The 120,482-nt window shown below is 39.1% G+C and overlaps 2 protein-coding genes across 8 annotated transcripts; both read left to right on the forward strand.

Moving 5' to 3' along the window:
- Positions 1-243: 243 nt before the first annotated feature.
- TMEM244 (transmembrane protein 244) lies at positions 244-12,172 on the forward strand. Its single transcript, XM_061474852.1, is given in 7 exon segments — positions 244-276; positions 5,001-5,014; positions 5,016-5,111; positions 5,650-5,723; positions 9,165-9,290; positions 11,075-11,119; positions 12,004-12,172. Coding segments are annotated over 7 exon segments (483 nt in total). The 3' UTR covers positions 12,099-12,172.
- Positions 12,173-22,162: 9,990 nt separating this feature from the next.
- On the forward strand, positions 22,163-116,091 carry ARHGAP18 (Rho GTPase activating protein 18). Of its 7 annotated transcripts, XM_061474987.1 has the most exons (16): positions 48,707-48,833; positions 77,479-77,675; positions 79,997-80,232; positions 83,066-83,138; positions 88,227-88,396; positions 90,568-90,733; positions 92,807-92,898; positions 95,593-95,670; positions 98,000-98,159; positions 100,699-100,781; positions 101,970-102,176; positions 102,992-103,138; positions 109,084-109,208; positions 111,061-111,122; positions 113,712-113,817; positions 114,977-116,091. In XM_061474987.1, the coding sequence occupies exons 1-15, from the start codon at positions 48,748-48,750 to the stop codon at positions 113,801-113,803; spliced, it is 1,974 nt and encodes a 657-aa protein (XP_061330971.1). In that variant the 5' UTR covers positions 48,707-48,747; the 3' UTR covers positions 113,804-113,817; positions 114,977-116,091. The 7 variants fall into 7 exon arrangements, with proteins under 7 accessions (XP_061330972.1, XP_061330971.1, XP_061330970.1 ...); XM_061474988.1 differs by lacking the exon at positions 48,707-48,833 and adding an exon at positions 22,163-22,263 and having other exon boundaries at positions 113,712-116,091; XM_061474986.1 differs by having other exon boundaries at positions 113,712-116,091.
- Positions 116,092-120,482: the final 4,391 nt, after the last annotated feature.

Genomic DNA, 120,482 nt, shown 5'->3' on the forward strand with positions numbered 1-120,482 from the left:
ACTGTAGCTACAAAAGTATGAACGTTAAATGAGCTAGTAGGATTTTCTCTTTACTCTTCAGCAGCTTACATTTAGCTCACAGATGGCTTCTGTCTCAATTCAGTTTAATCCAATCTGCTTACCTCACTCTGTCCTATACTCACCTATATGAATGTTTTTTTGGGTGGAAAACAGCTGCTTCTTCCTGCTGATGTTGGCATACGGAATATAGCAACAGCACTTCCTTTCACTCATCATGTGTCCATGGCTCTCAAGGTCAAAACTGCTGAAACCAAGGTAAAGGGAATTGAGTTTGTTTAGTGTTGTATGTCACCAGATAGTATTTAGAGAATTAGACAGCTACTGTGGGGCTCGAAAAAGCTTTGCTTTCATTCCTACAGAGTGTTCTTCAATGTTTTCTTCCTAAAAAAAAAGCCAACCAACAAACTGCAAAATAAAGGACACTTTAGACTATAGTGCTGGTAGTAAGTACTGCAAAATATATCTTATAAAAATATATCTTATTCTTCAAATAAATTATCTTATTCTTCAGAAATTATCTTATTCTTCAATATTCAATAAATTATCTTACTCTTCAAAATATGTGATGTAGTTCCATTTATGAGATACTGTTCTTGGAAGTGTCTAATAAAATCCTACATTTGATGACACCAGTGATTTCCTAAGATTTTTTCTTTAATATTGAATAAATGCCCCTGCATTAACTTGGTGGGGGTTTTTGGTGTTTTTTTTTTTGCTTTGAAATACCTGAATATTTAGAAAGAAAGAGTTTGAAAGTAAAAGTATTCTGAGTTTAAAAAATATATGTTTAAATTTCAGTGGAAAAGTGAAATAAAAAGAAAAATATTAAGTAGAATGTGATGCAACTGGAAGAATTTTCAAAGGGTTTTCATTTTCATGTTACATGCATTTCCTTAGTTTACTCAACTAAGCAAGGCATGCTATACCTAATACATGACTACATCCTTAGGACAGGGACTAAGAATATTCTGGCTACACAGAGAAAAATACTGGGCCTTTGACACAAGTGAAATTTGTTGCTGACTTCAAGGAATAGTAGGAATTCACCTACTATAATTAGAGGTCAACTGGTCATTGGCTCACAGCCATCCTTCAGCTCTGTGATTTTTACTGAAGTCCCGTCTAACTGCTTTTATTACAGTACGAATCTACATCTAGAACAGATTAGGCTTCAAGGAGGCAGTTGCTAGGGGAGGGGCAGTGGATAAAGGAGAATTACAGGAAATGTGCCTCTGCTCAGAGTAAGGGAATTAAAATTATCCCCACCAAAAATATGCCAACTTCAAATGCTTAGAGATACTTTCAGGTGGGTAGGAGGCAGCATGGCTGCCAAACGTGCATATCGCATTGTAGTCAATGGACATTACAGCAACAATGGATTACACTGTGGAAAAGAAGTGATCAAATGGGTTATTTGGCCAATTTTAATTTAGAATAAGACGACAGTGAAAATGGGAAAGCTGTATTTAGCCCCCAGACTAACCTGGCGGAAGAGCTTAATTGTTCTCAGTTTTTGTTTGGCTTTATGTTGACATAGGAAAAGAAGCAAAGCTGTGCTAGACTTACTTATTGGCAAGTATCAATTTGTACAGGCATGGTGGATTTCTCTCCTATTGCATTAGAAACTAAAGCTTCTCACTCTGTCCTTGTAGGAGCTAGATGTACTATTCAATATTTAGCACTTTTCAATATTCAGCAATATAAAAAGAAATCTTTTGCTAAATTCACAGAACCCACACTTCTGTCAATGTCGGGTGGTTCTGTAAACATGTTATCCAAAACACTGCCATTCAAATAACTAAGGCCAGAAGCAAACATCAGAGTTGTTTAGGTGAAGCTTCATCCAGAGACCCATCTGGTTTTGCTTTGAAGCATTATTTTTTTCCAAAGACAGTTTGTTCCATTGCCTAATTGCCTTTACAATTAAAAATGTCCTTCACACATCTTTCGAATTTGTCTAGCTATAACTTGTAGCTGTTTACTTCTTGCGGCTTTTCTGATAGATTAAAGAGCCCTTAAGTACCTGGTATTTTCTGCCTGTGAGGGTACTTATCCATCATAATCAAATCAGCCCTCGGAGCTAAACAGATTGACCTCTTTAGGGCTGTAGTCCTAATGAAAAAAAAACAACCCTCAATGCCATTTCTGGCCATCAGCTCCCTTTAGTGGGTCTTCTCTGCACCTTCCTAATTTTTTAACTTGCTTTAAAAATTGCTGGCACCGAATTGGATGCCACTTTGTCTTCGCAGTGCTGTGTTTAGAGGTAATACTTCTTCCTTGTTTCTGTTCATCTTCTCCCACCTTAAAACCCAAAGCCTTAAGGGCTTTTGTGTCACAATATTGCAAGAGAAGCCCATAAAAACTACTTAGTATGAGCTAATGCTCATCTACAGGCTTTTTCAGGGTCACTGACTCCATGAATAAGGGCTCCTTTTACCAACATATAACAAACTGCGTTAAAATGGAAATTGCACTTTAGAGCTGGCTTGTGTTACATTTTTCACTGCCATCTCACCTGCCAACTGTGTTTTATTTAAAAATGGGGACTTGAAAAGATTTTATAACTTTTTTTCCCTTTATTAATATTCAGTCAGTTGCCAAGAACATTATCCAAATTTACCCTCAAAATCTACAGCAATGATAAGGACACCCAATAACCAATTTAGATAAAAATTCTTGAATAAAAAAGCAAATATATAAAAAAAGCAAGTCTTTTTCAAACTTTTCTAAATGATTGTTTAAACTTCATAGTACCTTATATTTTGGGGATTTGGTTTCATTCCTTTATTATTAGTTGTCCTCCAAATAATTCCTCTTCCGTTTTAGTTATGAATATGCAATTATTGTTTCCCATATCTTGGTCCCTGAAACCAACCTATACACATGTTATGTCTTCTACCTTTTTTCAGAATTGAGTCCTATTCCTTTATTAGTTGTTACCTATTTTTTCTAACATTTATTCCCATTGCAAATATGGTGTCACATTCAAAGAGGTAAAGACTGGCATCTTTTGCATTGATATAATGCTTCACTATATGCATAGTCCATAGTCCATAGTCTCTGCTTGCCATTCTGATACATTGAGAAATTGCATTGGGGCCCTGATATTTTGCTGCCTCAGTTATGCAGGGTCACTTTTCCTGGCTTTACTTCTAAATGAATATCTGTACTTAGAAAATGTCATCATCTTATTCTTTATTTTTCCATTTTAAATTTATTTTTGATCAACACAGACAAGAAGTTCTGTAAAACAACAAAACTTCTGAACTCCTATGCTGTCAGTTTAATTCCATTGATCTCAGGGGAAATTCAGCACGAGATCTTGCAGGGAACAAAAACGTGCAGTCTTAGGGCCCACATTTAGATGTCAAATTATATTTACTTAATAATGGAATCAGTATATGTTGTATATTGTAATTATGTTGCCCTTAGATCATTATTGCATAATGGATGTTTGGAGGTCTATGGAGGTCTTACCAGATGAGTCGGGTAAACACACATTGTTAGTTTCAAATATTTGGTAGCCAAACTGGAGAAAGTACAACAAAAGTCTTAACTCATTATGTGTGCCGTACCTGGGCTAATAATTTATACCATACCCTACTCTTAAAACAGAAACTTGAATGCTTTAATATCAAAAAGCAAAATGTAGCTATACATCCTCTCAAATAAACATCTGGAGTGTCACTGATACATCACAGAAAACCAGAAATTAAAGTGTTCCACATTCGCAAGACTGTGATTATTACCAAAACATATTATCCTTCAAAACATAGTTTTACATTATCCCTGTATGAATTAACACAAGTCCTAGGGTCTGCATAATTCAGGAAGCCAGCTTAGATGATTGGAGATGTGTGAACCATGCTTCACTTGAAAGGATCTCAAGTCATTTTATGAACTTTATCAGGTGAAGGCTTACAGGTTTCTCTCTGGCTTCATTCCTTCTGACACTTCAGTTTAGAAATGAAGACACTGAAATTGAATGAAAAAAATAATGTTAGCAAGGTATCATAGCAAATATATATCCTTTATATAATTATCTATACAGCGTTTCTCTTTCATTACAGACACGGTATTGGATCATAAGACAGTGATTTCTTTATGAAACTTACATTTTTATGGGTATTTTTTCAATTTGAAGTTGGAATTTATTTAGACTAAAGTCACAAATGATTAAACTTTGAAAAATATTTAACAGGAATCACTCATTACTGATGTAAGTTTTGTACACCCTTACCTTTGGAACTAAGCACTAGGGTGACATTTTCTAGATGATGGGAAACTTAACAGTTACTGCTTTACAATTTTCTGCATTAATGTGCATACAGTTTCATCATACTTGCAAGGATGGCATTTCTTTTAAGTTAAAACTAGGTTTATTTAAACGTCTGGATGAACTTAAACTCTCAAGATCTCCTCTGTAATAATTGTCAAGAAATGTCCTCATTTTATGAACATTTATAAATTCAGTAAGTAGTTGGTACACAATAATCATAGAATTATAGAATAATTTTGGCTGTAAAAGACCTTTAAGATCATTGAGTCCAACCGCCAACATAGCACTGCCAAGTCCATCACTAAACCATGGCCCTAAGCACCACATCTACACATCTGTTATATGCCTCCAGGGATGGTGACTCCTCCACTTCCCTGGGCTTTGCACTCTCTCATTTCAGAAGAGGCCCCAGATATTTAATGGGAAAGGGCTTACTTTCTCACTCAAAGAGCAGAAAAAAATCAAGATGCCAAGAAATAGGAAAAGGATGTCTTTTGTCCTATAATACATGATAAAAACAAAGAGCTGTGCATTATAGCCACACTGAAATGCACCAAAGAGCTTTAGTAACATGTCTATAATCAGCAATAGCAAAAAAAATGTGTCTATTTTATTTTCTGTTTTTCCCCCTATGTTATGATTGATAGAAATCTGGAATTATTTTCTGACAATCACATATTTGGTGTGAACATGACATTAGGTTTTACTGTCTTTCTCTTTTGCAGGTTGTTCTGGTTAACCTGTTGATATGCATGGTAGTTTTCTACACTGTGTACTATGTGGTCCTATCTCTGTGCTTCGCAGTATTCAAGTAAGATTTCCATGTCTTTAGTCTGATATGCTCGCATACTGCAACTCGATATGATGGGGAGAGCTATGACTGTTCAAAGGAAGCTTCTGGACTGGAGACATCCAGTCCCAGATACTCTGTGAACGCATTTTTCAAATTTAGTTAAATTGTACCTGGACCTTCTTTCAAATTCACAAATTGGCAAACAGACTCAAAACTAATATAAAATGTTGGTTCTAATATACTTCCTTACACTTGCACTATGTAAATAACTGAATGTAAGAGAAAAGATGACATGAAAAAAGGAAAAGTAAGATTTTACAGTCGATAAAAAGACAAATTATATTCTCTTGGGAAGTTATTGATTAGCATGTAAAGTGACAAACATTGTAAATAAAAGTGGGCAAAGGCAAGACCACAACACAGAATGGGACCTAGAGAGCTTGTAAAAGCCCAGAGTTTTCCATTTGAAATCATATTTAAAAGCACTTGTATGTCATGTAATCACTAAGGCATTACTGATAATCTCTGGCTGAATTTATTCATTCTGTTTCCACAGGATTAAAATGTTGGATGGTTTGGCACCTTTTGATTTTAAGACAAATCCCTCGTGGATTAACCCCTATTATTTAGGTATTTGAAGTTTGTTTCTCTTTTTTTTTTTCCCCTCAATCAAGAAAATAGATTGCATATGGATGTAAACTTGTCTTTGTTATGGACAGTATTTTAAATTATTTGTTTAGTAATACTAATGATTTCTGTATTTCAACTACAGTGCATTTAAATGCTTATTTATCTTGCCAGCAGTTCTTATTTCTGCGTTGTTAGTTGTCATAGAATCATAGGATAGTTAGGGTTGGAAAGGACCTTAAGATCATCTAGTTCCAACCCCCCTGCCATGGGCAGGGACACCTCACACTAAACCATGTAACCCAAAACTCCATCCAAACTGGCCTTGAACACTGCCAGGGATGGAGCATTCACAACCTCGCTGGGCAACCCATTCCAGTGCCTCACCACCCTTACGGGAAAGAATTTCTTCCTTATATCCAATGAAACCTCCCCTGTTTAAGTTTTAACCCATTTCCCCCTTGTCCTATCACTACAGTCCCTAATGAAGAGTCCCTCCCCAGCATCCCTATAGCCCCCCTTCAGATACTGGAAAGCTGCTATGAGGTCTCCACGCAGCCTTCTCTTCTCCAGGCTGAACAGCCCCAACTTCCTCAGCCTATCTTCATACGGGAGATGCTCCAGTCCCCTGATCATCCTCGTGGCCCTTCTCTGGACTTGTTCCAACAGTTCCATGCCCTTTTTATGTTGAGGACACCAGAACTGCACACAATACTCCAAGTGAGGTCTCACAAGAGCAGAGTAGAGGGGCAGGATCACCTCCTTCGACCTGCTGGTCATGCTCATTCAAGTGATTGTCAAGACTTTTCCTTGAGTGGCTCTTCTGATCTTGCATCATATGAAGAAAACTGCTGCTTTGCCAGGATGTTTCATTTTCATTGCAGAACAGTTACCTTTCTCTGTAAAGTTTCTTCACAGAGTTGTAAATTTGCTTTTCATACTGCAGCAAATTTCTTATAAATTACTAGATCCATATCTGGGATACACTCAAAGAATGGAAATTTTGCTTTGGTAATGCCTAATACAGTGGGCATTAAAATTTCAGGTTTTATTATAGCTCAAACCCTAAGCATAAATTTATATACCCTAATAAAAATCTATGCATTTTTGTCTGAAGTTCTCAACCTTAAATTTTACCAGATTTTTAATCTCTTTTACAAAAGCAAATCACATCATCTGTCAGTAAAGTAAGTAAAGCTCAAATGCAAATTGGTTAGTTCATCACGTTAAAAGGAGTAATACAAATTCATGGATATTTGTACAGTTTCAATACTGATTTCAGTGGAAAAAAGACCATTTCAGTTGCAGCAGTGGAAAAGAAAATTAAATCATATTCAATTAGAATGACTTTTAAGGGCCCTAATGTAATTACTGTATTTCAATATTTTTTTTTTCCCAAAAGAATTTTATCAGCTAGTTTGATGCAGCATTTTTTTATGCCAAAGACAGCAACTATTTCATGCAAGTGGTTAGTATTCCACCCTCCCTTCTGTCCACCCAATGAAATAACATGGAATAGCAAAACATAACAGGACCAGTTTAAAGTCTGTGGGCACAGAGACAGAGCAAAGGTCTCTGAATGGTGTCGCAAATGAAAATTAGCTTACTCAAGATTCTCGCTTGTGCCTGTTAAAAACAAAATTATGTCCTTAAAAGATAACCTCAAAATAAGAATGAAGTCAGCTGAGAACTGAGGTGTCATTACTGGCCCAGTCTTGTAAAAAGTTTAAACAGCATCTCTCTACACTATGCATACTTTCTAAATTATGAAATTGTTGGCATAATTTAAAGTGATACTGTCATCATGATATGAAATAAACTAAAAATACTAAAATACATTGTTAAACATTAAATTTTTTGCAGCATTACTACCCACTTTCCTTTTTACTTTTTTTGTTATTTTTTTCATGTTTTTAAACTGTTGGGTGATAGATACCTTAATACAGTAGGAACTAATTGAAAAAAATAAAATTCTGTAGAGAAATTCTATAAAGAATTCTATAAAATTCTAAAAAATCTATAAAGAAAATAATAAAATTGAAAGTGCAAAATGCTGCCAAATGTATAAATTAAATACAGAGTTGAAAGATAACGATTTACTTTACTCAACTACAGTAATCTTAGGTATTATATTACTGCAACAGTGAAAAAAAATCTATTAAAAATACAACTTTCATATGCATGTATACTGAAAAAGAATGAAATGCATTTACATGGAAAATCATGTGAATTACAAATGCACCATTATGGCCTGTTGTATGGGAACTCATTCAGCCAGAAGAGAAATCACACGTTTTTCCGTTTAATCCCCTGCTAACCAGGTACCCACCCAGCATAAAGTCAAACTTTCCCCTGAAAATTATCGGGTTTTATCCTGTTACATGTAATAGCAAGTAAAACAAGCTAAGCATCACTTCATCGCTGTGTTGAAGAATACAGTTCATCAAAAGCCATGTGAGGTTCCTCACCATTCCCAGTGTCACTGCCCCATGCCTTCCAGACTGTTCTCCTGCCTTCAGGGGAGGCGCAGCTTGTCCTGCCACTGCTTTTGCAGAGCTGTGCCCACATCAGGGGAGGTGTTTGATGCAGGCTGGGGGCATCACATGGCTTGGCACACTCCAGAGGTAAAACCAGGGGACAGAAATGCACTGTTTTGTCACTGAGAGAAGGAATTTTCTTGATCAGATAACTTTAATGGTCTCTTTTGACAACATAATGTAGTTGTTACCACTTTTCTGGTAATCCTCATTTATGGTTTAACACAACACAGAGCTAGCTGCTGAACGTCAGGCACAGTGATAGCATGGTACCTATGACAGCACTGAGAAAAGCCAGGCTCCAGGTTGTACATACCATGAAATTAATACAGATGGGTGGCCTCTACTCACCTTGTAGGCTCTCTGCTCTATCTCCTCTTGCATATCTTAATTGTTATAATTGTTTTGATATATATCTGTATATATTCTGGTATATGTCCTAAATGATGCTATTAAGTCAACCGGAAGAAAGCTATGAAGTTTCATACCAAACAATCTATTAACCACACAAATCTGGTTTGGATGAGAAAAATTTTATCCAAGTCATTGTCAGCTAAATCTATTTGGCACCATAATTCAAATAGTGTGGAGAGTTCATAAGTGAAATTTCCATGCTATTTCTCCTCTAGGCTATAGATACTGGTCATAATCCTGTTAATCCTTTTGTTTTTACATGAAGTATACAACATCTGAAAGTCTATAGGCAAATCAAGATACAACTCATGAAGATGTCTGTGGCAAAATTAGTAATGAACTTTATAATGGAGACATTAGTATAATATCTGATCTTGTAAAAAAAAATTAATAACCATCTCAGACATTTTAACTTCCTATAGCTATCATTTCGACTATAAGAAAAAGCATCCCAAAACTGTGTTTGCTGTAAATATCCTATTTTCATTTACAGTTCTTGTAATATCATTGGAAATAACTTTCTTCATTTGTGGTCTGCTGTTTGCCCTGGTTGTGGAAGAATGGGTTTGGGATTATGCCGTAACAGTTACTATTATTCATATCATCATAACTTCAGCTGGTAAGTAGGTTTACTGCTAAATATATGCCTAGTATCACAAATTGAAGAACCAATCAACTATGATTCATTTACTGGATTACTGGACTAACTTAATTTTTCCTTAATGCTAAATAAATATATACCCGTAATTTCCATCCATTTGACTCATTCATATATTTAAATCCTGCCATTTAAAACTCAGTTCTGGTTTTGCTGCAGAATTTTAAAATACTAGTTTCTTATAAGAAATTCAGAGTTTTAGTTCATAATCTAGCAGTTCATATCAAATACAGAATTTCAGCTTCTGGGAGGTGTGTTTTTCTGTAACTCAAAAAACTAATAGCTGCCCATGTCCTGACACTTTAAGAACTACTCATTAACACGTCAGCTCTAGTTTAGAGTAAAAATGAGGCTTGCTGCAGCAAAGCTGATTCAAAGTTATAAATTAGATAATTTGAAATTAATCTGATTGAGGAAAATTAAGCATTTTGCCATTGAAGCCTCTTTTTTTGCCCTGAAACTCTCTCCCTCAAAGGAAAGAAAAGGGAAAGAATTGGCTGCTATAAATGAGACTCATCATCACTTTTTGCCATCATCTGGTAACCTGCTCCCTCTTCTCATGCTGTTTAGCAGAGTGCTGCTATAGCTGATTAGGAAATATATTTTAACACCATCCTTGCCAGAGCCCGTTTGGGGATCCTTTTCTCCTGTAACAATGAGCTCAGTGTATCTATTCTAGAATTTAGACATAGGAAAAAATATTACTCACAAATTAGGACTACTATCCCTACTTCCTACTATCCCTACCCCCTACTATCTAATAACTCATCTTCCATTTTCCAGTGCTTTATCCATTTGCCTTTGAGCATTTTGCACAGACAGAGATTCCCCAGTTCCCACAACTGGAGACCAACAGAAACTTCATCTTAAGAAATTAAGCATAATTTCTCATCTACTGATTTTTCTTTTTCCTGGAATTTAAACTACTGTTGCTCCTTATGAATAACTTCAGTATTTAAATCAAAGAATTACAAAAACTACAACAAAAGCCGCTTTATATATAATTCATGCAGGAAGGTATGGTCTATAACTATATTAGATAACGCATCTTGATGTCCGAAAAACCCCAGGTTTGTTATTGTTTCTTTCAGATGGCCAACCAAATCTCTGATGGCCAGCTTAGCTGCCAGTATATGCAATATGCCCCCCAGCATACTTTACTAGCTCTAGACTCCTGTCAGCTTTTTTCTGGGGGGGAGGGAGGGCAATGCTGTGTCATGCAGCTGATCATGCAGTGGAAATGTGGGTCAGCCTGCACGAGGCAAGGGCAGCGCCTGGCACAGGAGAGAGCATACCGTGCAACAGTGCTAACTTGTAGTGTGCAGCCCTAACCTGTCTGCCATGCACTGCATCACCCATTTAACTGAAAATGTCAGGCAGCTTAATTTATTTGGATTGAAGCAGTATGTAGGCACTCTACCAGGGGATCGATATCTCTGTTGTGCTAAATTGTGTACACGCAATTAATAAAAAAAGCATTTCTTCCACAGAGTCGAAGAGTTCTCTTTAGCACACACTAGGTTTAAGACTTGACTTCCATGGGATCATTCACCAGGCTAAGCTTAATGGCATGCCCCACTATCTGAATGATCAGGACCTAAATATGGATTTTCAATTTCAATAAATGTGAAGTATACAATTTATGAAACGTAACTAAGAGGACCTTTGATAACATAATATAATACTTGCATGTCCCCATCTTTATTGTTTAACAATTTACATTTCTCCTTTTCTTCTCTTTGCAGTTATGTCTGAATTCCCCCTCATGTTACACTGGTGGTTGGCATTAGGTATAATTACATTATTTAAAGTTTAAATTGGTAGACTCTGCCTAGAAAACTAATATTTGAATTATGAATTGTTTCTATTAAATGTCTGTTGTCTCACTAATTTGAGAATTAATATAGCATTTCTTTAATTTAAAGAACAGATATATACTTTCATTCACACTTCTTTTAATGACACATGCAAGTAACGGTGGGCTAACATGTGCCTTACCTAAAAAAATACTCTGTTTTAAGACCAGAATGTACTCAGTTTCTGTTAATCTAGCTAATGAACAGCAGATACACTCATGTTCTTGAAATAAATCATGATTAAGTCCTGACTAATCAAACTATCTCACTTAATTCAGGTGTTAGAAAGGCAGCTGTCCAAACAAGTCTTCTTTCATACCCCTTATAATCAATGAAAAGAAACAGGAACCTTCAGAGGCAATTTTTATAAATACTATGCACAGGTACTTATGACAGCTGAGATAAATCCCAGTCATCACATTTTCTTACTGTGAATAGCAAACCTATATTTCCGAACATCTAATTTTCTGCAAAATTAAAAGCATAGCTTTGAACTAGAAAATATTATCTTGAAAAATAGTTAAAGTAAAAGGGCTAGCTTCTGGCCTTGCTTTATATGATGGATAACAAGGATCAACAGCTGCAGTAAATTCCTAAATGATGGGGACAGGCAAATAAATTCTCTGTCCTGTAACTGTTTTTTCAACAGCAGCTGCTGGGGCTGATATCTTTGTAGGTGCTTAAAGCCTTGGGCAAAATGTTTAACTAGGCAGGCCATTTTTAAGAAAACTGAAGATAAAGAGAAGGACTTTTTAAGGTTTTAACATTTGTATTCCACTATAAAATTTAATGTAAAACAGTCATATATTTTCTTTCAGGATCTGGAGTAATTTCAATGATTTGTGGAGGACAGATTTTGGCATACTGCTTATTCAAAGACAACTTCATTTACCCGATTCTAGATGATTTTTGAAAAGGAAAATTAGAACTTGTCTTTTTATTTACATGAATTCTATGGTCTCATTAACAACATAATTAAAATTAAGTTAGCAACTGTCTAATCGTTAAAGTGAATATTTAGCTTACCAGATCTCTTGTATCTTGTTTTCAATGTCAATGTCATCAGTCTTAGCTGTTGCATGTAATCACTTTTAGCTTTTGTATGTGCAACTTCCATTAAACAAATTATTAGATATGCTGTCTCTTTTTTAAAATACAACAAACCATAAGGAGGATAGGAGCAATGAGACAACTCTCTTGCAAAATTTCATAAGAAAAAGGGAAAAACAGACTTGAATGTTTTCAGGGTGCTTGGTATCTATTGTATTCTATGCAATGTTAACTCTAGTTTAGGCTGGAGTCTGACCTCGTATAAGCACTGCAAAACTGTAAAGTCTCCTTATCTAGCATAAATCACTGGAGTTTTAAAGCAGTCTTTACTTACAAACCCCTGGCAAAGAAGAATCTGTGAACAGCACAGAGCTCCCCATCTCTTCCCATCTTAAAGGTTTCACCTAGAAGCTAGTCAAGAAAACAGCAGGCACACAAGATGTACAATCTCCAATGTTTGGTTGACCCCCTTGCTTCCAGGGATGCTACAGATAAATGTTTTCTACAATAGCTTCAGGCTGTTCTCTTGCTAATGATCTATTTATGGCCCGGCTCTGCTGGAATGAGGAAAGGCAAACGCTTCTGACAGCCACTTTTTTACGTGCTCCTTTCTCTCTCACCCAGCTGCAAGTGGTCAATGCCGAAGTGTATTTATGGGTAGTGGAATTAAAACCAACGAACAAGCCACAGTAGTGGCTTCAAGTAATTCTTTATCTCTTTAACCATAATAAAGTTGTAACAGGAAAATTGCTTGAAGGCAACTTCATCTTAAATACGATACCAGTGATTGGATTTCAACTGCAGTTTGTTCAGAAGAGCAAGAGTGGATTTTTGTTTGCACAGGAGTGCTAAATGTGCGTTTGCCTTAATCTTACTCAACAGATAATGCTTCTGAAGAATCTGTCCCCTGCTGATCTAATCAAACATCTTAAAATTTATTGCAAGCTTTAAAATTTTCAGTGAAGGTTCAATACTGAAAGCACATATTCAGTAAGAAGCATGTTTCAGAAGACTCCCAAAAGAATGAGTTTGTATCTCACGAATGGTAGATATGTAAGTCATTTTAGAGACAACCCAGATATGTAAATACATAGCATTAAGTAGAGGTAGACTTTACTTAATGAAGTCAGATAATTCTGGAGAGTGAATTAACTGACCTGCACTTATCAGTGGTATGAACCATGGACTGTTTTTAGTTTGACCGACTTGTATCTCCAGAAACGTTAGTGTACAAATAACCATCTGGTATTACATGTTTGAAAAACGCTTGCACATTTCTTCTAGATTTGTTTCAGTTCAGAACTATAAAAATGGATGGAAAGGAAGTACTTGTTCTCACACTGTTTTTGTGTGTAGGTAGTGTGCCATGTGGCAGAACATGAGTGGATTAGGTATAAACTTAATCCATGGGTGGTATAAGTTTCTATTTTTAACCTGATGGGATTTTCCTCAATGCATGTCAGCCCAGCTGGAGCTTGTTGTAGGTCTGTTGCCCAGTCTTGACTTTTTTGACTTTTGTTTTCTATTTAAAACTTAAATCACCAAAAGGGATACCTTCAGGCTAATATGAAGAGTGCTTTAGTCCCAGGATACCTCCAAAGCACATACAACAAGGCCAGTGCTAGAAAAACAATCACATCAAGAACTCTATCAAGGACTAAAAGCCTCACTCCAGCTATCAAAGAGACATCATCTCTGTGCATTACTTTCAGATACAGAATTGTGAGAAAATTTCAGCATTATTTATTTCATCTTCTCCATCACTGTTATGTTGACCATCAATAATAAATATTACACAAAATATTTAGTGTAGAAAGAGCTCATGATATACAAATAAATATTCATCACGTAAGCAACATAAGCTGTATCTGTGTAGGCATTACCTGGTTAGAAGACTTCAGAGATAATACCTAATAGTGTGTGATTTCTATCTGATACACCAAATCAGTACTTTTGAATACGACAAACCTGGCTGTTTCTGGAACAATAATAAAGTGACCCACTTGAGCAATTTGCATGTGACTGATAACAGTCAACACACAGGTGGGAAAGAAGAGCTGCTGAAGAAAATGAAGGTCACTCTATATGTTTCACAACAGACCTGCCAAAGACATAAAGAAAAGACCACTACAGAAATCAGAAGGGAAACAGAGAAAACAGCATCAGGGACATGTGTTTCTAAAAAAAAGGCACAGTGAAAGCAAGAAATGGACAAGATTAGTGAAAGTAATAAAAATCTGCAGACTGAACTTGGAGCTCTGGAGTCTCATGACGTGCGACTTCTATGCCACTTGTATACCACAATTTGTATTTCTGGTGATGTATACATGACTCTAGGAAAGGTGTCTCCACATCCATAGTTGTAATTGTAATCTGAGATGCTATGCCTGCAGCTTCTGCCCCAGAAGTTATAGAATTCTCTGCTTTCTGACTCAGCTAGACAAAGGAATATTATTTAATTTAGCTAGTGTGGGCTTGGTGTTAAGATATTTAACCCCTTGTGATACAGTCTAAAGTCATGAGTTTGCACAGGTATCAGTGGGGGCTTAAAGAGCCTAGAACACATTACAAGCAGATGGAAGCTTTGTCCACTTCCAGGCAGTTTGTAGAGAAGAAGGCTAGAAGTTGCAAATATTAGATATAAAAATCAACGGACCAGTACACAAATGGCACACCTTAATAATACCATACTTGAAGTAATTTAAACATTTTTTTTTCAGAGGCAAGAAACTCCTTTTCATCCTATCCAACCACCTACTAAGACAGATTACAGTTCTCAATTCAGCCCTCTCTAAAATACTCTGCATTCATTCTTGCTCCAAATGAAGTGTCTTGCTTGTAACAAAATGCAAATGAAATACAGTTTGTTGGAGACTCTAAGCATATTCTAGGCTAATAGCACTGCCTTCAGTGTAATGTCAAAGAGTAAGCCAATTAGAATAGTTGTTCTGGGACCAGAAGATTCTCTCAAATGTGTAAAACCAACCAAATACCAAACTATGGAGTACAGACAACACAATGATTTTTAGTTGGCATTTTGTGTAAAAATATTGTTTCAATACTTCTAATTTCCTAGTGAAGTCAAGAGCTGGTTATTCAACTAAGACTGTAATTTTTTCCATGTCTGTAAATTACTTGAGCAACATTTCCATCTTTTTTGTACTTAAGTTTCAAAAAGCAAGCAAACCAAAACCCTACAGTACTCATTATTTCTGCATTTCTAAAAGTACCAGTAATTGCAGAAAACACAGTATGAATACTAGATCACCAGCAATGGGTAGATGAGTCACCTGACTGCAGTCTCCTACTGCAGATATTCATGCACAAGATTCCTGTGGCCCACAGTCTCTTGACTAGAAATACCCATCATGACCAAGTAAGCTTTCTTAAACTGAAAAAAGATGTGCAAGCCGTACACATTCGTCACTTCATCATCTGGTGTATATGTTGTCATACCGTAAAGCTATGTCATTGTTAATCTCCACAGGTATTTAAATCTTTATTTAAATATTTTGCGTCTTCCAAATGTGACTTAGAATGTTTATTTCTTCACTTAAGATCCTGTGTAATGATCCATCTGCTCAGTAATGGCTAATGCTCTAATCTGTCCTTTTTATGAGCTAATCACAGCCCCAGACGGCATGCACTCCCTCATCAGATGACGGAGAGGATAAAAGTCTTAGGAATGGTTATAAAATGTGATGGTGTAATTAATACCTTTATTATTGGCTTTAAACCTCTTAGTGTGAGGCTATGATCTGAAGATGCAGACTAGTGTCCCAACCTCTCCTCTGCTCAGGGAGAATGATACCCATCCCCTTCAGAGTCCCTCTTTAGATGCACTAGGATAATTACTGTAGGGCAGGCACAGGCTGTGATGGACTTACATCCTACGCCATCCATTCTCCAGCACAGGGGACCAAACAAATACCTTGCAGTCTCTCCCAGTTCATAGAGTCAGACTTCTTCTGCCAACAGGGGTGAAAGAAGGGAAAGATGTGCTTGAATGTTCACCCTGACATGTAGTTGTAGCATGGCATTGGCTTTGACAGGGGATTTGGAAAGCAACAATAGGATACCAAGTATGGACAACAAACATTTAGGGAAAGGCCTTGGCCCCAAACTTTTAAGGTTGCCTACCCCTAGAAAACAGCTGCAATCAAATATAAGGATGATGGCTCAAACTAGAGCCTGTAAGAAATACAGGCTTTCAGTACCTTGTTGTCATTGTCCTAAATCAAAGATAGTCACAGCCTGGCCACTGATGTTCCATATTTTGCAATGAAAATAAATCCTTGTATAAGATTGTTTGTTCTGGATTTGCAAAATGAGTTGTAAACAAAGGGTCCAATCTGCTTCCAACAGCAAAGATGTTATCTCTACTGGAACAATACTCTATCAAAAGACCACTTGTTTGTACCCAGACCCTCTCTCAGAGCAAACTTGTCAACAGATTTTCAGCATCAAAAAGATGAGTGTTTAAATAAAGCACAGGTAATGACAAAATGCTTTAACACATTAAGAATTAACAATTCCTTAGCAGTCTTCAGAACCTTTGCACTGAAGTTACATCTACAACAGTACCAGTCAAAATATACTGAAAACATGCTTTGATTAACTTCATAAACCTTGATGAAGGTCCACACAAAGAGGTACCATTAAAAATTACCAAAAAAAACCTCTATGTGTTTGATATTTCATATGGTATTAACTGAAAAAATATTTGTAGATATTAGCCAAATTACAAGAGCAAATTCAATGGCAATTCATATTTACATTAATTTGGATTTAGTATTTAAAATTAATCTGAATTCTAAGGAATTGTTTCAACACTACTTCACTGGAAAATTACAGTGAATCCTGTGAAAGTAGGCAGTATTCCTTAGTACAAGTCCAGGAGAGAGAAGGGCAGGCAGTGAGTGTCAAAGGTGGAAGGAAGAGAGTGTTTCAAGAATGTAGCTGCTTCAATATTGTTCATTTCAGTCCCATGAGATCTCCACTGTTCAGGTTACTCTTCAGGGTACCAACAAGAGAACAAGAGGGCTGCAGTGACACTGGATACATTCAGACCTAAAGCAGTAAACTCTCCAGATCAAACTGATCAGTCAGTTTTTTGGTGAGCCATGTTTTCCAGCAGCTTTTCAAGCATGCAACCCTTTAGAAACAAATTTTATTTTCTGAACATTTGCCATTGAAACATTTGAGGAAAAATGGAAGTTGTAATTGAAAAGCAGCTACTGTTTTCCATTGTCAGGAAATGAAACATCATCTCTTCAGGTTTTGAGCAAATAAAATTGGTTCTGATGAAAAATGAAGTTGCATTAAACAGAAATTTTCTCTCAAAAATCTGCTTGGACAAGAAGGTGTTTTTACTGTTTTGTTGTTTTTTTTCCTTTTACCGAAATGATAATGTTTCATACCTTATTTGTTGTATGTATTTTTAGAATGTGTTATGTATCACTAGGTAACATTTGCAGACTTCTCCAGTTGCCGAGGTAACTACGTTATTTTAATGATCAGCAGAGAGGATCATTATGTAAAACATTATGTTAATTTCAAAAGCAGAAAATTGATGTCTTGCTGTTACCTTGAAGCTGAGCATTTTTTTCTCCCCCCCCCCCAAGAGCCTTTTCCCATGGACATTAACAGTATGGCTAAGTGCTTGAGTATCCTTTTTTTTTTCACACGGATTTCAGGTTGTGTTTGAAGGCAAATAAGGCAAAAATGACACCTGACAACCAACTAATAGCAGATGAACAAATTTCGAATTTCACCATAGTTTACACAGAAATAGGATAGGAAAAACTGTTCCATATATTCTTAACTAATATACATGGAAAGTTGGTGAGATTTTAAGGAAGGCATATATTTTATGTAATTTCATTATTTTTTAACTTTGAAATATATTATTGCTTTGTTAAGGAAAGCAAATTATAAAGCACATGTAATTATTGCTTATGATTAAGTATGTGCAAGTACTGTTTGTGATACAGACCAACTGATGAAGAGATTAAACTCCTTCCACTTTTATTACATTATATATCTACTAGATTACTAGGTTACTATAGCAGTACAAATGCTGGGCATTTATGACTTCATTGCAATCATAAATGCTCTTTCTGAGGCTGCAGTAAGAACCTTGCTGATGTGAGAAGTCACAGGGTGTGTTTCTGTTCTCAAACCTGCTTTCTCCATAAAAAAAAGAGAAAAAAACCTGCACATTTCAAAATTATCAAAACCAAGTCTCACACAAATTCAAGAGCTCACAATCACAATTGCTGCTATAGCTCACCAGCCTCACAAACACAAACTGTCTCAGGCAACCAAAGGCAACTCAGCTTTGCCCCCAGAATCTTTTGCCTCTTTTCAGGAGTTCTGCCTGCAGATTGTGTTAAATTATGAACGCTTCATTCTCTAGGTGGAACTGGTTGCTTTTATGTGTTAAGAACATGATATGTTCAAGACATCTGAGAGCTCCTATATTCTCCTGACACTTCATCGTAATCACCTGATCTATTTTAGAGCCAGTGAACTCTTCTGACAATACTCAAAGTGCATTTTGATGGAGACTATATTTATACGAACTGTACCTCTTCACTCCATGGAGCTTATTTGAATCCTTTCCTCTGAAGGCAAAGCTTTGACTTCAAAAGGTGGTAGCTCTTTCTCAAATTCTTTACCTATAATTACACTTATTACACTAGTCTTCTTCTATTTCAACCTAACTACCCCAACACGCTCTTCTGACATGCTGAGCTTTGCCAATTTATATACATCTCAATGAGGACCACAAGCTGAAAATATAAGGATGTGAAAAAACAATTGTATTAAACCAGCTAGATACTGTTAAAAGAACATACAATGATACAGCTGGGAATAAGCCTTTTATTAACTAATAAGATTAGATATTAGTTTCCCCCTTCCAACAGTTTATGCTTCACTTGTCTACTCTGTGCAGCCAAATACATTAGCCTGAAAAGCTTGGCTTTCATCCTTAGCATGGTGAAATAGTGGGCTAAATTTTCAGCCCTTGGAATGAGTTAAACCTCTTTGATGGGTATCTTTCTGCTAGAAAATGCCAATTACACAAAATCTAAAAGTTTCAAGGAAAAATACTCTTTTTGTACACATTTGTTGACAGAATAAGATCAGAATACATACGTTATCCTGTTGACTACTGAAATACACCAGATGATGATGTAAAAAAGTTAGTAAAACAATAGAATAAAGCAAAGCAATACTGAAACAGAGCTGAACTTCAAACATTTTGGTAGGTTCTTTTAGAAATTGTAAAACGGACTTTTAGAAATGTTTTTCCTTCATGGAAAGTTTAAATTCTTGCAAGGGAAAAAAGAAAAAACTCTGAATATATCAGATCAATTTTTAGTTTAGTAAAATGATTCATATGGTTTTGGGAACAAGCATTTGAATTATAAGTGTTGTTAGATCACAACTACATCAGTTCTTAAATCTTTTCGCAAACAAATTTGTTATATGAATAATTACAAGAATAGAATTAGCAAGTAAAGATTAGTTAAGGAATGCTAGTAAGAAATAGTGACTTTTAAGAAGAACTATGTAAAGGGCTATCATTAAACACAAAAAAAAGAAGCCAGCTGTGTTAAAACTGCTAGAAGTGAAACATTCTGCCTCTGCTCCACCAATGGAGGTGAGCTATAACTGGTGGAGAGCAGCACAGTGTTAAGAACAAGGTAGCAAGTGAAAGGCACCTACTTTGGAGCTCTGACAGAAATACATGAAGTATAGAAATAATTTAGGGAGCATAAAATAATAATGTTAATGAAAACAAGTATGAGGATATGGGGCATAAAACCATATGTAAAATGGGACAAAAACAATCAAATTGTGGTATTTATCCACTACAAAAAAAAAAAACCCACCAAAAAACCCACAAACAAACAAAACACCCACCCCCCCCCCAACTATTAGGTATCTATCTGCATCACCTCTGTACTTTTACAGAACCTCTGTATTCTTATTCATCAGCAAATACTTAACACACTTTTCTCACAAGTCTGATACTGTCAAGAACATGCAGACAGCAGGGATTGGAGACTACAGCAAATCACACACTGAGTTGAAATTCTTCCTGTCTATGGGCTTTTCCAATCAGTTCTTCTTACAAAAACTGAAATACAATTTACAGTAGCTAGCTCACTTCAAGAGGGTACAGTGACTGAATAGTAACCTGCAGGTACTTCCAATTTATATCAAATGTTTAAGTTATATCTTTGTAGCACTACTTATTTCTAAGCTATCCACAGTCCCCAAATACTTCCTGGCAAACTGGAAACATTTTATGGGCTGTGAATTCCCTTTGTTTCTAGGTTTCAGGAATTTGAATGTTATCAACACAATGAAATGCTTCATTAGAGTAAGTAATCAAGTCAAATATTCTGAGTCAGAAAATACAGGATACATTTTTGTTTTGTTTCCTCATTCAGGTTAGTGTGTGCATTATGATCATCTCTGAGTTACAGAGTACACAGTACTTTTTCAAGAGCCTTGCCTGGTTCAGTGTCCATGGTAGATACACAAGGGGAGAAAAAGGCTGAAGGGACAGCCTCAATTTGGAGTGTACCAGAAACTAATTAATAATCATATGTTTGAAACCTGGAGTTATTGTTCTGATCATCTGCTCTGTGATCATCTAAGCTGATCTTCCACAGTAACAAAGACCACAGAATTGTCTCCAGAACTCCAAACAGGTATAGAGATTATTTATATGTGCTTATATAAGGAAGTCAGCCATTGTAGAGCTAAAATTTCAAAAGAACCAAGATCCAGTAGCGCTTTGTAGTTATCGTTTCAGTGTTTCAGTATCCTTATGGTAACACAAAAGGTGTTCCATTGTTCCAAGCCAGAATTTGTCTAGCTTCTGCTTCCGTCATTTGGCTCTTCTTATGTCTTTGGTAGATTAAAGAGCTCTCTGCTGTGACAAATCCTCCTGCGTAAGCGCCTACATGCCATAACAAAATCTCTTCTTCCCCGGTCTCCTACTGAGCCGAACGGTGTGAAGATGCCCGCTCCGTACAGGCAGGTTGTGCATACTTGCAGCCATTCTCTTGCTCCTCGTTGAGCTCTCTCTCACTGAGTAGCCTTTTGAACGAGCACACTGGCACCGCGCGGCTCTTAGCCGTGACACACACTGGGATGGGCCCGTATTCCTACTCCCGTCGGCGTTTACCCCCTGCACTCCCAGCCCCTGCCGTCCCTCACGGCGCAAGCTGACCGGGCAGCCGGCCCACAGTCCCCGTACTCGGGCGCCAACAAGGCCCTGGGCGCACGGGAGCCTGGCGTCCGTGTCCAGCTCTTAGGGGAGCCGGGCTTCCACCTCAGAAGCAAGGGCAAACCCTGACAGCCTCCCGGGCCTCTGCCTAGTCCGGAGACGCGGTGTGGCCTGTGGGCGCCTTCGGGCACCGCCGTCAGAGCCTGCCCCTCCGGGAGGCCACAGGGCGCAGCCCCATCGTCCCGCTGCCTGGAGTGCCAAGGTAGCCCCTCCGCAGGCCGGGGCTGAGTGGAGCGGAGAGAAACGGGCGGGCGGGGGCTGCCCCGACGGCTTCAGGCGGAGCGGGGCTCGGCCACCGGGCAGGAAACCCCACTCTCTTCCCCTTGCGGAAATGCGGCTGGAACACCCCGTGGTGATGCGGTGACTCTGCCCCGCTGCCCAACTCGGCAGCTGAGCGTTGTCCCCATGGGGCGGGCACAGGGCGGGGCCGAGGTCGGGCGGCCCCGCTGGAGGGCAGCGTTTCCGCCCTCTGCCCAGGCGGGCTTCTGCGTGGCAGCGGTGACCGGGGAGGGCAGGTGAGCGGCCGAGAGGTGAAGCCTCTGCCGCCCCGAGGGGACTGAGGACTGTGAAGCAGCCGGAAAGAGCCGCCGAGGGAGGAGACGCGTGTCGCATCGCCTTTCTGGTGTGGTCAACGGCTCCCCGGAGGTCAACGGCGGGGAAGGTGACCTGGGAAGATGGTGACTGTAGTGACGAAGCTGGTGCACTACCTGCACCTGAGGTAAGGGCGGGCGAGCGCGGGCACCGCCCTGCTCCTCCCGGCGGCCGCCGCCCAGCGCCCCTCCCGCTGGGCGCTGCCGCAGGGCCCATCTCAAGAACCGTGACATGGAAGGGGCAGGGAGGGAAAGGTGTGGGACTGCGGTGCGGGAATGAGCGACTGTCGAGGGGGGCTGGAGCGGTGGGTGGGAGCGGGTCTGCTCCCGCAGCCGGTACGTGACCCGGCCGGGCTATTCTATGTGCTCTCGCTCCCGGCGCTTCAGCCGTTCTGCGCTGGGCTCCTGCAAGCGCCGCGGGACGGCAAGGCGCTTCGTGGGATTACAGTAGCATGGACTAGACAAATAGTGTATTTTTACGTCTTTATGAGACTTCTGGCAAGATACAGTACTAAGCTATTTTCTCCTTGTATCATCTGTTCTAATTAGAATTTAGCAGATAAATACAAATGTTTGCTTTGAGTGGAAAGAAAGCAAAGAAATGTGCAGTCCTGGTGATGTTCCACTATGTATTTTGTTGAATCAGAGTTTTTCTCACTTATTGTTCATCAAAAAACTTGACTGAAAATGTACAGAAAATTTATCAAGAAACAGCATACCCTGAGCCAAAAATTAAATTTGCGAAAGCAGTGATGTTTTTATGCAACACTTTCACATAAGGTATGCCAGCTCTAGGAACTGATTTCATCAGCTAAACTTTTGCAAGGTAGCCATAGGAATAAGTGGAAAAAGAGTACTCATATGTACTGTAACTTTTTATTGGTATGATTTACAGCTTGATATCTGCAGTCTGTAGATATCTTTTAATGATTATTAAAAAATAGTATGAATTGGCATGCATTACATGAGAGGAGCATGTAATGTCACCGGGTTTTAACCTGTTTTTTCCCAATTGGATGTTTTAACTGCTAAAATGGTTTAACCTATTCTACAAGCCTAACCAAAATCACAGCTCTAATTGTATAAATTTCTGTGGGTTTATGCTGCCATTTTTTTTTGCTGAGCAAATACAGAGGGAAGTCAAGAAGGAACAGTCTCCATCAATGCCTCACGCCTGTGTCTCTCCTCTTGTCCTCCTCCAAACAGTGGTTATTTGTTTAGCAGCATCTTACTGCTGATTTTGAACCAGAGCTTCATGGTTCTATTTGCTTAATAAATGTAAGAAAGAAAAAAAAAAGAAAAAGAACTATTCCTCAAAGGTTTTATAAAAAGGAATTAGGAAATGGTGAATAATGCAGACAGATGGCAGACTGCAGCTAAGCAGTGATGTTCTTAAACCATCAGCAGCCCGATCACTGTCAAGTGTTTTGTAGGTATCATGAGACAAGATGCAAAGAGGCTAACAAGTTTACTAAACTGAAAGGAAACTCAGGCTGGATGAGCGTATCTGAAAATTTAACAAAGGCATGGTCAGTGGCCTGGCTGAAAGCAGAATTTGATTATTTTACAGTTGAGTGAAGGAAGTTGATAAAATTAGGGAAGATGTTAAAAAGTCCAGCAATTCATTTTTATTGGAGAAGTAGAGCTATTGGCTATGTGGCAGCAAAGGGACTCAGTAAATGCAACAGACGAAGAAATGAGTAAGTCCTGAGTGAACATGATTTAGGATGTTTCCATTTGTCAAAGCTAAATAAGAGAATAGATACTTCACTGAGTACTGGTGGAAGGGTACATAGTGGCAGCATCTGACAGGACATAAATTAGCAAGAAGTGTTCCCTGGAACTGGTACACATCAGTCAGAGCATGTAGAGCACATCGTGGAAGGGCGCTCGGTCATCTTTAGTGAATCTGCAAGCTTAAAGTGCAGCTTGATTTTGGCAAAATCACAAAATACTGTTGTCCATCCATGTCACGAAATCATGACAGATAGGTGATGGATGTTTCAATCTGCGCCAGTCAGGCATGAACAGCTACTATTAGGCATTACTATATGCTTATTTTGTGCCTCCAGTAGCAAGTAACCAGCAATATAACAAGGAAAACAATAGAGAGTACATAAATGTGAAATTGCCTGATATATTCTTGAAATATATTTATTTCTGATTAAATCATTTTAGTAGGCTTCTGGCTAGCCATGCAATATTTTTTATTATAAGTGAGAGTGAAAGTAGTTAGAAAACAATTAACAGCAAGGAAACTGAAAAATAAGCTGTTCGACTGAGCTAAAAATAGGTGGCTGGTATGGTGGGAAAAATGCTTATCATCAGTATTGTCCCTTTTTGTCCCCCAAGTGCAGCATATGCAGAAATGCTAAGGGTCAACTGTCGTTTTTGCATTCTGTGTAAGTTCTGGTCCATGAATTGGATTTTAAGGTTCTGCCACAGTTAAGTGAATAAATATTATGCTAATATGCCATAAGAAAAATATATTTGAACTTGAAAAACTGTACTTAATAAGTTCATAAGAGTACAGTTTGTGACAAGATTAGACTATGTCAGTAAAATAGTACACTGGGCAGCCCAAACAATTACTATAATCAGACCCTTAGAGAATCATAATTATGCCCTTAATTCAGTACTTCCTGAGAAACAGATAATTAATTTGAATTACTGTAAGACTTGCACAGTTAGCAGAAATGTGGACATCATAGGAATCTGTCCTACCTTTGAATCAGACACCTTGCAAAACGCAGGATTTCGAAGTTACAGGAATAATATTACAACCTTGGACACTATATAGCTATTCTAAAAAATGCCTTTTCTGAAAATGAGAAGTAAATACATTGAAATACAGGACTCACAATTGCTAGAAGAAATCATGTAGCAGTACATGGTCTTACATTTACCTTGACTAATTAGCCCTTATGAGGATGGTTCTGTACCCATTTAAGTCCCATTCAGCTTGGTTATAAACTTGTGATTAGTTTCAGTCAGACAAAAGTAGGCTCACTGAATGGGAATGGATCAGGCAGGAAAATAATTGTAAAAGTACAAAATTGCATTCTCAGCAAGATGAGATGTTTCCCTATAAAGGTACGTTATGTAATTATCTCTACATAAACAAAGATTGCTCAGCAAGTGAAAGCAGAGCAGCATACCAAAAAAAAATGATTAAATGAGCAGTGATCTTTAAGAACAACAGACAAAGGAGACAGCAGCAGATAGAGCAGCTACCAAGGACAATACCAGGCAACACAAGCAAACTGAAGACAAAGATGTAGACTTATGAATGTAAGGCATTCACGGGGAGAGGGAACATTCAGTGTTATGAAGGAGATTCTCACAGTAAATTGTATTGTAAAAATTCAATCTGAAGCACGGCTGTGGTAATTCTTCATTTTAGGAAATGAAAATGATTGTTATGCAGGTGGAAAAGAGCTGTCCCTGGCTTTAAGTGCTTTCTTGGAATTTCAGTATTTGTTATGTTATTTCATGGCTTCTTATGCTCTTGCACTAGCATACATATGGTCGACATGGTCTTTGATTCTTACCAACTCCTCCTCTTCCCTCAAAGCCAAAGGTATACTTGTACATAATTTTCTTTCACTTGCAAAATTATAGATTAAAACAATTAACACTATGGTACATGTAGACCTGATGTGATGTTCTGCACTTCTGCAGTTCCTGAGTTCATTTTCTCTTAAAAGCTTAATATCTTGTGTAGCTACTGTCTGTTACTTCTTCTACCCTAGTATGCAAACATAGCACAGGAGAATGCCAGGTTGGAAGGGACTTCCTAGTTCACTGCGTGCTATATTGTGGCTTATAAGAAAGCTACCATCTCTAATCCATTTCATAAACATACTATGCTTTTTTAAATACTAGGCAGCTTGTCCTTGCAGGCGGTGCTGGAACCTTGCTCTTTTGGATATGTAGAAATGGATTTCTAATTTTGAACCTACAGTTGCCAGTGGAAAGATTCTACACATTTCTTCGGTATCAGCATTGTCCATTAACTGAAATGAATTTTCTCACCCAAGGTATCCATGTTTAGGAGTACTTGCAAACAGCAATTTTACTTTTGATTCTTAGTTGTACATGCTGAATGGATTCTGATCTTTCCCATGTGATTGTCTTTCTTTCTTGTTTATGAATGATCAGAAGTGACACTATAATTTTAAGTAATGTCTGATCAATGTTTGTGATGATACTAAAACTGCTATCTAGCCTAATAGATCTAGATACACATGGAATTTTATATGCCTTTTTTATTGCTGTATTACACTGTCTCTGGTGGTTGCCTTGTGACCAGTTACTATCTGTCATTTCAAACTGCTATGTCCCTGGCTTATAGTACGAAATTTCGTTATTAAGTCTATTAAATACATGCACTTGTGTCTCATTTTTATTTTCCCAGTCCTTTTATTTATCCATTTTCCCTGTATAATATCCTGGACTTTCTCTAAATTGATATCCTTAATTTCATCCTGTCAGTAAATCTAACTTTTTTTTTCTTTCTTTGCTGAAGTTATTGTAGTGGTTTAAACCTAGCCGGTTACTCAGCACCATGCAGCCCCTGGCTCACACTCCCTGCCCATGTCCCTTCACCAGGCGACTGGGGAAGGGAATTGGAAGAATGTAAAACCCACAGGTCGAGATAAGAACAGTTTAATAACTGAAGTATACTACTACTAATAATAATAATAATAATGATAAGGGAAATAACAAGGGGAGAGAATATAAAACTAAAAGAGAAAAGGAAAAAAAACAAACCAATAAGCCCAAGTGATACATAATACAATTGCTCACCACCCGCCGACTGATACCCAGCATGACCTGAGCAGTGATCAGTCCCTTCTGGATAACTCCCCCCAATTTATATATTGGGCATGACATGCTGTGGTATGGAATACCCCTTTGGCTAGTTTGGGTCAGGTGTCCTGTCCCTGCTTCCTCCTGGCTTCTTGTGTCCCTCCTCACAGGCAGAGGGTAAAAAAAAGTCCTTGATGAGGGTAAGTGCTACTGAGCAACAACTAAAACATCGGTGTGTTGTCAGCACTGTTCTCAGTCTAAAGCCAAAACACAGCACTGCTTATGCTGGGTCAGGTAATTTCAGCAGGTACTAGGAAGAAAATGAACTCTATCGCAGCTGAAACCGGGACAGTTGTGAATGGAAGTATTAATAAGATCATCAATGAGAAGGAACCTTAAGAAATTTTATAGGAAGACTCTCTTTCCCCCAATTAATCAATGTTTTTTTTTGCTGCAATGCATTGCAGTTTCTCTTCAGCTAAACTTTTTCCTCAGTTTATAAACTGACACCGTTACCAACCTCCTGTTTGTGTAACTATGTATATAGTTATGTTCCTTATGTGATACTGTATCAAATGTAATACTGAAGGCCATCTAGGTTAGATCTACTGCAACCTCCATCTTTTATACAAGAAGTTATTTTATTACCAACATCTGTATTCAGCTTGGTTAAGCCAATTTGTATTTTATCTTGGGTTTCCATTTACCTGCATGCCTCAAAATATTCTTTCCTTTGAAGTTCTTAAAAAGACTTCTGAAAAAGACTATCAATCTCAGAGCAACAGATGTAAAGTTGCCAGTTTTTCTGGTTTTCTGAATCATATTTGTTATGTTGACATTCTCTGGTAACCCCTTGAGCTGTTTTTTAATTGCAATTAATTAAATTAACAAAATTAATTAATTAAATTAACAAAATTAATTAATTGCAATTGAATTCATAGGTGAATTGTTTCAATATTTGGTGCAGGAAATTATCTATTCTGCCTGGCTTGATTTTACCAAGCTTTGAAAACTTTGCTTCTATCTTGGATGTGATTTAGCATTGTACAGACATTTTCAGAAGATGTCTGGATTTTGCTGTCATTCTCCTTACAGGAGACTGAGTCAGAAAGTTTTGGGGTGGCTATACCAACATTATCTCAACTCCGTTTTCACTGTGCAGCAACTTCACCGCAATTTCATTTCTCTTTTACTCCATACTGCCAAAGAATAGTGTACATTTATTTTAATTTGTATTGCTAGGTCTTAGGACCTGTCAACCGCCAGGACTCAGCTTAACTTTTGGCAATTCTCATTTTAGCCCTACTCTTTCTGACCTCTAAAACAGAGCTTTCTTGTCATACTCTGCTGCCCCCCTTCTGCTCCATCCTTTCTTGTGGGTTTTTTGCTCAAACCTTAGAAAGTGTTTAGATAAATCCATTTACTTTTTCAACTAAAGAGGCTGCACACTTGTCAGTTATCTCTGTGGAGCTGCCAGATCTTCTTCTACAGTAGATACCGAACATCCAAGAAGCCCATAGTAAGGCAGTATAACGGAGAACTCAAGTCTTAGACTTGGGGGTCGTCTATGGGTAAGCCTGAACTCTTATTTTTGTTTAAAAGTGACATAGGATGAAAAAAAGGCATGTAGTCTTTAAAATGCTGTTAGTAATGACATCATAGTATTTAAAGAAGTCAATTCCTCTAGCAGAAGTGAGAGCACAGTCCCTCCCCCTCTTCACAGGTGTAAGTTAACCCCTATAGTCCATTCTGTAGGATCAGATTCCTAGAACTATGGGGGGAGTTTGGCACAGGAATTATGAAGGACAGAGAAATTAACATGCAAATGTGTGTGTGAGAGAGACTCAAATATGAAGTTAAAGAAAAGAAAGTATGTGTTCACTATTAAATCAAGCAGAAAACAATATTTTCACTAAATGGTACAACTGACAGAGGAACTGCAAAATCAGAACTCTGATTCCGCCATCTATTTTGCCATGTAACATTTGTAGGAGTGTTTTTACAGACCTGGATTATCAGAAAACTACCACTTACTAATGCATTTATAGAAATTATTGACATTTTTTGAAATAAACCTATGAAATTCCTGTGTACAATTTATTATGATGGCCCTAACATGAAGAAACCTCAAGCAACTATGGAAAGTTGTGCTAAGTGGGCTCATTTTGTCCAGTTAAAATTTGCAATAAGAGACAATCTTATGATGTAGGAAAGTGCAGGCGTGGTTCGGTTTGTGCTTTGCAATTGTCACATTGAACTAGTTAAATGGCTGGAATGATCACTCACCTGAAAGCGAATGGCACGTGTTGAGAATTGGGATCCTCCTTTGAATATTATGCTTATTCAAATAAGCAAGGAAAGATGATGCTCAGCCATCATGAGTGTAGTACTTCAATACTTTAGTAATACTTCTGTATTACTTTTGTTTGGACAGAAAAATGAACAAAGATTGTAAGTACAAGTATTATTCAGAGTAAAGACGGCTAGACCACTTCTAAATAAGAATTATAAACCAAATTAATGCTGCTACAGTAGTATATCATATGTCTTCTTTGTCTTGGACGTGGTGGATCAATTTTTATGCTGAATGCTGTTATGTGATACAGATTTAATAGCAGCTAAGGGATAATAGAATTTCAGTAGTCTTTAATGTTTCTGATTGCTTTGAATAAGAAATTAACTGTCTAAAGAGAAAGCAATATGCCTTATTTTGTACAATGTGAGCCTCATCATCTCCCCTGCAAGGAAAGGACTCTCTGAGCCTCTCACTCATAGAAGGGCCATTGACTCCCCTGGGTGGTGGCATCCATTGCAGTCTGTGTTGCTCAGATGTGTAGATGAACATGCAGAAAGACAATTGCAGTTGTGATAACATCTGACAACTAGGAGAGAAATGTTCTTTAGAACAAGTTTTGTTTGTCTCAGATGATTAAATGGAGGTGAGCTGTAGGACCTTTGCTCCTACTCTGTTCTGGCATGGGATCACTACAGCGAAAGGTGGGTGTGGGAGGAGAACTGGTCTCCCTTGTATTTTTCCTGTCAGTTTTAATTCTGTGAAAACAATTGCGGTCCTCTCTGCTCTTCACAGTTGAGAAGCATATGGTCCTACATTTGGTGGCCAGCACTAGCAACAGATTAACATCATGGATAAATGCTACATTTTGCTATTATGACAGCAAATGCAATTAGACTAGGATATAATGAGACAAAAGATTCCTTAGCCAGAGAAAAGCACATGTTCTCTGTGAATTAGAGGCCTGGTATTGATTTGTAATTATATGTATGAGACCGAGTGCTTTATATATCCAATAATCTTTAAAGATTAATATCTGCCTCTAGACAAACTTAAGAAGGAAACTTAATTTGGATAAAAACTTGCTTTGGATAGTTAATACAATTAAGCCATCAATTTCTAATAAAATTTAAGGATTGGGCTGTGTGATAACCCTTTGAACTGTCTGCAGCAGCAGATTTGTAGTTAGCTTTTGTTCCCCAGAAAGCCACAGTCACACTCAGCTTTCTGGTAAGTGATATACCCAGATCATCAATAAAAACTGATCGAAACAAAATTGAAATAATTTAAAAAATGACTGCTATCATAATGGTAGCTGTAAACCCCATCAAAATATAGGTGATAATAATAAAAGTACATTAAACATATATAATTTTAAATGCAACAGTCATATGCAGTAAGTAGACTTTTTAAGATTAATTTCAAAATAAGAATTCTGAATGCATACGTGTGTACATACACTTGCTACAAGTGGGATCAGCAAAGACCTTCAGTGTTACGAAATATACAGGGATGCTGGAGAGGGACTCCTCATTAGAGACTGCAGTGATAGGACAAGGGGTAATGGGTTAAAACTTAAACAGGGGAAGTTTAGTTTGGATATAAGAAGGAAATTCTTTCCTGTTAGGGTGGTGAGGCACTGGAATAGGTTGCCCAGGAAGGTTGTGAATGCTCCATCCCTGGCAGTGTTCAAGACCAGGTTGGACAAGGCCTTGGGTGATATGATTTAGCATAAGGTGTCCCTGCCCATGGCAGGGGGGTTGGAACTAGATGATCTTAAGGTCCTTTCCAACCCTAACTAGTCTATGGTTCTATGAAATAAGACTGATGTGAAATGAGGGTGGAACACAAATGTCAGTTTCAAGTGTCTTCTCAGTCTTTCAGGACTCCATTGCTGCTTCTAAGCAACAGCAGTTTGCATGCAGTAAACTCCCTGGTATACACTGGCTGCCCCTGCACACTGTGTCCTTAGCAATTTCCTTTGAACTCTCTCTCTCAACAGAGTGTAAAGTCTAGCTCAATTTGATGAAGAAGAAATCACAATGACCTGTATATGATAGAATTTAAGTGCAGGACAGGGTGTTGTGTTTTCTTTCAGGATGTCCTTAGAGCTGAGACAGAAATACCATTTTAGTGTTTCGGGCTTCATGTTGCTATCCATTTAATGGTTTACATCAGATTTATAAGTTCTTCATGACATTCTATGCTAAAGGAAACATTAATTCATCAATTACACTGCTAACAACAGCGTATAGTTTTCTTAGGCAAGTCAGAAGTTCAGGCTAGTGTCAGAGATTAGCTACATTAGTCATTCTGATGAAAAGAAAAGCGTCTATTAATGTTCATGCACTAGGATTAATATGACTCAAATGCTGTAAATCTTCCTGTTTGACTGTTGGCATCATGCTGCCATCTGGCAACAGCTGTTTCCTCCTTAAAATAATGAGAAAAATTGTGGTAGAAGATTGTTGCTTGCACCATTACAAGCTCAGTCATTCCAATTTATGTCTTAGTAAATGCACATACTTATCACAATAAAAACCTCTTAAATATATACACGTATTACATATAGTATAGTCCTGCTTACTTTTGGCAGCTGCTTTAGTAAGTACCCAGAGAACCAATGAACATTGTTCTGTATCCACGTTTTATTTTTAGTTCTGTCATTGGGAGCATGCTGTGTGGGTCAGCAGGATCCAGAACTTGCACCAAGGTTAAAAACAGGTATCTGGGGCGCATCAAAATGTGAACTAACATTGCATGTCTTGATACTTTGTAACTGCCACTCTTAGAAGAAGGCTAAGCATGAAGTTTGGACTGTCTTCTGAAGCCACTGAAGCTGAAGGATCATGCCTTGGAACTCAACATCAGGCTGACATCTCTGTATTTCCTGCCAGCTGCTACTTTCAGGACACAAAATTGCATTTGCCTCAGGTATTCCCTGAGCTTCAAATTGCAGAGGTACTTAGGTGAAGCTTGGAGTTCCAGAACTAATCCATGAGAATCTGATTTACACACTGTTGAATCATGGTCTCATCATAGGTGCTGGTTTAACTGACAGCTACCAGTATGTTCACATATATTGAATACATTTGTTATTGGAGGTCAAATAAAGGCTTGCTAAGTGAGAAAGTATTCCTTGAAAGCAGAAGACCAAACATTTGTATTTTTATTGGTTTTTTTAAAATCCTTTCTAGTTGGTCTGCACTGTTACTTGTAAAGTGGGAGAATTTGGGGTAAAGATCCTGTCCTTTATGGATGTTTTCTGAGTTCAGCTTGGGAACACCATGAAATACACATAGATGGAGTGGAGGAATAACAAGGGTCACACTGAAAGTCAGGCAAATAATTCTGTACCTTTCAAGAGTAGAAACTCAGAACTGAAAGTACTAAAGTACTTGAGTATAATTTCAGGTGAAGCCCTTTGAACTGAAAATAGGGATGTCTACAAGAAAAATGAAAGCTATGGAAGGCACCTGGTTTGCACCCACTAGTTACCCAGCCCTGGGTGTGTGTGCTACAGGTCATGCTAAGGATAACAGCCACTCCAATACACAGGAAAGGACAGAAGGATTATGTGAATGTCAGTTTGGGAGTTGTTATGCAATTGTTATACATTCTTAATTATTGACAGCAGAAATACTCAAAGACAGCTTTAATGTCTAGCAGCAGAACTCCCAGCTTCTGCTGGGGGGTGAATGGGCTCACGGTCAAGGTCTCCAAAATCCATCTACAGAAGCCCAGTAACTGTTGAGGGAAGCAAAACCAAAACTGCTCACTGTTTTGCAAAACATAAGATATTCCTAATAGCAGGACAGAAAGGACAAATGTTGCTACTTGGCTGTCTTCTCTCCCTAGCAGTTATGCATTATGAGAAACAGATTTCCTTACTTCATATTTGAGGATGATGGTTCCACAGGCTGTAACACACCATAGACTGGCTGCACAGAGTCTGAACTTCTTATTCACTGTTAGAATCATGCTGTGAAGTTTGTGCAACCACTAATTTGTAATTCAGGGTATCTTTGGACATAATCTTGTATTAGCTAAGATTGTTAGCTTAGTAAATCACTGGATTCTGTAGTCCCCTTCCATATTTGCTGCTTCCAATAATGAGACTTTGCATGCAAATATGAATAGTTGTGGCAAAATAAAAATATTGCAAGCCCTGATAGAATTAAACATTGCAGGCATTTTTATGTCACTGAAGAATGTATGAATAGTGATCAAATGCTTAGGGATGAAATGGACTGAAACAAAATATGGAATACTCTGCTTATATTATACAGCCTCAAATATGACACCAAAACCAAATGATCAGTGGGACAGTCTGCGGGCATCAGCAGTATGAACTGGACTATGAGCTCTGGGGATGCATGTGAATATAATTTTTCAAAGGGCATAGGAGCTGATAATACACTGACATTTTATTTTTTATTTTTATTTTACTTTTTGCTATCACAAAATGTCTTTGACAGTTGTAATTCATCAACTCAAAATATCACTCAGAAATTTGGAGTGATGCAGAGGATGTCCTTCTCTTTGTCCATTGACATTTTTGATATTTACACTTCCAATTAGGGCATAAACACAACACTTTCACCTGACTAAAATGCACCATTAAAATTTAAATACATGTTTATTTTGCCAATGCATAATTCGCTGAATTGAGATAACACTGAACATCTACTATGAGCTAAAATCTTGGCTTGTAATTTAGAAAGGGGCCTGTGTTCTGCAGATAAGTACACTGCCACCGTTATTCTGTGTTTAAAATGTTTCAGCTACAGGGGTTAGAATTGAAAATTGCTTCAATTCTACAAAGCAGAAGCAGGCCAAACTGTATCACAAGATCCAGGTTTAGGACTGTGTTATTTGTGTCCATGGCATGTTAAATGTGATCCAGATTTCCTCAAATGGTGATTCTTTTAAATGTAATAAAAAGTTTTATCCTCAGAAAGTTCAAGAAATTAAATCATAAAATTAAAAGGCTGTGTAACTTTTCTTTAAGAATAATTCTTTAAAATAATTTAATAGTTTTTTGCTATTGCTCTACACTGAATCGTAATTTGTATTTTTTGTCATTCATATGCATTTTTACACTACTTTCATGGTTGCAAGGAACAAGAAATATTTTAGATTATTACCTATTTGAACATAAAAGTAGCTGAATGGGACTGGACCAAAAGTCTATCTATCTGGTATCCTACCTGCTTTTAAAAGAAACCCACATAAGAGGTTTAAAGCAGGGCCAATATTCCCAGTGCTTTTGCCAGCTTACAGCCATATGCTGCTAGGCAATTCCTGAGCCAGATGTTCTTCTAATGTGTTTAGCTCATGGATTTCTTTTCCGCAAACATGTCTGGTCTTGCCAAAAACCTGTATAAGCTTTTAGCTTCCCCAGCATCCTGTGGCAAGCAATTCCACTGTGTAATGATACATTTTGTGAAATGCTACCACTCTCTGTTTCAAACCAGTTTTTTCCTTGTAATTATAGTTATTTCCCCTTAGTTCTGGAAGCGACAGTGAACAATCTGTTGATAAAATGCTTCTTTTTTCCCCTTCAGAGTTTGCATCTTACTAATTTAGGCCCCAGTCTTCACCTGTAGACCACCTTCTTTTCCCCCTTTGGGGTTCGGGTGGTTTTTTGGTGGGTTTTTTATTATTATTTTTTATCATTTTTTAATTGATCCTATAATTACAGTAGCTGGCAGTAAAATCTCTAAGTTACTAGTATGAGCAAGGTATACACAACTAAGCCTTGAACTAGAAACAGTATTTAAATGGATTAAATCAGAATATTGTTTAAACATAAACACAGCTGCCACTGTGTTTTGTTTGGATGTTGGGGGCAATCAGCCTCTTAACAGAAAACCTGATCTGGCTGTACGGTTTACACCAATACTTATTTTAGTATTAACGTGCATTATTTACTTCAGTAAGAGTATGTTAGGCCAAAGGGTTTGCCATGTAACTTGGGTTACATACACCAAGTATAAATGACATTGGTACATTTGTAAGTATATTCCCAGAATTCTGTATTTTGCTATATGCTTATAATTTTAGAATGGTACACGATCATCTGTTCCAACACTTCTGTACTTTCAGTTCCTAAATGTGAATAATACAAACTACAATATACATCCTGGGTCCTTATGCTTTGAAATTTGGCTCCTTATAAAGGATGAAGTGATGAAGCTTTATTTGAAAAATGTTGAGCTTGCTTTTCTTTAAAGGATTTCCCTGCAGTCAAAAGAATGAGAAATAAGTTTGTCTAAAATAGTTATAGTACCCTGAATTGAATAGTTAAAACTAAGGAACTCTACTGCCTAAAGCAGGGTACTTGGAGACTTGGAGGCTGCCATTTGTGGTGGTGGGATATGGCAATGTCCTAAGTTTCTACCTTTTCACTGCTTGTTGGCAGCTAAAAGATTATGTACTTGCTTATGGGGAAAAACAATATTCCAGGTTTGTCCATGTACTTCAGGCAGCACTTAAGATATTTAAAACTCTTATGGTTGTATATTGTAATATACATTTCTTCATAACATTACAGCACACATTATACTTTGTGCTGATTTGTGGTAAAAATGCCTTCCTGTGATTACTGAAAGAAAATGCAATTTGCATAGATAATGTTGTAGAACCTGATGCTTCCACAAATAGATAACTCTCAAACTGGAGCTAGGAAAAAAAGAAATACCTTCAGCTTGAAATCTGCTCCTATGAGCCTCTGTTCTTACTGTAATCTTTTATAGCAGTTTTGTCTTAATTTTTGGTGATGTCCCAAAGAAACTGAAGGGAAGAAATTAACAAGCTAAGAAAAGGAAAAAGATTAATTTTGGTAGGCATGCAGCTTTTTCTCCTTAACCATTTATTCATGGCCAGGAGCCCCAGAGTCATCATGCAGACGTGTGTTCTCTGCTGCTGCTTTGGTAAAACTAAAACTGATAGACAGATGAAGGTTCAGTGGCTGAAGATTAATTTTGTGATTTTTGTGTGTGTTCTGTGGGCTTCTGCACTCTTGAAAACCAGCCTACGTCCATGAGAAATGTGGGCTTCTTTTATAAACAATATCTATGCTTGTAAAAGCCCTAGAGAAGCTGCACTTTATGCTGCTACAGCCACCAACATTCCAGAACAGGTACTAATTGTTACACGTACTCGTATATTGATAATATTTACCTACACTGGGGTCTTTTTCTTTACCCATCCTAGAAGAGTCCAGCTGGCAAAATTAACACGTAAAGGCTCTAGTGAGAAAGGTCCTTTTCCATAATTCTTCTGATTTTTTGGGGAAAGTGCTCTAAAATCAGGTATTGTTGACAAGTGCCCAGACTGAACTGTGTCTTTCTGAACCTGAAGGGGAGAGGGAGCTGACACCTCATAATCCTATCATTTCAGTGGAAGCATGGGATGGGGAGCCAAGAACAGCATGGAAATTCTGGCAGAGTTTCACCTTGCTGTTCCCTTCTCCCACCTATTTTTTTTTTTTTTTTACCCCCAAAACCAGGTGGTGTAAGTTTTTTGCAATATTGCTGTTTCATAAAAGACCTGTGTAGTACAAAGAATACTGTTGAAATAAATCAGATAGTGATCTAAGCAAAAAATGCAAACAGGATGCAGAATAAGAAAATATTTGGTTGTGCTATAGCTATCCACAATAAACAAACAAACAAAACCAAAACACAAGGAAAAAGCAATTTAAATATTACAAATGTTTTATGAATCAAAATCCCAGAAAGCAAACAATTCCCTCATAAATGTATTTGTTTATTTCTCAGCAGACAATTTAGAAGCCCAAACAGACTGGTGGACCTTCCAGCCCCAGCTGCACTAGGCCAGCAGAAAAGCAAGGGGGTTGAAGTCCTGGTTGGAGCCACCCTGGTGCCTGTCTCTCCTTCAGGGACAAGCATAAAGGAGCCCAAGCGTTGTAGCTGATGTTGAGTTCACAGGACAGGAACTCAGGGCTAGTCCCAGGAAAATCAGTAGAGGCTTAGTTTCTGACTCCAGTGGGGTCAACGTTTTGCTTTGTGTGCTCTGGCTATAGAAAAGCTGTTGTATTCTAGTCATGTCATTTATAGTCCCATTTTCTAAAGCTTTTTGAGTCTTTGATTAAATAAGGCTACCTTTTCCACAAGCATTGGTGACCCCAGCTGTGGAAATCTGGTAATTTCTTGTCCTAAAATGTGGGCATTTACCATCTAATTTATCAATTTGCCTTTTATCTATTTGGGAATATTTATCATCTCTGTCTCCAAAAGAACAGAACATAACACAATCTATGATAAGGTCAATTAGGCAATTAAAATATTTTTTTTTTTTTTTTTTATTGACCAGAGACAAGTGCTGGTCATTGTGTGTCTGCACGTACAGGAAACAAGGGAGAAAACCATTTGGGCAACATTTGAAGCTTGCTAGTTTGTGGCAGGTTGTGCTGGTTTTGCCATGTTTCTGACTTGACTGTCAGCATGTAGCTTGTCCTCTTAAATCCAGATTATATGTGATAGCACAGAGATGCAAAACACAACATAATTTTCTTATGACTACTACTTGATCACCTCTAACCAGCTAAGCTAACAGAAATGTGATTTTATGCTATTTGTTAATATCAGTGTTATAATTCTAGGAAAATTGTAGACTCCCCTGGAGTGGAGGTACATGTGTGTATTTTAAGCTTTTGTACACCCTCCAGCAGGTTATGGAAGCTCCTACAGATGATAATCCCCACATGTACTTCTGTAAAATATTCTAAAACAAAGCTAAACTAAATAGGTGCTAAATGCCCTCAAGAGCAGCAGAGCTCATGGTTTCAGAAGTATGTTTTTTGTAATATTTTCTATCAAGTTTCATCGTCATGCATGCTCACATGCAAGATGAGTCTCTTCTCCATGAGAATTTGTGAAATACCTTAAACTACTCAAAGTCCTTCTTATATTTAATTTTAAAGGTGATAGAAAATTAGTTTGGAAAAATTAGGTAAAACCAAAAGTTTATGCAGGCTACTTCCTATACAGGTATTGTTAAAATGCATGGTTACTGATAGAGATTATACTCTGGCAGGAAACAGTGTACCCCTTCAGAAATGTTATCTTTCATTAACGCTATAATATCTTTCATTAATGCTATAATATCTCTCATATATACAAGTTCAGAGTATGTAAAGTAATAGAATGCTTTCTTTTATGGTCAAGGAAGGATAGAAAAAAGAAGCTGACAATTCCTTCATATTTTAGATAATTTGTCCCATTGCAAGAGATGGATGGACTCATGTGAATTCTGAGATGTAAATACTAGTGACCAGTTTATACTGCCTTCTGGCAATTTGGTTTTGAATTTAGTAAAAATACATGAAAACGTATGGGGGGGGGGGGGGGGGGGGGCTGGTTCCTGTGAATTGCTTTCTGTCCCTGAGGAAAATGCATGCTTCCACTGATGGAAGTTAGTAGTACCATTTCCATTCATTTTCAGGTGCCAAGATGTAACCCTCCCCTGATTTGAGAGCACTAGCCAAGGGCTGCAGATGGCTTCTCATCAAAGACCACAACCCTCCGATGCAGCCCCATGTCATAACTGCTCACTTGAAGCCGTGCTTCCGTGTGGCAGCCATATGGCTCCAGCCATTCCCTGGGTGCTCTTCCCTCCTGGTGGGCATGTGTGTGCATCCTCCTCTGCAAAGCCACCCCACTTCCTGGCCTGTTTTGTGCTGTGCACTCTAGTTCTGACTTTCTTCGTAACTATATTAATTTCTCCCAGTGAAGCTACCATTGCATTTCATAGATGGAAATTTCAGGAGACTTGATCATAGATGCCTTCATAATATTTATGTTATGTATATGTTTGTTTACATTTATTTATGTACATTTACATTGCTTTTCCCAATACGCATGCTAAATTAAAAAATACTTCAGCTTCTCTCTTTTTTTTTGGTTTTGTTTCTGGACATATGGTGAATAGCATTGTACATAGCGTTGAGTTACAAAATAATAAGATACTATATTAAATCAATGTAAATCTAACCACTATAGCATAAATATCCTTTTTTGGGATGAATATCTTCCAAGTGAACTGCAAACATCATGTTTTTCCTGCAGAAACTGCACAGATGATACCCTCATGTAAGCAAACTTTCAAGTTTAGCCTTCTGTAACACCAGCTATTGTTTCTAAAATGCACAGCAGTGCTAATATATTCTTGCCTTGTATTTCAGCAGCTTTGTCTGAACTTTGCTGTGCAAACCTGTCTATCACAATTTCTCTGCAGTCAGAGATGAGCAAATTATCTGCAACAAGTGATTTGTTAAATTTAGTCATCTGTGACTGTCACAAATGTACCCTTTGAGGACTGAGGTCTTAGAGGCTACAAATCTGATGACTGCTTTAAAATTATTTGTAACTAATGTGTACGGCTACGCATCAATCTAGAATTACTCATGAACTAAGTACCTAGCAATACAGTACAGCTATACTAGTGCTTTGAATTTTTATTATTCTCGTTGTATGACTGGCATCTTTTCGGCTTTCTCACTGGCTGCTTTCAGTCATAAAGAAACAAATTAAACCACATGTATTTCTTGTACAAGTTTTTACACAAGCATTCATATTAATTTTCCTTGTAGTTTTTAATGATATTTCTTAAACTATAGTCAAGATTTCACATGTGGTAAAAGTATGGTGCCCCTCTTTTGGATTTTAGTTGAATTTCTGGAAAATGAATTTCTGAGTTGATATGAACCATTTTTTTTTTTAATTAATGTTGAATTCAGAAGATTGTTTCAATTCTAAACAGAAAAAATAATACTGACAGCTTGAAATACTCTGTAATAAGGGTGGCTGAATTTGATTGCTTTGTGTAAAATGTGAGAGAAGGAAACATATTTCTAAGATTGTTTGGGATGAAAGACAATGATGCAAAATAAGTATTTCTGTTAGTAAGAAAGAGCTAAGAATATTTTGCTTTGTTTAACTTGAAGTTTTACTGGATAATCTTCAGTTTCAAAGCCCTTGAAGAGAAGTGGTTTCTTTCTTGTAGCCCATGACTCATGCAATTGTTCCTTCCTTTGTTCTGAAGCATTTCTTCTCAGCTCAGAGCAGCATTTCTGGATAGCTCTGGCTTGCTCAGTTTAGGATTGTGTCACAATTTTCATGAGCTTTTCTGACTGACTGAACTCAAAAGAAACTCTTCTCCTTCATGGCTGCTCTACATTTTGCTTCACCAGATGTTTCAGTGGCGCAAATTCAGCTGTGATCAAATCTGCAGGCAACAGCAAAATTAGAAGGGTAATGAAGAGAAGAGCTCCCACTCCATGTGCAGACTGACTTAGTGAACATGTGTAAGACAGAGCAAGGTTTCAACTTCCTAGCCAGATGTAGACTGAAAAAACTATCCCAGCCCCTACTCAAACATGATCTAAAGGGGGGGGGGGGGGGAGTAGCTGACACAGATTGTGATCCTGAGTGATGAATACAGTCTGCCTTTTAAAGCAGCAAATCATACATTTATTTTCAGGTATGTTCTCATTTGCTATCACCATCTCCATCTCAATGAAACTTCAGCTGGTCAGTTCATCCGTTCAGTTATACCCCAAATGTTGAATATAGCGGTCTACTTCCTGACTTCAAGGGGAAGAGGTGCAGTTGTGAGCTACAGGAATCTTCTCTGCTCCTGCTTTTCCAGTGGGTTTGGTGTTGGTTGAGATGTCCAAAAGGCAAACCAGGATTTCTGGCACTTACATAACAGCACCCTCACAACAACAAATTGAATGCCCCTAGCGCTCTGTAAGAAATTTCAAAATGACCTTCCTAAATGTGCCTTGATATGCAAACTGCTCAGCAAATCTGCTCAAAGTGTGTCATACACACATATGCTCAGTCAGTCACAGAAGATCTATAAGCTGTGAAAAAAACCTAATGCTTTCCACAGTACCATGTTTGTGTCAGGAGAGTGTGATGTTGTACAAGGTCCCGATTACTCTACAGTTCAGGGCCCTCATAATTAAGGAAGATCAATTCAAACTGGAACAGATGCAGAGTTGACAAGGATGGTCAGAAGGATATATCTCCCTGAAAGAAAACCAAAAATACATAGCAAGTTTAACCCAGAAAACCTCTTCTCGAAGAGTTATACAGCTGCTTTGTAAAATGGATTGAACAGGAACATGAGATACTATGCTCCAGAGTTTTTCTTTTATCTTTATTTCATTTTCATATGCTAGTAGAGTATATCTACCTATTCAATGAATGCATTTGGTGTGCATCACATCTAGGTGACACCTTGGGAGAACGAAGAAGTATCGAGACCATTATATTCGGAAAATACATTGTCTTTTCCTAATTAGCAGCATCTTTGAAGTCATGGTTTATAAAACCAAAAGTATCAAAACTAGCTCAAGAGAAAAGGGGCATTCAGTCACCAGTGAAAATCCCTTGGTCCCCAGCACTGATGCTGGCTTTCCAAAAGTAGCATAAAACATCAGTTGTTATCTTAAGTTTTTGCCAAAAATCCTATACCTCATATGGAGGTACTGCAAAGTGTACTAGACTTCTTACATGTTCTCTGTGCTTGTGGATACAGAAATCCATGTTGCTTTTCCCCTATTAAATCATGCACCAAAAGAAAGTAAACATAGTGGTGTAGTGGCAAGAAATGTGCTCTGTTTTTTGGGTACCTTTCAATGTAATTGACCATGTGGTGAATAATCCTCATAAATAGCTAGGTATTTACTAGCCCTGTTATATGGATACGGAAAGGGAAGCTAGAATTGATATGGGGGTTTGTGCTAGGTCACACTACAAATAAATGTGGATAAATCACCACTACTGAAACTGATATACCTCTGGGTAAAATTCAGCAGCTATCTGATCACAAGTGAAAACATAAAGCAGATGAGATGAGAACTTCAGCCCTCAACCCCCCCCATGATTAATATAAGGTAAGCAGATGGGCTGTAATGAACAAGCACTGAATTTCTCCAGGGACTGCATTCAAGAAAAATCAAATTTGATAAACTAGAATAAATTCATGTGCTCATTAGACTTTGTATGGATTATCTCAAAATCATCATCCATAGCTAGTTTCTCCTTTTTCAGTCATCGAATTAAGAATTACCAAAGCAGCCACCAGAGTGTGCCAGATGCATTTTAGAGCAACTTGCAAGAAAAGAGAGGAATGTAAGAAGTGTCCCTCCCTCTTATTCTCTTCTTGCTATGGGAAAAAAAAATCAGATGTTTAAATATGTATGTGGAGGGCAGTGAAGAAAAGGGTGAAAACTTTCAGAAAGCTGGGAGGGTGTCAGTCCTTTTACCTGTAGTGATGTCCTTGCAGTTGCTTCTGTGCCAATTCTGTCTTGCTTGCTAGATTTCCTCACATATCAAACTGCCTCCTGATAGTATTGGACATATTTTCCCATTAAAAAAATCCTGTGAAAATTTGAATATAGGATACACATTGGCTTGCAGGATCAGACCATAAGAAACTTTCGCAATATGCTGGATAGCAAATATGTCACTGGCTTTCTGTTTACATGTGCGTAACTTCATCCCCATCTTTGATGTTCATGGATATGCAAGCTGATCTAAAACACTTCCTACATACACCAGTACTGAACATGTCAGAATACTAACTACTCCATATTGTGTATGCCATCATAGAATCATTTAGAAAATGGAATAATTCGAAAAGATCCTAAAGATCATTGAGTCCAAACGTTATTAACCCAGCACTGCTAAGTCCACCACTAAGCCAAGTCCGTAAGTGCCGCATCTACACATATTTTAAATACCTTCAGGGTTGGTGACTCAACCACTTCCCTGGACAGCCTCTTCCAGTACTTGACAACTATTTTTGTAAAGAAATTTTTCCTAATGCCAGTCTTAACCTCCCCTGGCACAATTTGAGGCCATTTCCTCTTGTCCTATTGCTTTTTACTTGGGAGAAGACATGGACACCCACCTTGCTACAACCTCCTTTCAGATAGTTGTAGAAAGTGATAAGGTCTCCCCTCAAACAGAATGTTGAATCTTTATATTTTGAAGGGCAACATAAAAGCATCAAAGGTGGAGCTTATCTGACAGATGCGGATATCTGCATGTGACCTACTCAACTGTCATGTATGTTGAATGTAGGTCACATGAGTAGAACACAGTCAACCATTCTAGTCAGTGGAAATAAATGGGCAGTTCTAGATTGTGATCCATTTTTATGCCCTGAAGTGGAAGTCTAACATAGGGCAGAGGATTTTACCCTCTAAAAGTGATTTTTTTTTCACAGACTTTCAGTGTTGGATAAAATCATTTGCATGGGTGCAGACATCAAGAAATAAGTAACAGAAATCATATCCTGAGTATGTAACTTGTATTATTCTATTTTATATTATTCCTAGCATTGGTTACTAGCAGCTGCAGGACACTATCCATGTATGTGTTTTTTTATGTAGTGGAGTGCAGCAATACACGAAGTGTGACACTTAATAAGGGTTAGATTTCATCTTGTGATATACAAACAACTTTCCATTTTATGTCTTTTCTGGTTGCAAGGTGGAATCCTGGAAACACAATTTCGACAATGGACGTGCTACCATTTTATTTGAATGTGAATTAGGTGAGTGAACTGATGAGACATTTTCCAATTCATATGAAGCCAGTCTGAACAAATTTTACAGTACGTAATGCTAGAGAAAGGACAAAACTCTCCTATGTTAAAAAAGATACTTCAGAAGTCCTGAAGTACAGTTGTACTTTTACTGCAGCACTGGCATTGGTTCCAGGGGGATCTCTGGATCTCAGCAGGAATAAATGCATCTACTGCCATTGAAGTCAGGCTGTGAATATGAATTTGTAAGCTGACCTGTTACTACTTCCTCAAGCCAGTGCTTCTCTGTGGATTGCATTTTTACCTGCTGATAATTGACACATCATCAGGAGCATGGAATGTGAGAAATCACCCATCACCTATATAAAATATCCAGTCATGTATTTATACAAAGTATGAAAATCAGTGTGACATATTTTTTATGTGGGAAAACTTTAAAAAAAAAAAAATAATTGCTCTGCAGTGAAGAGTAAAAGCATATGTTGAACACATGCATATTCAAACCCTGTAAAGCTGCAATGAAGGATGGTACTGCTAAGAAGTTCTCCTTTTAGCAATTTCTTTGTAAAGACAACTCTAAGCATGAGAACTGTGCGTGAACTTCTTGGCTCCAGCAACTGATTATATTGAGTGTAAAGGAACTGCATGACATCTTCATTTAAATATTTAAACTCTTTGAAAAAGTTGGATTCTGTGGCAAGATAGTCTGATTTTCTGACTGTGGGGAATGCTGCACAAGAAGCTGCGCCTGCAGACCTGAATGAGAGCACGAACAACCTGACCCTCATCAGCTGCAAACCATGGGAGTCAAGAGGAACTGAAGTTAAAACACCAAGATAATCTCCAAGAACTGTAGATATTGAAACAAAGAATTTACTGAAGACAAAGACATAATGTTGTACCTGGGACTTTCCCAGGAGCTAATGAAAGTCTCCAATGTGGACTGAGGTGACAAAAGAATGTGTGTTCAAGGAAAATGGAAAGTAATAAAGTAGCAGAAAGTGGTAACAGAAAAATGTGCTTGTACATCTGGGTACAAATAAATTGTTCAAGCAAAGGCACGTGGACAATAATGTGATTGGTTGAAAAGGCGCATGATCAGTAATGTCATTGGCTGGGAAAAGCGTATGATGTTGCAAAAAGTACCAAAAAGAAACTAACCAATACTAACAATTACTAATGGCTAGACAAAGGACTATAAAAGCCTGTAAGCTCTCTCAATAAAGGATTTTGGTTGCATCACAGCTGGAGTCCATGCCTCCATTGCCACATCTGACTTTTGATCTCTTTTCTCAACGATAACTCCTTTGTCACATAAACCTATTTGCTTCGAATGGTGCATTCTTATCTAGTTGATTACGAACAACCTTACTTTCCAAATAAGCATGTCCATACCTTGTTAAGAACATGAGTGTTAACCGCAAACTCAGCAATTACTGACTATAAATTGGTTTAGGCAGAAGATACATCAGTGAAAGACAGCAGTGATATTCATGTCAGTTCCCAGCAATAATACATCTGTATTATTGTTTAATCAGAATTGTTTATCTGGCCTCACTCTAAATTTGGAATAATTTCATCAAAGAAAACTATGCTGGTGTTATGCTGTTGTAACAGGACAGAGTTTGATCCTCCTAAATTGTCAAACATAACAAAGAAAAAAGTGTGTCTCGTGTTAAGCTCCTAAATCCACATCCACATTTGAAGTGCATTATACTAAGGACAGATTTAAGACAGGAATCACTACCTCTGGTGGTTTTATCAGCAATTTAATCACTACTCTCATTTATTAATATAATTTACTTCCTTCTAGCTTGTTTTCCCAGCCTCCTTGTGATGTACTTACAAAAGCCTTCTCACACCCCGGTTGCCTGCTACAAAATTTCTGGGTTTTCCTATTCCTAATCTTCCTCTCCATGAACAAGGCAGGTTCTTCCCCTTCTCCATTTGCAGTAAAATTTTCTTTGAGCAGTCCCTGGTGACACTGCACTGGCTACATCTTGTTTCTGCATTCTTCTTTTTACAGCAGCAGTGCAGCACGTTATTGTGTGGCTTAATTATGATGTGTTTTGAGATGCTTATCAAAGAGAAAGCAGTTCATATTTTTATTCTTAGAGCACCTAATATATATTTAGTTTGGGCAAAGGGCTTTGGAAAGCTCTCATTAAAACACAGAATGCTTTATACGTTTTTACTTTTCTTTTTGTTATTTTTAGCTATTCTTTAAAGGCAGTTTTATAAGAAAGTGCGGTGTTTGACATGCAGCCAATTAGCTGAAGTTTTAGAAATGGCCAGGTCCTAAAGACCCTGGTATTTACATGTTTAGTTTTCTTGGTTTAGTTTGAAACGAAAAGGTTGGGTCCTTCAGAAATGAATTTTGCATTCTGCCTAGTCTGTTTGACAATTAACCACAATTGGTGAATTGGCACTAGCTAATAGATATAAATAACATATATTAATGGGATGTTTCTCATCTCATGCTTAACATAGAATCACAGAATCATAGGGTCGGAAGGGACCTTAAAACTCATCTAGTTTCAACCTCACCTGCACAGGCAGGGACACCTTCCACTAGACCAGGTTGCTCCAAACCCCATCCAACCTGGCCTTGAACACTGCCAGGGATGGGGCAGCCACAGCTTCTCTGAGCAACCTGTGCCAGGGCCTCACCACCCTCATAGGGAAGAATTTCTTCCTAATAGCTAATCTACATTTATTCTCTTTCCGTTTAAAGCCATTACTCCCTCTGTTTTTATTGTAGACCCCCTTTATAGGTACTAAAAGGCTACTATGTACTTCCAAAGTGAGCATTGAAAACAGACGAGTCTTGTTCATGTATTTATGTGAGAAGTTAGGCCAATTTTTGCCTTTGAACACAGCCTGATTTGCAGAGAGAGTGCTGTACCTTTGCAGGGAAATCTTTGCATGGTTCTAAATTTTGCAGTGGTTTTGTGTCCTTGGTTGTGCATGTGTGCCTGTGAGTGGGTACACGCAGGTAATTTATCCCTTTGTATTGCTCTTGGCGCATACTGCTAGTCAAGTTGCTGTAGCCATGTTACTAAGCAGGACTGTAGCTGTGCCTTCTCTTTTACCCACTCCCTTTGGAGACAGAATATCTGGGGAGGTGGGGCAGCACCAGCCTCTTTTCTATGTACTGTAAATCTTAAAGAAGTCCACATAGTCCAAGATAGACCTGTTCTTTTTTCTTAATTTATATGCAAAGCTTATCTTATATTTAAAAGTCAACTTTTAAATAGATTTTCTTTAAAAAAATACCAATTAATGTGAAAGTTTTGATTAAAAACAATACAAAAAAATGTTTTAGCCAAAATGCCATGGCCAGCTGCCTACAGATAAACCATCTTACAGAAGCCAAGGAAGAAGCAGGGTTTATTAACTACCCCTAGTTCTTTATATGAACTTCAAACTAAGGCACCAGTTGAACTTTAGTGGTGTAAGAAGTGAAAAGGTTCCTCTGTAAAGGTTAGTCTATTGAATGACAGCCAAGTTTTCCTGTGCTTGTAATGGCACTCTTCTCAAAATTCCATGGTGACATTACCCTTTTTAAAGAAATCGAGGATGTCCTGTTTGGCACTCTTGAGGAAGCCACCCTTTTAAGAAGAAACCCACTGGATGAATTTATCTGATTAAGTCAATGACAGACAGTTATGTCTGGGTATAACCTGTGAACTCTGCAAAGCCACCAGCTGTAGGCATCAAGGACTCTGAAAAATGTGTGGTCCATCTGCACCTGCACACAGCTTTTCAATTCAGGTGTACAGGTTTAAATAAGTGAAGGCTCGGAATCTGCATGCTCCACAGCACCTCACATAGCACGGTACTGAACTTTTCACATGCAAGCAAAGCAGTAGCATGATTTCTTTACAAATTATTTTAAAAGGAAAAATGAAATGCAGTGGAAGCTATCTGTGCTCATATTGAAGTAGATCCATTCACTTCTGGCACAAAGAGGTTATAATTCAGACAAATCACACACTTCTGTGAATGCAGACAAAAATTATGTATATACACTGAATAGTGTATATACATTTACAAGTTATGTTACACTTGCTGTGGAAAAAAACCCCACAGGTTTGAATGCTGTGTTACAGATCCTTGCCTACCAATTCAAAACTAATGCCAAGGCAGTAACTCCTATCTCACCAGTTTGTGTGGAGGCAGAGGCTGACCCTGCCAAAAAAGCCAACAGAACGCTGCTCAGCTCCAGCTGCCGCTGGTTGGTAAAGCCTGACCTTGGAGCTAATGGTAGCTGGTTTAAGGCCCAGCAGCTCTGAAGCAGCCCAGTGCCCTGGTGTCCCGGCCTGATGCTATCACCTGCTGTAATTTTTATAACAATAGCTTGTAATTATAAACCCAAACAAATAAATAATGGTGTATGTTAGGTTAAGCCAAGCACTGAATATGTTGTGATTCAGTGAAATGGACAGTCACTCAACTGTCACCTCTAAGGGAGCAGCACGTGTGGCACGCAGCTGCTGCACTCTAGGCAGTTCAGGACTGAAACTGCGGCAGCTTTTCTTTAATTCACCGATTCCTTTGCAAGACGTTTAAACTAAACTCCAGCCTGGCCGAAGAACACTGGTTTTTAACACCGTATGGTGTATAGGAGCCTATAGAATGCGAACGGTGCCCCCCGTCCGTTGCGGCTCCGTCCGCTGCAGCGCAGGGCAGGGAGCCAACTCCCGGAAGCCGCTGGGTCTCGCCGGAGTCGTCCGCGGGTCGCTTGGATGTCCTCCCCGGGAGGAGGGGCCTGGCCCAGCCCGGCGGAGCGCGGCAGCGGGCCGCCGGAAGCACTGCTGGCGGGAGGCTGGGCCAGGCAGGGCCGGGCCGGTCAGGGTCGGACCGGGCTGTCCCGCTCGGCCTCGGCGTCCCTACAGGGGATGTGGCGGTGTTCGCCATGAGCTGGCGGTCCGGCTCCCGCGGTGTGGTCCTCACCGCCTACCACCCCAGCGGCGGCGACGGCGGCGGCGACCGCCCCGGCGGGTGAGTGCGGGCGGCAGGTGCGCTCGGTGCCGCGGTCCGTGCCGCAGGGGAGGAGCGGAGCCAGCTCAGCGGCAGGGAGAAGGTGCTTTCTCCAGCCCCGGGGGCTGGTAGGGTTTCTCCGTTTCTGCACGGTGTGCCGCGTCCGCCCACACTGTTTTCCCTTTGTTTTTTTTCACCCCTTTCTCCAGTAACCGTCGCACGCCGTGGAAACCGCGGGCGTTTTGCTGGGCTGCGGAGAGTCTCTAAACAGCAGACGCCGGCGGTTGTCAAGGTGTGTGTAGCTGGAAACAGGCCCATGGCTGCCCGGGTGCGTTGTAGGTGTGAAACCCGAGCTGTTTCTGGTCGGTGGAGCGTGCAGGGTTAGCAGGGTGCAGCGATGGGTGCTGCCCCGCGGCTCCGGGAGAAGCTGGACCCCAGAGGCTCTGGGGTCAGGTTGATTGCAGGAGGCAGTGCAGTTTCCTATAATCTCTTTGCATTTTACTGCTTTTTTTTTCTTTGCGTTATTAGTCTTTTTTTTTTTTTTAATGTGGTAAGTGGAAGGAAGGTGGAGGTAAGGACCCTTCTTAAAGCATTTGTCATTGCGCTGAAAAGGTGAAATTAATGATAGGCAAAGAAGCCAACTTTGCCTGTATGAAGGCTGGGGACCTCCCTCGTGCCTTGCAGTGCGTGTTTAATACAGGCAGAAGCACCACTGGCTTTACCCTACAATGACCAGCCTACTGTGACGGGAAGGAGAGTTTTGGCTTTATGGCACATTTGGTCTTGCCTCATCCTTGCTGAAACTGTCAACAAAGGTCCCATTGATAATTATTAATGCTCAGAAGCCAGCTGAAACTGGAAAGGTATTGAAACTGGCACACTGTTTCCATGTTTCTGTAGGAAGGGTGTGTGTGATCAAAGAGATTATAGTCTGATTAGAAGATAAAGGGAAGTACAGTGTGTCACACTGGACAAAGGTAACTGATGCACCATGGTATGTCACACCAGGAGTCCAGGGCAAAAGCAAGAAATGAACTGAGAAATACAGCCTGTCCCATGCTTGAACCACAAAGCCGTGCCTCTGTTTTTATTGAGGTACTTCCTTCTCCATAACTAATGTTGCTTATCAACCCTGCTCTGTTAAGTCCTGATTATCAGCTACATATGTAAGGTATCTAGCTGTTTACTGTTGAATGCAAAATATATGCATTTTTGCAAGGAAACAAAATCCATCACTTTTTCTGTTATTGTTTATGGAGTATTTACCTCTCATACCTCTCCTCAAACTCTCTATGGAAGGAGATAAAAACCTTGCTTTTTTATCCCTGCTCCTTGGGATGAATTCTGAATCAGGATCTGTGTATCTGTAGACTGTTCTGATCAGTTCTGCCCTTTGAATGCAGGGCTGCCTGGATACATGGCTCTAAGCTGCAGTTACTCTTAGACTCCAGAGGCCCTGGATGCATGAGCACAGTCCTAGTGGCCCCTCTGTGTCCTAGAAACTTGCCTCACACACTGTTAGGATAGTGATCTCATCGGGTTCCTGCTCCTCTGCAGCTGCTTCTGGGGAAGACTCCTGGGTAAACTTGAGACATTGTCATGCTAGTAATGGTGATCCTTCAAGAAATGTTCTGATGTGGGATTAAGGGACTGTGAGGAGAAATAAATGTGCAAAGCAGCCTTGTTTCCTGAATTGTAGCAAATAATTGTGTAGAACAGGGGATTCCCACAGTTACTTTCCCTGAGTTCCACCACTGGCAGTGTTAAGCTTTCCAGACCATGCCCATTTGCCATTTAGCTCATGAAACTAAGACCCAAAAGGACACCTCCCTGCCTTTCTGCTGTGTCACTCTAAATTCAGACCTAAGCCCTATCTCTCCCATTTTCATTAATGAGGATCCTGTCAACTCCATGGTCCTGATTCATTTGCTCCTTCCTGCCCTGGATCCCTAGTGTTCTCCCACTTCAGAAGTGAGAGAAGTTAGGAATGTCATTTTCGTGGGAGGAGGGAGGGAGGGAAATGACCAGTTGTTATTTTGCCTGTTTAAAACAAGCAAACAAAACTTTTCTGAAACTGTAACATTTCTGTGGGATTATTTTTTCCATTTTTCTAACTTCTTCTTTATCAACATTCCCAACATGTGCAGAGCTGTGTGATAATTGTATCAATAGGGAGAAATAAGTTCCTCCGTTATGCTCTTGACATTGTGTATCAGTTCTGTGCTCCAGATGCTGCATTTTATTACTGGTGTGAAACTGAGCCTTTTATTTTTCCTTTTAGAAAATAACAAACTAAGAGCAACTCTCAGTATCTAGGTTAGCATCCCTCTGCTAAATTGAAAACTGTGTAATTTTAATGGGGATCAGAATATTAGGAAGCCAGTATAATCCACTGCCAGCTGCAATAAAGCAGCCCTTTTGTGAAAGATTAGTAAAGAAACTATGTCAATTTTTTTTTTCATAGGCATTCAAAATAGTGCATGTTAGAGATGCTTTGTCTTTGGAGGGTTAGGGAAACAGGGCACTGTACATCCTGGAAAAAAATAACAGGGCACTGTACATCCTTGGCTGTGCTCCAAACCAAGTGGCATCCTATGGAAGGGCTGTACTTCCTAACCATTCATTTTTTCCTTCAGGCATATGAGAAGTCTTACTTCATAAGACTTAGAGTTCTTCTGATTGTTGAGTGACTTTTCTATTCTTTTTTGGTTCTTTAAAGGCACAATGAGCCTGTGAAATACTTCCTTTAGGAAAGGCTTACCTTACCATTGGTTCACTAAGGTACAATCTAGAATGGCCTTGGTGTGATTACTTCCAAGTTTGACAATATAAGAATATTTCCTTGGCAGTGGCAATGCAAAGAATAGCATCAGAGCTGTTATCTTGGCCATATTTTACATTTTATGTATTTTACATATTTATCTTGACCATATTTTACTTTAAAGTAATGCTTAAAAGAATATCTTTGTATAGTGTTGATAATGACTGCGGGTGACTGCTGTGGTATACCTAAGCATTTATCTAAGAACTTCCTTAGAGATATCAAAGGCAGATTACTCAGTGTCATATTCAGTTTTAACAGCTCTCTTTTCCATGTTACTTCAGTTTTCTCACATCCCAGTTTTAACCCATTAGATCCACTAATGCATTGTTAGCTGTCCTGATACTTGCATTTTAGTGTCGTCTCCTTTTCTTTACTACACCCATGTACAAGATTTTAAGTTTTCTTTTTTTCTTTTTTTTTCCCATTTGCTGTTACATGCACTGTGGAAAGTAACAGGGAATCAGACAGGTTGCATTCCAAGACCTGGTTTGAATGACTGCTTGTAAGCTGTTCACCCTCTTGCACTTAAGTGTAGACTTCCAGTGCCATGTAGGATCCTTGCTGGGAAATTTTACCCCATCTGCTGTGGCAGAAAGGACTGCCAGGTCCTATGTCATGTTTGCCAGTTATATGTAGGTGTTTCAGATAACAACAGTCTTCTCATGTGGCTGTGTGGGCTGACCCTCAAGCAATCAGATGCCATCCAGAGAGTCCTCTACAGGACTATTTCTGTTCTGTAGAGTGAGTGAATGTGTATATCTATGTATATATCTGTATCCGTATGTATATGAATATGCATATATATGTAAAAAAGCTTTTAAAATGTGATTCTAAGGCTAAGACCAAGTTTGTAGTATTCAATGGATGTGGAATGGGATATAGCAAAACTACACGTGAATGCATACAGAATGTATGCAGATCTAACTGCATGTATATATACCAGTGCATGAGGCAAATAAGCTTCAGAGCTTTTTCAGGAACCAAGCCTCAAATGCAAACTGAGTAATAGACAATTTTAAACGTGGTGGCCACTGGAGATTTGTCTTTGCTTTTCTCTCCATCCCTTTGACCTCTCTGGGATGCTGCCACTGCACCAGGTTGTGTGTCCCACCCTCCCTGTTCCCAATGAGTCACTGTGTTTGCTTACCAGCAGCCAGCACTTTTGCTGCCCACATTATGTGCACTTCTTTAACTTAGATCGGAAGACCAGTTTGAGTTTTGAAGCTTCGCAAGCCAGTGCTTGTTTAACATTATATGGTTCTGAGTGGCTTATGAATCTTCCTATTGCTAATGACTTGTTAAGAAGGACTCCAGCATTTCATAGAGTGTAGGACACAGCTTTTCCTCCTCAGAGGTCATGCAGTTATATGTATCCTCCCTATTCACCCTATTTAAAGCTTGTGTTTGGTTTGTTGGTACTCGCTGGCAAAACGAGAATGATAAGTTGAGTTTCCCTGAGATGGACCTAACCTCCAGACCAGTTCTGGAAAGTGCTGTGACCCTCACCTACTGTAAGGGAGAAGATTGCCACCACCTCAGGTCTCCCCTTTCGAGTGACATCCGCTAGCCAAGGCATGCAGTCCCTGAGGTTCACCATCCTGCTTTGTTACTGAATCCACATGGCTTTGGGAGGTGCCAGCTTGGATCTGTGTGGCAGTGAGACTGGGGGTCTTGGGTTTTGTTGTAGAGTAACGCCCTTTTTTGTGGGTTATTGTTTAAATCTGCATAAAGAAAAAAAAATTTTATAAGTTTTTGTAAAAATGGGCTTTACTAACTTCATAGTGGTAGCATCTATGTTTACTGTGGGATAGGTGACAAGTGAGAGGGGCATAAAATACTTGGTGTTTTCTACAGGCAGCTGCAATCTAAATCACTCACTCTCTGATCTCCCTGAGAAACAAAACACATGATAGATGTCTTACGAGCTTTAAAAAATGACAAAGACTTCTGCTATGAATTGCCCAAAATACAAGTTTTTCAAACATTGACTGTAACAGACAAATCACACATACAAGAGGAGTTTATTCTTTCCTAACCAGAATAATCTGCCTTCTTCACTCTTCAAGTATTTGCTTAGTTTAGTTTGAAGATTTAATAGTTTGCATCTTAAGCCAGGAAGAAATCTAGTAGTAAAGCATGAATTCATGCCCTTTTTTCAAGGGCAGTTTACATCTCCATTCTCTCAGAGAGAAAAGCTCTCATTCCTTTCCCTCTCTTATCCCACCAGTGACTCGGTCTTGGAACTGAAATCCAGTATGAAGGACTAAAGTACTGTGAGGGATACATGTAAGGTTCAGTGTACAAGCACCGGAGTCACAAGCTGATTAGTCACCACTGACTCAAGTTGGTGCAGCCTTTTGCAATTTCATTTGCAATCTGCTAGTACAGCACAGGTTTCAAGTTCTCCATATAATTACAGCATTTGTTGTTCCTAGTCCCTGTAACCTGTCTTTTGTGATGCCAGTGTGGATGGCTCAGTACCTTGCATGTGTTGCTTTGCTTCTGCATAGCAAAGGTGTGTCACACTATGGTCGACTTTATGAAAGCTTAGCAGTCTTTTTATCTGCGAAGTTTACAGGTCCTACATGAGCACAAGCTTTACCTAAATGCATTAGAAAAATCTTTCCTGCCTTGCATTTGTCTGCTAGAGTGTTTATTGTCTGATACCTACCAACATTTCCTGAGCTGACAGGCAACAATGCTGCTTTATTTAGAATTGCTTTTGCATCTTTTGTACTTAATGCATGTGCAAATATGTGGTATACTGCATATTAATGTGTTAATGCACATTAACACATAATAAGTTAGTAACTTAATGTGTTGCTTAGTAACTGGTGTATTAGTCCTAGTAAGTTGATCTATTGACAGCAAGACATGGTATCCCAACATTTCCTGCTTCCTTGATTCCAGATTCCTGCTTCATAGGGTTCCCTCTTTCCCCAGTTCGCACCTTATTTATTATGTGAATTTATTTTGCTCCTGTCTTTGGTTCTAGCTGTGTCTTTCTAATCGATTAAAAAGCCCTCCTAGTGCCTGTTGCCTATTGTCAAGTTGCCGCTCCATTTTATCTTGGTAGACAGAACAAATCATTCTCTTTGAGTCCCTCTGTTTCTTCAGTCTGAAAATCCTTTTTTGTGATACTTCAGCATTTTCAGCATTCTGATTTACACTTGCCCTGCTACTTTGCTTCTCTTTCAACCCCCAGCCTGAATAAGATGCAGTATTTCAGTGCCAGTCTTGTAAGTGTAACCTACACAGGTAAATTCACTTTGTTGGTGCTAATTACCACCTCAGCCAATTGTTCATACTGCAGTCATGCCACCTTGTTGTTGTTATTATAAGTATCCTGGTGGAACTCCTGAGTTGCTTGTACTTTCTGAGCCGTAGATCTGCTCAAGCTCTTCTTTTTGAGTGCAGTCTTCATTGTGATGACGTGGTCACTGTTTCTTGCACTTAAACATCCATTTAGCATCTGTCAGTATGATGAAACAACATCATTTCAACCAGCTTATTCTGCGTTGTGGGTGTAAATTTGATTGAATGCCTTTCGCTGTCGGTGAAAACAGTCTATTTGGTTCTACTTTGTGTCAGGTCCTTAAACAGATTTAAAACAAGAATACCTGTGCTGAATCAGTGGAGCTACATAGCAAAAAAAGAGGAAAACCAGGGCCCTCTGTATGTAGGCTTGCTTTTTTATTTTAATGACAGATGAGGAATGAGATGTCATGCTTGTCTAGCTATAAGGAATGTGAAAGATAAAGGCCTTTTGAACATTTTAATTACAGGCTTTCCCTTTTTTGCTTGAGTGTGTACAAATCTAGATAATACAGAGCAACATACAATGTGTTACTAGATGTGCTGTTATAAGCAACTAGACTTTTATGCAAAACTGGAATGTAACTGAACTTCCAATGAGCAAAGCGCTAGAGGACCTGTCTGACTCTGAACTCCAGCGTACGCTCCAAGAGTGGCATCAATTGAATATTTTTTAATAGTTTCTCTAGGTTCTTTTTCTTTGAAGAGCAGAATGTTTGAACTTGTTTTCAAATAGACGAATGGAATTTTCAGTCTGCTGGTACTGGCACTCGATTAAAAAGTGTTGTAATCTATTGTTATTGCCAGTATTTTACTCTTGTTTTGTAACTGTTACTAGTGAGGCTGAAGTTGAAAGCTGTAAGGTTTTAAAAGGATACTCATACGTGTTTTGGTAACATTTGCAACACTAGCAACTTTCTCTATTGTTAGTGCTCTTTACTAGAGTTACTGAGTTCACAATTTCAATCGGACTACTACAGCTGAACAGAGGCCGTAATTACAGTAAGTGATATAGCAAGGTTCCTGCTGTGTGTGGTATTGCAGATTCTTGTTACGTGTGTGTCACTGATTGACACTCCAGCCTCCTCAGTAAATCAGTTTAGCCAGGGGAAGAAAAATTCCCCATTTGTAAGTTTTGAGTGCTTCCATTGTGCCAATGGCCTGTTTGTGAGGAGCACTGGTTTTGCAATGAACCTGCCTCTGCCTTGGTAGTGTGATCTCTAAATAAGCATGTTCAGGCAGGGAATTTAGATATTTAGATAACCAAATAAATAGGAGAAATAAGTAGAGGGTTTGGTTTTTAGTATTTGGGTGTATAAGAAACAATTTAGCTCTGAAGTGCAATTCTAGCCATCATTTTCTGAGTTATATTTTTGGAGGCACCCCAAACAGTGTATGGGATGAGAACTCAAGCAATTTACCCCTCTGCACTCCTGAAAAAGCTGAAGCTATGAGCTTAGTATTTGGTCATTGTCTTGTACCAGCTCTCTTGTATTACAGCAGAATAAAAAGTGTGCACAAAACCAGTTGCTTACTGGTTACCTTCCCATGAGGATACGCTGCTCGATATTCTCCCTTGTTCTGTGACTCTGTTCTCTGCCCTTCCTGCTACAGCATCCCAATCCTGTTAGCCTAGAAATGCTTTCATAAGAAAGCCAGAGATTTTATATGTCATCTTTCTACAATATCTTTCTTTCCTAGGGAGGCTTCTTAGGCCAAAAGGTGACAATAAAAATGTGTTAGGCCTTTGCAGGGCCCCCTGCAAAAGGGTTTGGGGTGAAGTATTTGAAGAGGAGCAATTGTGCGTGTTCTTAGCATGCTTAGAAATATGGTTGAGGGTACACCACACATGAGAAAGGAAGAAAGTAAAAATAATGTTATCTCCAGCAAATAAATAAATACCTTATCATGCATACTTGGTACCAAACTGGAGCACAACAGTTGGCATGTTTTGCTTGATTTAGCATCAGTAGAAATCTTCAATTTACCACTCCTCTAACTACCTCTTCTTCCTGTCCAGGAGTCCATAAATCACCCAGACAGCTTTTACTGTAGCTTAAGGAAGTCAGATATTTTTATTTCACTTCCCTACTTGAAAACCAGGAAAATACTTAAGAGGATGTGTGAGAATTGTTCAGTCAATGTAAAGTACATCTTTCAATTGTTATTATTTTTAGTCAGTTGACTGGTTTTAGCTGATTTCTTTGTAATTACCAGAGTAGTAGTTGGTGGGACTCCAGGCCACTAATGAAATACTGTTTCTAGCAGAAATTCTCTGCCTTTAATAAAATAGAACAGTAAGGTCCATGAGTATACTATATCCAGAAGTAACAGGGAGCTTTGCGCCTTGTTTAAGAGAGTGCAAGGTTAGATTTTAGCTGTACAAATAAAGCAGAAAGCTCTTGTAGGCTTGCAGTGGTCCAAGGAGTCATATAATAATTGTGATTATAGCTGTAGCTACAAGTCTGTGATCCCAGATATGAAGCAAGATTCTTGGAGAGGTAACTAGAAGCCTCAGGTACTGAATATCAAGGAAGCCCTGGTAGGTGCTGTCATACGCAGAGCTGTAACTCACTGGCCAGCCACAGCAGCGGACCACAGGAGAGCCAGCGGAAGATGCTTACTCTGTCAACAATTGCTAAGAGGATGATAGAACTAACAACTCCATAGTGTAGCTTCTGGAGCTTCACAAAGGCCTGGTTGCCTTTGTCACAACCAGATAAAGGAACATTAGTAATGGTGTTATTGTTGTGGGAATAGTCGAGCCCATTGTCATAACCCATTCAGGGGGTAGGCTTTCATGTTCTACTAAACTCATTCTGGTGGCTTGGTTGTCATCTTCTCCTGAGAAGCCTGTATTTCAGGTGGACTTGAGGAATATATTCTTGATCTGTTGAAAGTATTATCTCAGGAAAGAGATGCCACAGTATTTCATTAAAGTTTTTCTTTCATCTCAGAGTGCCTCCAAAGGCTTGCCCTGATCCAGCAGTGACTGTACATCAGGTAAAGGTCATAGCTGTTCTAGGCTGAGGTAAGTGGAGGCTAAAAAGAGTGGGGAACACTGAAAGTAGAGTTTGCTTCCATCTCTCACCTAAACCCTCCTAATATTTTTCTTGCCCTGGCACTGGCTTTTACGAGCTGATTGAAGTAGGTTGATCTGGATCCGTAGCCTAGCTCAGCAAGTGACTTAGTGATGGTGCTGGCACAAGGGAAGTGATGGAAACCCACAGGAAAGAAGGATTTGACAGAACCCTCTGGGAGCAGCCTGCATCTGTGCTAGCATAATGAGGCTGCTATTTGACAAGATAACTCATTTTTATGAGTCCTTGGACTGTCTATGGCCATATCCTGTGAGAGGCTCGTCTGATATAATTGAACTCCATTGGTTCAGATTACATATGTAATGGCTTAACTTTGCCCTGACAAGTTGTCAGTCAGTTCAGGTACAGTTTATCCTTTAGTAGCTACGCTGAAGCTTACCTAAGCTTCATCTCTGGCTCATTTAGTCCTGGCTCATACCATTCAGTGGTTTAGTCATGTGCATGGCCTCTAACCTGCAAAAGGCAGGCTGGAATGTGAGAACAGATCGTTGGAATCAAGGTGCATTGTGCAGCAGAGAACACCTGCACTGCTTTTACAGAGCTGTGGATAACCTGCCTGCCCTTCATCATCTGCATGTGACATCCTGCAGTCTGCCTCACCAGAAGAAACAAAAGCTGAGCTTGAATTCCCACACACTGTAATGAGGTAAATTAAAGTGCAGTTTCTAAATTATGGTTAGTTGTCAGTTGATAAGCTCTTGAAAGCTTACTGATTTGTGCCTAGCTTAAACACACCTTTCTTTGCTCTGAACTTTGCACCAGGGAGATTGCTTTCATTTTGTAGTGCCCAAGGTAATAAGTGCATCAAAACAGTATCGGGAGTAAGTATAGTCAGAGTAGCTCATACGATTTCATATAGGAAACACAACCTAACTTTTAATCACAGTAATGTTTCCTGTTTTGAGGATAAAAAAAGACTAAAACATTAAATATGTAAGACATTATACAAATATAAGTAACTGAAAATACTATGTACTAATTAAAATGTCGATGGATCTGACCACTGACCAAAATTCTGCCTGCCTTCTTCTTCAGAGAAGAGTACTTACAGTGTGACACTTGTTCTCCTTTGAGTTCTCCTAAGAAAAAGACTTTATTTGTTTGAATTTCTTACTGTGGATGGTACATACAAGAGCAAACTGAAATGTGATCTCTTTTTTTCTCGTAGTAAGTAGGAGTTGCTTATGAAAGTTTATGGGAAACTTTATGAGCTTCATGCTGTGGAAGGTGGTATTTGGCACTTTGTACTTCAAATCAGGAAATAGCTTACAAAGATGCATGGTATTAAAATCTGTGTGATGTGTCACAGTGTTTTGGGTTTTGGGCCTTGCCTGAGCATTTGAAGTGATTGTTTAAGCAAGTTTTGTCATCCTGTATTAGGGTGTGTAAGGGAGACATTTGCTTACGTGTTTTTGCTCACTGTCTATTTGCTGAATGGCTTAATATAGATTTCACTAAACACAGACCTCAGTATAGGTTGTTGTAATTTCTCTTAATTTTCAATATATGTATATATTTAATCTCTGACATTCAAATAAGGTGAAAATTCAGGGTTTGTTGTATGCTTTTGAAGGTGGGTGCTAAGTGGGTCCAGTTAGTAGAGTTAGCAGCTAGCAGTTAAACTGGGTTGAAAAATGCATCTGGATCCAGACTCTTTGTTGGTATGTCTGCACAGGGTCATGCTAGTGAGAAGCAAGGCAAGGGATGGGACAGGATAGGATGGGATGGAGTGAGATGCCAAAGCACTCAGCGTAAGCAACCTTATATGACAGTCTTTTCAAACTCTTCAAGTTGTGTATTGTTAATCTAAGCTTGTGTGTAAAATTTTGTAGGAGGCTGAAGCCAGGGTCTTGGCTATCTCTTAGCAAGGTGTTCTCTCCCATGTGCATGCCGGGATTTCTCCTGGGAAACAGATTACTGGGCTGTGCTGAGTGGTAGCTGTCCTGGGGCACGTGTCCACTGCAGTGTGCTCAGGCCATAGCCCAGCATCAGCGCGACCCTGTCAGATAGCTGTGTAGCTGTATTCATGGGGGTTTGAGCCTAGGCTGAGAAACCTTTCCTTCAACCTGACTTGGTCTTCTGTTTCTTCTTTTCCCCTGTGTGTGATATGGTGTTGATACCTATGTAGACTGGTGCAATGCATGTGACACCATCCCACACAGCATCCTTGTCTCTAAGCTGGAGCGGCATGGATTTGATGGATGGACCAGTTGGTGGATAGGGAATTGACTGGATGGTCACACTCAAAGATCTGTGGTCAGTGTCTTCATGTCCAAATGGAGACCAGTGATGAGTGACATCCCTCAGGGGTCAATACTGGGGCTGGAGCTGTTCCACATCGTTGTTGGTGATGTGAACAGTGAACCCCTATTTTTTTCTTACCTTCCAAGTCTTCTCAGATGGATGTTTTTGTATAAAAATGTAATTCAACTTTGATCCAAAGGAGCTTCGATTGGGTAAAGGATATTTCTTCAAGAAGGTTGTCTTGCATAAGTCACCAGTAGGAGATACTGTTCTTATTAAATAGAAGAACCAAGGTCATATCTGCATACGCTGACTTGGTTGGTTTTGTTTGATTTGATTTTTTTTTTTTCCCCTTCCTCTTCATTTTATTTTCAGCATTCCTCATAGGTAAGGCTGTAGATAATTTTAGTGCCTGTACATGCAAACATTTTTTACATGGGTGTATTAATAAATGCCTTTGTTTTTACAATGTATACTGAGTTGTGTAATTTTGTGTACAACTGTAAATGTAATTCAGTCTGCTGGCTAGGAACACTTGAATTTTTCAGCTAGCAGTGTTGCTCTAGGCAACAATTTTTGATACAAAACCCCTTTTATTGCCCTACTATAAATTTCTTTGTGCAATTCTTTTTTCCTTTAATTAAGGCTAGAAGTTGTTCTCTCTATGAATTTCTTTCCTTCTATTCTGTAATACATATATTATGTAATTATATGTGGTTGTACAGTGATCTTTGCTTTCTATGGAGTGATGTTTTCATCCCATCTGAGCACACATGTAATTTTATAGGTATCCATATTAACCTCTTCCTTAGGATTGGTCTTATCTTCCTTTCATTTTGTTTTATTCAACTTGCAAATAAGCACTGTGAAGAAAAAGCTTTCTGTTACAGTATGCAACATCATTTGTTAGTAACTACCTCTGAAGTGATGGGGGACTCTTACACTCAGAATAGTGTAGGACTGCTGAAAAACCTGTTAAAATTAAGAGTTTTCTGGTATCTGTCTGATGTCCCACAATTTATGCGATCTTTGCAAAAAAACACCCATTTGTAAGAATACTTGGGAAGCTGGAAATCTAGAAAGGAAAAGTCACTGGACAATTTCTCATTTTACACACCATTGTTCCAATAATTATAAAGGTCATTCACCTGTCACTTTCATGTGAAACTTCAACGGTGACTTATTCAAGTAAGTTATTCCATTACACCACCACACTGTTGACATGAAAAAATAATCTCAGTTTCTATTTAACTTGACATTATCTTACTTTTGTAAGACTTTGGAATTGCTGAACATGTTTTGCATTTTTATTTTATTTTATTATGTTAGATGCTTTATTATTTTAGATGCATTCCCCATTTTTGAACCAGTATATTCTTTATATCATTACTGAACTATTTTCTGTCTGGTTTTAAGTACATTTACTCAAACTTTACCAGTTTTCAGAAGAATTTTGCTATTAAATTAAAACTAAAATTATCTGAGTAAAAATGTTAGTATGAAGTTGTATTTTTTGCTCTAAGGTAGAAAATTAAAGCGGTTCAGGGAGACATATCCTAAAAGCGTAAGATGCTTTTGTAAGTAGGAGCAACACTTTTGCAGCTTATAGTAAGCAGTGAGGAACTTGAAGTATTTAAAGCTTTGATTTTTATTGTTAATTTGGTTCTGTACCTTGTTCTGAGGTAGCCAGAGATGATCCTTTGTCCCATTTCAAGCTGCTGCTGTCACGAGAAGCCATTGCTAGTACTTGAATAGAGGAAATTACTTAAAACAACTCTTTAAGCGCCATGTCATCTTCAAGGGAAGGACATTATTGTTCTGTAAGCTGCCTTGTGGCTGGCCTCACTAGCTCTGCAGGTGTAGAGTATGTGTTTCCCAAGCCTTGATCCTGATCCAGACTACATTGTATTCCCTCACTGAAAGTTTTCCACCAGGATGGACTGTCAAACAGTTGCTTGGCAATTTTACCTTGGGAAGTCTGCTGTCACCTTGATGATCTTCAGGTTCAGTGAGTCTTTGTACCACCCAGTCTGCTCCCAACTGGTTGTCATCTGAGAAGGGTGGGGGAGTACTACTGCAGCCAGAGGTCATGGGACAGTCAGCTGTGCCACTGCTAAGAGGACATCCATTTCCATTTAGTTCCTTAAGGAGGAAGCTTGTGACCATACAAGCAGAAGAGGGTGTTGCTTTGTCTTTTTCAGTTATCAAGGATCCCTCGTGCTACAGGTTTTTCTTCTCAGAAGCACCTGCTTTTCATGGCTGTCACCAAGTTGCTGCTGCTGTGCAAGTGGGAGTTTGCCTGCTCATTACCTGTCTGAATGAGCTCTCCACAATCCTGAGGAAATTGTTAAAGTGAGGGAGATGTGAGCAAGATCTCTTGCATGTTGCTTCTGCTAGATACACCGAGGTCTGCCTGTCCAGATTATCTGGCATGATAGTTTGATAGAAAGGCAAGGTGGCTGGCATGTCCAGCTGTGGCAGGCTCATGTGTGTTAACCTCTAGACAGATGTGACACTGTACACTCTGGTTCCCTTAAAGGATGCCTAGCATCCTTTTCTAATGACCTCTAGGATTAAATGGGATTAAGGAAAAAACAACAAGGGCCATTCCAAGTCCTTTGTACAGTCCTGGAAATTCAAGTCTTCTGCCGTGTCAAGTTGAATGAGTAATGCAAGGGAAAAACCAGTGGCATTGTTATGGTTGGATTTTTTTGTTTTTTTTGTTTTTTTTTTTGTCGGAGGTGGCTTAACTACTCAGAGGGTGATTGTGTTACTTTGGATGTCTGCTGGTGACCCAGTGGAAGAAAGCCTAGCTGTTGGTTGGGGCTGCAATGCTGAGGTGATGTTGATGCCTTTTCTGTTGTTGTAGACCCATCACTGTTTCTGAAGAAGGAATTATTCTCTGCTGTGGCCGCAGAGAGTGGTGATGCACACTGAGCCAGTGGGGTGCTTCAGTTATGCATCTTGTTGGCTCTGCTCAGTGTTATCACACAGTCTTCTAAGAGTTCTGGTAGCTGGAGTTTTCCCATGTAGTCTCTCCTAGTAAAGAGAGAGAGCTTTCACCTTCCTTGGGATCGGACTTTGTGTACAATAGGCCTGACTGCTTATGCTGTCTTTGGATGGGTGTCCTCGGTTCAGCAGTAGCAGTAATTTTTCTTCTTGGTAGCTGGTGCAGTGCTGTGTTTTGACTTCCAGCCTGGGAACAGTACTGGTGAAGTCGATGTTTTCGGTTGTTGCTAAGTGATGTTTACCCTACCAAGGACTTTGTGAGTCTCATGCTCTGCCAGGGAGGAGGGGAATCTGTATCACCAGCACTGTTCCCAGGCTGGAAGTCAAAACACAGCACTGCACCAGCTACCAAGAAGGAGAAAAATGACTGCTACTGCTGAACCCAGGACAATGGGTCTACCTGTAAGATGGGGAGATCCCAGGGTCTGGCACATGGTTGGGGTGTGGCTTTAGACTGCTCCAAGAAGGTGCTCAAAGGGCAATGCTTGCCTCTTGAGTTACTGTAAAGGGTGGGGTGACCTTGAGGTGTCCCCCTTGGGGGCGTCCCTCTGGGGCGCTTGAGGTTGCACTGGTGTGAATCCTGTGTGAACAGAGGAGGAATTGGAGCTGAATAGTGTTACTGTGGCACTCTTGGGGAAGAGGCAGCTTCAGTGTATGACCTCTTTGTGTAAAACAGTAGTGTATATGATTGGTAATAAAAAGTCATATGCACGCATATATATATATATATATATATATATATATATATATATATATATACACAGAGAGAGAGAGAGAGAGAGAAAATATCATTCTAACTGATTTACTTCCAAGGGAAGTATCAGGAAACAGCGAAAAAGGGCAAATGAGGTCAGTTGCCTAGAGGACACATAGTCAGTGAAAATATCTGTAAATTCCTCATTGCATCTTCCTGACTTTCAAAGAGGAAGGAGACCTGAGCACCTCCGCTTAAAACACCCGACAAGGGTAGCAGAAGCTGTAAAGCATATACACTGGTTTTGAGTTTTTGAGAATTGATAAAACAGTATAGTTTAGTTATACAGGCATTTGTCTTTCTTTGAAAGTCTCCTTTTCATCTTCATGTTAAAACATGTTGCAAATTTTCTATTACAGACTTTCTTCTCTCCTTGCTATTGCTCTGTTCACTTACATTGTAGGTTTTAAACCCTTTTGATGTCGACAATTCTATGATTCCATTTCTGTGTCAATCTGTCAGCACGAGTATAGTCTTTGTAAATGAAAGGCTTTGTCCAGGTATGTTATTTTGGTGGGGGAATTATTCTTTATGATCTGAAAGAGAATTGGCTACTGAATTAAATATTTCTTGTATTGAAAGAAACTTTTAAGATTGCAAATGTGCATTTTTAATGCAGAAAATATTAAGAAGGCTTTTACTTTAACACCTCTGATAGGAAGGGGCTGAAATGTGTCACTTTGCCTGAGCTCAAAGGATGTGTTTGTAAACTGACTCAGGTCCAGAGATGTTCAGTCCCTTCACTGCCTCCCCAGCACTGTTGGTGTGTGCCAATTCCCTAATTTTTAGGGTGCATTAGGGGGTGATTCAGACCTGGAAAGCCAGCAGGGTTTTGCCCCGAGTCTCAAGGTGACATGTAGGTTGGGGACGGGACAGAGTGGTTGGACAGTGCAGTTTGGGAGCTGTAAGTGAAGGAATTGCAAGATTCCCTGCAGCTTCTGCTCTGTTTGCCTCACACTTTTTTCCCTGTTGTCTAGAAATGTCTCTGCTCTGTGCACCCAGGCCAGGCCCATTCAGGCTCTTTCCTTCCTCCCTTCCCTTTCCCCCACATTGCAGGCATGGGTCACTGTCATGATGTTTTCAAGTTAATTAAAATGGAGTTTTCATATGTGACTTAATATTGCATGCAGTAAATGTGTTTTTTTTTTTCCCCTGTGTACATATGATACTGTATAAAAACATATGGTATTCATTTGTAGAAGATGCATCTCATAATGGGAAATACAGATGTTTAGCATAGGGAGCTTGGGCCTGTAACTAAAAATCACAGATAGTAATACTCAAGATTCCATAACATTGCTCTTGTTCTTCTGTACACAGTGTGTGTACATATGGCAAATGAAAAAAGAGTTTTTATTTATAGAAGCATCTGCATATGGATTGTGCCTTATTTCAGTTTTAATGGTTATATGTGAAGCATTGTATTTCATTTTCCTTGATTATTATTCGGGTCTGTAATCATAGCTACTTAGTATTACAAGTAAGTGCTATTTTTACTCTGTTTACACAAAGGAATACATCTAAAGTTGAGTTAGGGATTTAACCTCTATATATATGGGGAAAGTTAGAAGAGTATAATGTCATTTTTACGTGCATTTTTTGCTGCAGTTAACCCTCAACTGAAGTGTTCCGTTTGGGAATGCTGGGTGAGAGTTACATCTAATATTAGGGATGCAGTCATTTTAAAAAGACAAATTGATGTTGCTTTATATAGCTGATTGATATCTTCCAAAACAGAATGATACCTTTTTAGAACAATAAACATGGAGAACGTTATCAGCTGAAAAAACAGAGGTGGCACCTCTATGTTCATTTAGAAACTGATATCTCATGTTCTTACAATGCTGGTAAAGAAAGGTGTGTTGGTTAGGAAGGAAAAAAAAATTTTGCTAAATAATTTCTATTAAGAATTATGATCTAAATAATTTATAAATCTAAAAAATGACACTTTGGGGGTTTTCTGGTTTTTTTTTTTTTTTTTTGTATTTAATATGCAAATCCCAGGTTCTTGCAGTCCCTGCCTATATCCTCTTTTTGATGAATGTAATTTAAACTAAAGTTGGTAAGAGCACTTTTGGTTTTCTGTTTCCGTAATTCTGGAAACAATTTTTTTTTTCTCCTTTTACTAGCAGCACATTTTCTTTTCAGCTGCAGAGCAAGCAGTGACTCTCAGCCTTCCTTTTCTGACAAGTCTTGAATGCTTCCTCTTGCCACCTTGAAATATGATGCTAGTCTTCTATGACTGTGTTAAGTTTTGATGATCTCCCTGACCATTTACCCACATGCCAAAGAGATGGCTTACACCAAAAAAGATTCAGATCTAAGAGTGCAGAACAAAAAAAATGTAATGCTGTTAGCTGAAATGAGAAAGAAGGATTATGTGTAAAATCATGATCAACTAAACAAGATACATACAGGATAGGCTTTTCAGCGTTTCTTTTTCATTTTGAACAGTTGTTCTTATAAAATGACTGGTATCTAATTTGCATGTTTTGTTTACTTTTCCTTATTTTCCAGTGTTAGTTTCTTTTCTTGTGTTCCCCCTATTGTTTGGTTTGTGATATGTTTGTATTTGTCTGTCTTTTCTCCCAGAACAAACCCAAACCTCGTCTAAATCCTTACTGTTGAAGTTTTGGTTTTGTATTCAAGCCCTGATGCTCAGAACTTGTGGACAGGTAGCAGGTAGCACAATAGCGAGCACTATGGTAGTCTCGCTTCCAAACTTGCACATGTGCGGATGTATACTCAGATTGGTAGCTCTACATCTGTATACTTAATTTGGAAGCAAAAGGACATACGTATGCATATAAGCGTCAGTAAATCTTTCCAGAGAGCTGCCAATGTTCAGGAAACAGAGGTGGTAGTGAAGGGGGAGAGGGAAGGTGAGAATCTGTAGTCCCAAGCTGCTTCCTTCTTGCTTGGTTGTCTACTGACCATGGCTTTAATAGTTGCCTTTGAAGATAAAAAGTAAGAATTGTGACTGGCTGCTCTTTTCAATCTCTTTTCTTTTGCTGAGACGACAGTGGACTTTTCTGCTGCCCTTTGTGCAGTGGGTCTGTGGGGAAGGGATAGGAAGGAAACTGCTGGCTCGGGGCAGACCCGCACTGTCCTCTGCCTCTGCCATGGCATACTCTGCTTGGCTCCTACTAGAGGAGCTCCTCAAAGCAGGTTCGCCTCATGTGTGGAGACATGTGGCATTGTTATGTTAGCTGCTCTGAGAGCAGGTGAAATCCCAGCAGCTGCTTTTGAAGCTGGTTTCAGATGCCTCCTTCCTCATGCTGAGCCTGAACTAAACCCAGATGGTCCATCCCTTGCAGTGTACTTGAGGCCTTCCTGTCCCCTATCCACTTGCCTTTAAGGATGCTCCTTAAAAGCTCCTTCTCTGACGTTTTGTTTCTGAACAGACCTGTATCCCTCAGTGATCTTGAGTGCTGGCCTGCCTTGTGCGTGCTGCTCTCATCAGCCCTTCCTGCTTCCTCCTCGCTGTCTCTCATCCAGCTTCTGTGAGAGCACCTTTATCTACTTTGTCTTAGTGGGTTTTTTGTTGGTGGTTTGTTCGGACAATGAAAAGTTTGTTTATAAAATATCTTCAGACCCCTGAATAGATTTCCTTACCTGCTGTTAGGGAATGCTCATATGAATTAAATTATGATTTATTCCGAATGTAAGGATGATACTGTAATAAATTGACTGTGCATGTCTGCCAGTTTCATTCAGGCATAAGCAGAATAACTGAATTGTGCTATAGGCCATGCATTTGCAAGTAGCAGGGTTATAGGCCTATCTAATAGGTCCTTCAGCATGGTAAGAGCTAATGCTTTTAGAGAGCTAATTGCTTTTAAAGGCACACAAGTGACTCCAGTATCATTTCGTGGCTGTAACTGTACTTTACTACTAGATGGTCCTGGTATTTGCTAGGATAGCTCAAACTGGGCTTTGTTGCTATACTTTATTTTTTTTTTTTTCCCCACTGTGATAAGAAAAATAAATTATTTAAATCTTTCCTTTCTGTGCCTCTCAATAATGGAATTACAAATACTGTATCTGTTTCACTTCCTGGTTTATTCTCTTTGATATTTGTGGAGCCTGAAGTAATCTTACACAGACTTTATTCTCTTCTTTGTGAGAAGATTAGTTCCAGTGTTTCTCTTAGAAGATTACAGGAAAATTGTACTTTTGAAATGTGCATGATGTGTTCGGATATTTTCCCAAGAAGCAGCATGAGAGTTGTTACAGACAACATATTTTGCATACTTTTTTTTTTTTATATTGATATGAATTGTAAAGAATGAAAAGAATCAAAACAGCGGAGGAAAACGTCTGTGTCCATATGAAGCCAGGTGATGTAGAAGACATTTGGAAGGAATGAGAAAGGTAGATGACCTGACCAAGGGTCAGAGCCAAAAATGTGACAAAGGAGATTTGAGTGAGGCTATTCCTTTCCTCATTTTCCTACCTGTGGGCAGTTAAACTAGAGCTTTAAACACAATTAGGGTCATATGTAAGGGAAATATACTGAATGTTGAGTTTGGAGACTGACTTCTATTTTAATTCAGCGGGTCTTGAGGCTCTGTAAACACTTCCAGCTCTTTCAAAAGTCAGCATGAGTTGCAAGGCTACTTCTGATGTGGTGCCACTTGTGGGATTGTACCTATACAGGTCACACAGGTTCCCTTGTCCCCTTTTTTTCCCCTCTAGTGGATTTTGCGCTCCCAGGAATAGCTGTTTCTCTTTCTAAAATGTATGCTTTTCAGCCAGAATGTCTGGGTATGGGAAAAAGAAAATGTGTTTCCAAAGCCTTTGGGAGTTTTCATTCAAGTGGTATGAGAATTAAAATGTCAGAATGGCAGGACTTGAGACAATTTAGTCTACTTCATTTTGTCAATGCAGAAGTAAAACCAAAGCTGAGTTATTCTGATACTACCTCTCAGTTTATCCAATTGTGATAATTTTATTGCAAATCTGATAATAGAAAAATCTAATGTTCTAGTTAAAGCTCCAAATCTGAGTCTGTGACTCTCACCTTTCACTAAAGTAAGTAAGCAGGGTTCTGTGTTTTATGGTTGAAGAATAAAACTGAAAGCATACGCTGAATTGAACAGCATTGGAACGCAGCAGTCCCTGCAAAAACAAGGAAACACGACTGATGCAGTCATTTTGTGGAAGACAGACTTCATGGCTGCAGCTGTCAATCCAGAATTCTTTCTTGTTTTGTGTGGAGTAGAACAAGATCACATTTATTCTAAACCGACCTGGGATGGCATATCAAATACCTGTTTTTTTGCAGATGTTCAAAAGTATGTATGTTATAGTTCTAACACCTTTTTTGATAATAAAACATCTCACATTGTCAGTCATACACAGAGGCCAATGATCTTCACCATCATTTTAGATAGGGTGTGTATGTGTATCAGTTTACGATAATTATAATTTATCTGTTTGGAAGTAGAGTTTAAATGGCTGAAGGAAATGTCAAGGAATACTTAAACTTCTTAGAAGTGCTGCATGTATTTCAGACAGATTAAGTTTTGGCATCGTGTCTGGAATCTCCCCTTTCTGGTGCAGTGGATTCGAATATTAAGTGTAATAGTCTATGTCATTGCCAGTTTCCTTCCTGTTTTCTTCAGTAACAGCTTGGGGTAATAGAGGATGTGGCTGGAAGCAGTACAGTGTGTGTATATACTTTTTAGAATTACAGTCTGGCAGCCTTAACTTTGGCCTGTTTTGCATTTATTATTTATGGAGGGGTTTAAAATGCCAGTTTATGGGGTTTTCTGGGGTTCTGTTTTGTGGCTTTTGTTTGTTTGTTTTGTTGTCTTTTGCATTTTATTTATTTTTATTTTTATTTTTATTTTTTTCTTCTTGTGACTCTGCAGAGCAGTTCTGAGCAGGTATTAACAGCAGCTGATGGTTATTACAAAAAAATCCTGAGACCTGATTCTCTTTACTCAGCCTTTTTTATGCTCATTTAGAAAATGAGTACTGTTCCATACCTTCTTTGCAGTCACTTTGTCTTTGGAAGGAGAACAGACCTTTGCCTTAGTTCAAACTTCTCTGGCTTTCTTCAGAGCTTAAGGGGGATTTGTGCAAGTTTGATTGCAATTGACATTCAGAATGTCCCATAAGGTCACAGAGCAGCCAAAATAAAACACTTTTAACTTGGGAGAGGAGGAATGCTAAGTGTCAGTTCACCAGAAATACTGGAAATTATGTTGATTTGTTGCTGTTATTTTTGCATGTCCTGTATGACTCTGTTGGACAGACTGAGTTGCAGGAAAGTTTGCAGTCATGGAAAAAGTAAATGATAGAAAAGGTAGAAAGGAAAGGATGCAATTGTTGCGACAGATGACAAGATTTAGGAGCTAGAATGAAAAGCAGAAGTGCAAGCCCAGGCTAAGGTTCCTCTAATGCCTTCTAAAAGTTATGAAGCACTTTTAAAGGGTTAAGAAATATTTTTGCATTGTTCTGGACACTGTACAGACTTGGGTCTTGGTTGGTACTGCTCAAGGATTGTATGCTGTTTGTGAAACCTAGAGATGCTGGCTTTTGCTTGACGGGAGATTTTAGCTGTCAGTGAAATTGAATCATTTTAGTATGTTAAGCCATATAAAAAGATGAAGACATTTACTGTTAAAAAAATATTTAACTTCATTTAGGTAATGACAGTACTATGTGGTTTTATGCAAAATTCAGTTATTTTAGGACAATCTGCTTTGATGGCACATAGATTACAATTTGATCTTTTAAACAGAAGGTTTTGAAAGGTGCTTAAAGCTACACTGCAAAATACTGGAGATTGTGCGAAGGGGTGGTGTGACAGAGATAAGTTTCTTAAAAGTTAGGTTGAAACCACTAAAATAAGTGATTTAGTAATAAAAATTCTTGATGTAACACATCCTTGGAATCAAGGCCTTGCGTTATCTTCACATCTGATTTTTGGAATGCAGTTTGGAATGCTTAGAAACTGTGAAAGATCAGGATGCCCTTCTGGTAGGTGCCATGGCTATAGGAAGGTCTATTGGTCACTTCCCAGGCCAGTGTCCCAGCCAAGAAAAGGAGCTCAAGACAGGCAGCTGCTGCAACCATTAGATTAGAGCTTGCTTGGTTAATTCAGTTAAGAAGTCTTTGCACCTTGCAGTGCTGCTTGGCTTCTTACAAGCAGGGGAGGGATGGGGGGAACTTTGGGTTTAGGAGCTTTATTTATTCCCACGCTTCTGTAGCTAAGCCTTCCAAGAAGTGGCAGGAGATCACATTGTTTCCCTCTCCTTATCTTTTTAGTTGTTTAGATTTGAAAGGATATGGGAAGTTCTGTATTATATTTAAGATCACAGCATCTCATGGATGTAATTACTCAGTAAATAATTTTCAAAACGGACCACTGTACCCATAGGTATTTTTTTGTTGTTTAAATCTAGTTAGCCTTTGTACTAACACTAAACTTAAAATCACTTAGTCAAATTACTGCTTAACTTTGTAACTCCTGTGTCAACAAGATAATTCTGGTTTGAGTGTGCCACTCTATTTATAGCCACAGCGCTGGAGTCTATCACAAACCCACAACAGCAGACCTTCCTTTTATCTGCCTTGCAGTTTGCTATGGGTCAGATCTTGATCTTTAACCCTCAGTGCTCCAGGTGCCCAAGAGCTCAGTATTAGCGCCAGTGTTGTTTAATATCTTCATTGATGATCTGGATGAGGGGATTAAGTACACCCTCAGTAAACTTGCAGACAACATTAAGTTGGCTGGGAGTGTGGATGTCCTGGAGGGTAGGAAGGCTCTGCAGAGGGATCAGTGGGCTGTGGCCAGTTGTATGAGGCTCAGCAAAGAAAAGTCCCAGGCTTGGGGATGAGTGGCTGGAAAGCTGCTCAGCAGAAAAGGACCTGGGGGTGCTGACTGACAGCTGCTGAACATGAGCCAGCTTGTGCCCAGGCAGCCAAGAATGCCAACGGCATCCTGGCCTGTGTCAGAAATAGTGTGGCCAGCAGGACTAGGGAAGTGATTGTTCTCCCTGTACTTGGCACTGGTGAGGCTGCATCTCGAGTCCTGTGTTCAAAGCCCCTTGGCTTTAGGAGTGATGACTCCCTTTGTACAGGCATTTCAGAAGCTGCTGCTTTAATGGAGCTGTAGTCAAATATGCTTTTGTCATCTACTTCACTCTGTGTGAAGTAAATGTGCCTTCAGTTTGGGAGCTGTTTAAAGACAGTGTTTAAGACTCCCATAGGCTTTGTTAGGCAGCTATTTAACCCCAAAGAGTTGAATCCTAACTGAGGTTAAACCCATTAATCAGATGGCCTCTTCCCTTGTCCCACTTTTTAGATTTGTGACAATTTTTATTCAGGTCTGAATTTTGAATTCCAGAATTTGGCAAAATCGGGTGGAAAAAGGGCCCTGTACAGAAATTCCTAAGTTGCAGGCAGAGCAGTTTCTACTCCTCCCTTTCACTTGGACTTCATACATTGTTGCTTTTTTTTTTTTTTTTTTTTCAGGAAGAAGGTAACATATTATAGAGACTGGTATCTTTTTGCTTCATGTTCATATAGTATTGAGTAGTTGGACTTTGTCCTTTCCTGGAGTCAGCGAGCTCTACTGTAATAATCCTTTTAAAGGAACTCCAGTTCTCTTTTAGCATTGTTAAACTATTGTTTGGTTCAGCAGTGTACTTATATTCCCTCATTTTGTAATCAACATAGTTGCATTTAGTATTTCTGCTTTTCGGTATATTTACACGTTTAGTGTTTGCCTACCCTTATATATACATGATATAAGGCTACCATACAATCACGATGTTTAAGTAGCGATGTAGAAAGGTCGTGTTCAGATCCAAAATTAGAGGCTAGCACTATAGAAATGACAGGGATTATATTTTTCTCATCACTCACTGTTTTAAAATGCAACATAGTCCTTAGTTCTTGAGCAAGAAAAGTGAAAGGACAAAATTAGCTTTCTGTGAACTGGATTTATCTGAAATGCCAGTGAAAGTCCATTTTACTAACTGATTAATCTCTAGCTGCTGTAGTTTACACATGACAAGTATCAGCTGTGAGCTGCTAAAAAGGCACTGGAGCGGACAGGGAGATACAGAAAGAAAATAAGGAAGAAAGACAACTGCAGTAGTATAGATTATAGTAGTTAAAGTGTATATAATAGCATATATATATATATAGTGTATACTATAGTATAAAGTGACTGTTAATGAAATCAAAGTCAGGCTGACAGAACCTGAAAAAAAACCCCACATTTTTATTATGGTGTAAAACAGTGATTAATGTGAAGAGTCATATTTTCCTACAGTCTAAGAAAGGATACAGTTGGTCCTTTCTCAGGGAAAATAAAAGAGGCTGAAGAAAATATTTGCACACAGTTCTTCCCCCTTAAGTACTTGCCACAATGTGATGTTCATCAGTGCTTAATGAAATAACCCAAATCTGATTTCTTTCCTTGTAAATGTAATGAACGGTGTTCATTACCGGAATAGTTTTTAGTGGCTCCCCTCTGGAAGGGCTGGGAGTGCTTTGTCTCGCATCCCTGATGTTTCTAATAAATGCGTTCCAGTGGGTGGGACAAGAAGATTGACTCTGGTAAAAGACTGCAGTAACTATACTGAAGAAAAGGTTTTATACCTGGAGGCTCAGTTTTGTACTGAGATAAACACGTAAATATCTCATTGGCTGGAAAGGGCATGTGTCTGAGTATCAGAGGTCAGAACTGACTGTGTAATTTGGAAATTAAAGTATTGTACTGCTCCCTGTAAAGCTATTTGCAGAATAACCTATTTACTAATGATTGGAAATGGATGTTAATAAGATTTGAATAGAGTTTGTGAGTGTTGTTAGTGAAGACCTTAATGGAAATATGAGTTTTTTTTTTTTTTTGGGGGGGGGGGGGGAGTGGAGGGAGGAATTGCTGGAGAGTAAACTTGCCATTTAGTAATTGGAAATGAAAAATGGGTAGTGTTTGGAAATTAAGAGATTATGTTTTAGTGGTAGTTTACATTTTCTGGGGAAAGAAGAAGAGAGATCTCCTTGAAGATACTTCTGAAAAGCAGCTGCATTTTTCACATTTTAAATACAAAAATGAACATCTAAAAACTTAAGAATATTCTTCAGAAGTAATTCTTGTCTGCAACTGCAGTAATGTCTTTTTTTGTAATAAATTCTACTTATTTCCAACTAATAGATTTTTGGAAAGGAGTCTTCTACAAAATTTTAAAGCTTGCAACATGGGGCATTTGAAATACTTTTATAAGGTTTTTTTTTATGAGCCTTTCTATGAATGTGGAATCAGTTATTTTTAAAAATATACCTTGCTTCCACAATCCTTGCAATATTACTACTGAGATTTATTCCTTTTCCCCTTGTTCTTTCTTTTTTTCTTGGCCTTAACTTGTTCCCACCTGTGCATTTTCATTGTGTGATATGCAGTAGTGCTTACTAAGCATATGTTTGGAGAAGGATTGAATTTAGTGGAAGGTCACAGCAGAAATCCCATGTTCTTCATCTTGTCAACAGATACCCGAAAATGAAAATCCTACTTGGCAATCTCTTTCTCCTTATGCTGTGATTTTTTAAAAATTATTTTTCTTCTCTCATTTACACCAACTGTCCTCATTATCTTCAGTCTTTCTTGTCTGTGCCTCTGTGCACAGGGATTCACAGGAGGAATAGCGATATAAGGATGCCTGTAGCAACTACTGTGCAGATTAAGCACAAAGTACTGCTACACTGGTGTCTTCCTCTGGTAGGATATGCAAAGCAAGAAACACTGAACCAAATGAACTGAAAGTAAAATCTGACCTCTTTTAGCTGAAGTTTTAGCAATTGTTCTCTCCCAGCCCAAGCCTCTCTCTGTCCTAGTGCAGATAAATGTGAATTCTGGATGTGGACAAATGCGTATGGCTTTGAAAGAGTTTGCAGTCCAAACAGAAACTGGGGATGGGGGATTGATCGAGTCAGATGAGGGAAGACAAATAATCAGTGAATGGAGTGGGAGTGGTGTGGCAGAGCCCAGGCGCTGCTGATGCTGTGGGGCTGCCAGCTGGGAATGGCCTAAAGCAATATGGACTCTTTTGAAGGAGTGATTCAGAGCAGAGCAGTGAGTTTTTTGTGTGAATATTTCTTGGAATGTTCTCCTGGTCATTTGTGCCTTTCTCTCTGTGAGGGCTTTCATGACAAGACGTGGCAGTACAGTCAGCTCAAAGTTGGGAGTTGCTGTATTGGTTCATTAATGAGAGATGGAAAGGTCAGGCTAGGAAAAGCCTTATGTTTGGTCAAGTAGAGCAGGCCTGTGGCAGCGTATCCCACCTTAGCCTGCCAGAGCCTGCCAAAATGCATGCTTTTAACATATTCAGTCTGTTAGTTTTATCTTTTGCATTGTGCACTGTGGCAGTTAAATTTCAGCTGCAGGTTGTTCCAAAGGTGAAAGGCCACCAAAGAGCTGCTGAGCAGCTCTACAGGGTTAAACCAAGGAACGATAAGCTGAAATCGGACCTCACTCAGGCTGAAATTCAAGTGTACAGAGCCTGTGAGAGGGATCCAGTCTGCTCAGAGCACCTTTAGCTGCAAGAGGCTGGGAAGCCTGACCTGCTTCAGTCACACTTGGCACCTATGTGGGCTGCTGGGGACGCTTCTGATGTGGCTCCAGTAGTGTGTTTCTGCAGTGGTTGGTGTGATTCACAAGCGGCACAGGTCACTTGTGGGACACACCTGTCAGGAGGAGTTTAAGAACTGAGATAGCCCCATGGAGAAATTGTGTTTATTGGGTAACATGCACTACTAACAAGATGTTGTTATTGCCATTAATACAGAAGCTAAACATTCCTTTACATATTTTTATTTTCTTGGGCTTTCTAGTAAGGACAGGTTAAGGAGTGATGTAGGGGTGCATATCAGCTTGGTAATTCATTGTTATTTATTAACTTGTACCTGGAGCTGAAAGGCAGGGCAGGTGGAAACTCATAGTCCTTCCATAAGGCTCTTTACTTTTAAAGGCAAAGTCCATATAGTTAGTATTTCTTATCAGAGAATCAGGCACATATGCTGTGAAAGGATTTGTGACTTGGCCACAAGGGGCTTATCTTCGGAGAGAAAGGTATGGCTTTTTTACTTAGGGGCAGCTAACAAGTATCAGTTTTCCGAAGGTAAAATGTAAGGACGAGGTGCTTTTGTTTTAATTCTAGATAAACTTGCAAAGTCAGCCAAATGGGAAGGTAGGTCTTACTTTGCTGCATTTACATTGTGATAAATCCACAATGCTTGATCTTTGTTATGCTTTTCTTTTGGAATAAGTGATATTTATTACTTAACCCCAAACCATGCCTTCTTTTTTAGAATATGGAGACAAATTCAGACATAAAAGGCATCTGAAGAAGTTTCTGAAATGTTAAGAACTTACTATTTTTTCATACAAATTTTTGATATACTGCCATAATAATAGAATAACCTAGTTTAGAAAGGACCACTGGAGATCATCTTGTCTGATCTGTCCCCACCCAAAGTAGGGCCAGCTCTGAACCTAGATCAGGTTGCTACTCATGTAATCCACTGATACTCTGAATCAGTTTGTGGCTTTTGATTTGATATATTTGACTGTTAGGCTGACCTGCAACTTCAATGATATCATTACAACCTTTGCTGTTAAAGAAGAATTCTTTGTTAAGTCAGTGGTATTTTTATTTTTTTTTTTTTTCAGTGATTTAATGAGGTCAAGATGAGACCTAGAGGTTGTTTCAGCTTGTTGGGTTCTTTTATTCCAGTTGCAGCTGTACTTAAAATGAAAGATCCTGTTTGAAAGCCTTAGCAACATAATGTGAACCAAAAACTGGTAGGATCAAACTAGAAAAATGATAAGCTTTCAGTCAAAGAGAAAGTAAGATAGAAACAAATAGTGGCCTTTATCAAACATTTGGACTCACCAGTTTACTTCACAAACTGTAACTTCAGTAATTCTACTTTGTCCTTTCTCAGCTATAATTAACGTCATAGACACTAAACATAAAAAATAAAAGCAGAATAGCAAAGGAAAAAAGTAAGGATACTGTCAAGCTATAAGTATTTATGCAGGAAAAAGGGCACTTTGAAAAATTCTTTATGATGCTGGGTTATGCTAGGAAGATACATACCATGAAGTTTATGGAACTGACTGTTGTGAGTTGAATTAGAAGTCTGGTGTAACTAGGATTACTAGAACTTGGGTTCATGATTTCCTGTTTAATACAGACCCCTGTGCTGTTCCAAACTGGGAGATATGTATAACAGGAATAGAAAATACATTCCAGATTTTAAAAGTAATTTCTAGTATCTTGGTTTGTTTGTTGACAGTATTGTGCTTTGACACAATCACTAACTGCCGTCACAGATATATTAATATATCCTGTATCTTAAAATGCTAATCAGGAATTGCTCTTTGGTTTATGCTTATAGCCGTCGATCTGGCCAGTATACAATGAACCATGACCATTCCAAGACCCCTGATGGAGCATCATTTGACCGCTCAGGATCCCAGGACTCCTTGGATGAATTGTCTATGGATGACTACTGGAAAGAACTTGAAAACATCCATGAAACCAGAGGAAATAATCATGAAGAACGAGTAGCACTTGTAGTGAAAGAGCCAGATGGTAATTAAATCAATTCTTGTGAATGATCATCAGTTTGCTGATTTTAGGGATTTTTCTTTAAGTCTTATTTCAAGTGATGGCACCCACCAAACACACTTTAATCAAAAAGGAGGTCACTCTGCTACTCTGCTGAGCTTCCACTTTGAAAATTCTGTTGTCTCTAATGCGTATCACCAGAAACAGCCAGTGGCCTGCAAGAGAATGTTATCAGATATAAATAGAAAGCTGTTTTTCCTTTAAATGGTATTTGCAGAACGTCAGAAAGGCACCTGTGCTTGCAAATCACAACAATTGAAGCTTTATTTATAGTTTACTGTTATACTAACTTAACCCTTTCATTCTTTGTGTGCGTTGTTCGTTATTGTAGCTATTGTGGACAGAAACCTCACGCTTTAGAAGACAAGCCAATGATTAACCGGTTTTAAGTTTAGTGAGTAACTTTCTACGCTTGTAACTACTGTAACTGTTCAGTTGTATTATTTTTGTTTCTCAGAAGCATCAATTATGGGCCACTCCTGAGGGAATGATCTTCAAAGAAATTGGGCAATTTCTTTGTTTTTCTTGTCCTATCAGGAAAAAAGAGGAGTAACATCCTTAATTCCACCCTTCTCTCAAAGATTATTTTTTAGCAGTGTAGTATCTGCCTCTTTTCTATTCTTACAAGAGGCCCACGGTCTCTTAATTAATTACAAAATTAAAATGGTGAGTTTTGCATTTTAGCATGACCTCTACATAAGCAAGAAGAATGTGCTTCACTAGGTTTCAAAGGGATTTGCACTTCTGCCTCTGTAAGCGTTTTGAAGCATCACTGCTATTTACAAGTGCTCTGAAGGGGGTAGCAGCCTGGCCTCTGGAGAAAGTAGCAAAGCTCTGAGCCCATGTACCCAGGAAGCAGGACATCTGACAAGAGCAGTGAGGCTTTCTCACGCAAAGCAATGTTCATTGTTCTGCAGCGCATGAGCTCCCAGCTCACTGATGCTGCTATGCTTTCAGGCTCTGCACTCCAAACCCCACCATTTCCTTTTTTATTTATATGTAGCCTTTTTACCCCTAGTTACCACTCTAGCTTGAGCTGCTGATTCTGGTATGAAGCTTAAGTGAGTCAGCACAGTTCAGTTGATCAGCTTGAGTGGATGTTGCTCTGCCCTGCATCTTGCCTAATGTGCAGCACCTCTCGGGGGAACGAGTACTCCTTGGGAGTTGTGTGACACTGCATGTGGATGATGGGCCTGCCTAGGTGGGGGCTTGCTTGAGATACAGCCATGCAAACACAAGGCAGGGGAGAGATGAGAAACATCTTGCTTACATCTGCTTGGGAGAATGAGTGTAGCCCTTCTTTCCAGCCCTAATAACAAAACCTGAGAGAGTTTTGTGAGAGGCTCAGGATTTGGCTGCACAGCCACAGTAAAATTAATACTTAAAGCATTGTGTCTATTTTTTGAATGCTGTTGATACTCAGGGACCCACTTGCATGTGCACTGGGCACTGTGGGAAACTGCAGTCAATAATGAAGTTGACGTGTCAGTTTTGGAGTACTTTTAGATACCTAAAAAATGGAAATGTTGCTTGAACATTGGAAGAGAGGGTTGTTGGCATTCAGCTCAAGCTTGGCTGCTACAGACAGACATTATTGCCTTAAAGTATCCTTACAGATACTGATTTCAGAAGCAGAAGTTTTGCCATCAGTGATGGTATTTAATAGCTTTCTCCTCTTTCATGTGCAGTGATCTGTCAGTAAAGGATACCTTATCAGCTATAAAACTAAAGCAACAATTGTTTTGTGGGCTGTCAGTAGGCTGGAGACCATGTCATAAGAACTGATTAAAAAATAGCATTAAGGTGACTCCTGTAGTCTGGTTTGGTCCTTCATTAAAGTGAGCTAGTGAAGGCTTGTAGGATTAATGAGAAAAGTGGGCAGAACTCTGTCAGTAAGGGAGCTAAGAGATTGAGCACTGGACTAAAAATCAACGAAGCAGCAATGATCAGAGGCTTTCAGGCTTCCCCATGCACATTTATATCTAGATACATTTATAAAATGGTATATGATTTAATAAAAGTGCTGTAGATTATTATAAAGATTGTCCCATAGCAGTCTGTATTGGATTAAGTGTTTTAAAAGCTTTGATATCATGTTAACCCTTTTGAAGCTCTTTAGAAACAATAGGCTTTTTCCATGGCATGAGAGTCATGATAATTCTTAATTGTGGATCCTGTAGTACTTGCCCTGTGAACTGCATTGACTTTATCATGTCATTAACATACAGTGTACTAACAATACTCAAAACCCAATGTTTATGCCTTTTTCTCTTGGCTTTGCTCAGAGGGAGAACTGGAAGAAGAATGGCTGAAGGAAGCAGGTCTTTCAAATCTGTTTGGTGAGAGCTCTGGTGACCCCCTGGAAAGCATGGTGTTTCTGTCCACGCTGACCCGAACCCAGAGGGCAGCGGTAGAAAAGCGAGTAGAAACTGTCACACAAACCATGAGGAAAAAAAACAAACATCACCAGATTCCTGATGTCAGAGATATCTTCAGGCTCCAGAATGACTCAAAGGGAAAAGTAGGTTCCTGATCATCATTTTGTTTGATGCTGGCAGAAAGAAGGGAGGGACATGTATGGGTGCGGGGAGAGGAGGGGGATGCCCAGGCACAAAAGGTTTATTTCCAGAAGATTTCTGTCTGACTTTTTCCTGATTTCCAAGTGAATTTTTTTACTAGTTTATGGGAACAGCTTTGGTTCAAACTTGACATTACATTAAGTGCTCTTAGTATGTTGAAAGAATTACGTATGTTGGCCTTGAATAAATTAAAGGTGATGAATAAAACAACCACTCTGTGGTAAAATTATTATGAATTCATTTTAATGCAGAAGCAAAACTCCTGACAACAATCACCCAGAAAGCTACCAAAAGCTCACTTTCATCTTTGGGTGGTAGTGCCGCACAGCCCTCCTTATGGGTCTGCTGGAAAGGAGCCAGTACTTCTTACTGGTGTTCTTGTTTCTTTTCCCTTTTTTTTTTTTTCTCCAAAGATAAAAACAAAAAGGGACGTCAGCCTGACCTCCTCTATTTTGGGTAGGTCTTCTGTGCCTGTCAGCTGGGGACTTAGACCCCATGCTAACTCCCAGGGTCTGTCTGTGCCATTAAAGTTTATGTTGGAAGTTGCTTTGACAGGTCTTGAGAAGGTCTGTCTGTGTCATTAAAGTTTACGTTGGAATTTGCTTTGACAGGTCTTGAGAAGGGTCCTGGTTTCCTTGCGTGGGGTATTGAATGGAAGAGCTCCTCTCCCATACACAGGAAAGGGGAAGGAAGGGAAATTGAGCCTAAGATTAGAACTCCTCTTCTGTGGAGAAGTGGTGTGTCCTGTCTGCTCTTCCCAAAGCAGTGAGATCTTCAGCTGTAGGAAGACCCTGACCAGATAGAAGTGCATAGCTAGCTTACCTGACCTCAGCCCCATCCCTCGTTCCTGCTGCTGCTGTTCAGTGCAGTGGCAGCAATGGGAAATTTTGAGGAGGTTTAACTTTCTCCTTTCCCTGAAAGCTTCCTCTCCTTAAGCAACTCCTTTCAAATTCAATAGAGGTGAAATGTAGTGGGGGTAGTTTGGAAGCTCAAATGTATGTTCTGGAGGCACAACTTTCCTTTTACTGTTCTGCTTTGCATGTGGTTACAGAAGGGATATTAACTGCATAAAAGCTTTCTGGGATCTGATTTGGAATTAACTACACCTAAAAATTACAAGATCTAATAGCAAAGCAATTTAAGTAAAATATTACATAGTTTAAAGCAGTATAATTTCCCTTTCAAGTATGTTGTTTCAGTAAAGCACAAGAAATACTCATGTTACTGCATTTACACACTGTAATGTTTGAAAATCATGTCACAGAGTTCAGTAGACTTACGTCTCTTAAACTGTGTTTTGATATTGATAACATCAGCGAGAAGTAGTGCAAACAGACAAATGCTTGTAATTATTTAAGATGTATAAACCAGTTAGAATATTTATTAGATATAGAAATAACTGGGGGGGAGGTGGGAGCCTTCTAAACCTGTCTTCTTGACTGAAAGTGTAGGCCCTCAAACTGCATTCTTCTGTCCAAAGCATGATAATTATTCAGAAAGCATTGCTTGTGGTTATTCATCTAATCTCTGACAGAAATCCTGTAGTGAAGTAGCTTCTACAACCTCCCTAGGTAACTTTTGTCAGTGCTTTGTTACTGTCCCATCATTAGAAAGCTCTTTATGCAACAAAAGAGGACTGAAGCCATCTGCAGTTGTATGAAGTCATTCCAGTTTAATAATAGCCTCTGAAAATCATGTAACCTCCTTCACCTGGAGGAAAGCAGGAGGAAAGGTAAAACAATAGTGTTGATGTTTTCCATCAATGCAACAATTGTGTTGATGTTTCTCCTAAATTTCCTGCCATATTCCCAGAGAGAAGCTCGACTTTTGGTACCTTGGCAGCTTTCCATTCTTCTGCTCTGTGAAGCAGTAATATTTTTTTGGGTAGTCATGCTATCTTCTTCCACCTCTTGATTTTCTTGATTAAAAACCAAATAATAAGTATACAGGTTTGTGTTGGTAGGAGAAATCTTTAAAACTTGATTTATTTTTTTTTCTTACTAAGTATGGTGTTTTAAAGTGCTTGAGTAAAATACAGTCAAAAATCCAGGATGCTGAACAGTCATTGTTGACTTGAGTTGGCAAGAAGATAATAAAAATAATATGTGGGTAAAAACGTATATGGGTATATGTGTACCCATTTGTATATGGGTATAGATTTTATGCATGTTGTGAAATATTTTTTTCTGTAGTAGGTGTCATCCAGTTCATAGAATGTGCAAAAATCTTGAGACTAGGTAGCACAACTGTGGAAAGAAGAAGATGGTTCAAAACCTTTCCTGTTCTGTTTGTTTCTTTGAAGTGCCTTGGTTTTGCTGTTGGGAAGCTAAGCTGTAAGCACAGATACTAACATCAGGCCACCCTGCAAAAGGGGTGGGGTTGTCTTGTGGGGGAGGCAACAATGTAAGATTTTGCAAGAGGAAGGGATTTGGACAGTCAGTCAAAAATGTCTCCTCTAGATTCCTTTTCCATATCTTCCCAGCGCAAGCTGTGGCTTCAGCTCAAAGAGTACATTTTCTTATATGCAGCTCTGGAAAATTAACTATTATGCCCATTTAACCTTTTAGGAAGAGGGGGATTGGGCTTTTTTAATTACCATGGTTTCAGATCCCCTTAGAATTTGGCAAAGGGTTTTCTACTGAAACACACAGGTGTGCCTCTGTATACACCTGAATTGCAGGAGTATGTGTTTGAATCCTGTGCAGAGTTCAAATGAGTTTCTACAGCCATGCATTTGGTTTTTGTAGGCATGCATATTTATTGTACCTTTCTTAGGTGTGTGATGGAAATGAACCCTCAACCATGAGAACAAGTGAAACCAAAAATGAAATGCAAGATGGAACAGAAGGTAATGCCAACAACTCTTTTTTTTTTTTGTGGGTTTTTTCTTTTTGTGTTTTTTTTTGTTTGTTTGTTTATGTTTATGTGGTTTTCCCCTTCCTTTTGGGCTGTCCAATTTTCAAGTAACTTTTCAGCAGAAGAAAATGAAATTCTTATGAGAAACCTGTTCTGGCCTGCATTGTAGTGTAAAAGTTTTAAGTGTGGCTGTAGAAAGTGTCCTTTGAGACATTTGGGAAATCTTCTTTGTTAGCAGTGATCATCTTATAATTGAGTCATCTGGGAGAAGTCTCCTTTCACAGCTTATGCTTAGGTCTTTCCTGATCCTTAATTTATCCCTTCTGGTTTATCTCTGCTGTACAGTACAGGAAATAAACAGCATACGTAAGCTGTTCAAAGACAAATGGACTGTAAACGTCCAAAAAAAAACAACAACCCAACCCAAACGGAGAACTGGCTATATATCTTTAGCTCAAAATGAAAGGAAAACAGGGATGGAAGAAAAACATTGTTTGCCTTTTTTAAGGAAAATTGAAATGAAATAGCATTCATGTGTGTAGGATGGGGTTGTGCTCCAGCAGCATGTGATTACACAAAAGGATTGCAGTGCCCATGTAAGACCCTCTCACTGTCAGGTAGATCAGAGCATCACAGAAGTCCTTCTGATACAAGAGTTTCTTTTTTTAAAATTCTGCATTGTTTGTATGTTGGTTTTTTTTTGTTTGTTTTTTTTTTTTTATTTGATTGGGTTTTTTGCTTGTTTAGGGTTTTTTTTGTGGTTTTGGGGGTTGTTTTTTTTTTAATTCTTCCAGGGGACTGGATAGCACATAGGTATTACACTGAAGCTTATAGTAACTTAAATAGGCAAGCAGGCAGATCAGGTTCCCCTCTGCAAGCTACTTACCTGTAATTAAGCCATTGAATAAAATTCTGCTCCACTTCTAGAATACTGACCAGTAGTATTCTGGAAAAATTGTTACTTTAGGATTAAATTTAGAAAACAGCACCAGACAATACCAGATGTGCATGGTAGTTGAAGTGAAGAGATGAATATAAACCAGCTCAGAATATTACCAGGTCTGTGTTTCCAGAAGTGCTGTTAATCCTTTCCTCTCAGCAAACCTCACTCCAGTAAGAAGAACAAAAAAACTGGGAGGCCTGCCAGACTGCTGGTTCAGCACAAGGGAAGGAAGAGATGCCTGGTGCTTGTGTCAATAAACTGCACTGTAGGATTCAGAGCTGGAAAATTACCAAACAATTATTACAGAGTTTTTATCACATCTGGTTCTTTTTTCCAGTGGCCCTGATGAATCTTTTAGAAATGGGAAGTTGTGAAAGGCAAATCCCATATGTTAGCTCTGCTCAGCATGGATTGCAGTGTGGATGGCAAATGCAGCCTGCTTACATCCTGGTACAGTTCTGCTCTTGTCAACATGCTAAAGTGGGCTCTGCTCCCGCTGAAGGAAAAAAATCACTTCAATTTGCAGTCAGACCATGGAAATTTGGTTGTATGAAAAGCGACGCACCTGTTTCAGTGCTGTACTGTGATCTTTCCTCCAGAATGATGGGCATATTAGAGTTATACAAACAGTGAATGAATTTAAGGAAAAAAGTAAACAATGCCTGATATTGCAGAGATACTAAATATTTATGAAATCCAAATACATTATTTTGAAATGGAAACCCTCTTTGGCAGAGAAATAGTACTGGTTTTACCTGAAAAATGTTTCAGACATTACAAAAAAAAATCCAAAGCTTAAACTGAGATGTCTTAAAGCAGTTAGAGTGAATTACTCTGGCCCTTCTCCAAAGGTGATGGCTCTGTTCCTGATTTGGTATTTGAATGCTTCATTCCCAACTGCTTTCGTCAGACTTGGGATGATAATGGTTTGCCCTTAGAGTGTACATGGGTTGTGTGAACCTGTTCTCACAGCTCCTTTCTTGCTAATCTGAGACACCTTTTTTCTTGCTTAAATGATGTAAGCAAATGCAAGGAATAATATGAAACCATTATATTTTTATTCTTTTTCTGCTTGATCCTGCAGAAAGGGTACAAGGGAAGAATGTTAGATAAAACTTCTGTATGGAAGCAATCTCAAAGCATAGTGATCTGGCAAATGAATGAAAGAATTGTGTGTACTATATGTAACATAAGGGGAAAGAACCTTCTTGGTAGGAAAAAGAAGACCAAAATGTGCTCATTTTCATATAATTAAAGAGTTTGTTTCTGCTTTTCATTTTACATGATAAATGAGGAATCTGTGGCCGGAGTGATAGGGTGTTAGTGAAAAGTTTACAAAGTTTTTTATTTTCTATTTAAAATTATCCATGAATTAACATTTTAGAGAAATGCTTTGTTAGTAAAAAAAAGATAAGATAAATTAGCTGTTCTACTTTTCCAATATAAATTAAGATCTATCAGCACAGCTCCATTGGGGTATACTCTAGATTCTCTAGCAAAACTAGGAAATAGCAAGGTTTACGCTTCCGATATGTCTATGTCTTATTAAAAAGAAACCCAAAATGTAACCCCTACCCCACTCCTGAAGAATTTCCATCATTTTATGTGATCTTTAAAAAGCACTGTGAACCAAAGAAGGGGTACAGGACTAACTAATGCAAAATGTGTTTTCCACATCCTTATGGACAATGTTTACATTTTTCTTTATCACACTTGTGTTTCTTTCATGAAATACTGCATTGTAGCAGGTTGGCAGAATACCAAAGCTGCTTCCTTTTACAGCTGCTTCCTTGTTAATGAATGCACAATGATAGGACCAAGGCTGTATACAACCACACAGAAACTCCACACAACAGCAGCATTTCCAGACCTTGAAAAACACAGCATTACCAAGATATCTGCTATACACAGCACCTTCTTAGGACCAGAGGACTGAAACAGGAGCTACTGCATTTTTTGTTTGTTAACATCAGATCCCTCCTGGGCTGATAGGAAGCATGTAGGTCTCGTACAGGCTATATTAGCATGACAAAAGACTTGGGGAGACTGGAACTGTTTTCCTTTAGTTTTGGATTCGTTAAACAATTTATGTGATATATACAAATATACACACAGGGAGGCCAAAGATCGAAGCCAGGGATGAATGTGACCTTGGATATGTTTGGTTACTGAGGTCTCATATATCTCTCTGCCAAGAGGAGCAGCTCTAGTTTCAGGATCAGCTTAATCTTTAGTGTATGCCTCAGATGTCTTTCAGGGTCTATGGAAAGTGAGCAGAAGCCATTCTGGAAAGAACAAGTGGTGAATATCACACACAATAGGCAAAATTTGGACATGTTTTATTCTACTTCTCATAGCGTTGCTTGGTTGCAAGTAGAGTCAAAGTATTGACTCAAATCCACCTTCCCTTGAAGTGTCTCAGCGCTAAATCAATTACATTGACATAGGTGTGGTTGGGTAAAGCATTACGTCCTACTGGAGAGTGGCTGTGGTGGCTGCAGCCACTTGCCTATCAGGTCCCCTGAGTTTGGTTCCAGTAGACTGAGGTTATTTTTGGGGCTCACTCTAAAGAATATCAGAGCCTAGTCTTAGTTTTGTCTCTTTCAAGTAGACATAGGTATGATTCCGAAAAAAATTCAGGCTGGTGTCATTTTGTTTTTTAAACTTGGTGCTTCATTTGTTGTTTGGGTTGTGTGCTTGCAGCTCAGCTCTTTTTCAGGCCTCTGAAAATATCAGTGTAGAGCAGCACTTCACTGAGGCCTTCTCTCTTACATCAGCCTGTCTGTAGCCTTTCCCCTTTGACCTTTCATGGTCAAATGTTGCTGTACCTGTAACTGTTTTCTAGGAATTTTTCTCTGGCTTGAGGTGGCATAGTTATTGCAGGCCATACAAACATTTCCCACAGTGGTGTAAAGAAATTAATTATGTTACACAATACTCCTATACCAAAGAATATGCACTGCTCATGGTTTCCGTCCTCAGCTCATGTCCATTTCCATCCCATGTTTTCCTGCACTTCTGTATGCTAGCTTTGACCAGGCTTTTGTCTCCTGTGGGTAAGAGTCAGTGACAGAATCATGGTCCCACTGAAATGAGCAGGATTGAATTGTTTGTTTGCCCTGCTTTTAAGGAAGTCTGAGTTTCATTACATATACTTGCAAGATATTTGTAATGTCTTGTACAAGAAACCTAGTCCTGGGTGTATCCTTTAAGGAGTACCATATCACAGGAGAGATGGAGGAGAGATCAGAACCTTTCTGTGACTAAATTGGCTTTGATGCTTTGTATTCAATAGTGTTATTTACATTGTAATTTTATCCTTGCTTCTTTCATGATATATTTTAACTTCCGACTGAAGAGCAGTGGTTGATGTACTATGAAATTGGGCTTTTCTAAAAGCAGAACTGCCTCTCCTTTTTTTTTTTTTTCCTGTGGTGTTTTTTGTTTTGTTTTGTTTTTTGTTTTTTTTGGTTGGTTGGTTTAACAAAAAAAAGTTCTAGATTTGTCTAGTCTTCTATTCCTTTAAGGACCAAAGAACAAAGAAAGAGAAGTAGGGTCTTCTTTATGTACTCAGTCTTTCCCTGTATCATGGAAACATGTCCAAACAGTTTTGAAGAGTCTAGACTCTTCAGACTGAGGTGAGGACAGAAATGTTGGGACAAAGACATGATCTCCATGTTACTCTCAGATATTAGTGCTTTGGATAATAGACGAAACATTCTGTTTTGCTTTTGAAATTTTACCAACAGAAATAATTGCTGGTTTGGTTGCAGGATATTACAGTCTTAGAGGCTGGAAAGCATTTGATGGCAAGAAGCTCCTGATGCCAGAGCTGTTTGGCTCTGGCAGATTCTGGGAGTCTGCTATTGGAGGTGGATTGCTTTATCTTTCCGTAACATGGGAGAGAACCCCATGACTCAGCAGAATTAGTCAAGAAAAACTACAAAAGATGGATCTTTATAAGAAGCTGAATTTTTTACATACATAAAAATATGCAGAAATTAGTGAATTTGCAACCAGAAAGTCCATCCCTTGCACAGGATTAACTTCTACTTGGTTTTAAACTTACTGTCATTCACTGAGTGTTCCTCAATTGTACTGCTGTTGATTAGTAGGTTTTTTTCACTCTGTTTTCAGGTCCAAAGTTCAGTCTTGGAACTGATGAACAGAAGAGCTCGCTTGAAGACATGCCGTCTTCAGACACTGATATCAATCTGGAGATATCTTTTTCAGAACAGGCAGCTAATTTCAAAGACAGCTCAGTAGGCAAAATGTGCAAGGGTGGAGGGCGTGACACTCTTCTCCCAGTAAGTGTTTCCTGTTTATTGCTCTCATTCTTTGTTTTTGCTAGTGGTACTGTTTGCTTGATATTTATCTGGTGGTGGGTAAATTAGACTTAGAAGAATGTTGTCGGATCCAGCTTCATGGGGGATAGACCTTCTCAAGAAAACTTATTTTTGGGAATGGTATTCTCAATAACATGGAAGTAACTACTTTTATGCCTATTTATGTCATTGTCTGAATGGCAAAATGCACTCTATGTGTAAGCAATAATGCACTGGTAATATTAAGGTGGAATAGTGGCTTGGTAGTTGTACACAAACTGTGTTCTTATATCATTTGTTTACAACTATTTTTCCTGTTTTATGAGGTAAGATGCCTTACCTCTGTAATAAAAAGCGGTGTTGTCATTTAAAAAGGTTGGTGGATGCATGTAGAAACCTTGTACAGTTATCCAGTGCAGATAGGTGAGGGGTGAGAATGAAGAACAGAAAGGTCTGTAGAGGTCTAGAGTCAAATGGCAGGGAATTAAGGATTAGTTTGTGCTCAGTTTTTCTTTCCAACCATGAATTAAAAAAGGCTCATTCTGAATGAATCCAAATAGAAAACAAAATCCTCCCAGGCATTTTATTGTTGATCCTCAGACATCTCTCTGAGGATCTCTCTCTATCTGACAGTTCATGAACTTGCAGTTATGTATGACCTGTAAACTAATGACTGGCATGAAAAACATCTCTATTTTCTTTCCCCTAACAGTGTATGCAAACATGTCTGAGTAAATATACTGTCTGAAGTAATAATGTTTCACAGTTCTTCAACCACTTAATCTAGATAAGGACATGTGCAGTTCTTCAAATAGCAATTATCCTGTGTATCCTAGTTTAAACATTATAAACCAGACACTAAGGGTGTTTGAGTCATGTTTCTCTTAATGCAGGCTGTAACAAGAAATGATAGCTATACTTTAACTTCTGTATATATGCATATATATGCATAATCCATTGTATAAAACACATATTAGCTAGACTTTTAGCTAGGCTTATGAAGGATTGCTCAAACCCATGGCCATGGGATTTCTTCAGTGATGGAAGTTGTTGCAAAATGATAGGGAAAGCAAGGGAGTAACCTGTTTAAATCTACAATTTGTATTTGTTGCACCTTTGTCATTGGCAGCTATTTTTAAATATATGTGTTTGTGCAAGTCAATGAAACCTCAAGGCGGGAAACTGACTGTGTATCTACTATATTTATGTTTATGTTTCAGTATGTGCTCTTGTAGTCATGTACCATAACCACACATTCATCCTTGCTGTCACTGGTTTGTACAGGATAAGAAGATAATACTGGAGTATAATATATCTTTTCAAATGGAAGAAAGTCTTGTCAGCCTTCCTGCTTTGAGTCATGCGAACCACTAATGTCAGGCGCAGCAAGAGTCTTGCTTAGAAGCCTGCTGACGGAGTTAAAAAGCTCTATGAGCTAGGAAGTTGCTTTTGCTCACCCTTTCAGCCGAGTTCTTTATACTGGTCTCTGCAGCATCTGAGCATTTAGTGTAGTAGAAATGAATCATAATTAAGAATCCTCCTTCCCTAAGAAGGGAACCCCTTTATTATTAAAGGCAGCCAAATATGTTATTTTGTGTGCATAACTGCAGAGGGATTTCTACCCCAATTGTATGTGTATAGAATTGTTCACTGATAGCCATTTCCACCACTGTAGATTGCAAAAGGGCAGAAGGTGATGATATGGGGGTGAAGGTGGTTGATTACACGCAGAACAAAGCCAGACTCTTCGAGGTTCACAGTTGAAGGCCAAAAGTCAGTGAACCCAAATGACCACAGGGGAAATTCTGTTTTGCAAATTAAAAGAAGTCCCTATGAGAGCATTAAGCATCGGAATGGGTGCCCAGAGAGGTTACTGGGACTTCAAAATTCAGCTGGACAATGCAACAGGCAACCTAATCAGACTTTGAATTTAGCCTTGCATTTAGCAGGTAGTTGAATTAGATGACTTCCAGAAGTCACTAGGAACCGAAATCCTCCTATGATTTTAAGATCATCTGCTTTTCAACCTGTTTGGGGGAGTCTCCTGTGATTTTAATTTAAGCAGGATTTATGATGATAGGTGTGCCCTGAAGGAAGCTAAGTAATTTGCTATGACTTGGATTATTCACTTTGCTGCAAATCTCTGCTTTTAGAATTTCAGGGTGCCGAAGGACAAAACAGGGACCACAAAGATTGGTGACCTGGCCCCTCAGGACATGAAGAAAGTCTATTCTTTAGCACTGATTGAATTAACTGCTCTCTATGACATACTTGGGACAGAATTCAAGCAGCAAAAAGCTGTAAAAATCAAAACCAAAGGTGAGTGAGTGTTTCATATTCTGAACCAAATGGGTCTGTTTTAATCCAATAAACAAATGCATCCATTTCTTTATGATTTTCCAGCAGAAAATGTATATTAATATATAAATAGTAACAGGTCCTGAGGAGCATTCAATTATATGCCTTAACTCAAGGCATACTTCAAGCAAGTTCATGGTCACTCCAGCTATGGGGCTCTGCTCTTTGTCTTTGCTTTTCTTGCCCTTGGCTTGAATGCTGGGAGCCTTTGCCATCTGCTTTCCTCTTCTGTGTGGTACAAACTTTCCTGTGTCACATAGGCCTTGCCCATTCACTATTTACTCAAGCCATAATGCAGTTTTTATGCTGAATGGCATCACGTTAAGTGGAAGATTTGGGCTGTTGCAGAGGATGTCAAGACAGCTGCAATGTGTCCTTTTGCTCTGTAAGCTATTGGAGCATATATATGTATAATCACAGTGCTTTTTTCAAGAAGGTTTTCAGTGCTTTGTTTGTTTTCTGTATTTCTGGTTTCTGCTAAATGCTTTACAAGAACTTGAAATATGTTACCAGTTAATCACAAGGCAGCTTTGGCCAAAACCCTGTTGTTGAGGTTCAGTGAATGTGACAGAGCAATAGCTCACTTTAAATAATTAAAAGCAACAGAGAGGGTTGAGAGATATACAGCAATGAACAGCAGATTCTTCAGAATATGCTGTTTGCTCTGCTGTAGTAGTGCTTGTGCTTTCACCAATATACTTTCTTCTCCTGTATTTTGGGATTTAGTTTTGATTCTTCTTACCAAATTTATTGTTAATTGAATTTCACTCATAGCATTATTATCTGAATGACAGGCAGTCATGAAAAACATTGATGAAAAGCCTTTTTTAAAGTTAAAAATTATGGGCTAGGCTCAGTTTGGTTTTCCAACTTCATCTCAGTAGAAACTTTTATTATTGACAAGATCTTCAAGATTATAAAACTATGGGATATAGATATCAACTGTATGAGTCTCTACATATTTTATAGGTAGACTTTTTATGCTGATAGAGATACAAGAATTCCCTGGTTTGGCACTGAAGCTGTTTCTTTGACATATATCACATTCCCTGAAGGGCTGACACCTTTTTAGCAATTACAGCTGTTCTGTGCTCAATATTGGCATGGCAACATACCAAGCAGGAGTTTTTAGCTGTATGTAGTATTATATGCTGTTTCAGAAAAATTGCACATACAGCAATTGTCAGTAGTTCTGACAGAGAAGCTCTATGTCAGCAAACTTTGGGTTAGTTGTTATCAATACAGTTTTTTCTTAATGATCATCCACTTTTATTCAGCTGGGCCATAAATGCATGGGAGTCCCATTTACTTGAAGACTAAGGCTAGTTTTGCATTAGGGCTAGGTTAACTGAGACTGGATTCCTTTTTTTTTAACTGGCATTGTCTTAGCACTATTGTAAAGGATATTTTTAAACCAAAATACTGTACTTTTGCTTCTATTAAAGAAAGAAAATTCAAAAGCAAAACACCTTTTGGTGAGATGGTGATCTTGCTATTCTGCAGGTATTGTATAATGCAAAAGCACAGGGTTTGTCAAGCTCTTCTTTCAAAACTCTCATAGAGAGAAGCATTCATAGTAGCTGTCTGTTATAATTACATCTGTCTCATTTTAGTAGCCAAATTTTTTGATGTTTTACTCATGCCATTTGCATCTTAACTATAATAACTTGCATTGAATGATGAAGATCTTCACTGTAGGGTCATCATCACATCCATTCTGCATATAAGAACCATGCAGGTGGTTCATTTATGCAGTTTGCTTCACTGTGCTGCAGAATATGTGGATAACAATTTGAAGTCAAAACAGAAGACTCCTGATTTATGTTTGAAGGAAGAGATGAATGAATCCTTTTAACCAGAAAGCTTTGTATGTTAACTTCATTGACGAAGACATTCAAACACTTTGAACAGAAGGCCAATAGCTCTGAATATATTGAATAGATCTGTTGCTTCAAAAATGTGGGTTTATGCCATTACCACATGTACTGGAACAGATGTGGATAATATCTCTGTTTCTTTTGCATTATTCTTCAGAGTGTGGCTTGTTTGGTGTCCCACTGTCAGTTTTACTGGAACAGGATCAGAAGAAGGTACCAGGAACCAAGATCCCACTGATTTTTCAAAAGGTGAATAGGCATGAACAAGTCAACTTGTTACATGCTGCAAATGACAAATTACATTTTGTCCTGGATTTATTTGCTGCTTGTAGCACAGTTTTCAGTATATGACTAATCAATCAAAGTTATTGTAACTTTTATTTGCAGCTTTACTTATTAATTCAGTAAATGCAATACTTTGCTTTGTACCAGACATATTTTGAGTTAAAGGAATAAAATTTGTTTTTTGTTACAACTGGTCTCCATGATTTAGGCAAGTTTACTAAGCGTGTGAAACTTGACAATCTGTGTAAGAACCTACTGCAGCCAAATTCCATTTCGTAAAGGTGGTGTAACTTCCATCATGAGTTGGACTGTCCTTTATTTTTTTTTCAGAACAAATACTTGAAATTCTATAGAAGTTCTCAGTCCCTGTCCCACAGGCTGATCCTACCTTTCTAGGAAGTGAGCTGGGCCACAGGGCAGGTGGCTAGGAGTTGAGAATCTGCCTGGATAACTGCCTGTGTTGGTGGCAGCGGCCCTCTTCAAGTTGCTTTAGTACACAGGGGGATGCTTTGGCCTGTGTGATGCCATGGTAATGGGGAAAGGAATGGGAAGGATGATGGAGACTGTGAATTTACTGCCCATACATAGCAAATCTCACTGCATGAGAAGGGAGAGAACACACTGTGTGGACCTGGCGTAACACTGATGGAAACTCAGTGCTATGTCATCACCATTTCAGTAGGCTTGTGGACCTGCTTGTGAAGTTATTTTTTGAGAAACAGAAAATTCAAAGCAGTTTTGCATCACTCTCTTAAAACTATTGCTGTGTCATTCATGCCAGAAATTACTTCCTCAGGATCCTAAAAATATATTTCTGGGAAAGATGCTATCTAGAAAAAAAGAAATCAGATGACAAAAAGTGATTGATCACTGTGCTATCCTACTCACATTGTAAGCATAGTTCTTCAGGAAGAAAATTCTACATAAACGTTTCTAGCTTAGAGATGCGTTTTGTTTTGCAAGGTGCAGACATCACTTGGAATACAGTTTTTCTTTAAATGAGAATATGAAAATAAAGTTTTCCATTTCTTCTGCCTATTCTCTACAGCGTGTACTTTCCAAGAATAGGAGATTTATATAAATTGGAAGAAGGAACATTTTTGTGCATGCTGCTTTTTAAATGTACTTTGGTTATCACTGAAATGAAACAAGCCAAGGTAATAGGAAGGTTGCTTAATTAAAAAAAAAAAATCTTTTCATGAAAAATACACCTAGTTTTTATTTCATTGAGGAATTGCAGTTAAAAATAACAACCTAATTTTAGTCTGGGGGTTTTCCGACTGGAAAATCTCAGGGTAACACCAATCCATGTGTCTCCACCAGAAGTTTCTGCTGATAATAATTCAGGTCTCTCGCCTGCTAATGAAGCCATGCAAAACAGCCCTGATAGAGATGAAGGGGGGATTTCCTGTAGGCAGGAGGCTGTTGGTGGCCAGTGGCCACCTCTTAACTGCCTGCCAAGGGAGCACTTGTGAGTGTGTGAGAAGGAGTTGTGGCCACCAGTGGTGCCATCAGACCTAAGGTCCTTTCCAACCCTGACTATTATATGATTCTGTGGTGGCAAATCTCATAACATGCCCACAGTGACTTCGTGTGTGATGCATAAAACTGGCAGCTGCTGCTCTGGTGTAAGCCAGCTACAGTGAGAGTTGGATGCAGCCAGTTAGTGCCTTTTATCTATTTATTTACTTATTAACCAAGGAAAATATACCACGGTGACACCTTTAATGCTGTTTTATAACTTTGTGGTTTTTGTTTTGTTATTTTTTTTTATGTCTGAATGTCTTTATAGCATTTATCAGTTACATAAATATTGTAGTTGGTAAACCCCCTTTAATTTCTGTTACTGGAGAAAACACAACTATGTTGCATAATTCTTCTTACTCAGGAGCTGTCACAGGTAGGTATGAAACAAAGGCACTGCCCTAGCTAAACACTTGGAGAACCATTTGTGCTAAAATGATGTAATCAGCTTGTGATGTTTACAAATGTAATTTGAATACTCTTTGATCCATCCTTCAGTGAATACTTCTAGGTGTATCTTTTAGAGACACAGAATTGGTGATACATGTTTTAAGTACTTCTATAGAATTTCTACTAATTTATCTAAGCCATGAGTAGGACTGCAGACTGTTGGGTTTGTTAGGAGAATGCCAATATTTGCAAAACTGAGGCTTTTTCTAAGCCTGAAAATATTTACTCTGTTAAAGTTGTGAAGAAGAGTATATGTGAGGAAGTTAGTATCACTAACTTTATCTTAATTATTTTGATTCTGAGATATTTCAACAAGAGTACTAGTTAGGATTTAGTTTTGATACCACAGTAATTTTGGAAAAAAAAACAAAACAAAACACCCTGCTTCAGTCTTTGGAAGAGACTTTAAGGAGGCCTAAAAATACAGTTTTCTCTTTTAATAAAATAGACAAACTCTTTTAACAGTGTTCATAAAACAGGTAAGAGCCGTATTAAAGATTTTGTTGTGCAACATCTGTAATCCATATGTGTGTTTGTCTGCTTGTTACATGTGTCTGCACAGATGCATGTGTACACATATGCACACCCACAGATACATGCATAAAAGCTCCAATATATCAGAACTATCTACCAGTAATTTTTAATTGGCATCTTCATTCATGTAATTTGGTTTGTGTTTGGCAGTTGATTGCCCAGATAGAAGAGGCAACTCTGGAAACAGAAGGACTTCTTAGAATACCAGGAGTTGCAACAAGAATAAAGGTAAGACATTGCACAGATTCTTAACATCTCCCGAAACTTACCTGTGTTCGCTGGTTTAATTTTGTCATACAGATCTATTTTAACATTGGGCTGTTATGAAAATCTTGAAAAACAGAAAGCAAAATCTCTTTACAAAGAAAATTGTGTTATATTAGCCAGAAAGCTGATGGTTTCATCCAGTGTAGCTCTGGGGACAAGACTAGAGCTTAACTTTGAAGATGAGTCAAGGCTATGTTTCAAATTCAGTTGTGCCAAAATCCCATTAATTCTCGGCTTGAGCTTTCCAGCCTTTTGCTTTTTCCCTGATCAAGCTTAATCATCTGAACAGTTAATGCAGTCTTTTTACGCCAGGAGGAAGCTTTTTTCCTGGCATTTGAGCCTATTTTAATAGGTAGACTTAACCTATGTTACAGGGCAAGGCAGCCAGCATGTACTAAGAACCTCTCACATTTATTTTTATGAACAGCAATATCACAACTCACTAAGCGCAATCTTGTTAGGCACATCCGTGCACACCACCACTTTGCAGACTGCCAATTACATGCAGTCTTCCCCAGTATTTGCCTTAATTCAGGAAACTAAATACACGGCATGATTCACGCCAAGAGTCAATGTGTTAAAAAGATGGTCTGAGCTGGCCTTAAATTCTAAACGGAAAAGACCATTTAAGTAGATTCAGCTGTCCAGAGATGTCTGCCAGTCTCTGTCATGTAGAACTTGGTCCAGCAGCTGGTTCATTGGAAACAACTGAACAGAAGGGAATATTATGGAAATTGGCTTTGTTTACCAGTAACTACGAGATTTATTTTTTTTTTACAATTTTCCTCCGTTCTTTATTTTCCACTTTTCATCAGTTCTGCAAACTGGAATGATTTCAGAGGGATTTTGTTTATTTGCTTATTCTTTGATTTTTATCAGTGATTTCCAAGGCAGGGGATCATTTGCTATTTGATTTTCATTATTTTTTTACCTCTTTATTTGCAGATGCTTCTTTGAATTAAGCAATTGTTTTGTTAGCAAAGATGTTAAGTTCCCTAACTTATTCAAATAGAAAATTTTATAGAAAAGCAAAGAATTTAGCATACTAAAGGATTAATGCTTTTTCTTAATTTTCTTAATTTTTTCTCCTATAGAATAATGAAATGTTTTCCTCATTTCCTCATTAGTTTTATAGAAAGGCACAGATAATCTCAAGGAAAATATTTTGCTGTCTTATTCTATAGATTTTAGAGTTATTACTAAAATAAAGCATTGCATATACCCCTTAATTAAGTACCTTTACTTTAAAATCTAAGCATTGGTGCATTAGGATGCATAGTTGACATTTCTGCCCTTGCCTCTCAGATATAACAATTAATTTTATCTAGATATCTAATACTGCATTTGCCACAGTGATTTGGTCTGAATGTGGACAGTGCCTCTGTCCTCCTTTTCTGCCTTGAAGAGCTGAGACAAGTGAGGGACTTGTGAGAGGTGTCTCAGGGCCATTGGCCCTGTACTCAGGCCACTTCCTACTCTGCTAGACTGGGAGTGGATGTAAGGCTGGTACTGATGCTTAATGAGAGTCTAAGGGGGACTCAGTCTTTGCAGTGTGTTCCCATTTATACGGCTCTGCAGCCCAGTAATAGTCCTGCTGTGGGAGCAGGGCAGGTACAGGGTAATGTCTACTATAAACAGTATCACGCCCTTTGCCAACCTCAGAGTTCCGAGGTATCACTGAGACTTTGCATGCTGTTTATTCTGTTGCATAACCTCATGTTACGCAGTACAGTCCCCTTCTGCAAAGGGCACGTTTGACATCCACTGCTAGGCAAAGCTGTATGTGCCAAGTGGCATGAAGTGATTCCCTGTAGGTGGCCAAACATCCGGCTATCCAGTCACAGAATTTTTCCCTGTGTTTTCCCAATGGCCATATTTGTATATGAAAATAGCCATGCATGCATTACAGCAAGACCATTTGATAGCAGTTTCAGAATTGCTATCTGTATCAGCCACATCTCAATATTTTGGGGGAAGGGAAGTCATAACCTTTATGTGCGTGGGTGTGATATCTGGTTCTTAGAATATATTCCATTTGGCCTTGAGGCAGCACCAAGGGATTTCTTCCTGTAGGATTTGCCAATCTGCTGCCTGTTACTAAGTGTTTGCTTGCAGTGCTTCCAATCCCAAATTTATCTTTTTGTAGCAAAAGATCAGCGGCAGCTGGAGTTAAGTGATATTTCAGATGTTCCTTTTTCCCCTCTTTCGAAGTGTGGAAAGTATTGCTGTGTGTATAATGCATGACTTCCAGCAGCCAAGTGTTATTGGTGCTCTCTGTACTGCCTTTCAGAATCTATGCCAAGAACTGGAAGCAAAATTTTATGAAGGGACTTTCAACTGGGAAAATGTAAAGCAGCATGATGCAGCAAGTCTTTTAAAACTCTTCATCCGTGAACTGCCTCAGCCACTCCTCACTGTAGAATATCTCAAAGCTTTCCAAGATGTACAGAGTGAGTAGCGTCCTTTCTGTCTCAGCTGAGAAGAATTGCAGTGCAGTGAATTGCCTCTTTGCCATAGCAGTATTTTTGCTAATAATAAGTGAAACAGAAACAAAAATTGAATAACAACAATATGGCTTCTGAGAAAAGACTGAGCTTATTGTTGCTAATGTACAAATAACATTTTTCATGTAATATCAAGGTTAATATTTTACATATAAAATGAAAGCACGCAGCCACTTTCTGATGTTTCTGACAGTCTTTAGGAGGTACAGATGGATTATAAAGAAATAGTGTATTGTGGCATCAGGTTATAAACAATATTTGCCTCAAAAGCAAACAGCAAAGGTACAGTAGTTCTGTAGAAAATCTAAAAAATGGTAATTTATACTGTTTAGAGTATTTCATCCACTTATACCAGGAGAAGTTAGAGCAGAATAGTCAGAACTGCTGATCATCCCTGGTCCCTTGAGATCAGCAAGTGCCTGTGAAAATGTCCTCCTTGCCAACTTGTCACCAAGGCAGCAAACATATCAGCTGTAACTGAAAGTGGGCAGCTTTGTGATAATGAGTCAGGAGTGAGAACCCACAAACATAAACTCCCCAGTCAACACAGGAGCACAAGTTTCAGAAAAATCTGTTCCCCTTGTTTGCAGGCAGAGCAATGGCTCTTTTCTAATGGACACTTTCAGGGTATTCCCATGGGTGGGCAGATAGATGAATATTCTTAAAAATGGGGGGGCTGCGTCAGTCTCTGGATTGTGAGCTGCCTTTCAGGCCACTAAGTGTGTGGGAGCTGGTGCTTAAGCCTGCTCCATCGTATTGTTGATTTTGCAGTACTGAAAAGGAAGTTAAAGCTAGCCGAAGTGCTTTCAAATGATGCTGGCAGCAAACAACTCGTCAAGGTTGTTCCACTTCCATGATACTGATTGGAGCCAGGAGGGTTTCTTGCCTCTCGAGCTTTCGGAAGGCTTATGTGGTTTTACTTACTCAGAAAATACTCAGGTGCCAGGATCCAAAACACTTTCTACATTGAGCTAAAGGATTTAATGCAAACCAGATACAGCACTTTATAGCCTCCCATTGTATAAATTGTCTGCCCGTCTTGGTGGTTACATGTAATAAGATCAGGTGGTAGAGAAAAAGGGCCATCTTTCTGACACTAATCAGTGTTTTTCATGATATTCCAGTAGTGTGGTTAGAATTTAATACTTAAACAAAATTTAAACAATTTTATTTAAGTAATTCAAACAACTAAAATTCAACTGTTATTTAGGTGAACAGACAGAAAACCTTGATTTATGTAACAGCTTTTAATTGTTTTGCAATTCCATTTTTGCTTACCTTCCTAGGGAAAGGTTGGCTCTCACTGCTTTTTGAGCATTGTGATCTGGTGTTTTGGAACTAAATTTAAGCCTTATTTTTAATGTATGTCTTTCTAGGGCAGATATAAGCACTCTGTTATCACTACTTGCATGTTTTAAATGGCAATGTAATTTGTTGGTTATTTATTCAGATCCTTAATTTTTATTATTGTAGAAAGTAATCAGCAAGATGGTTGGTTTGGTGGGCGTTTTTTTTTTTAATCGATGAACTTTTTTTTTGGTGGTATCTCCCAAACTGATTTGGATGAAATGCATTTGAAAAAGCAGTTCAGTTAGAATTCCAGCAGGATGCACAGGAACAGCCCTGCTGAATTTTGAAATAGTGTGGTAAGACTATGTCAAGTGTAAGTACTTCTATCTTCACTTGTTTTATGTGTGGCATGATTCATTAGGAATCTGCTTGAGACTTGCCAGAGCGTGTCCTCTAAAGCATGACAGGAGGAAGTTTTCACAAGTGACAAACGTGAGAAAGCTGGGACTTTCTGCTGATCAGCACTGAGAGAATGTAGGAGCTTTTCTAGGAAGTGGAGGAATGTAGCGATGTGCCCATCCTGTATCTTGGGTGAATGGCATACCACTGCGCAACTGGGTAAAAGGCGGAACCAACATCACTTTAATTATAGCTCGCTACATTTGGTACAGCACTCACTGCTCTAGATATGTGTTAAGCTTGTCTGTTCTTGGCTTTATCCCCACTGGTTTGCCATTGCAGCTGCTTGCTGCTTATGTTGCTGGAGACCTGCCTTACTTACCAAGACGTGGTATTCGTTCTGTGTGGGTGACTTGGGAGACCATGCAACTGTTAAGCGGATCAGAGAAACTGTGAAAGCAGTTTTGAATATACTCTTTCATATGTTAGGGCACAGGCTCAAAAAGGGAGGAACTGTTAGCTGACTCTTTCTTCTCATAAGATTGCAAAACAAAGAATCACAAGGCATCTAGAAAATATTGCCAGAAGTCTGCTGAGTCATACAGCAACTGAATCCTTAAAGAACATTTGGAAATGAATATCAGAAAATAAGGATCTGCCAGTCTGTTGTCACACTGTGACAATTAGCCGTTTGTATGCATTCAGCATTTTGCAAGAGGTTCCCCTTAGAAATCATGCTTCTTGAAGAGGACAGCTGACACTTTAAAATAGTGAGGTTCATGTGCTTCACTTGCAGAACTTCCAACGAAGAAACAGCAACTGCAAGCTCTGAATCTTTTGGTTCTCCTTCTACCTGAAGCAAACAGAGACACTCTGAAGGTTAGATTTGCTAATACTATTTTCCTGCACAAATATTTTGTCTGTTTCTGTGAATCCACTGAGTGCTGTTGTCTCTTCACATTCTTTTTTTCCAGTTTTCCAGTTCAAAGTCAATGCTGAAACTAGTGACCCCCTCAGGACCCTAATTCCTCCCTAATGACTTTTCAGAATGTGGCTTGAAATTCTTCCAGGAGATTGCAATAATAATCTCCCTAATCTCCCAATGAGCAACCTTTTTCTCTTACAAGTTCTGTTCCTTTTTTTTTTTTCAGCAGCAGTCATTATTTCCACTGCAAAAATAAAAACAATGTTAGAATACTGTGGATGAGAGTTTGCTGTTATGAAATGGGTTTAGCTCTTAATTCTTATTCCCTGCTTTTCTGTGTTGGTTGTTTCTCTTCTTAATAAGCTAGAAATTTACACCTCCTGTTGGTATTTGCAGCACATTACACGGAGTCTTCCAATTTGGGCTTGTCCTTTTGCAGCAAAGCTATTCATCTTTTTTAGAACATGCTTACTACTGAAATCGCTACAATCAAAAATGAATTTGCAGAATTTGTGTAGGATGCAGAACAACATCTATTACAAGCAAAAAATCCTATTAAGACTTATTTTTCAAACACAACTTTGATTTATTTACTGTGTGGAAGCAGTCAGGACAGCTCCTAAATTGAGTTACAAATATCAGGAGCTGAATTAATTGAAGACTGTCAGTTTCTAACTGGCTACCTGTCATTCACAATGCAGTGGTTTATTCATGAATTGCCTACCTTACAGAACTAGCTACTCCATGCTTCCATAATCATGACAACTGGCAGTACTGTGTTCACTTTCAACTGAAGAAAAGCCAACAGTAATGTTTTCACAAGCATCTGTGGGATGCTACTTATGCACCTACATAACAGAGATATTGAAAAAAAATCTTACTGTGCAGGGCTTTGAAGTCATTTGTGTGTTTCTGAAAATGTTATCCGCAAAAATAAAAAGAATGAAGTAATTTGTTACTTAAAGGAAATAAAACTTGCATTACAGTCCTCTGAACAAACATATCCGCACTTCCTATTATTGACTGCTTCTAATGTGTTTTTACAAGGAATGAAGAGTTTTTTCCAAAAGTATGTAACATCATGTTTCACTTGTAACTTTTTCATGTGCAGAGTTGAGCTGTAAGTTCTGCTGTTCTTTCAGGTACTGCTTGAATTCCTCCAAAGGGTAATTGATCATCGAGAGAAAAATAAAATGACGTTGAAGAATGTTGCGATGGTGATGGCCCCAAACCTTTTCACGTTTCATGGGTTTAGCTCAAAGACTATTGAACAAAGCGAGTTTGTTATGGCAGCCGGAACAGCAAATGTCATGCGCTTTATGATTCAATATCAAAAACTTCTCTGGACAGTAAGTTTATTAGTAATGGGTGGGGGTCAGGGAAATAATACATTTTACAAACAAAGCATCTGAACAAAGAAGTAATGTGAACTTATTTCCATGATTTAGAGACATATCAGTCCCATCCAGCTGAGTTCTTGCTTATAGGTAGCTTTTCTGGAGTGGAACAGAATCATTACATCTTATGGTCGAGTTAAGCTCTGATGTTCTGAGTTTTAATATTGTACGTACCGTATGTGAACTCAAAAATAAGTCCTTGGGGGATCTTTGTATTTGGCCTATCAGTATACATTGTTATGAGGAATTTATTCTTTTCTGCTTAGAGTTATTAACAGGAAACACTGTTTAGTCCATTTCCCTTTTGGGCCAAACTTCGTATTACATAAAACATGTTTTGATAAATCATGAAGTTGTGTCATGGTCTCAAACAAAGCTCTAGCTTAGATAGATTGGAGAAGTTCAGGCTTTGTTGCCCATCAACAACTTTAAACAATTTTGACCTTTGCTGCATGTGAGGAAAAATTATTATCACCATTGTATGGACGAAGTGTTTAGGGAATTTCTTTGGCTGAGGAAGGTAAAAACAATGCATGATTCCACCTCTTCTCCTGAGAGCGTACTGCATGGAATATAGCATCACAAATAGAGTGGGTTTTAAATTGTTTCACAGCTTTATATTACCTGAATCTTTAATTATGACTGGAAAGAAATACTATTTTTTTTCAAGTTCTACCTGACTATCTGTCAGTTTACAAAATTTGGATACATTACTTCCTTAAGGCACTTACATAGATATTCATACTTAACTATCTATGTACATCTAGATACCTAAGTTTATTGTTAACCAAGTGAGAAAACAAAACACTGAAAGCCAGAAGAAGGAGAAAAAGGACAAAGCTATGAAGAAGCTTCTGAAAAAGATGGCATATGACCGGGAAAAGCATGAGAAACAGGAAAAGACCCCTAATGATGTAAGGAAACATACATTTCAAATACTTTATTAGTAAGACTATAATTTCTAGTGAAAAAGTGAACATAGCAGAGGGGATATCTACATTTATTTAACTGAAAATTTCAATAGATGGCAAGTTAATATGGGTTTCATAGTTTATTGGTTACCAGTGTGACACATTTACAGGGTTGGGCTGTTTGTTTGATTTCCCAGATTTTTCAAAATATTTCTAATCTGAAAAATTATGTCCCACAGGTTGTGTATTGATTTGGGTGTTTGAAACTAAAGTACATTAGGTCTGTATGTGTAGAGGGAGGAAGTGCAGTGACAACACTCAGTATTACTGTACCCACGTTTAGATGCATTTCAGCCCAGTGAAAGTCACAGCAGACCATGTGCTTACTTAAAAATAAATATCTAGATTTCATTATTTGATATTTAATAGTGTTTGGAAACAAAGCTAGCATTTAATCCTTTGTCTTCCTACAGGAGTTCCAAAATCACTGAACCTTCCGCCTCACTGAATCTTTCAACTATTCTTTGTAAAGTGGAGCATGCTAGAACATGCAAACCCAAGAAACCACAGAAAAATTAAAAAATATAAAAAACTTGATAAACTGTTTCTTTTGCAACTATTGTCCAAGTGTCAACTCCCAGCTTACCCCTGAGTACATACGCTACAGTTCAGTATAGTATATACTCAGGTATATATGCCCCACTAGGTAACTGACCCACTGATGGGTTCTGCCAGACCCATCAGTGATGTCAAGGCATGCCTTTCAGCATAACACTCTCACACATTTTTTTATGATGAAAAACCCCATAAATACTGTGGCATGAGTGTTAATTTTTCCCATACTTTAGAAATATTTTAATGGAACTGTTCCTACTGACATAAAACGTATCAAAAATATATCTTGTGTACTTTCAAATTGTTTATTATTTACGATTTCGATGAACTTAGGATTTACAATTTTTTTTGGCTCTCATTACCCTATTCAGTATGGAATCTTGATTATAATGCATTTGAAATACATGATTCCAAAGCTATTTTAATACATGAACAGGTAACACCAAACATGCGCGTCCTAGTAACCTAATGAATACTTATCAGATTTAGCTGGTATTGAAAATACCTTGTGGGCTTGAAGTCAAGAGTGAATATTCTGATGAATTAGAGACATCTTGTGGTAGCTTGTAAAAATGCGTTGATCTGTATGGTCTGCGTTTTTTTTACCAAGTATGTGTATGGCAAACTGTTACAAAAAAAGGATTCTTATATTCTAATAAAGACCTTTTTAGAGCTATTAAGTGAAAAACAGAATATGGCAAATGAATAGGCTGTAATGTCCCTCAAATCTTTCTGGTTTGATTTTGCAAGCATGCCTTTTTTATTTTTTGAATGTGCAGATAGCTGGATCCTTTGGACAGCTGCATCCAGTATCTGTTGGAGACTTGTATTTCAGTGTTCCTACCTCATTTTGTGTGCAATATTTGACACATCTCTTAATGTCCAAAATTAATTAATTTCTCAGGCATCACTTTGCCTTAGTTTCATACCTATTTATATGAAGGAGTCTGTACACAGAATGAGGACTTACAATTTAAAAAATAAAGCTAATTAAACACTGACATTTGTTTTACACTAATAATTATTTGAATATAATTCAGCTGAGTTACGATGAGATGAGGCTTAATGCTGCCATCCGCTGTTCGACATAGAAATAACAGGAAATAAGCTGAAATGGGCAACTGCTGTTGAATATCCGGTTTTTGGATTTATTTTTTATAGTTCAGTTCCTTTGGTCTTTTAGAGTAAAATATGCCTGTTTGATCCACTAGGGAGCTAGGGCTGAAGTCTCATGTAATACATTCTTACTCAAATGTAAATGTAAAGTTACTATTCAGTGATTTTCTTTAATCTGTGGGGGTTTTCTTCAAAATTAAATGCTACAATTTTTATTTGAAGCATTCAGTAATTTGGGTGCCAGAGAGTATATTACTCTTAAAATCATATTAACAAATGGCTTCATTGTGAATGACAACTTTGTAAATTTTTCCAAGTCAGAAATTGTTTCATTCTTTAAGGAATTTTTTATTATTATTATTATTTTCCAAATTTTCAATTTATATTATCTTAATTTGAAATTGAGATGGTTTTCCTGTGGAGTTTCTGCATTTCACTATTAGACAGCAAGTGAGGTACCCAAACTTATGATGAATCCCCACTCCAATGAAAACTGTTTGAAACTTCTGAGAACTAATTATCATGTCTGCAACTGAATAAAAAAAAAATGAATGAAAGTTGCTGTTTTCTACCACATGCTGTGGCATTCCATGAGTTTAAACATAGGTGGACAGAGCTTGAGTCACTTCCATGCTCTCTAGAAATACCCCAGTATCTGTATTGTTAATGCAGTCAGCTCGTGAGGATAAAATTTCATTTTATCTCTGATGAGGCCTCTCTATCAATCACATTTCCCTGTTTAAGATAGAAGTTAAATAGCATTTACAGCAGGCTTTGGCCAAGATCTCTGAACAAGAGAGTGCTTAATGTTAGAGGGCTTATGAGGGTTAATTGTTTTTCAGGATACCTATGTGTACCTATGGCCTCAAGACAGTGTCAGGGATTAAGTCATTATGTTGCTTTGGGGGTGCATAATGCTCTAGCCAGGCAAAGAAAGGTGCCCTCAGGACTGGAAATTTAACTACTAGCATTCAGCAGTTATATACCATCTGTCATTGTATTCCTCTGTATATTGCTAGTGTTCCAATACAAGGAGCAGTCATGTTAGCAGCACAACACAATGCTACTGGGCTTATCTAACACAGGTTAGAATAACCGTTGTATCCTGTAGTCATTCTGTTTGCATAACCTGTTTGAATTTTCAGCAAGAGTCAGTAACATTATACTGTGAATTTGTTATGTACTGCAGTGCCAGATTATTTACTAAAAAAATTGCTGTATGCTAAGTAATTTCTCTTTATATAGGTCTTTGTCCCAGACTCAGCGCAACACTTTGTAGTTCAAAGTGAACAGCTGTATCGCATTTCTTTCAGACTTTGTCTCCCATGTAGCAAGATCCTTTTGAATCCCTGTTTTGTTTTCCATACTGCTTGTGCCCCACAACAGTGTTCTACGTTTAATAAGTATATATTATATTCTGTCCTCTGAGCTGTTAGTGAAAATACTGCATAGTCACTTCATTCCTCTTTTAATCTAGCCAGATGAATATTTGTGTCATGCAAAATGAAACAGGAGAATCTGAAAGAAACCTACCCCAGATTCTATAGCCAAGCAGCTGCATTGGTGTTTTTTGTGCTTAATTTAGATTCAAGTCGCTTTGAAAGAAGATGACTGCCCCACAGGCGATGCTGTGACTGCTACAGACTAAATGCTGTAGACCAGTGTATTTTCTGTGAAATAAGGATGTATCTCTCTTCAGGTTTTTAAAGTGTGCAAGTACCTAAGTCAGCCAGAGGTTTTGGTGTTGTAAACCTGAGACAGCCTGTGACGCAGGAGAGGGGACTCACAGATTAAATAGTATAGGTGACCCGTCCTTCAGCATGTTGTCAGTTACCTTATAGGTACTTGGCTTATATGTTGTGACGTGGTATTTTGGGTATTTTGAATTGTGCTGTGGAGAGAACAGGTCCTTCTGGACTCTGCCCTTAGATGTTTTATAGCCATGTTTTCTTTCCTACCAACTTGCATAGTGAATGGGCTAGGTGATGCTCAGTATCTGTTCTGTCTATAGTTCAGCACTGTGAACATATAGAGTTCTTCTGAGCATGAGTTCTTCTGTAAATGCAGGTGGTGAAAGTGGCAAAATGCATTCATTAGCTGAGCTAATAATGATACTGTCTGAATATACAAAGTAATTATTCTTTTTCGTCTGTGACCATAATGTTACAGTTCTGTGGACATTTCTTGTTTTTTCTCTCATCTACTCAAAGCAGGCAGGTTTTTACATCATTTATCACATGCATGTGTATAAGAAAAAAAGAAACTCAACAAGCCTGTTACCCAGCTGAAGGCTGGAAAAACTCTGTTAAAATATTTGAGACAAAACGGTACAGAATTGTATACAAAAATGAAAACCAGTTTAAATTTACCATGCTGAATTTGATGAGAGACCAGTTAGGAATATTTGTAAATAACCATTTCATCCTTAAAAGTTCCCTTTCCTTTTGCAGGATCCCTGCAGCTTGGAAAGAGGTAGAAGATTTTTAAGCAGGAGTTAGCTTCCTAGCAGACAGCTACAGCCACTGTTTCCATAGCTGGAGGTCTTAAAGAACAGATTTGAGAAAAGCAGGGAAAAACGTAGGAAGTTGCTTTTTGAACTTGCTCCATTGCAATCTTACAAATTTTGATTCCTTAATTACTACAAAGAACATTCTCAGTTTGATGAAGGGGGGCTGTAGGGATGCTGGGGAGGGACTCTTCATTAGGAACTGTAGTGACAGGACAAGGGGTAACGGGTTCAAACTTAAACAGGGGAAGTTTAGATTGGATATAAGGAAGAAAGTCTTTACTGTTGGGGTGGTGAGGCACAGGAATGGGTTGCCCAAGGAAGTTGTGAATGCTTCATCCCTGGGGGGGGTGTTCAAGGCCAGGTTGGACGAAGCCTTGGTTAGCATGGTTTAGTGTGAGGTGTCCCTGCCCATGGCAGGGGGGGTGGAACTTGATGATCTTAAGGTCCTTTCCAACCCTAACTATTCTATGATTCTTAATGCTTTAGACATAAATAGTTATAATACGTAGTATTTTTAAATCAATATATAGTAAGACTGGATATAGAAAAATTGTTTAGTTAAAATTACTTACCACAGCTCATCACTTGTATAGTAATGAGCCTTTAGCCTTTTCAGGAAGCTGTGCTTCTGATTCTGCTCACATTTATACTGTTCTATATTCGTTTAACTGATGGTTTCAGAGAAGCTATTCTAGATTCACAGGTGCCCACATTTGTTCATTGATTATGGAAGAAGAAATGTTCAGCCTTACAATTGCAGTAAATAGGCCGAGGAGGGGCAGAGGGGAGAAGAAAATGAACTGTTATAATCAACCTTGACTACTGAGACTCTCATATTTCTTTTCCTATCAGAATGAGTACATTTGGATAAATGGTAGGGTAATATGAACAGAAAAATTACCTCAGAATTTCCAGGAACAGAAATTAGGATCTTATTCACAAATAAATTATGCCTTTTGTAACTTTTAATGTCACGTACTGCAAGTTGAACAGAAAAACTATCCTTTGGAGCCCTCCTTCTCTGTGACTAATACGATTGATATTCATCATCAAGGACTTTCAGGTTGAAATAAAATATGAATCCATTATGTAGTCAGGCCTGCAGGTTGACTAGATAAATATATTCTGGAGAGTAAAAAATAGAGAGAGAAAGTTGCAGTAGTATCTGTTTTAAAAAGACATGATATTTGAAAAGAGGTATCACTCAAAGTAGACTGACCTGTGAATACTTTGTGATTTCTTTTTTTTTTTTTTTTTTTTTTTTTTTGCATGATATTCAGTTTAAATGAAACTGGAAGGGTTTCTTCTGGAAGTTTTAGCGGGGCAGGTGGAGTTGGGGCAAAGGGGGGTTGCCTGGCTTTCATGCCTGCAGCAAGTCTTTTCATATCAATCTCATATGCTTCTTATCATACCAAAGTGTGTTCTTAATACAGCAGTAATTGTTATTGTTATTCTTAACATCTTTGAAAAAGAATTAAAACACTACCGTTCTTTTATTCTAAAGTTCTCCCTGTAGTTTAAAAAAAGATTTGAAGGCCTGATGTAATCTACTGAATTACTGTGTAGTTATTCTTTCTGCAGTGCAGTGAAGTGTAGTAGATATTAAAGTACAGAAAAGTGTGCTAAGTTACTTATCATACTGTATTTTGAGATGCTCATCAAAGCCAGCTTCTAGCAGCTTTGTTCCAACACTGTTACTGCTTTGCAGGCTGATGTTCCTCAGGGAGTGATACGGGTGCAAGCACCTCATCTTTCGAAAGTTTCCATGGCAATACAGCTGACAGAAGAACTGAAAGCTGGTGATATAGTAGCCAGGTTTCTCAGCCAGAAAAGGTACAAACACATTTTTGCTTTGTTACCATTTCAGGAGAAGTGTCTTTTCATACATTGCATCAAGAGAAAAGTTTTAAAATAGCTTAAATCCAGGTAAGTTCATGAACATTTCGTCCGAATTAGCTATTAAAATACATGCTTGAGGAATTGACTTAATGCTCCTTATGTCATTAAAGCTCACAAAGCCTTCACAAATACACAAATGCCCTTAGTAAAACTTAACTGCTGTTTAATCTGATGGGTCATGAATAGTTTTGTAATTTTCTGGGGACAAGGCAGCAGGAAAGCTACACATAAGTCATACAAATCGATTTAGAAAGGGGGAAGTTTTAGTCAAGTATTTACATCTATTTTTTATGTATATGACCAAAGTAAGAAATCAGATTAGACAAGAAAAAGAAGGTAACATTTGTGCATCATAGATAATTATTCATGCTAAAACAATAATATCGTACACTAGTTGACATTAAGAAGCTGCTTTTTCCTAAATCCTGGTTTTGGGGGTTTATACTTTTGACAGAAAGTTATTTACAGGCTATGCCTTAGCATATATTATTACAGTTAAGCAGTGACAATAATAGAACCCCTTTGTAATACGGGGAATTTATTATTTCACTGTCTGCGTTTTACTTCTTCTAGTTGCAAGAAAACTGAAACCAGCAAGAATGTCATTTCTCCAACCCAACCATAAGGCTTTTTCAGAAATACGAAGTGTTTGAGAATACTTACTTTTGCAACAGCAGTGAAGAAAAATCAGAGGGTAAATCATACAATCACAGAATAGTTAGGGTTGGAAAGGATCTTAAGATCATCTAGTTCCAACCCCCCTGCCATGGGCAGGGACACCTCACACTAAACCATCTCACCCAAGGCTCTGTCCAACCTGGCCTTGAACACTGCCAGGGATGGAGCATTCACAGCTTCCTTGGGCAACCCATTCCAGTGCCTCACCACCCTAACATTAAAGAAATTCCTCCTCATATCTAATCTGAATTTCCCCTGTTTAAGTTTTAACCTGTTACCCCTTGTACTATCATGACAATCCCTAGTGAAAAGTCTTCAGCATCCCAGCATCCCTATAGGCTCCTTTCAGATACTGGAAGGCTGCTATACGGGAGGTGCTCTGGTCTTCATACGGGAGGTGCTCTGGTCCCCTGATCATCCTCGTGGCCCTCCTCTGGACTTGTTCCAACAGTTCCATGTCCTTTTTATGTTGAGGACACCAGAACTGCACACAATACTCCAGGTGGGGTCTCACAAGAGAAGAGTAGAGGGGCAGGATCACCTCCTTTGACCTGCTGGTCACACTCTTGATGCAGCCCAGGATACGGCTGGCTTTCTGGGCTGTGTGCGCACACTGCCAGCTAATGTTCAGTTTCTTGTCAACCAAAATACCAGTCTACTTGCTAATAACAATAGAATTATTAATAGAGAGGGCTGCGTGGTGGTCAAGGCCAGGTTGGACAGAGCCTTGGGTGACACGGTTTAGTGTGAGGTGTCCCTGCCCATGGCAGGGGAGTTGGAACTAAATGATCTTAAGGTCCTTTCCAACCCTAACTATTCTATGATTCTATGATTCTATAATTCTTTTCTAAACCTCACAGCTTCTTCATATCTCTTACTTTACCTTTTCAGTAGTGTATTGCTCACTTGCAGGAGTACTTATTTGCATTAGCAAGCAAGGATATTCTTTTTCACTTGCTGTATCAGTAAATGAGTATAAACACAAAAGGTTTATGACAGGTACTACACTTCTGATCTTAATTAGCAAAATTTCTCCCAGACATGTCTAAGTAGCTGATGTATGAGCTCTTTCAAAATATAGTAATTCATTGTGGTTTGTTCCCAACAGTGGAAATGTCCAAACACTCAAGAAAGAAGAGGTCTTTCTTTATGAAATAGGAGGAAATATTGGTAAGAACGACTTCTGTACAACTTCTTTTGCTAGAATAGGATCCCTTCGCGCATGGTCTATGGGCTTCACTGTGGTTGCATTTTTATTCATGTTCCTAGTTCTCCCTGACAGTAAGTCAGACAGTTAACCTTGGAAAGAAGGAAGCAGAAATGTTGGTGTGATCATCATATTTAGTAGTCTCTTACTATTTCTCCCAGAGAAAGACAGCAACTCTAACAGATGTTCCTGATATGTATGTACAGTAAAGAAGCACAGAAAGGTTGGATAGGAAGGTGCTTGAAGTTCATCTTATTCATCAGTTTGTACTGAGCCATAATAAGAGTGCTTACAGTCCTTCATGCTCTGCAGTTTGAGCGTTGCTTGCAGGTTCCTTTGGGATGAAAAACGCTCAACCAGAAACATGACCTAGTGATAAAATTTTCCAACAGTTAGTCTGTCCTGCTCTGTGTCTTTCAGACCCTCTTGATTAAGGCAAATAGCAGATCAGCAAGGTTAATGCCAAAGGATAATTTTGTACACAGTTCTGAAATTTTCTTAAATAAATGCAAAAGTATTTTTGCATTGGGAATCAGTTTCTAATCACAGTATTTTTCATATGCTTGGAAAAAAAAACTAACTAGAAAATACTGTTGGACTGGGCTTACATTTACTTTTTTTATTAACCGTGACCTATAAAACTTTATTTGAAGTCATAAAATTCTGTGAATACCCAGTACTTCTAAATCTTCTTCTTTGTGTGTGTGTCTAAGCCAAAAAACTTGAAGTAAATAAAAATAAAACTTTCCTATATTCCCAACAAAAGATATGTTTTAGGAGTTTTACCAGGTCCGATGGCAAAAAAAAAAGTTACTAAACTGAATGCCACATTAATGTATTCCATGTTCTCATATCCAGTATGTATCTGTGTTTACTGTACAGTAGTTGTGATCCCAGGTTGTGATCCCCGATGTAAAACTTCTTTGCAGGAGGGGTATATCTTTTTTATTGTACAGACGTGTAATCGTTGCATAAAAAAAGGTTTTTGTAACAGAATTCCAGTGAAAATGGAAGAACCTACTGTCACTTTAAACATGTGACAGAAATTGTGTCTTTTAGAGAAAATACCTGGCTAGTTGCATGTTGCTAGTTTGTTTTGCTATGAAATTATATGGGACAGAAAGCTTAGACGTTTCCTCTGAATAGTTTACTTCCAGACAATTTCAACTTTAATCAGCCCTTACAAATGGTCTCAGTTGAGATAGGAGAAAATTCCTGACTTTAACCTGCTCATCAGGTTTAAGTAAACCAGCTTTCCTGATCTTTGCCCTTTCTCTCTGCCCAATGCAACCAGCTAAATAGGGAGGTAGCCCAAAAGTGAGAAGACCTGACAGTCTCATGATACACTCATATGCTTATACTTAAGTTCATAATTGTAACATGTGCAATGCTGCAATCCTGTCCCCTAGCAGATGGAGCTGCTGAAGTCTCTAGACATTTTTTGAGTACTCAGTATAGGGCTTCAGGGCACTGAATGGGACTTCTGTCATTGCTTCATGTCTGGGACTGGATAGGGACATGGCAAACCACTGTCCCTGTGCTCTCACTGCCTGAACATGCAGTTCAGGCATGTGAGGAGGAGAGGGCCTGATTCAGCAGTGTGGGTACAGGTCATGTAGGTTGGGGCAAAATTCCTGGAAGTAATACAGCCTGCCCTCTGGCAAGGAGAGCAGATGGAGAGGGAGAAGATGGAGACTGAGCCTGGTTGAGCATAGAGTCTTGCCTTCTTTCCTGCTCTGTGTAAGGAATCCAAAGAGCTGTCAGACAAACTTAGCTGCAGCATCACACCTCTGCTTGTCTCCTGCTTCAGGAGCACATGCGCTGGAAACATCTGTCTATCATGCAAACCATCTACCTCAACCATTTGCATGGTGGAGTTGGAGAAGAGCTGTGATGTACAGCTGCAAATGCATGAGGTAATGCTTTGCCTGGAGGAGAATCGGAGGAGTACACAGATCTTGATGCATCAGTGTATGCTATTTTTATCATAGCTACCAGAAATAAATTAATTGCTTGTAATGTGCCAAGAACACTAAACTACTTTTCTCTCTTAAAACAGTAACCATTACAAGTGCTATGCAGAACTGCTGACTAAGAGGGGCCAGATAGGGAGTAATACCTTCTTAGCAGGAGGACAAACCTTGCTCAAACTTTCTATTTAAGAAGAGGAAAATAACCTGAAATTTTAGTTGACTTCTATGCAACCATGCAACTAGTGTTTGGATTTAACCACAAAATGGCCAGAGCATTGTTCCTTTTTTCCTAAACTTTTGCAGAGGGGAGCTCCCATGTGCACGGTCTGTGTGAAGAGTCTGACCTAAAACGTGCCACAGAGGTGGCAGAGCCCCTTCCTTCCTCCTCTGTCCCCCTTTCCTCTCCAAGTCAGATAAGGAAGAGTAAGAGCATTTCTGGGTTTTAGCTGCATTGACATTTGTTTGATACCATATGGAGGGCTTGGAAACCTAAGTGGAATAGAACAGTGACAGGAAGTTTGAAGGTTTTTTCCTTTCTTTTTCATTACTGTTGTAACCACATGACTCTTCCGTTTCTAGGAGAACGCTGCCTTGATGATGATACCTACATGAAGGACCTATACCAGCTCAATCCAAATGCTGAGTGGGTTATAAAACCTAAGCAGAGCTAAGCTGGCAATTAATGGTAAAAGAACAACCTGTGGACTTACTTTGTAAGGCTGAATGTTTCAAAGGGATAGTGTGTCCTTTCAGCATTCAACTATCCTGTGGAAAAGAAAAAAGCGACAGAAACCCAACAGTGATTACCAATAAATTTTCAGTTTTACTTGCAGAAAAAATTTTGGAGATAGCAGTTTCCCCACTCATGTTTGAAATTAGAGTAAGTACCTTAAATATTTTAATGGCACTCATCTACCTCCCATCTGGTAGGTCTTGTATCAGAAGAATTAATTTTTCAAACAGATGTTTAACCTCTTTATATTAGAGATCTACAATCTTTTTGTGTAGAATTGTGTGTTCATATAGGTTTTTACAGTGCTAATGCACTAGAGAACCAAATCCTGCTCAGCACTTCTGAATGGTACAGTATTAAAAATACCTAAACTCAGTCATATGAATTTCCCAAGTAAGTGTGAAATTCACAGGAAAAAAACTGCAATGCATTATATTTTGTCTTTGGAAGTCCTAATTTTGTTCATTCTCTAGGTAAAGTTTGATGAAAACTGTTTCAAAACAACTGTGAAAATGCTTTCTATGCAGCTTTTTTGCTAGATCTTTTGAATTATTATTTTTTTAATTCTTATTCCAGTTGATTGTATTCTTGAGGTTTTTTTTTAAAGGACCATGTGACAAGGTGAGTCATTTTTAAAGCTCACCACTCTTGGCAGTGTCTTTTCTGGAATATTGTCATGTGTTAGAAAGATGTTGAGGTTTTCCAGCAATGATATGCAGCTATGCTGTATACACTGGTTTCAGGTTTTTTGGACATCTGATTGATTGCATTTTGTGACCTGCCAAAACCTGCCAATTACTAGCACAACAGAAACTTTCAGGAAGAATAAAATAACTGTGGAGGGAAACTGTAGTCTGAATTTCATAGGTAGCAAACCACCAAACCTTTCACTCAAAATCTAGTAAAGGTCTACTGTGTAATCAAGTAAAGGTCTACTATGGAGTTCACATAAGGCTTTTTGGATGTTATCTACCGTCAGCTTCATGTCTCATCTATCCTGGATGCGGCTAGAAATCAAGTTCTGATTTGTCTGATGCTGATAGATGCTCTCTAAACCACTTAAAAAGTGAGTAATCCAACGGCAAACTATTGCAAATCCTTCTCTTTGCAGAGGAGGGCTGAAAGCTCCCCATGGAATTCACTGATAATGAATTTGTAGGCTGATGTGGCTTGTTGCAGCACAAAGACCTGTTGACTGTAGCTCCAGAGCCCCAGTCCCACAGCAACCCTGGGTTCAGTAACTTGTGCACTGCTTTACAACTTATTTGTAAACTAACTCAGCTGTGCTTAACTGCTCACAGCTGTGTGCAGACTACCTGAAATAACTACTGTGAAATTGTATCCTTGGAATGAAATATTTTCTTTTAGTGCGCACACAGAATTATATTGACCTCATAGGGAATATTCTACATACAATCAAGGACTGAATTGCTTTTTCTGTTTGTTTGTTTTTAATGTGATCAAAGCTGATTAAAGGAATAAAGGGCCTTTCTGCTGAGCTTTGGACAGGCCCTGACTCTGTTGTTCCCAAAGTAACCACTGGAACTCTCCCTTTTATATATAAGCAGTAAAACAGAACTCTGAAAGGTCATAGAAAAATTAAACATCTACTATTAGTTATCCACAGCGTACGAACAATTTGGGGGGCATAGGTATTTATTGTTTTTTAAAGTCAGAGGCTGTCTTCATACGGAAAAGAAGCGTGTGGTAGGATACTCAAAAGCAGGATGAGTAAAATAGAAAGTTGGTCTAATGGAACTGTATTGCCATCAATGCTCCATCTAGTTGAGTACCCCAATGTGGTGTTAGCACAATATGTCCCACTGTGGGTGAATCCTGTAGTACAAATCACTTTTGTCAGTAGAACAAACCACACTTCCTGTTCTTTACATGTAAGGAGTAGAAAACCAGTACAATATTTAGGAAGATATTTATGAATCTAATGTAATCTAAGTTTTTTTTGTCATGTAATACAAAAATCATGTGTGTTTTCATAATACATTACAGTTCTGTAAAAGATTACTTGTTACTGGAACTCTAGATGTTATTTTAATCAGGAACAAAGTGCAGATGATAGGAAGAGCTGTACAGTTTCAGTATGAAATTACAACCACCCTGTGGCTATGATCTCTTAAATAACTTTGTTTCCGGTTTAGTGCCATTATCTTTTTTAATTTAAAAAGATCTTTTGTAATTAAAAATTAAATGTTGTTTTTTCTGACTTTTCTCATTTGAATTCTTATATTTGTAAGTAAAGTGTGCACAGTTGACACTAAGCGGTGATTATTTTTTAATTTCTCACTTTATGTCTTTGTAGGCATTTTGTAGTTTTGTGTATGAAAAAGACATTGGTAAGTTAGAGTCTTGCAGTATGAATGCCTATTGGAAGTACGGGCTGAAAGTTCAAAACTTTGCTGCAATGACAGCACTCCTTAGCTAAATCCATAATATAACACTGGATATATATGAGGGAACAGCAAAGCCTCTCAGCATTTATTGAAAATACTGGCTCTTAATTCCTCATAATTAAAAACTTAAATTAGGGCACAAGGAGGAAGTCCAAAACACATTCAGGTAAGCTGATAAGGGTCTTTTATAATTAAGGAGACATTGCTGTTTGGGTTCCTTATTTGGGCAATTTGGCAGCAGACCATTTACTGATGACTCAGGAGATACATCCACAGGGTTTTTTTTCCAACCAGCTGAGAGATTAATTGATTTAACTCTTAGTGTGCAATCCCATGCTGCTTTGGCTGCACCAGACGTATCCTTGCTACTCTGCCTGCACTGCAGGACTGGATGGGAGGAAGGAAGGTGCAGGCAGTGGCCCCTTATACCACTACCTGAACGTTGTGGAGCATGTAGGGATGGTTTTGTGCTCAAAAATCATTCTCCAGTGTATATCTGGGGGATGGTGAGAGGGTTCACAATGCTTGAGTGGGGTGTAGACACTTTTCTCACATTGCCTGTCTTCTTCAAAGACCAAAGAGTTTGCACTCATTTTCCATAGCCTCCTGTACTTCCCAACCTTGCGTAAAGTGGATGTCCATGGGTGCTAAGAAGAAACTTATCATAGAATCATAGAATAGTTAGGGTTGGAAAGGACCTTAAGATCATCTAGTTCCAAACCCCTGACATGGGCAGGGAGACCTCACACTAAACCATGTCACCCAAGGCTCTGTCCAGCCTGACCTTGAACACTGCCAGGGATGAAGCATTCACAGCTTCCTTGGGCAACCCATTCCAGTGCCTCACCACCCTTACAGGAAAGAATTTCCTCCTTATATCCAATCTAAACTTCCCCTGTTTAAGTTTTAACCCGTTACCCCTTGTCCTGTCACTACAGTCCCTAATGAAGAGTCCCTCTCCAGCATCCCTATAGGCCCCCTTCAGATACTGGAAAGCTGCTATGAGGTCTCCACGCAGCCTTCTCTTCTCCAGGCTGAACAGCCCCAACTTCCTCAGCCCGTCTTCATACGGGAGGTGCTCCAGTCCCCTGATCATCCTCGTGGCCCTCCTCTGGACTTGTTCCAACAGTTCCATGTCCTTTTTATGTTGAGGACACCAGAACTGCACACAGTACTCCAGGTGAGGTCTCACAAGAGCAGAGCAGAGGGGCAGGATCACCTCCTTCGACCTGCTGGTCACGCTTCTTTTGATGCAGCCCAGGATACAGTTGGCTTTCTGGGCTGCAAGCACACACTGAAGCCGGCTCATGTTCATTTCTCATCGACCAACATCCACAAGTCCTTCTCCCCAGGGCTGCTCTGAATCTCTTCTCTGCCCAACCTGTAGCTGTGCCTGGGATTGCTCCGACCCAGGTGTAGGACCTTGCACTTGGCATGGTTAAACTTCATGAGGTTGGTACCCAGACCCCTGTCCCACAGCTACGCTCCACTGCTCTGGGCAGCACCAATGCACTCTTCTTCTTGGCTTTTGCCTTAGGCTTTTCCAAGACATGCAGGAGCTGGAGGAAGAGGCCACCAGCAGGACCCAAGTAAGGCTGCACGAGGAACTGATGGAGGTGGATGTGGCGGTGGAGGAGGATGATGCAGTGGATACGGACTGATGAGTGGTAAGGCAGCACGTGCCCCCCATCCATTGCTGGCAGTCAGGGTGAGTCGGGTGCTGCCACGCTGGGGCTGGGGCTGTGTGCGATGGCCCCACTGCAGAGACATGGTGCCCGGTGGCTTCATCCTGGCGGCACAAGTGCCACCACTGCGCTGCCCTGCGCTGCCTTTGGGCCACGTGAGCCGAGTCTGATCGCATACAGCCTGGCTCCCAGCCCCAGCCAGGGCTGAGCCCCACGGCAGAGTCCCACTCTCCCCAGCATGTGGCAAACACGGTGACCATCAGTAGCCTCACTGAAATGACCTTGTGCTGCTTGTTTCCAGGGCTGGTGGAGAGGGAAGTTTTCAAGGCATTTAAAGAAGTTTTCATAAGAAGAGTTCCTGTTTTCATTGAAGATTGTTCATTCTCCCATAAAAGTTGTAGCTTTGGGTAGAATAGGTGTAGTTTTAAGAATAAGAGTTGTACTTTTAGGTAGAATAGGTGTCGTTTTAGGTAGAAGAGTTGTATTTTTGAGAAGAACAGTTGTTCTTTGTTGTTTATTTTGTTTATTCTTTGTTATTTTGTAAATGCATTTCTTGATGTTTTTCTGAATCTGTCTCTCTTTGTATTCACTGTGATCACACGTGGCTTTGGCAGACAAGTGGTTTCCCCTTGCCCTGAGCTCCTAGGGCTGGAGGGGCCATGGGGGCTGGCGCTGGGTGCTGGGGCACCCCAACTGTCCTCACGTGGGCTCCCTGCCCTGGCAGAGCGGCTCTTTCAGGCTCTCTGCAGCTGTGGGCAGGGATGGGCATGGGCGAAGGACCAAAGGTCTGTGCACTCAATCCTACCCGCCGGTGGCTGCAGGGCACCTGGTCTGGTGCTGCCATTGGGCACAGCCTGTGCCAGCGATGACCAAAGCTTCTTGGGCTGCTCCTCAAGCTGGGGGAAACACGGCCACATACAAGGAATCTGTCATGGAATCACAGAATCACAGCGTGCCCAGGCTCAGGTCACTGCGTGGAACAGCCTGCACCCAGCATCCTGTTGGATGCTGCTGGCTGAACCAAGCCTTTTATCTTCCTCTGTTCCTTCCTCCCAGTGAGTCCCTTGGTCCCCATCCCACAGAGAGGGAAGAGGGTCTGGGGCTGGTTTGGGATAGCAGATGTTGGTGGCTGCAGCTGGAGCCAGGGTCACCTGCCGGTGCTGTCATGTGGGGCCCTGCAAGCAGGCAGGGAGTGGGAGCTGCCAGCAGGAGAATGGCAGCGGGGTGCAGGGGGAGCTCCTGTGTGCAAATGCAGATGGGGACATGAGAGAATCATAGAATAGAATCATAGAATAGTTAGGATTGGAAAGGACCTTAAGATCATCCAGTTCCAGCCCCCCTGCCATGGGCAGGCACACCTCACACTAAACCATCTCACCCAAGGCTCTGTCCAGCCTGGCCTTGAACATTGAAGGGATGCAGCATTCGCAGCTTCCTTGGGCAACCCATTCCAGTGCCTCACCACCCTTACAGTAAAGAACTTCTACTTTATATCCAATCAAAACTTCCCCTGTTTAAGTTTTAACCCTTTACCCTTTGTCTTATCACTACAGTCTCTAATGAAGAGTCTATCCCCAGCATCCCTGTAGGCCCCCTTCAGATACTGGAAGGCTGCTATGAGGTCTCCACACAGCCTTCTCTTCTCCAGGCTGAACAGCCCCAATTTCCTCAGCCTGTCTTCATACAGGAGGTGCTCCAGTCCCCTGATCATCCTCGTGGCCCTCCTCTGGACTTGTTCCAACAGTTCCATGTCCTTTTTATGCTGAGGACACCAGAACTGCACACAATACTCCAGGTGAGGTCTCACAAGAGCAGAGTAGAGGGGCAGGATCACCTCCTTCGACCTGCTGGTCATGCTCCTTTTGATGCAGCCCAGGATACAGTTGGCTTTCTGGGCTGTGAGCACACACTGAAGCCGGCTCATGTTCATTTCTCATCGACCCACATCCACAAGTCCTTCTCCCCAGGGCTGCTCTGAATCTCTTCTCTGCCCAACCTGTAGCTGTGCCTGGGATTGCCCCGACCCAGGTGTAGGACCTTGCACTTGGCATGGTTAAACTTCATAAGGTTGACATCAGCCCACCTCACAAGCGTGCCAAGGTCCCTCTGGATGGCATTCCTTCCCTCCAGCGTATCAACTGAACCACACAGCTTGGCGTCATCGGCAACCTTGCTGAGGGCACACTCAATCCCACTGTCCATGTCAGTGACAAAGATGTTGAACAAGACCGGTCCCAACACTGATCCCCGAGGGACACCACTCGTTACTGGTCTCCAGCTGGACATTGAGCCATTGACCACAACTCTTTGTGTGCGGCCATCCAGCCAGTTCTTTATCCACCGAGTGGTCCATCTATCAAATTGATGTCTCTCCAATTTAGAAACAAGGATGTTGTGTGGGACAGTGTTGAATGTTTTATCATACCAACCATCTGCCCCTATGTTACCAGCAGTGAGGCAAGCAGCAGCATGGCAGGTTTTCCTCATGTGGCAGGTCAACAAGCAGCATGAGTGAAGTTTCAGG

This window comes from Pezoporus flaviventris, unplaced genomic scaffold, assembly GCF_033815535.1.
Source record: "Pezoporus flaviventris isolate CSIRO_AGI_PZ_B2104156 unplaced genomic scaffold, CSIRO_AGI_Pfla_v1 ptg000081l, whole genome shotgun sequence".
In the NCBI taxonomy this organism is placed as follows: domain Eukaryota; kingdom Metazoa; phylum Chordata; class Aves; order Psittaciformes; family Psittacidae; genus Pezoporus; species Pezoporus flaviventris.

Bases quoted from the DNA above. Each gene is read 5' to 3' on its own strand.
- ARHGAP18 (XM_061474986.1), top strand. From the start codon at position 48,748: ATGAGCTGGCGGTCCGGCTCCCGCGGTGTGGTCCTCACCGCCTACCAC. The intron at 90,734-92,806 runs GTGAGTGAGTGT...ATTATTCTTCAG, and splicing joins TGTAAAAATCAAAACCAAAG to AGTGTGGCTTGTTTGGTGTC. The intron at 102,177-102,991 runs GTAAGTTTATTA...ATGTACATCTAG, and splicing joins ATCAAAAACTTCTCTGGACA to ATACCTAAGTTTATTGTTAA.